Source organism: Malaya genurostris, chromosome 3 (assembly GCF_030247185.1).
Source record: "Malaya genurostris strain Urasoe2022 chromosome 3, Malgen_1.1, whole genome shotgun sequence".
In the NCBI taxonomy this organism is placed as follows: Eukaryota; Metazoa; Arthropoda; class Insecta; order Diptera; family Culicidae; genus Malaya; species Malaya genurostris.
The window spans coordinates 185503108-185628196 of NC_080572.1; the positions used below are offsets into that span (position 1 = coordinate 185503108).

General features: G+C 37.4%; 1 protein-coding gene across 1 annotated transcript; it reads left to right on the forward strand.

The window, feature by feature from the left end:
* Window positions 1-10891: 10891 nt before the first annotated feature.
* LOC131438495 (lactosylceramide 1,3-N-acetyl-beta-D-glucosaminyltransferase A-like) lies at window positions 10892-116713 on the forward strand. Its single transcript, XM_058608572.1, has 3 exons — window positions 10892-11321; window positions 31624-32202; window positions 90750-116713. The coding sequence occupies exon 3, from the start codon at window positions 90837-90839 to the stop codon at window positions 92145-92147; it is 1311 nt and encodes a 436-aa protein (XP_058464555.1). The 5' UTR covers window positions 10892-11321; window positions 31624-32202; window positions 90750-90836; the 3' UTR covers window positions 92148-116713.
* The last annotated feature ends 8376 nt before the right edge of the window (window positions 116714-125089 follow it).

The following is a 125089-nucleotide window of genomic DNA, read 5'->3' on the forward strand; positions in this document are numbered from 1 at the left end:
TATTCTGGGATAAATTACTTGAAATACATAACGGCCTGATAACACTTGGGTTGTAGTATTTCCGATTAGTGATTGGACGACTCGGGCTGCGTTACCTTGGCGGCTTGGCGCCGCCGAGATTGCCTTGTCCTCGTTGTGGTCTAAAACTAGAAAATAAATTCTTGCGGTTTTCTAATGCGATGCCAAGGGATAGCTCCTAGCTTTAAATAGACCGGGCAAACGAGTGGATTACAGGTTTGTGTGCGGGGGCCGCCGCTTCCGACGGCGGGTCGGCCAAAAGACATTATGCCAAACAAATTTATGCCAATCAAAAGTTATGCCAATCAAATTTATGCCAAAAAAATTTATGCCGAACGAAATTCGGCCAAACAACGTACACCCTATTTATGCGGTTCTACTGGGCTTTTTTAAAAGGGAATAGAAGTTTTTTTAACGGCCAATTAATAGTAGAATTTACTCTGAGGAGAAACTGTAGATAAATCTTTGCATATATAGCATTATTTCGTCAAGGGCTAGCTATAATAGACGACTTTTCTTGAAAATGAATGTCGATTGGTGATTATTGACAAATAGAAAACAAATCAACTGACGGCACAACCCCCTTCAGAAAAAAAACAACGAAAAGTGTGCGTAACTCGTCCGCGGACGATTTCCAAATATAGGGTGATTTTTTAAGAGCTTGAGAACTTTTTTAAACAATAAAACGCATAAAATTTGCAAAATCTCATCGGTTCTTTATTTGAAACGTTAGATTGGTACATGACATTTACTTTTTGAAGATAATTTCATTTAAATGTTGACCGCGGCTGCGTCTTAGGTGGTCCATTCGGAAAGTCCAATTTTGGGCAACTTTTTCGAGCATTTCGGCCGGAATAGCCCGAATTTTTCGGAAATGTTGTCTTCCAAAGCTGGAATAGTTACTGGCTTATTTCTGTAGACTTTAGACTTGACGTAGCCCCACAAAAAATAGTCTAAAGGCGTCAAATCGCATGATCTTGGTGGCCAACTTACCGGTCCATTTCTTGAGATGAATTGTTCTCCGAAGTTTTCCCTCAAAATGGCCATAGAATCGCGAGCTGTGTGGCATGTAGCGCCATCTTGTTGAAACCACATGTCAACCAAGTTCAGTTCTTCCATTTTTGGCAACAAAAAGTTTGTTAGCATCGAACGATAGCGATCGCCATTCACTGTAACGTTGCGTCCAACAGCATCTTTGAAAAAATACGGTCCAATGATTCCACCAGCGTACAAACCACACCAAACAGTGCATTTTTCGGGATGCATGGGCAGTTCTTGAACGGCTTCTGGTTGCTCTTCACTCCAAATGCGGCAATTTTGCTTATTTACGTAGCCATTCAACCAGAAATGAGCCTCATCGCTGAACAAAATTTGTCGATAAAAAAGCGGATTTTCCGAATGGACCACCTAAGACGCAGCCGCGGTCAACATTTAAATGAAATTATCTTCAAAAAGTAAATGTCATGTACCAATCTAACGTTTAAAATAAAGAACCGATGAGATTTTGCAAATTTTATGCGTTTTATTGTTTAAAAAAGTTCTCAAGCTCTTAAAAAATCACCCTGTATTAAGAGATCCCTTAAGGGGCGGGTAGGGTCTAACACTTTTGAGAAATCATTTATTATTTTCTTTATATTTTATTATAGTAAAACATTTCAAGAATTCTCTGTGGAATTTTCAAGCCTTTTGGAACGAAACTCTGGAAGTTATGGAAATTTATCTATGGCTATCTCATTCTACGAAGAAGCAAGAGCTCGGCGCACAGGCCCAAAATTTCTACTTCGATTGACTTCAAAACTTGAAAAAACATTCTTGAAATATTTCGTTATAATACATTTTTTTTTTCTCCCGGGCCCTGTGGTGGAGGAGGAGCACTATGAGGGAAGCTGAGCTGCAAGCAACCGGGCGGGTCATAGGTGGTGGATAATGCTTAGTCGCGATAGCAACTCGTTGTGACTCGCGACCCGAACCATGTAGCGGGGGCTGACTGCAGGTGTGGGTAGGACGAGGTAGTGGGCCCTACACGTTCTAGGCCTAAAAACCACAAAACCTAAAGCAGTTGGCCCTGACAAGGCGAGTTGGCGCCGCCTTTCAATATGCACCTGGCCCAAATCTCTCTCTTCTCGCGGTCCTTCAGCGTTACTGCAAGGTTGGCGCAGGCCTAGCTAGCCGCCCATAAAAAGGGCTTGCTCAGGAAGTTCAACAAGAAAATTCGGATTGATCTAATCGGCTCAGACCTTTGCGACGAAAACGGACAAGAGATTGGAAACTCGGTACGTGGAACTGTAAGTCTCTCAACTTCATCGGAAGCACGCGTATACTATCCGATATAGTGAAAGACCGCAAGTTCGACATCGTAGCGCTGCAGGAGGTGTGTTGGAAGGGGTCTACGGTGCGGGTCTTTCGCGGGAACCACACCATATACCAGAGCTGCGGCAACACACACGAGCTGGGAACAGCTTTTATGGTGGTGGGGGAGATGCAAAAGCGTGTGATCGGATGGTGGCCGGTCAGCGACAGAATGTGCAGGTTGAGGATCAAGGGCCGGTTCTTCAATATCAGTATAATTAACGTGCATAGTCCCCACCTCGGAAGTATCGATGATGACAAAGACGAATTCTACGCGCAGCTGGAACGTGAATACGATCGCTGCCCAAGACATGACATCAAGATCCAGGCCAGGAGGTGGAGTTCAGACCGGTGGTTGGAAGGTTCAGCCCCCACCAGCAAACGAACGAGAACGGCCTAAGACTCATCGACTTTGCCACCTCCAAGAACATGGCCATAAAAAGCACCTTTTTCCAGCACCGCCTCCTGCACCGATACACCTGGAGATCACCCATGCAAACGGAGACACAAATCGATCACGTCCTGATTGATGGACGGCATTTCTCGGACATTATCGACGTACGAACCTATCGGGGCGCTAACATCGACTCGGACCACTACCTTGTGATGGTTAAGCTGCGTCCAAAACTGTCCGTTGTGAATAACGTACGGTACCGGCGCCCGCCGCGGTATAATCTGGACCGACTGAGGGACACCGAGGTCGCGACTGCCTACGCGCGGCATCTCGAAGCAGCGTTGCTAGCGGAGGAGGAGCTCAATGATGCTCCCCTGGAGGACTGCTGGACCAGAACTAAAACAGCCATCAGCAATGCTGCGGAGAGCGTCCTGGGATACGTGCCAAGGAGTCGACGGAACGAATGGTTCGACGGCGAATGCCAGGAGATGTTGGACGAGAAGAATGCAGCACGCGCAGCGATGTTGCGTCAAGCCACACGTCAGAACGTGGAATAGTATCGACAGAGACGAAAGCAGCAAACTCGCCTTTTCCGGGACAAAAAGCGCCACCTGGAAGAGTCGGAGAGAGAGGAGATGGAGATGCTGTATCGTTCTCAGGATACACGGGCGTTCTACAGGAAGCTGAATGACTCTCGCAACGGCTTCATGCCGCGAGCCGAAATGTGTAGAGACAAGGAAGGTGGCATCCTGACGGACGAACGTGAGGTGATCGAAAGGTGGAGGCAGCACTACGATGAACATCTGAATAGTGCACAGGCGGACAATCAGGCGTTGGAGGAGGAAGATGAACGAGGTCAAGGAGGCTATCCAACAGCTCAAGAACAACAAAGCAGCTGGTAATGATGGTCTAGGAGCAGAACTCTTCAAGAAGGGACCGGAGAAACTGACGGAATGCATGCACCGAATAATCGAAGAGATCTGGGACAGAGAACAGCTACCGGAGGAGTGGAAGGAAGGGGTCATCACCCCGATATACAAGAAAGGTGACAAATTGGACTGTGCAAACTACAGGGCAATCACAGTGTCAAATGCCGCCTACAAAGTGTTATCCCAGATCCTGTTCCGGCGCCTATCACCACTGGTAAATGGATTTGTCGGAAGTTATCAGGCCGGGTTCATCAACGGCAGATCAACAAACGACCAAATCTTCACTATACGGCAAATCCTCCAAAAATGCTGTGAATACCGGGTCCCGACGCATCATCTGTTCATCGACTTCAAAGCCGCATACGACACGGTAGACCGTGTAGAGCTATGAAAAATTATGGACGAGAACGGCTACGATGGATGGTGTACAGTGTTGTGTCAAGATTGCGGGCGGTTTCTCGGAACCGTTCGAATCACGTAGGGGATTAAGACAAGGTGATGGGTTGTCCTGCCTGCTGTTCAACATTGCACTTGAAGGAGTTATGCGAAGAGCGCGGCTCAACATGCGGGGCACGATTTTCACGAAGTCCGGACAATTCGTGTGCTTCGCTGATGACGTGGATATAATCGGTAGAAACAAGGAGACGGTAGCAGATCTGTATACCCGACTAAAGCGCGAAGCGGCACGAGTAGGACTGAGGATAAATGTGTCTAAGACAAAGTACATGCTGGCTGGCGGAACTGAAAGCGATAGGCAACGTCTGGGCAGCAGTATTACGATCGACGGCGACGAGTTCGAGGTGGTTGACGAGTTCATCTATCTTGGCTCACTGGTGACTGCGGACAACGACACCAGCCGGGAGATCAGGAGGCGCATTATATCCGGAAGTCGTGCCTACTATGGACTCCACAAAACATTGAGATCCAGGAAACTTCACCCCCGCACGAAGTGCACCATGTACAAATCACTGATAAGACCGGTGGTTCTCTACGGGCACGAAACGTGGACAATGCTCGAGGGGGACCTGCAAGCACTCGAAGTCTTCGAAAGGAGGGTGCTGAGAACGATCTTCGGTGGTGTGCAGGAGAATGGAGTGTGGAGGAGAAGAAAGAACCAGCGAACCAGAAACTAGCGCAACTCTACGGTGAGCCAAGCATCCGGAAAGTAGCCCAGGCTGGAAGGGTACAGTGGGCGGGACATATCGTGAGAATGCCGGACAACAGCCCCACCAAGTTGGTGTTCACCTCTAATCCGGCAGGTACAAGACAAAGAGGAGCGCAGCGTGCACGGTGGCTGAACCAAGTGGAGCGAAACCTGGATAGTATCGGGCGCCGACGTGGTTGGAGGCAAGCAGCCATAGATCGAGTTACATGGAGAAGAATTGTTGATCAGATAAAATCTTAAAAGATGTAATATCAGAAATATATATATAAATTATTTTAAAAAACGAATTTTTGAAAATGTCAGACCCTACGGGCTCCCTGAAGTAATTAATTGTTTCCATTGATTTTATAGACAAACAACTTCAAAAGCGTTTTTCTCGAAAGCAGGTTTTGAAAGTCCGGGTCCATCGTCATTCAAAAACTACTGCACCAATTTTTTCAAATTTTGCACACTTTCTACGTATGAAAAACCAGACCCCAACGTTTTCCTTTTCGATGTTTGTTACTTTAGGGAGGTTTAACAGCCACAAAATGGCGGGTTTTTAGTGAAAAATCGTAGTTTTCATTTTGAACTATCACCAATAATTTAAAAAAATAAAAAAATCAAACAGAAACGTTGGGGTCTAGAAAAACTTCTACTCTAACTATGCTGCTTTGATTTGTTTACTTTTTATTAGTCCGCACTGAGTTACAGTGGACACCGCAAATCATGATTTTTAAGAAGCGTTCTCAAGAATACCTCTTCACCGACTTATTTCTCAATATTTTTCTGCGAAAAATATACAAATTGTTGTTCGAATGATGCTTTTTATCATGCAAAACATTTGAATTTATTTTGTTGAACGATAATTCTGGAAAAAATTCGCAAAAATGACTATACTCCCACCCTCCCCTCAACAGGGAAATATAAAATCCTTGAGGAACACTGTTCTGGTTACTTTTTTGTTTACATGGTTTCTATAAGAATAAAGTAATAGGGTAAGATCCGGCATGCAGATCTAATTAGTAATCGAAAGAATGGTGGAAGACGGAGTAAAAAAAGAGGGTGTGTTTTCGAAAAGATGGTAGAGGAACGATGAAGAGAGGAGAATAGGAGATACAAAAAGATTAGTTTCAACGAGCGAATTTATTAGTTTTCAATAGGTATGGAAGAGAGACGAAGGGGTGGTCGAGCGGAAAGAATTAATATTAGTACTATAACTGCAAAAATAAAGAATCATGGAATAATCGTTGTACGCAATTACGAGAGAGATGAAAATCAAATTCATGTGAGCAACTATTGAATAAACGGCACATACTGGAAAAGGGTTCATTATATCCGTAATTGGTTCTAGCACGGGGAATTCGTATAAATGAATGAGAACGAAGACTACGACGATGAATGTCAAAATTGATCAATTATAGGAGATCAGGACAGTCAACACGTGATTGAATTAGATCAGCAATGAAGACAGCCTTGCAAACGTTCCTACGTACAGACAGCGGATCTAGCTCAATAAGACGACAGCGATCTTTGTAACTAGGAAGGTTGAATGGGTTCCTCCATGGTAGATTGCGGAGTGCAAATCTAACGAATTTGTGTTGAACACCTTCGACACGATCAATGTCAATTTGATAATGAGGTGACCAAACGATGGCTGCGTATTCTAATGTTGATCGAACTAGCGCACAATAAAGAGTCTTCAGGCAGTGTACATTGGTAAAGTACTTAGTGATCCGAAATATGAAGGCTAAGAGTTTAGAATCTTTCGAAATTACATTATCAACATGATTTTTGAAATCCAATTTGTGATCGAGAATAACGCCTAAGTCCTTTACCAAGGATTCACGTTTGAGGACATTTTGCAAGAGATGATAGTCGTACGTAATTATTGAGCATTTTCAGGAAAAATATATAACGGAACATTTGGAGGCGTTTAGTACCATCCTGTTATTGTGCAACATTTGGCGAATGTGTCAAACTGAGCTTGTAGAAAACGTGCATCTTCTAGTTTCTTTATAGGATGATATAGTTTGAGGTCACCAGCAAATGATAGTTTGAAACATTTCACGGAGAAGTTGAGATCATTGAGGTAGAGTAAAAATATGAACGGTTCTAAGTGACTTCCTTGAGGTACTCCAGAGCTAACAGTACCAGTCTTATTTTATTATGACCCAAGCTATCAAAAGCTCCACAATTATTTAAAATACCCGCTTTCTGGTTTCCTCAAATTATACGAGGGACTTTTGAGAACTTGAAAGTACAGAACAAGTTACGCATGAACTTTCTCGCTGCTTACGAGTACGGAATAATTCGAAAGTACAAAACAAGTTTCACGTGAACTCTTTCACTGCTGATCAATGTATTCTAGAAGTTTGTTCGATTCCCTCGCACAAACTTCCAACTGTGGATAATTACTTAACAAACGCGCTGTTTGATGGGGTACGATACGAGGTTGTTGACGAGTTCATATATCTTTGAACACTAGTGACATCCGAAAATGATATTAACCGCGATATAAAAAGGCGTATTGCAGCAGCTAATAGGGCTTAATACGGGCTCTGTAACCAACCGTAGCTTTCAGATACGCACGAAACTTGCTCTATAAAAGTCGTTGATACTACATATTGCCCTCTACGACCACGAGGCTGGTCGTTGAAGGAAACAGACATTCGAGTACTCGGCGTCTTTAGGAAAAAAATTCTGCGCTCAATACTTGGCGGTAAAGAAGAGAATGGATAATGACGCAAACACATGAATCACGAGCTGTACCAAGTATACAAACATGCGGATATTGTAAGGTTTATAAAACACGGAGTGGGCTGGACATATAGAACGAATGCCGGAAGTATGCCATTAAACTAAAGTAAGTATTTTACACTCAATGCAGAAACACTTTTGAAATAAATGTTTTCCAGCTCTTAAATTGATAGTTTTTACTCTCTGCAAAAAACTACCATAATATGAAAATGGAGAAAATTTCAAAAACGTAGGGGGGAGTCATTTATACCATGAAAGTATGTTCCAAGTTTTTGCAGGATCGTGTTCACGGACTTTGAGAAATCGGTTCTCAGAGAAACGCGTTTAATTTTTTTTCTCAAAAAGTAAGCAAAAAAATATTTACATCTAATTTAACTTGCACTGAATATTTTTGAAATGTTGAACTACAAGAAAATGTGAAAGAAATAATTTTCCGAAACCGTTTATCCCTAACTCACCTACCCCCCCCCCCCTTCTCTTAATATGAATCAATTATTTGTTCAATATAATCAATGATTCGTTTTAATGGGTGAACGTATGAAATATGTATAATGTATGAATGAAATAGTTCTTGTTCATCCGTTTTGTTTCACTCATCAGAGCATCAGTAGAGTTTTTACTGAACTGCAAATGCCACCTGAAATATTTAATAGAATTGGAGAAAAGCTTTAAATAAACATTTCTGCAAACTTCCAAATGTTTTCAAAATACGTAACCGTAACAAAATAATAATTTCAATAAATATACGAACATAAAATGGTTGCTAAACTCCGGAATGCAGAAATGTTTATTTGATTGAGTACATAAATTTCGAGAGACTAGCTCGTCTACTAGTAACCTTCAAATCAAAAGATACTGAAAACATGACGATTAGTGAATTGGTATTATAGAAACGTAACAATCAGTCATTTGAGTCAACGAAAATTCACAGTGCTAGCGAACTGTAGTGTTGATTGAAAACTACCCATCGATAGTGATATAAGATATTATCATCTCATTTGCAGAAACCTACATAAACAGCGTAACACAAACATGGTTATGAATTAGGGTTATTGTTCTAACCTATACCATAAATAAAATACATCTACATTCCCCAGTGTGATAGTAATGTAATTAGTCCGTGACATCACAAGCGACGCCTGGTGAAAAATGGGTGCGAAATGCTTCAAAAGTGTACATATAAGGAGGCCTGCAGATTTCACACAACCAGAGCCGTCGAGCGGGGAGGGGGAAAATGAGAAATCCTCCCGAGCCCGGGAATTCGAAGATCCAAAATTGTTTTTTTCATTCTTTATTTTGTTAAAATTCTGTATTATAAAATTTCTTGGTACAATGATATTCTCACGATCACAATGTTTTTTATTTCTCATTTTTAGGGGCCCGTAATATTACATTTCCCCCCATCCAAATTTTCTCTTGGCGGCCCTGCAAACAACCACAGTAGCTATTGGAAAAAGGTACACCCGTTTCTCACTAGAAGCGTACAGTGAGAAATCTAGGTTTACTACGACGACACGACCTGCCACTCGTCTATCGAAACTGTATCGCAAATTTGACTACCCCTCAGTAACTGGTAATGTCAAAATGAAATCGTTGGAAAAACTATTGAAACTGGCAACACAAGATGATGATTTATTGATTTTGAATAACAGTTATCATCACCTTGGTTGCTGCATATTGAAAACTTGAGAAATGTAAACAAATACAAACTGCCTCGAAGGGAAGATCCTTTTTTCGCGATTAGTTGCAAGTTCTCCGTTTTCATCACCTGTTAGAGCCATAGATCGATCAGTTTAATCAGATAGAGGCTTTCGTGAGCGCTGGCTGGGGCTCGAACATGCGAAAAATGGCTTTTGAAACCAGCGCTATCAGGTTGCCGTATATGGCCAAGATTTATTGTATTGGATACTTTCATTGTGTTGTCGGTATTAGGTAACGATGTAACGACTTAGATTTATCAACACAATCTGCTTTGTTAATGAGTTTTAGAAGGTGGTGAAGTTTGAAGTCATCTGTCCAATAATCAAAATTTAAATAAATGATAAAGCGGAGTAAAATCGGTATATCAATACCAAATCGTTCTCCCCTCGTTATCAAAAAGCGTACATGTTGTGAGACAACACGCCGTCATATTTTGGAAATTCGAGTTACTCTTCTACTTCTACTCTCAGTGATTTTTAGGCCTTCGTAAAGTGCGTGTGATGTTCATCTTTTAGAAATGGTTCAAGTCTCCAGTCATGGTTAACGTACAACTTTCACAACCAAACGATCTAGATTATAAATTCTTTTCTTCATACTACTTCGTTTTTTTCTGTTGAAATATTTTTTCTCTGGCGCCAATAGCATTTTTCATCAATTTATTGTCCATAAATTGTGTATTTCTTCAGAATAATTAGTGAGTTTTTATAAAATTTTGCGCTGATGAAAAAAAAATTAATAGAAATTTATAGAACCTCTTCAAATGGTTTGTTTATTTATTGTGGGGCTCCTAGGTAACTACTTCGTAGCAGCTTGAACAGTGTTGCTCAAGAACATTATTTTTATCATTATCAAGGAGTCGCAATATTTCTGGTAACTGACGGTAAATCGCTCACGATCACTATTTATTCTGATTGTTCTTCGGAGTGTCTGGTCGTGTCGTCGGTTACTATAGTTAAGCCTATACTGAATATAGTGCACTTCTGTTGCAAATGCCAGTTTTTTTTATCAAATATTCTATTCTAACGAGCATGATAAATTGAACAATATTTCTTCAATGTAACAGTTTTCCTAATCAATTTGAACATGTAAAATGTATTTTTCCACTTATTTGTTTAAATAATTTTTCCACTTATTTATTTAAACTAACACTATATATCTGCAAAACTGCTACTTCACGTAGAATAACAACAAATTTTTTTTCTATATGATGGTAACACCTAATTTTCACACTATTTTGCAAGAGAAAAGACAACAACAAACCGTTTCAGCAAACTGAACGAATATTCCGTTCAGTATGTCGTTCAACAAGCGCTCAACGACCAACAAAATAGAACCGCCTGCAGAGAGGGATCACAGCGCGACCACTGGGTCGATATCACATTCCATCGGTTCGATAATTGGACCGGTGCGGCCGGACAAAATTTACTGGGCTAAATCTTCCGACCGTTCTGTTTTGATCAGTGTGTACCCAGCTGACGACCCAAGCTATTTTGACACTTCATTGAATTATTTTCCGATGCGATGTGATTGCTCTCGCAGTCTCTCTGCAACTTTTCTCTTGATGGTCCCCGGTCGACCAACAGTGTTCGTTTATCGTTCAGCGGGTGTTAGTGGTTTTGCCAATTCGGTTGAATTCGCGACATAATTATTGTTATGCCTCGCGTTTTGATATTAAACTTTGTGTAGTTTCTTTTTCATGAATTAAAAGTTTCAATTCTCATGAAACTAAACATGAGTTTATCGTTAGCAAAGCAAAATCCCGGTGCTACATTCCGATGCGGAACTTGACCTTCTGTTTCGACTGGCTTTGCAGCCCATTCTCAGTGTACAAGATAACTACATGGCTAGGTGTTACGATACCTACTGACTGTATCTAGCGTTTATCTTTATGAAGTTTAATAGTGAATCTCAGAAAGAATATCAAGTGATTAAAATCTCAAATAATATAGTGGTAATCTTCATCCATTGTGAGCTATGTAAAAATTTGATAAAGTGAAATTTGAAAAAGTACAAAAAGGCTAACAAAGTGAGTGAGCAAAAATTTAGCAATAACATTTTTTATTTTACATTGATAGGATTCATGATTCCAATTTAAGTTTAGTAAAAATAATATCCGACCTCGTGCTTGCATGCCGATTAATTCTTCAGCCAGCATCCTTGATTTGGTATGAGAAAAATCTCGACCTGCTGGTTTCGGGAGCTCCAGCCACTGCGTTATTACAGTGTAGACATTGTTTACTTTATTTATTGCTCACCTATCGTTTGTGGAATGCGACTGGTTAGCATTCACCCAACCGAAAAGAAAATTGGAAAGTGATTCGCTATATTCGGCAGGTGGTGCCTATTGGTCGGTCATGGGTGATTTTTGGGTGCGTCAGCAAGATGTTTACCGTCACTGTGATTAAACTAGAAGATTACCCAGATCTGGTTTATTATTTGGAATTTGGTAGAGCTACAGGAAAATTTCGTTCAAGGATCTTGACATTGAATATTTAAGATCAGTCGAATTAAATTGGCGTATACGAGCTATCACTATAAGATGCATTTTTCATGTTTCAGCATAATTGGGATATTGCGTTTGGATCTGTTTCTTTAATGAAGCTATTGTTACTGGAGCTGATTTTTATTGCACAATAATATATTATGCAAACCTCTAATCTGCATTTAAGGCTATTAAAATTTGTGATTTTTTTATTGAAACACTAGTTTGTGTACGAAAGAACAAACAAACATTATTCTAGTTATAATACACCTAACTGTCTCATAAGCTCACCACCCAAAATTGATATGTTAACAAAAGTCTCTTTTTATGAGTTGCTTTTATACCTACAAAATTGTCAAACATCATTTCGAACATTTATTTTGAGCTCTAAATATAGCAACAAGATTGAATATTTGTGTTCGTGTGTGTGTTTAACCAATCTCAAACCCTTCTGTCTAGTAGATGGCTATAGAAAAAAAAAAGTTTCCTTGTGTCTTGTTTGTACAAGCAAATAACTTTAGTCCAGGACTAAGGGAGATGTTAACAATATCTTGGATTTTGATGACCCATTTCGTATGAAAAGCAAATCGTGTACCGAGGACGCCGTTCGATCGGCCAGCCCCGCCTTAATGCAATGTTTGCTTCAAATGGATTTAAACATATCAGAAAGACTTTCATTCCCCTGCCAATGTGCACACAATCGATGCATTTTGAGTTTACGTTAGTTTAGTTTTGTATAAGCAAAGAACATTTTCTGATCGTACCAATACTCCTGTTTGCATTCAATGTCCTATTTCTCACCAATCGTCCTCCAAACCTTCAGCCTACGGAGCCAACCAATTACACTCTTGGATCATAGTATGACGTTGCAGACATCTGAATAATTTCGTTATGGACGGTCCTACATAAAACACTAATACTAAGTATAGAAAGATTTTTTATATCCAAACAGATACTCTTACCCATAAGACGTATTTTGCTTTATAGTGTGACGGTAGCTCGATTCATCTCAGCTCCAGTAGTAATTTTTTTTTTCATAACTAAGTTTATTTCATAGGCAATATACATGAGTCTTTGCTCACCGTGGCATGCACAATACTTCAGGAATCAGAACAAATTGGCTCAAATGGCACGTTCCCCTTGATGTGTGCATGGCATGTTTACTCCTTCTGATCAACATTGACCCGGCCTGAATAAAAATAAAACAAATTTCTTTTAGATTTTAGTACATTTCTTTATAATCGCCCCTCAAAATAGGCTCCTTTCGAACCAATACAGGCATTCCAGCGGTCAATCCAATTTTTCATACACTTGCCATAGGCCTCGGCCGGGATGGCATTCAGTTTCTTCAGTGAATCACTTGTTGAATCCTCGATCGAGTCATGGCGGGTTCCCCGGAGTGGATATTTTAGTTTTGAAAATATTGAAAAATCACAGAGAGCCAAATCTGGTGAATACGGTGGCTGAGCGATGACTTTCACTTCGTGTTTAGCCAAAAATTCAGTTACAATCATGGCGGAATTCGAAAGCGCGTTTAGTTCTTTCGGTACGAACTTGGCATCGACGCGTTCCATACCCAAAACGTCAAAGAAAGTTGTACCAACCTAAGAAAAAAGGCCTTCTTTGCCACTTTCCTCACCAGGAAACTGTATCTTGTTTGTTTGCTTAAAACTGCATCTCGCTGACAACAGTCTCCTGGCTTCTTCTTGAGTTAGCACTTGACAGATGAAAAATTCTATCCTACCTGAGTTCGATTTCCAACCCAGTACATAGGGCCCGAAGAGACGAATGACCTCATGGTTGAAACCCCCCATTGGTTATTTCGATGCAACCACCCACTGTTGAACCTCCTGTACGAGCCGTAGCTAGTAATGTCCGGTCTCTGAACTACCGAAAGATCGATTTTTCAGCGTTGACAAGTTATTTACTCTTGCAGAAATGCTTAAAACGGTCATTGATGTCCCCCCTTTGGAAACCGAAAACGGGTTTTCAAATCTAGAGGAACCAGAGGACTCTGACTCTGACGAAAATAGTGAAGGTAATTCGTTTATCACTACCCAAGGGTCAGTTAAGAAAAAGAAGTCTTCCTCCAAATTACCAAAAAAGACACCTAAAATTTCATCTTCAAAAAAAGATCCCCGTGTTAAACAAAAAAAGTCAAAACCAAAGACTGTGCCTCCTGGTTTGTCAAATTCACAAACCAATCCAGGATCTAGTACAGAAAAAGATAATAATCCAGTGGGCTCCATTTCACAGCCACCAACAGGATTACTGAAGTTTTCGGAAATTGTTGAATGGATTTTCTCAGCATTCAATATATCTGAACCCTTAAAGACCCTCATAATGGCATTCCTTCCAATAGCTAGAACCTTTTTGAAGCAGTTATCAGCTCAATGGCCAATTGTCTCAGGTTTTGTATCTTTTGATGGATAATTTATCACCCGTCGCAAATGATACAATCACTGTCCTGCAGTGGAATTGTCGAAGCATCATGCCAAAACTTGATTCATTTAAAATATTATTGCATAGTCAAAAATGTGATGTATTTGCTTTATGCGAAACATGGCTTACTTCAAACATAGCTTTAAATTTTAATGATTTTAACATTATACGTCTCGATAGAGACTCTCCGTATGGTGGAGTGCTTTTGGGAATTAAGAAATGCTATTCCTTTTATAGATTAAACATCCCTTCAACTTCTAGTATAGAAGTTGTTGCTTGCCAAATAAACATTAAAGGCAAAGATATTTGCATAGCTTCGGTTTATATTCCTCCAAAAGCACAAGTTGGACAGCAACAGCTTAATGAAATGGTTGAAGCCCTTCCTGCACCACGATTGATTCTGGGGGATTTAAATTCGCACGGAATGATGTGGGGTTCCGTTTACAATGATAGCAGATCATCTTTAATACAAAACATTTGTGACAATTTTAGCATGACGGTATTAAATATGGGTAGCATGACACGGATCCCAAGACCTCCGGCACGCCCAAGTGCATTAGATCTATCTCTTTGCTCAACATCAATTCGACTAGATTGCACCTGGAAAATACTGCCTGATTTACACGGTAGCGATCATTTACCAATCATCATCTCAATTAGCAGTAGCAATTGCATTGCTACTTCCGCTAGTATTCCATATGATTTGACAAAAAATATCGACTGGATTAAATACCAAAGTAGTATCTCTAGTATTTTGAATTCAATGGAAGAGCTCCCTCCACTTGAAGAATATGACTTCCTCATTTGTTCGATTCTGGAGGCAGCAGAACAATCCCAAACTAAACGCTTTCCTGGGCCAACGACTAACAGAAGGCCTCCCAACCCCTGGTGGGACAAAGAGTGCTCAGAGGCTAAACTCGCAAAACAAAATGCTTGCAAGACGTTTCTAAAACGGGGAGGAGGAACTCCTCAGAATTTTGAAAAACTTATGGTTTTAGAAACCAAGTACAAGAGCATACTTCGAGCCAAAAAATGTAGCTATTGGAGACATTTTGTCGAAGGTTTGTCAAGAGATACCTCAATGAGCACTCTTTGGAACACGGCCAGACGAATGAGGAATCGTAACGTGGGCAATGAGAGTGATGAATACTCGAACCGATGGATATTTGACTTTGCTAGGAAAGTTTGCCCAGATTCTGTTCCTACGCAGAGCATTATACGGGAATCTCCTCCAAATAATGGTTTTATTAATAACCCATTTTCAATGATGGAATTTTCTATAGCACTCTTGTCTTGTAACAATAACGCTCCAGGGTTGGACAGAATTAAATTCAACTTGGTGAAGAATCTGCCCAACCTCGCAAAAAGACGTTTGTTGGAATTGTTCAACAAGTTTCTTGAGCAAAATATTGTTCCACCTGACTGGAGACAAGTGAAAGTTATCGCCATTCAAAAACCGGGGAAACCAGCTTCCAATCACAACTCATATAGACCCATTGCGATGTTGTCCTGCATCAGAAAATTGTTCGAAAAAATTTTTCTACGACGTCTCGACACTTGGGTCGAGACGAACGGTTTGTTGTCAGATACTCAGTTTGGCTTCCGTAGAAATAAAGGGACGAATGATTGCCTTGCATTACTTTCGTCTGACATCCAAATTGCCTTCGCTCAAAAGCAACAAATGGCATCTGTATTTTTAGACATTAAAGGAGCATTTGATTCAGTTTCCATTGATGTTCTTTCAGACAAGCTTCACCAAAATGGACTCCCAGCGGTTATAAATAATTATTTGCACAACCTTTTGTCAGAGAAACACATGCATTTTTCACATGGCGATTTGGCAACACTCAGAAATAGTTACATGGGTCTCCCGCAAGGCTCATGCCTCAGTCCGCTCCTCTATAATTTTTACGTAAATGACATTGACAGCTGTCTAGTAACCCCATGTACACTAAGACAATTGGCAGATGATGGCGTGGTTTCAGTTACTGGACCCAAAGCTATTGATCTGCATAAACCATTGCAAGATACCTTAGATAACTTGTCCGATTGGGCTGTTCATCTTGGTATCGAATTCTCTGCGGAGAAAACAGAGTTAGTCGTCTTTTCAAGAAAACATGATCCCGCGCAGCTTCAGCTCCATATGATGGGAAGAATGATCCAACAGGTTTTAACTTTTAAATACCTCGGGGTGTGGTTCGATTCCAAATGCACGTGGGGAGGACACATTAGGTTTCTGATAACAAAATGCCAACAAAGAGTAAATTTTCTTCGAACAATAACAGGATCTTGGTGGGGTGCTCATCCGGAAGATCTAATAAAATTGTATCAGACAACGATACTTTCAGTGATGGAATATGGATGCGTTTGCTTTCGTTCCGCTGCAAACTCTCATATTATCAAACTGGAGCGAATTCAGTATCGTTGTTTGCGAATTGCTTTAGGGTGCATGCATTCGACACATACAATGAGTCTTGAAGTTCTGGCGGGAGTTCTTCCATTAAAAGATCGATTTTGGGAGCTTTCATCACGCCTGCTAATAAGATGTGAGGTGCTGAATCCCATGGTAATTAATAATTTCGAACGACTAGTCGAGCTTCGATCTCAAACAAAATTCATGACAGTATATTTTAACCATATGTCACAGGAAATCAACCCTTCAAGATATATTTCTATCCGTGTCAGCATCCTAAGTGCCCCTGACTCAACTTTATTTTTCGATACATCCATGCAGCATGAAGTGCGTGGAATCCCGGATCATCTACGTTCGACGGAAATCCCAAAAATATTTTCAAGTAAGTTCAGGCATATTGACTCTGAGAAAATGTTTTACACGGACGGATCGCGAATTGAAGAAGCGACAGGGTTTGGTATGTTCAACAATAATGTTTCGGCCTCATTTAGGCTTCAAGAACCTGCATCTGTTTATATAGCAGAGCTAGCAGCAGTTCATTATAGTTTGAGTGTAATCGTCACATTAATTCCAAACCATTATTTCCTCTTCACAGATAGTCTGAGTGCAATTGAAGCCATTCGCTCAAACATGACTGGCAAGACTGAACCGTTTTTCCTGGGCAAAATAAAACAGTGCCTGAACGACATATTGAACAATAATTATCTAATCACTATAGTCTGGGTCCCGGCTCATTGCTCCATTCCTGGCAATGAAAGAGCCGATATTTTAGCCAAATGTGGTGCTATTGAGGGTGAAATTTATGAGAGACCAATTGCTTTCAACGAATTCTATAGCTCGTCTCGCCAAAGAACACTTGCCAGCTGGCAAGCTTCTTGGGATAAAGATGATCTGGGTCGGTGGATGCACTCAATTATTCCGAAAATATCGACAAAGGCATGGTTCAGGGGACTGGATGTGAGTAGAGATTTCATTCGTGTGATGTCCAGACTCATGTCCAATCACTACACGTTAGATGCACATCTCCTTCGAATTGGGCTCTCCGAGACTAATCATTGTGCTTGTGGCGAAGGTTATCGAGATATTGATCATGTCGTTTGGACATGCGTGGAGTATCGTGATGTCAGATCTCAACTAATAAATTCTTTGCGTACCCAAGGTAGACTATCCAATATCCCAGTTCGAGACATTCTTGCTTGTCGTGACCTTTCATACATGAAACTTATTTATCATTTCATAAAGAAAACTGGAGTTTCAATTTAATAAAGGCCCCTTTCAAGACTTAGTTCTGATCCCAGCTGCGTCCATGAGTTCAACCAATAGCTAAATTAGAATAAAAATAATGTAATGATACAAACAAACTCGAAACAGTTTATGAAATTATTAACAAAATGTCTGAAAATAACAGCTTATTTTATAATTTATAGAAGTTAATCGTTTGGTTCAAATAATATTTCCGAGTAGATTTCATAATTAATGACGAGTTACCTAAGATGATATTTAAGTAATAAGAGAAATGTTTTAATAAATGCAAAACGTTGTGACTATGTTAGAATTAAATTAGGATAAGAATATTATGTAAAAGTGATGCTACGGCGAAGAAAAACTTATGTAAACTGCCTTAAGAAATAAACGTATTTATGAAAAAAAAAGTTATTTACTCCATCTTGATTGGCAAACATTGTTTGGACCATCTGATATTGACACAATGACATTTCAATTTTGTAATGTAATACAAGACTGGCTTGCTGCAAATCTTCCCGTTACACGTAGACCGATTTCCCCACCTTGGAGTACACCACTACTGCGTTCTTTGCGCCGAAAACGAAATGCCTGTCAGCGTAAACTTTGCCGTAGACGTTCGACTGTCACTGCTCACGATTTCCATGCCGCTAGCATTGTATATCGGAATCTTAATGCTGCCTTATATAGGTCTTATGTTCTTCGAGTTCAGCTGCTTTATCGGTACCATTATCTCAAATCTTCAACCAATCGTTTAATGAGGCAAAGTTTCCCGATATTTGGAAACAATCCTACATGTTTCCTGTGTTTAAAAATGGAGATAGACGGAATGTCCAACAGTATCGTGGAATTACGAATCTTTCGGCAGGAAGTAAAATATTTGAAATCATCGTCAATCAATTTATTCTCCGTCGTATCGCTAGCTACATTTCAACTGATCAGCATGGATTTATGCCAGGCCGTTCTGTTTTAACGAATTTACTGCAATTTACGTCAACATGTATCGACCAAATGGGGAATAAATTACAGGTGGATGTTATATACACTGACCTGAAAGCAGCCTTCGATCGTATCTACCATGAAGTTCTTCTTCGCAAATTCAGTCTGCTCGGAGCCACACACAAGCTAACTACTTGGCTACGGTCTTACCTAACCCACAGAATCATTCGTGTAAAACTGGGTTCTTGCGAATCGTCCGCATTTACCAATGGATCAGGAGTACCACAGGGTAGTAATCTGGGTCCCCTGCTTATCATACTCTTTTTTAATGATGTAGCTTCCGTTTGGGGTACTGGATGTAAACTAATATTTGCTAACGATCTCAAACTCTATTTAGCAGTGAATTCGACCGAAGAATGCGTTCGATTGCAAACACTATTGAAAAGCTTCGTGGATTGGTGTCGAACAAATCAGCTGACCATTAGCATCGCTAAATGCGCCGTAATGACTTTTCATAGAAAGAGGTATACCGGTGATGGTATACCGTTACGTAGAGTCAATGAAATCAGTGATCTTGGCATTATATTGGACCACAAACTGAGCTTTAGCTCCCACATGGCTCATATGACTATAACTAAAAAAGCGAATCGACAACTGGGATTCATATCTAAAATATCCCGTGACTTTACGAATCCATGTTGCTTAAAATTTCTTTATTGCTCCTTAGTTCGGCCAATTCTTGAGTTTTCATCGCCAGTTTGGAATCCGTATTAGTTAACTTGGTGCCTAAAACTAGAAAGAGTTCAGAAATGATTCATACGATTAGCTCTCAGGAATCTACCTTGGCGTGACCCGCAGAACCTACCGCCATATCAAGATCGTTGTCAGCTATTAAATCTTGAATCATTGGAACGTCGTCGTCGTATTCAACACGCCTTAACAGTTGCGAAAATTCTAAATGGTGAAATTGATGCACCTGAACTACTATCCCGTTTGAATCTTCGAGCCACTAGAAGAACCCGCAATGTGTCGTTATTATCAACGAGGTTTCTTCGGACGAGCTATGGATATCACGAACCAGTCTCTTCAATGATACGTACTTTTTCACGAGCAGAGTGTACCCTCGAGTTTGGCGACTCATCAAAAAAATTTGCATCCTCTATACGAAGACTACAATTACTGTGATATTTATGTATACTATTTATTGGTGTTTGTTTGATTAACGATGTTTGTATAGTTTTATTTATTAACAACGACAATTTTGTATGTATTATGTGTAAATTTTAGTGTATTGGAAAAGATAGTGGTTTTATGCCTCTTTGAGAATAGTGCCATTGAAATGTTTTGGTACACTCAAACGGGCTTTTCCCCACTCATTTAGACTGTAATGTCCGATGATAATAAATAAATAAATAACCCCTTTACATCCGGAAAAAAGGCTGAAATTTGACATTTTTGCCTCAGTTTTCCCTATTTACCGACACCAGCTGTGGACTACATACGAGAAGGAACTCCATCCTGCTGAAAAAACGTAATAATTCTTTGATCTGAATGGCTTGCCTCGGAGATTGTTTCTGGTGTTTTCGGGAATGTCCTTGGACTTTGAGACCTTCTGCAGAACTAATCAGCTGTTTTTCAAAGAAGGACGAATCTTACAAAAGTAAACAAATCGAGTTTCTCTCTCCTACGAATAAATGTTTCAAAATCCTACAATTTTACCTACAAATTCGGATTTTACGAAAGTTTCGATCTTAGTCATACAAAGAACTATAAACGGCGAAACTGTCATTCCTTTTGTTTATGAAAGTTTCGTCCTCCGTGTTCCATGGCTACCAAACAGGGCGATACTTCAATTGCTGGAAAGGATAGACTATACTGTTTATTTTCGTTGTTTCAGATGGTTTTCGCACTTTTTACTACTGGAAATAGTAAATGAGACGATAAGATTACCCGCAGATTTGTCTTAGCCAGCCAATTTCACGAAAAACGCGCGAGCGAGGATGTAACTTCATAATACACACAGAGAGCATAGAAGTAAACAAATCGAAAAAGGGTGAAACTCTTTTTATGTTGATTTATTCAGAAGATATAGAGGAAAAGTATACAAAATTGCATACCTTCCTTAGGTAAACCAACAGTTCATTGATTTATTGAAAAATGATCCGATAATATACGATAATTTTTTAATAAAAATTGAAACAAGAGTCGAAACAAGTTTTTCTCCAGTTGCTGTCAATGTTATATTCGCCCTTCTTTGCAAAACAGCTGAAACAAGTTTCAATTTCAAGAGACTGTCCAGCAAACCGCGATAGTAGGAGAGATGCTCTTTCAAACCTTTTTTTCTTGGAAGATATCGAGACTTCGAGAGCTTCACATATTTAGAGAGAGTTCCGCATCCCAAGTTCGGTGTGATTTTAAGGAATAATTATTTTACGTACACAGCGTTGTGGTTTTTTTTTATATGTTTTCGTCCCCTGGAAGTCCTAATCACATGTTCTGTCCTAGCTGCACGTCTTCGGTAGGATCTAACGATTAATGTACGATTCAGACGGTCCGTCTAAATCGGTCACCGTCACCGGAACATGAGGTTCCGTCAAAATTAGTATAAAGTACGATTCAGATGGTCCGTCACCGTCAACCTTCGTCACCGTCACCGTCAAAATTAGTTGAATGCATTCTTATGGAGACATTCACACGTAACGTCACCGTCACGGAACGTTTTGACGGACGGAACGTGTGAACGCTCCGGTAAAGAAAGTATCAACATAATTTTAACGGACGCTGACGTTTCGGTTGACGGTGACGTAAGGAGACGGACTGTCTGAATCATACATAATACTTTCTTTACCGGAACGTTCACACGTTCCGTCCGTCAATACGTTCCATGACGGTGACGTGACTGCTCCGGTAGAAAGTATTATGTACGATTCAGACGGTCCGTCGCCTTCCTTCTCCGTCACCGGAGCGTCAGCGTCTTTCTGTTATCATCACCGTACTAAACGCCATAATGATTGATAAAAGATAAACACGGATTGAATTAAATGGCTTAGTGGCGCGAATAAAGATAAGGTAGACAACGATTTACCGTACAGATTGGCTGAATGACAAAATCGGAATTCACGATTCTGTCCACGGGTTGGTTGAAACTGGTTACGAACAGATAACAGATATTCATGATAACGTGTGTTTGTAGCGCTCCAATCGTTGTAGCTGAAAAAATTTCTGTGATAGATAAAAGTACATTGCATACATCGTTCCGGAACGAAGTGGAAAGATTTGCAAGATGGATGCGCACATTCGAGTAGGAGACAGTATTGTTTTCAATGCATAACCAAATTAACATTCACAGATTTTTGAAAATTTGTTTTCGAACCTGGATATCTCTCTTGTGTCTGTGATATGAACTATACAAATTCTAAAATTGCATACATTTTTGAACATTTCTGTGGCTGGTGATCTTTAATCAATACCAAATTTTATAATGACGCAATCATTCACCTTCGAGATTTTCAATACTTTATCGGATTGCACAACCAACCGAAAATCTTTTTCTAAATAATGGCAGCAGGTTAAAACAGAGCTCTGTGTCTTGGTGCCATAATACCCACCCGAATATGCAGTGCGGTGCATCCTTCATAAGCACCCGTTTCGGTGCTCGTCTGGCACCCTTCCGGTGTGATGTTTGCTTTCAAAACTGCCGTAGTTTTCAAGTACAACGGAAATGGCGATATATGCAGAAATAGTTCAAGGTCGATAATGGATTCGATACATGGTTCCGCTAGTTTTGTTTTATCGAATCAAATGATAGTAGTCATGCAAAACCTTTGCTCCTGCAGTATTATTTCATGATAAATAGGAATACAGATGAAAATATGCACGCGAAAATGTCTCAATTTCTTTTCAAACTGTGGTGAAATCGATAATTATGTTCACCATAATAAAGAAGCTAAATGTTTTGGAATCGTACAACAAAGCAGAATACTCGAATTTCAAAGAAGTGTTAAGTGTTGACGAATTCAATTCAGTCGAATATTTTTTTTTTATTCAATAACATATACAGGGTGATTTTTTAAGAGCTTGAGAACTTTTTTAAACAATAAAACGCATAAAATTTGCAAAATCTCATCGGTTCTTTATTTTAAACGTTAGATTGGTACATGACATTTACTTTTTGAAGATAATTTCATTTAAATGTTGACCGCGGCTGCGTCTTAGGTGGTCCATTCGGAAAGTCCAATTTTGGGCAACTTTTTCGAGCATTTCGGCCGGAATAGCCCGAATTTCTTCGGAAATGTTGTCTTCCAAAGCTGGAATAGTTACTGGCTTATTTCTGTAGACTTTAGACTTGACGTAGCCCCACAAAAAATAGTCTAAAGGCGTCAAATCGCATGATCTTGGTGGCCAACTTACCGGTCCATTTCTTGAGATGAATTGTTCTCCGAAGTTTTCCCTCAAAATGGCCATAGAATCGCGAGCTGTGTGGCATGTAGCGCCATCTTGTTGAAACCACATGTCAACCAAGTTCAGTTCTTCCATTTTTGGCAACAAAAAGTTTGTTAGCATCGAACGATAGCGATCGCCATTCACTGTAACGTTGCGTCCAACAGCATCTTTGAAAAAATACGGTCCAATGATTCCACCAGCGTACAAACCACACCAAACAGTGCATTTTTCGGGATGCATGGGCAGTTCTTGAACGGCTTCTGGTTGCTCTTCACTCCAAATGCGGCAATTTTGCTTATTTACGTAGCCATTCAACCAGAAATGAGCCTCATCGCTGAACAAAATTTGTCGATAAAAAAGCGGATTTTCCGAATGGACCACCTAAGACGCAGCCGCGGTCAACATTTAAATGAAATTATCTTCAAAAAGTAAATGTCATGTACCAATCTAACGTTTAAAATAAAGAACCGATGAGATTTTGCAAATTTTATGCGTTTTATTGTTTAAAAAAGTTCTCAAGCTCTTAAAAAATCACCCTGTATTAAGGCACACTGCGTTAACATTCAGTCGAATATGTTACCTTGAATTCGTTCTAAAAAAAAAAATCTTTTCTAAACTAAACGTCTGCAAGAATCAGTAGAATTTCAATTCGCATTTTTTTTCTTGATATACTGTAAATCGATATATTGACGTTTGGCTATAAAGAGTGTCTAAAATATGATAAATCGAAGTAATTACGGTTGAATATCGATACTGAACAGTTTACGATTTTCACTGAAAACCGAAAATGACTGAAAGAAAGAAATAAAATTTTAAAACTACTGTTCCGCTTATGTCGTTGACTGGACAGTAGAGATGGGCAATCCGTTCACGAACAGTTCAAAAAAACTAGTTCTTCTGGAAAAATGAGTGAACAACAGTTCTTTGTTCAATGACGATAGTTCTATAATCTTTTCGAAAGAAATAAAAGTAATTGAATTCAACAAAAAAGTGTATTAATAAATGTATATTTCGAAACCGTCGTAGTTTCTAAGAATGCAGTAGAAATTGTACTCGTATATATTAACGACCTCTGGAAATACCTGCAAAAAAGTTATTGCATTTTTATTAAAGAATTTGTTACCAACGAAATATAATTATTTGCTCTCGTTCGGTTTTTGTCGAAACATTCGAAATTTCTAACGAATGAATGAACAGTTCAGGAGAACTAGTTCTTTCGGTTGAAATATCAAGTTTTGAACGGTTCCTAACGGGTGGCAACCAAAATTTTGGAATTTTTTCGAGGCCTGTATGCTCAACAACAAAATAACATAGTATACGGTACAACATTTTAAAAGCAAAAATGTTGCGGCTTCTACAGTTTAGAATATCCTAAGATGCCCAACTACTGCTCGTAAGAAATGTAGTGGAAGACCAACCAAAATTATGGACGCAAAAGGACTTATTTCTCTTTCTCGTGCCTTCAACAACAAGGACTCACTGAGTCAAAGGGATGCCGCAAAAAAGTTCAACTGTTCTCACCAGTACATCTGCAAAACATTGAAAAGACTCGGAATAAAGTACCGAAAGGAGACACGAGCCCCGGGATATACTGACGCAGAAATTTCAACGCTGAATTCCCAATGCCGCTGGTTGATTAAATATTTTTCCGGAAAAAGTTTTGTTTTGGACGACGAAAGTTACTTCCCTCTTTCGAAGACGCAGATTCCCGCAAATGATCGATACTATTCAACGGATAGTTCTACTGTACATCCGAACATAAAATATTAGTTTAAACATAAGTTTGAACAGAAAGTGATGCTGTACATTGTCATTTCAGAGAAAGACATTTCTAAGCCATAGTTCAAGCCATCTGGGTTGGCAATCAATCAAACACAATCGTTCCTGAATACCCATTCAATCCCATTTGTACCCAAAAACCACAACCCGATAAATCTACCTCGTTTATACCAATTTATTTGCAAGAAAGCCTATGATATGGCAAGGTATTTACAGCTGCGGATAAAAAACAGGTTTTAGTAACAAACAACGTTATGGATTTTCAAATGTGCATGAAGAACTGCCTGACAAAGCCTATTCTTCGGTACATCAAAGCTCACTACCTGTAAAGTTGTGGCCTGATTTTGACAAGCCGTCATTACAGCAGATAAGTTCTCGAAAAGGACATCAATCCACCAACTGTCCTCAATTCGTGAAATGCGTTCCTCGAATAAGTTTTCCTCACTGTGTTAGAGGAACCTTCCCTTATGAACATGAACTTAGTGAAGCACCTATCTCCGACGATAATGCAAATTGGTGAGAAAAATAGTTGTGGTGTCTTTGAATCTGTTGCTGTTTTTTTCGAGTACAAAACCCGGTGAATAATTTGTTGCCAGTTAGTTACCAACTGGTTACGGTGGTTTTGAATTTGTTGTTCTCTCTCTTTTCTCTAGTTCATATGAAGCTAACGAAACATATTTCCTAAATAAACTTAAAAAAATTGAAACTCAGCAATCTGTGACGGTAAATTCAAATTGAAACTTGTCTGGATGGACAACCAAGAGTTGTTGATAAAATTGGACTTCAGAATCAATTCCTGATTCGAGCTAAGATTGGATTCTCTCGAACTAAAAATTCACTTTGTTTAATTCTGTATAGTTATCTTGAAACATTTGAATACACTCTTATGCAATGATTTACCTGTTCTGTTTCGTTTAATGATAAAAATTGAACTAAATACATATTATTACCTCGATGACACGTTCATTGTGACATCTTAGTTGGACTATGAGTCGAACACATCATAACTTAGCTGATGAGAAAACGATCCGTGTTTATCCTGATATATAATACGATCTAATAATTTGAAAACGCGATGTTCGTTACCTCATGAAACCGACCTCAAAACGCCTAACTCCGCGATATTTTAATGATATAATATTTTCATTTAGAAGTGACATGCGTCAGGTATAGCTCAAATACTCAGGACGGTAGTCAATCGATTTAAAACCAACCGAATCTCCAATCGTACCTTGAAACGCGATATCAAGTACAACTATTTTATAAGAATATTCTATAAAATTGAAAATGAACACTTATTCATAATAGGCGTCTGAATTATAATTACCGAAACCATTGGTAAATTTCTAACCAAATGTTAGTTTTGATACTTGTATCGGTTTTTCTTCAATCTCTAGGCAGCTGGTTACCGAGAGTGGAATATGGAGTTATTTTAATTGAAAGTCAATTAGTTTTAAACTGAGGCTCCATGATACGGATAAAATAAGATGATAGTTAGCTTATTTGAATTTATATTTGATTAATTTCAAATGAACCGATTCTTCAGAAAAATTATCGCTCTAGTTTAGTGATCCTCGGTTTGTCTCACATTGAACCTTTATGCTCTGTAGCTACTCTCATCCTAATACTTTCAAGACAAATTTTGAGCTTGTGTTGCCCTAATCCTCTATCTACAAATAAAAATATCACCATCCAGAACTTAGAAACTTAGAATATGCCTTAGAAAAATAAATTCAGAATTTAAGTTTTTTCAGTCAGTAATTTTTGATTTTTCGGTTTTTAACGATATCAAACTACCTAGAGATTATGAGAGGAGAAAGAATATGAAAAATATAGAGCCATAGTACTCAAGGAAGAGCAAGGATGTGAAGATAAAGTGCGGAAAAGTGAGACGAGACAAGGGTCATTTAAGTAAGCAGAAGGCTTCTCGTATCTAAACTTTTACCGCACTCAGGCATCTCAGCGATACGAATCATCCGAGTCTTTGATATGTCAGGATATAAGACAAATGTCGTTCTGGTAGAAGGTAAAAGTTCAAATACGAGAAGCCTTCTGCTTACTTAAACGACCCTTTCCACGTCTCACTTTTCCGCGCTTTATCTTCACATCCTTGCATTTCCTTGAGTACTATGGCTCTATAGTTTTCATATTCTTTCTTCTCTCATAATCTCTAGTTAGTTTGATATCGTTAAAAACCGAAAAAGTCAGAATTTAATTTATTAAAGAAGCGTGTGAAATAGCGAAAGCTACAAACAACTAAGCGGAACACTTTCAATGAAAGCTCCGCTAACGAAACACATCATGACAATAAGCGATGAGAAACGCATATGAATTGAGCTCACCACAACTTCTGGGGTTGAAGAAGGAGAAGTAACATGAATAAAGAAAAATGATTTATCACGTTTAGACTATTCTTAAACGATCGAAATAATAGATAAGAAAAAATTCATTTGAAAAATTAAAAATACTTCAAAATACTTCGTTGAACGAAGTGATAGTTTAGTAAAAAAGACGGGTGGGTAATGTCAGGGACATAACTGGATGACATGAATATGAATAAAACTGACAAGCTTTTCCACATTTAGAAAAAAATTTCTTTAGTTCGAGCGAATTCTATACCTATCTATTTTTAAAAACCTTTTTTCATCCACCTAGTGGTGTAATAATGCCTTTCTCATATTACTTATATTTTCAAAAACATCACAAGAAGATTCTGTCAAGTTTCTATATTTGAAACTTGAACAAAATCAAAAACTTTCTTCGTTATAAACTACCAGCACCTTTTCAATTTGTAAACAGTTATGTCAAGTTAATAAAGATTTAAATGTGGCAACCCTGCACGCTATACAAAATTGCGGTGCGCTTTCTTCTTCTTCCGTACCAGTACGTATCGATGCGTACCAATTTAGCATCATTTTGTATGACAGTTTGCAAGTTTCGATACTCATTCCCCTATAATTTCGGAACCGGAAGTCAGATCTGGATGAAATTGCACAGTATCTTTTAAGACAATGAGAGCTTTAATTTTAGTCGTGATTTGTGAAAATCGGTTTAACCGTTGCTGAGAAATCGAAGTGAGTTCCGTTTTTGAAGTTTTTCTTCACTATTACCGGTGCGTTCGGAAGCGGAAACCGGGCACTAGTAGTCCCAAAGTAGATTTATATATCCATCAACTAACAAAGTCTGTCAACTATATGAATTAACCAGTAAATTTTATAAAAATGTGCACCTCGTTTCGCCATCGCTTGTGAAAAAATCCTCATGAAATTGAAAATTTTTACTAATCTCACTGTAATACCGGAACCGGAAGTCGGATCTGGACCAACTTTTTGAGGATTTTTTTAAGAATCTTAAAACCTTTTATTTGCATCTTAGTTTGTAAAAATTAGTTGAGAAATTTCCGAGACAATTGAATGCGCATTTTCTCATAGATTTGCAAATATTGCCTAGTAATTCCGGAACCGGAAGTCGGATAAAGATAAAATTCAAAAGCGATCTATGGGACAATAACCCCTTTCGTTTGAATCTAAGTTTGTGAAAATCGGTCACGCCATCTCTGAGAAAAGTGAGTGACATTTATTTTCATTTTTTGGTGCATATCACCCTGTAATTCCGGAACCGAAAGTCGGATCGGAATAAAATTCAATAGCGATCTATGGGACCATAAGACCTTTCATTTGAATCGGAGTTTATGAATATCGGTTCAGCCATCTCTGAGAAAATCGAGTGACATTATTTGTGACATACACACATAAATACATACATACACACAGATATTTGCTTAGTTCGTCGAGCTGAGTCGAATGGTATATGACATTTGGCCCTCCAGGCCTCGGTTCAAAAGCCGGTTTTCACAGTGATTGTATAGCCTTTCTATATGAGAAAGGAAAAAAGGTAATCAAACATAATACAAATAAATTTATGCCGAATCTTACCAACAATTTGGAATAATTTCATTTTTCATGATATTGTGAGTAAAATGTCGGCGACAACTGACGTATAACATGTAAAAAACATGCTTCAATCCACCTAGTGGTGTAATGATGCATTTCTCATATGAATAATTTTCGCCTATATATTACAGCAAAAACTCACAAAAATACTACAATTGAAAAAAGTTTAAAAAATAGTTTTGAAAATTTTTGGTGTATAATACTCACACTACATTTGAATTTATGTTAGTGAAAATCTATTCAATCATATGTGAGAAAGTAAAGTGAGCTCCATTATTGTCGGTATTGCTGGAACCGAAAGCTGGATAAAGTCGGTTTTCACAGTGATTGTATAACCTTTCTATATGAGAAAAGCAAAAATCAAATTTAACCAAATAATTTCAATTTATAAATTTAATTTTGTATTTTCAGGGTTATTTTTCGGAATTGTCCAAACATAAATTGTTGTTTCTGAACATATAGCAATGTATGTTATAAAATGAAAATAAGAGGAAACAATAAAACAAAATTTCTTAGAATATGTTTGGTTTTGGCTGTTTGAATATGGAAAATCGAAATTCTTAATAATATTTCAAAAACAGCATTTTCGGAAATTCATGATAACTGATCGGATTCGTAAACTCATTAAATTGTAGTGTGTTGTTATGAATAGCCAAATCTGTATCTGAGTATTAAACAGTTTTTAGGGATTACAAAGATGTATAGGTGGCAAAATGGACCGTGAGCGATCTTAGTCGTCCTTATAGTGACACTACAAAGAAAAAAAAAGATGTATAGGTGATTAGTAGTCCACAAAAAATATCACAGTCAGCATCTCTAGCTTATGAACCGAATGAGCAGTACACGGCTCATGCTGAAGATATTGATCTGTAACCAAGAATGAACAATTTCGCTATAGACGAGAAAATAAATTATAAGAAGATTTTGATTACAAATTAAATGACTAAATTGACCATCTTAAACAACATGCACAAATATGTCTTCCTCATTTTAGTTTATTAAAAATACTCATAGTTTATGACTATGCATAGTTAGTGTCTGTTTTACTGGCGAACAAGACGTGTCGTGAGCCCACAGCACTCAATCACTGAAAATATTCCGTATTTCTATGTGTCGGTTTTTCACGATACGCTTTGTGCGGATTCGTTCAATTCATGTGGTTGAAATTTTGCGCCCCTTATTCTGGCAGTGAATTTTACCTCGTTCATACCAAACATTTTTTTTAGAAAACTTCAACTTTTAGTTTGTTTGGATTTATTTTATTCAAAAAATTTATTCAGGCCTATATGCGTATAAGCTTTGCGTGGCAGATTGAGCCGTTTTTTAAAATAAATTTTATCTTTGTCACCCTTTTTCTAAGGGGGAGAAGCTTCCATTTCCTTCCAACGATGATTGAGGAGCACTTTGTTCGTGGCTCGTCTCGTCATCCATTCCGTATCGGCGGTGTTGTTGTGAACCGTTATATTGTAAGTGTTTTTTCAATTTTTTTCTCACTGTTGTTCGTAGCCTTGTGCTCATTGCTGGTTGCTGTAGATACGGTTGGTTGGACATTGATTACAGTTCCTTACTGGTTTGATGCAGAAAGCATTTTTGAAGCAAAACTACTGAGTTCAATTGTTACCATTTCTGAACGTTGTCCTTGTCTTTCGTTGAAGATATCCTTTTCCCAGGTTCAGTGCAAGGTTTGCCGTAGTGTGTAGGTTGTTCACAAAACTGACATGTAATCAGATGATTTTCATAGGTAATCAGCGTTTTACACGGATTTATCCCGCCTTGACCACAAATGATGTAAGATGGAATTGTCTTACGTAGTTGGATACGTACCACTTGCATGCCATTCCGGATACCGGGGAAAACTTCCGTCACACTTCCCTTCCAATGGAAAGAATTTCACCGTACTGCAACATATTTTTCCGAACGAACTGATCGCTGACCTGTAGTAGAAGGTTATGTACATGTACTTTCATACCATTGTCCACCATGTAGACCGGGAATTTGTAGTTAATATTGTCACACTCAACGCTGTGCACCTCGTTGTAAACTAAGGCGACTGCAATTGCAGCTCTTTCACGTTTAAACATAATGTACACACAGTTAGACGCCTTGTTGAATTGAATCTCAGTTACATTATTAGCGTCTAGATGCATTAGTTCTTTAAGTAAAAGAAATCAATATAAATTGAAGTTGGTCTTGTAGGCCAAGTTTCAGGTTTTGTTAAATCGTATTTGCGTATTTGGATGAGATGCAAACACAAACTGAAGATTTTTTGGATATCTCATACAACTGAAAATTTTATTATAAATTGCTAAAAATATTTCCGATGAGCGCTATACTCAATAACTCAATGAGCGCTATACTCAATAACTAACAGAAGAGTACACCGCCATGCTTCAATAAAACTAATATCACAAAAGTATCGGATTCAAAGACTATATATAAATACTATATATAGCAAAAGTAAGCAAACAGGAATCTTATATTCTCACTAGACTATCGTTTAATGGTCAGTAACAATTGACAATGATAGAAAACTTTTTGAAGTGTGTGTCTATCAGATTGTGAAAATGTAACACTCCCGACGATCGTATATACTATATGATTAACTTTTTTTTTCTATTTCCCATTTTATCAATAGGTGGATTGGTAATACACATAGTAATACTACTACTAGCAACCGAACAAGCAACTAACCAACCAACCAACCAACCAACCGATGATCGACCGATGAATATGTAATTGAGTTACGACGGTTGTGATCAAACAACCTGCCGAATTACGGTTTCGTGTGTCGATTATTGCTCACTGACGCGCAAAAGAGCGTAAGATCGAAAAAAAAGTGAAACGTTCAAAATAGATAGCAGCAGCAGCAGCAGCAGCAACAGCAGAGAGAGTGAAACGAGAGCGGTCTGTGTGCGTATGATAATGAGATGTTCGGCATCGAGAAGATGTATGCGTTGGGTGTAGTAGAGTAGTGCAACAGTCAAGTTAAGTGAGTACGACGCAAGAGAGCAAATTTGTTCGATATCTGCTCCTGTCCACCATTGGGTCTATTATCTCCGTTCGATCAGTGCCCTCGCGCGAAGTGTTATAATCTCGAAAGTTATCAAGTAGCAACTCGCAACATGCAGTGGATATGATCTTCCATCTTTTCACGTGCCAATTCTGCAGCTGCGAACGTAGATGCCTATAGATTGTTGTGAATTTATCTGTTCAGGTAAGCTATGAACGATTCTCCCTAATAGCATTTTTAATTGTATTAAATGCTAAACAAATAAAAACAGTATTATATGTCGCTAACAATCGAACTAAAAATGTCGTAAACATTACTATCAACAAAGTTGCAATATTAGCACTGAAAAGCCACAACCCACTCGCTCCGCGTTTTGTGGTTTGTTTGATTGCCTGAAATTACTTTTTCGCGCGGTTCGGTGCCTTCTAAACTTTGCCAGTGCTGGATATGGTAGTGTTCGTTCAGGGTTATTACGTGACGATTTAGCGACTGAGGTGTTGCTATATAACCACCGGTTACTGCCAGTAGATTTAATTTAACGCGTGAGCCGATTTCGTGCTTGCTGTGGCCTTGAATTTATTTGGCTTCGCCAATCAAAATCTGACCACATTTTTTTGGTTAATAGTCGTACCGTTTTCACGGCACCAGTTTCATTTCGAGCATTGGCCAATCAACGTTGGGATCTACCATTAACCTATCGCTATAAAAATTCACCGTGATAAATATGATGTTTTTGAGGTATCCAGGCCTGAGTACGATTTCTAGTCTCCGCTGGCACCGCAAGTTTGCTGACGAAAAGGCGGCTTTTGATTCCGACCTGATACCGACTCCGTTTTACTCGGTCTAATATGGTCTGATGCATCTCTTTGGTGAAGTGGATTGAGAAGGGTGTCGCTTGAAACAGACGGTTAGTTAGTAAACGTTTTCAAGTTAGTCGTCTCATGTTTGTTGAAAGTGATCACCTCTTCGAATTGACTCGTACTGTACAGACCTATTGCTTCCATAGTGTAACGATCCTACTGACATGATTAATCCTTCTAGGTTGATCCTCGAACATATGACAACTTGATATTAAAATCGGTAGTTCATAACAGTATCCTAAATTGGGGGGTTTGACGTGAAAACGTCTATGGGACATCTTTTCAAATTTTACCCTCTTAGAGAGTGATAGGTTTTGCATCGTGACTATCTCTTGTTGTTTCTACCCGATCAAATGGTAATAACAGAATTATAACAACTGGAGTAATTTATTTCAGAAATATTTTGTAACAAATTTTGAAATATTTTTGGCTGGTAAGCTATTAAAATAACAAAACACTACAAAGATCAGCCCCATGGGGTTTTTCGAGCCATTAATGTGGAACAAGGCAACCAAAATTTCTAATGATCGACATTTTTAATCAATCGTCACACTTTTGAATCCGCAATTGGACGAGAGTTTTCTTATATTGATCTTGATTAGGAGCCAACACCACACATTGCTTGTTTTATAGCCAACGAAATTACACCAATATCCCAAATGTATGCAATTATATCTTTGTACATACTTGCGATACGATTTTGATATTAAAGCTTCTCTTCGCCAAGCTTGTGTTCAAGTTTTGTATGCAAGCAGTTATTTTTATAGCGTTAAGTTTCTCTACCATTCTGCGATTTCGGTTGAAGCGATAAACTTTTTCTCATTATCAATCGAGTTCATCTTATATTAGTTAGAAATAAATCGCACTCAAACTTTATCCTGGGGTAGTTGTCAATTTCTCAGGCGAAACGACATAACATGGAATTTCTTTCGAGCTTGCATGACACAAGATCAGAGCATACCAATTAAAGCTTCAAATCGTTTTATGGCACTTTTTGTCTTGCTGCAACAACCTACCTGTAGCATGCTACGCGTAGGACTGAAATGTTAGCTATAATTTCGCTTCTATTTATACATTCGCGTGCTTCCAACAGCTTCGCTTTTGCTTTTGCGTTGATTGACCAATCAGAGCGATGCTTTCCCTTTGATGTATCGCTTACTCCTTCAAAACCGTCGTCTATGACAGGGAAATCCGGTATGCCGGAGAATTTTAACAGACGAATAGGACACTGCTCACTACTAATCAAAATTTCAGCCATATGTAATTGAAGCCAAATGAATGAAAAACTTACATAAAAGATGATTTTTTGGAAAAAGATACGCTCAGAGACAGGGCTCGAACCTGCATTCTTATGCATTCTGTGTATACGAGCTACCATTTCACTACCCTAAGCCTTGTGATAGACACAACTCAAAAACACGACTAGGCATGATAAAGCGTACATCGAACATGGTCTACATCCTAGCCGTCTCACAACCGTTACCATACATCCAAACAATACTCTCTTCATCAAACAATAGTCTTCTCGCTCTATACCTATTTTCCACTCAAGCACTTAGTAGGAGAGTGTATTTAGATTCGCTTGTCACTTTTTCTACTGGTGCCAGTCGCTGGCTGGATATCGCCAGCGACAGACCCTATAAAGGTTGTATGATAGTCTGTCACGTTCGATGTGTGCTTTAACATGCCTAGTCGTGTTTTAGAGCTGTGTCTATCACAAGGCAGGGTGGCGAAATGGTAGCGCGGATGCACGAAATGCATAAGAATACAGGTTTGAGTCCTGTCTCTGAGCTTATCTTTTTCCAAAAAATTATCTTTCCTGTAAGTTTTTCATTCATAGCTCAGTGTTTGTAATGACTGAGTGGAAGCATATATTGGAGAATATTTTCTGCAAGTTTTTCATTCATTTGGCTTCTCCAATATATGTTTCCACTCAGTCATTGCAAAAACTGAACTATGTTGATACGTTAGATACAACAACAGATATTCACGATGCAAAACTTATCATTCTCCAATATATTTTGTGTCGGACCGATTTTAGCACGGTTCGTTTTTGGCAACATAATCGTTCGAATATGGCTTATGTTAACCAGATGATGGCAGAATTTTCGAGTTGAAAGCAATTCCATTATTATATTGTTTACAGCATTAAATGCTGGAAGAACATAACACCCATATACCATTCGAATCAGTTCGTCGAGATCAGCAAATGCGTGCGTGACAAATAATTTCACTTAATTTTCTCGGAAAATTTCTTTTCTACAAACTCAGATTCCTATGAATAGTCGTATGCTCCCAAACAAGGTTCCGAGTTCTGGTTCCAGAACTATAGGATAATATGTGAAACGAAATTAAAATTGTGTAACTCAATTTTCTCGCAGATGGCTGAACCGATCTAAGATTCAAATGAAATCTAAGAATCATCTAAGATTCAAATGAAAAGTTTTAAGATTCTATAAAACATCTTTCTTTTCGGTCAGATCCAACTTCCGGTTTCGAGGATACAGGGTGATTAGTATAAAAATGTCTATTTCACATAAATTAATCAGGTTCATCGGGTTAGCAGATATGGATAGTCGATAACCAAATAAACTTATTTCAGTTTTAGTGGTATTCAGTTTTCGATTCTGAAGGTACTTAAAAATTTAATTCGCACTACGATTTCTCAAAGATGTCTACACTGATTTTTTAACATTTTGAAACAAATGTAAACTATACAGCAGGTGAATTTATCTGACTTCAGCTACACCGATTTTCGAATTCCGGTTCCAGTATCGAATCATTTCTCAAAGCTCAATCGTTTTCTCAAAAAAGCCAAATCGAATTTCAGAAATAAAAATTCAAATTAAAATAAACTTATAGTCCCACACAAAATTAGTTAATTTTATCCAATTCTGATTCTGGAATTACAGGATGATGATTTTTTAAAATTCAAACCGATATAGAAGATGACAATTCCGGAAAGCTTTAAAGTTGGACTCAAAATTATTGCAATTCATTCGTCATATGGCCACACGAAACGGTTTGGGTTATGCTGGTTTCTGAATACCGGCTCTGGAAGAACCTTAAATTATCGTAAACTCTAAAGTGCAACTTACTTGGACATATCATGGAATGTTTAATCGATTGTCGCACTTTTAGATTCAAATTCGATCCGATTTGCAGTTTCGACATTACAGAGTAATGAATGATTAAAATCTCAAATTGCCGCTTAAAACGACGATCAATAAAATGATGTCATGAGAACTAAAACACCGAAGAATATTCATACAAAAAACAACTGCGGATTGATAAAAAAGGTATCATCTCACTGCTAGGTGGGTTAAGCACGTTTTTGACACTAAATTTGCTCGAGATGGCTTAAACTGCTATTGGTTCATTAAACACGCTCAAAGTTCAAATGGCTGTCACTTACGGTTCCGGTGATAAAATGGCATAAGTGACGTAAGCGTCAAAACACATTACCGCTCAATTTTCTTGTATATGAATTAACCGACATCAATAAATGACTAAAATTAGGCTGCGTTTCGAAGATATAGCATATTTATTCTATCCGTATAATTATTTCAAATTCTAATTGTATTATTGCTGATACGCTTGGTCTGAGAAATGTTGCCGAAAATGTGACATAATCGATGAAGTGTGCTTTTGTGAACTACCCGAAACAATCTGATTCAATTCGTGTCAAAAATAAGCGCAAATTAATGTTAGAAATTAACTTAATAAAAAGGCAAAAAATGTTTTGAATTTTATCAGGTTTAAATTTGATCAGGTTCTAACGAGTAAAACAGATTGAAAAAATAACATGCGGATGGAGCTATGTACTGAAACCCGAGAAAATGTTACCGCAGAAACGGGACTCGGACACGTAGCTAGCTCCTATCCGAGGAAAATCCGAGCTAGTTTATCCGAGGAAGACACTGATCCAATTTCAAATTAGCTCAAGATGTCTCTACGTCTTAACAAGACTAAAACATCAGTTCGTGCTCGCATCTCACCCGACACGGTCGAAACAACAGAAACAAAGACAATACGCCAGTGAACAATAGAGTGTACGGAATGGTCAAATACGATTTAACAAAGCCTGAAACTTGGCCTACAAGACCGAATTCAATTTGTATAGATTTCAAGCGTTACAAAGTTAGACCAGCAGCAAATGAAATTGAAATCTTACTTAAAGAACGAATGCATCTAGACGCTAATAATGTAAGTGAGATTCAATTCAACAAGGCGTCTAACTGTGTGTACATAATGTTTAAACGTGAAAGCGATGCACTTGCATTCGCTTCGGTTAACAACGAGGTGCACATCGTTAAGTGTGACAACATTAAATACAAAATCCTTGTGCACATGGTGGACAATGCCATAGAAGTACGCGTGAATGACCTTCCCCCGCAGGCCACCGATAAGTTCGTTCGGGAGAATATGTCGCAGTACGGTGAAATCCTTTCCATCGAAAGGGAAGTATGGCGGAATTGTTTCCCCGGCATCCGGAATAGCGTGCGAGTTGTGCGTATGCAACTACGTAAGGCAATTCTATCTTACATCATTTGTGGTCAAGGTGGGACACGTCCGTGTAAAACGTTGATTACCTATGAAAATCAGCTGGTTACATGTCAGTTTTGTGAACAACCTGCACACTACGGTAAACCTTGCACTGAAACTGCGAAAAGGACATCTTCAACCAAAGACAAGGTCAACCGTTCAACAACGAAAACTAGTGAGCGCAATACTCAACCAATGTACAACAAGGCGCATCTAAAGCAACTAGCAACGAGCTCAAGGCTACGAACAACAAGGAAAACGAAACGAAGACGGACACCAACAACAATACAACCGATGAGGCAATGGATGACGAGACGAGCCACGAACAAAGTGCCCCTCAACCCTCGTAGGAGGGAAATGGCAGCTCTTCTCCTTCTAGAAAAAGAGTGACAACGAGATCCACTTCAAAAAATCCTTTATTTAAAAAATCGGCTAATTCGGCCACGTAAAGCTTGTACACAAATAGGCCCGAATAAAAATATCTTTAAAAAAAGACTAAAACAAATCATTATTTTAATGAGACTGTGTCGATGAAAGAGAAAGGTATTATCACACCACCAGGTGGATTAGGAGTAGGTTTTTTTTTGTTTAGAAGTTCGCGGTGAAAGGCTTTGTTCAAAGGCCTAGTCCTTCCGAATGATTTTTTTTTTACAAATCTACAAACCTGCATCGTGTACTATTCTTTTGTGCTCATCGACTTTATTACCTCTAGGTTTAAATAATTCGGTCAAACTGGCTGTCGTTGCTTCTTGCTTATTGGCGAACGATTCCTTGTGTAATAAAATCCTAGAAATAAGACGGTGATTTCGCATAACATCTGTGGTATGTTTCGTCGTACTTGAGTTCTGAGAAACCAATGTTGCTCCACTCTATAGAATGAACAGTAAAATCGGTTTAAAAAAGAAAGATAAAATTTTGCTTAGAAGTGCAGTGCCTAAGTTTTCTCTTCACATTTGCTTTAAGGCGCTCAAGCATGGCAATTGAAACATAATCTCATAAATTTTGTTAACGAAGCAGTGAACATTTTTAAAATGTTTACTTAGAGACCGTAGGCATCTAAGTGTAAACAATTCCACCCATTGATTCTGAGTGCTTCCCACCCGGTTGCAGATTTGAAGCGTTGGCACTGTAGTCGTATGAAATTGCGGCTAAACACTCATTGAAAGCACTTACTCATCGTCGTAAATTAATTTTAGCTGGAATCTTCGTCCACAGTTTCCTCATAATATAGCCACCAAACGTAAAAACAATCGTTCTCACTCTCAGACGTATGTGACACATGCGACACTTGGATGATGCGTTGGCAGTGAATGAACTTCATATATCAAATTTCCCATGTGCTATCGTGTCGAGCACACGAGTGCCTAGCAAGCGGGACATGACAGATGATTTCCTGTCACACGACGGCCAAACACGCGGATGTTAGCTGTAACTCGACCAGAACGGTGAACCATACGATTCTATGTCGGAGGTCCCTTCCGCTGATTCCTAGAAATCACCATTTGTTTACTCAGTCACTTGATTCGGGATGGTTTGGCGTGAGATCGCACGCTTTCTTTAAATAAATATCCAATTAAAAGCACTGTGTTTAGATGATACAATCTGATGATTAGAGTGCATTACAGTTTAACTGAGTTCGCCGAAAGTGGGCGAGAGGTGATTTGTTAGTTTGTCAACCAATTACAAGAAAAAAAACGTGCCTAATCCACCTAGCAGTGAGATGATACCTTTTTTTATCAATCCGCATGTGTTTTTTTGCATGGATATTCTTAGGTGTTTTAGTTCTCATGACATTATTTTAATTATCGTCGTTTCAAACGGCAAATTGAGATTTTAATCACTCATTACCCTGTAATTTCGAATCTGCAAATCGTATCGAATTTCAATCTTAACGTGTGACATTCGATTGAACATTCCATGAGATGTCGAAGTAAGTTCCACTTTAGAGTTTTTCGTCATTATTTATGGTACTTCCAGAGCTGGTATTCAGGAACTAGCATAACCCAAAATGATTCGAATGGCCATAAATTAATACGCCAAACAATTTACATCTTCTATATCGGTATGCATTTTAAAAACTCATCATCTGTAACTCCAGAATCGGATAAAATTCATTAATTTTGAATGGGACCTTAAATCCTTTTATTTGAATTTTTGTTTTTGAAGTTCGATTTGGCCTTTTTGAAAAAATGAATAAAATGAATGAGAAACGATTCGATACTGGAACCGAACTTCTGAAATCGATGTAGCAGAAATCAGTTAAATTCACCTGAGTATTGTGTGGACATCTTTAAGAAATTGTAGAGTGAATTAAAATTTGGGGGTACATTCCGAATCGAAAACTGAATACCGCTTAAACTGAAATAAATTTATTTCTTAATCGACTATCCAAATCAGCAAACCCGATTAACCTGATTAATTTATGTGAAATGGACATTTTTATACTAATCACCCTGTATCTCCTAAACCAGAAATCGGATCTGACTAATTTTTATAGGATTTTAAGACCTCTCATTTGAATCATAGATGATTCTTAGATTTCATTTGAATCTTAGATCGGTTCAGCCATCTACGAGAAAAATGAATTGCATTATTTTAATTTCGTTTCACATGTCATCCTGTGGTTCCGAAATCAGAAGTCGGATCCAAATTTGTAAGTATACTAGTTTTCATATGAATCTGAGTTTGTAGAAAACGGTTTAGTCATCTCCGAAAAAATTGAGTGAAATTATTTGTCACACACGCATTTGCTGATCTCGACGAACCGAGTCGTATGGTATATGGAAGTTATGTTCTTCGAGCTTTTATTGCTGTAAGTAGTTTAAATCAATATAATTATGTAATTACTTTCAACTCGAAAATGCTGATATCATCTGGTTTACATATGCCATATTCGAACGATTATGTTGCCAAAAACGAACCGTGCTAAAATCCGTCCAAGGCAAATTGTCATGAAAAAGGATGCTGTACACAGTCTTTTGGGCATTTAGAAACAATTGTATGTAACAGTATAAAAAATCGTGTTTTCCGTTGCTCCCAGCATTTCTTTGTCATACAGTGTTCAAAACTTCTACTGCTGGGATAAGGGGAAAAGTCGTTTACACAAATATATTGATATCTCCGTTAAAAATGGACGGATTTTTAAAACTCCGTATAACTCAAAAAGTAAACATCCGATCTCAAACCCATTTAATAGCGTTTTTGGTGACGAGGAGACCTTTCATTTGCGACTAGTTTGATCAAAATCGGTCCAGCCATCTCTGAGATCTCGACCTCTTAGTTGACAACACACATACAGACACACACACATACACACTCACACGGACACTTGCTCAGTTCGTCGAGCTGAATCAATTGGTATATTTCATTCGGCCCTCCGGGCCTCGGAAAAATTTTCTAAAGTCATAGCGAATTCTATACCTATTTTTTATATATATAAAAAAGGTAAAAAGGGACAATCGATTAAACATTTCATGATATGTCGAAGTAAGTTCCACTTTAGAATTTACGGTAATTTACGGTACTTCCAGAGCCGGTATTCAGGAACCAGCATAACCCAAACCGATTCATATGGCCATATGACGGATAAATTGCAATAGTTTTGAGTCCAACCTTCAAGCTTCTCGGGATTGTCATCTTCTATATCGGTTTGAATTTTAACAATTCATTATCATGTAATTCGAGAACCGGAAGTAATAATTGGATAAAATTAATTAATTTTGTATATAAGTTTATTTTAATTTGAATTTTTGTTTCTGAAATTTGATTAGGCTTTTTTTGAGAAAACGATTGAGCTTTGAAAAACGATTTTATACTGGAACCGGAATTCTAAAATCGATATGGCCGAAGTAAGATAAATTCACCTGAGTAGCTGTATAGATTACATTTGTTTCAAAATATTTGAAAATCAGTGAAGACATCTTTGAGAAATCATAGCACGAATTAAATATTTAGGTGCCTTCTGAATCGAAAACTGAATACCACTAAAACTGAAAAAAGTTAATTTTTTGTATCGACTATCCAAATCTGCTAACCCGATAAACCTGATTAATTTATGTGGAATAGACATTTTTATACCAATCACCCAGTATCCCCGAAACCGGAAGTTGGATCTGAGTGAAGAGCAAGATGTTTTATAGAATCTTGAAACTTTTCATTTGAATCTTAGATCGGTTCAGCCATCTACGAGAAAAATGAGTTACACAATTTTGATTTCGTTTCACATATCATCCTGTAGTTCCGAAACCAGAGGTCGGAACCAAACATAATTCAGGAACTTTGTTTGGGAGCATACGACTTTTCGTATGAATCTTAATTTGTAGAAAAGAAGTTTTCCGAGAAAATTGAGTGAAATTATTTGTCACACACGCATTTGCTGATCTCGACGAACTGATTCGAATGGTATATGAATGTTATGTTCTTCCAGCATTTATTGCTGTAAGTAGTTTAAAACAATATAATTTAAAAAAAAATCTGCCATCATCTGGTTTATATATGTCATATTCGAACGATTGTGTTGCCAAAAACGAGCCGTGCTAAAATCGGTCCGAGGCTAAATGTCACGAAAAAGGATGCTGTACACAGTCTTTTTGGTACTTAGAAACAATTGTATGTAACAGTATAAAAAATCGTTTTTTCCATTGCTCCCAAGCATTTCTTTTTCATACAGCGCTCAAAACTTCTACTGCTGGAATAGGAGGAAAAATCGTTTACACAAAAATTTCGATATCTCCGTTAAAAATGGACGGATTTTAACAATCTATGACTTGTTGGATAGGTATTACCGTACGGAATCTAAGTCTGAAAACATATTCTGTTTTCAAGGTCAATTGTGACAGATACTATCAAAAAACTGAAAATTTTGACATAAAACTTCGAATAACTCAAAAAGTAAACATCCGATCTCAAAACCATTCAATAGCGTTTTGGGTGACGGGGAGACCTTTCATTTGCGACTTGTTTGATCAAAATCGGTCCAGCCATCTCTGAGATCTCGACCTCTTAGTTGACAACACACATACAGACACACACACATACACACACACACACACAGACATTTGCTCAGTTCCTCGAGCTGAATCGATTGGTATATGTCATTCGGCCCTCCGGGCCTCGGAAAAATTTTCTAAATTTTGAGCGAATTCTATACCTATTTTTTATATATATAAAAAAAGGTAAAACACACATTTAATTTTCTCAGTTTTCTTTCTTCAATAAACATATGTTTACCATCAGAAGCATATGTTCGCCATTACCACCACCACCACCACCGCCGTCTTTTTATTTAGTCACAGTCAAAAATCAGTGATAATTGACCGTTGGGGCACATCAAGTAATCACTGCCTGCATGATGGAAAGGACGTTGATGAACTCGATTGTTTCAATCAATTTTAATTTAACTACATTAATATGTTAGATGTCCCGCACCGTCAGTTCTGAGATGTTCTTTAGGTTTTTTTCTTGCATCTCTCCATTTGAGGTCTGACACTTACTCGACAATAACACATTCAACGTTTTTCTAGTATTCGCGTAAAACGGTCATCTCCACCTACCATCCTCAGTCCTTCTAACTTAGCATTTGTGGAGGAGGTAATTAGTGCACTTGCCACAGTTCGTCTATGGATGAGTAAGTGCAATTTCAGAATGGTTCAAAAGAATTCAGCAAATTAGTAGCAAGTATTCGGCAACGCAGTCAATTCCGAGAAGTGAGCGTGTCAAAATCCAACGAGCATGTTTTGTGTTTTAATGCGTTTCAATTCGTTCATGAATGAAAACAAATTTTTTTGTGGCATCGAGACATCCTCGTATGTTTTGCTAAGTCGGTGTTTTTTGTGTGCCCTGCTTGTTTAGTTTGCGACATGTTCAAATACTTTCTAAGGCGGTGTTCTGGTCTGGTGTTGCGATGTACGTTTTCCTGTTCTTTTCCTAACACACTACTGAGCAACTCTTTCGAGTTGTCTCATAAAACATCTCTTCTGATTGACATCACAAACGCAACAAAAATGGAACACCAGTAGCAATCATAAGTTAATTTGATTTAATATCGTCACAGTAGTAGTGGTTGCTTCGACAAATATCGCTTGGCGTGCCGGACCGAAACAGTGCCAAAATAATTATCCCTACAGTTCATGATTGAATGGCGTTTCTGGGACGGCGTAGAATCGGCTGTCTGTTGATCCTGTGTCACGTGTAAATGAAATTACACTTCCTGTTGTTCATCACTTAACGACTGGCAGGTGATATGCGGTTTGATTGATTACTCTAATTTATAGCTAACGTCAATAGAGTTTTGATGAATTTATGTATGAATACCAAATGTCCAATTAACGAGTAGTTTGTGCCATGCTCATTTTCAAATATAAAAACCTGTGTTTTATTCCACCTAGTGGTGTAATGATTTCTTTTTGTTATCAATCATACCATCATATATATTACTATGGCATTCTTCAACATAATTTTCTTCGATTCTTGAAAAAAAAATAACCCGAATCGGTTTGTTTGGCCTTCTACTAATAATGACTACCGATTGAAGTAGTGTTGAGGCCGATTTAGGATTTTTTTTACGTTTTTGTTTCGCCCCTTTAGTGAAGGTAGAGAATTTTTAAAACCATTCATTTGTAAAAATCGGTTACGCCATCTCTGAGAAAAGTTAGTACAGTCTGTTACATAAGAAAGTGGTCACTGCTGTGAGCAAGGAAGGCTTTTATCGTATCAAAGAACGCTCACTAGCAACTCTTCACACGATTGAATTCGTGCCATCAAAGAGAGACGGATACCATCGCAGCAACAAAAAACCGGCATGGTTCATTTAACATACAATAGACACCAGTGCGAGAACGAATTTCTCTCGATGACCTGTCCGAGAATCAAAGGCTAGCTCGCTGCTTTAAGGATTCTCTCTGAAGCAACAAACGGTCGGTTATTCTCGTTTCGCGATCCGATTCTGTATGGGCAGTGGATAATTGCGATAGAATCATTTTACTATTGCCGCTTATTCTAACTATGTGCATATAACCTTTGTATAAGTTGTGTCTATGAAAATGTCTGTGAATGCTCCACACAAGGGTTTTGAAATATTGCAACCTAGTATGAGAGTCATCAAATCGAATCATCGATTCGATTTTATGCGATAATTGTCAACTTGCGATTCTCTCTTGATAAATTCCACGCAGCACCAATCATTATCAGACTGTAATTTTTTAAGGGCCGTGAATTACTCAGAGTATGAAGTAGAACGAAGAAATGTAGAAAAATTCTCTCGCGGTTCATGCATTGAGAGACTCGAGTTTTTGTAGCATCTTCTACCGAATTAAAAATGTTGTATACAATATAGATAAAAATCGAGCAGCTGCTGTCAAATTTTCGGCAATCACCAACACTGGTTGTGAGAAAATGAAAAGACTCAACACGAAAATACTTTTGAATATTGTTTTACTAGATCACAAACTTACATGCACATACATTGATAGCAAGTTCAATCCTATTCAGCGTTAATAATGGCTTGACACCTTCGAGGCTTACTTTGAGCGAGCTGTTTCAAATTGTGTGATCGGTTCTTTCCAAGCTTCATCTACATTCGAGCCCAAACATTTTCAATTGGATTGGCATCGGGCGACTGAAAGGGTCAATCCAAGGTGGGACCTTTCGGGTGCGAGCACAAAAAAAACTGCGTATGCGGTACTCATTTCGAGAAAATGCTGAAATCGAATTGTAACCAATAGTCAGCTGATTTATTCTCGCATTGAAGGACACTACTGCCCTCTATGTTAAAAAAAATCCCACCATTCCACTTTACCGATCGCGAGTACTCGTGACCAGAGATGTCCATCTCCTCTGTGTGACGAAGAGCAAGAAAAATTTCTCCCCTCGCACTGACAACTTCAACGAGAGCTCTTCTCTTTCACATTTATACACCACTGTTGTATAAAGTGTGCACGCATCATGAGTGCGTTTGTTTATTTCCTTTTACCTCCTCCACTGAATCGCACCAAAGTGCTAGAGCATTAGCTAATGAAATCTCTGAGGTGGATGCAGATACTTTCACAGAGGTGTACATGCCGGTGAGCACTCTGGTGTGTGGTTTGCGTAGAAGAAGCGTGTGCACGCAAAATCAGCAAAATAAAACAATTTATCGCTAAATTATCGGTTCTCATTGCAAATTTTTTATAGCAAGGCCAGATCTACTCTCTATCAATTGAAGTTCACAGAAGTGTTCGCTCACCATCACGCGCCAGTGATCACTTGGGTGTATTTAGGCGAGAGCACGTGAGAGCGATTCGTGCGAAGAGAATGTTATTCTCTCGCACCAGCTTCTTTCAACACAAGCACGCACTCAAAGTCTGTCTGTCTGGACACTGAGAAGAAGTGCGCTTTCCTCTTTGTGTGGAGAGAGCAAATGTATCCGCAGTGTATAATTGAAACCTACGCCCTGGTGTATCACTCTAGTGAAATGCCATCTCTGATCGTGACCACGCTCTTTTGTAACTGTACCTATATTTTCATTATTTTTCACATAACTCTGGCACCGGAAAATAGTGAGTGCATAGTTTATCCATTTTCTTTGCATATCACCCTGCATCTCCGCAACCGGAAGTTGGATCGGGATGAAAGTCCTCGGTTAAAAAGTCGGTATTGACAGTGATTGCACATAATCTTTCTATATGAGAAAGACATAAACAGATTCGTTGGGATTATAATCATTCATCATCTACTGAACCATTTAGCCATTGTTTGGTTGGTTAGAAAATAAGGGAGTCGAAGTCACAACCAAAGTTCTCGTAACGTGAGCAAAAACACGCTGAAAATCGGCATTCTCACTCTCCCTATTGTGTACATTTCGATTGGGTACCCGGATGATCCCTTAAAACTCTTTATTTGGAATATGTTTACGTTTTGTTCTTGACTTATCAGTGCATAGCAGTTCAAATCAGAATTTCACTATACAAACAATACACAGTGGCATAACATGAATAAAAAACGCGACGTATTTTTTTTCAAGACATGATTAGGTTTTTTTTCACGAACATCTCACAGAAATGAACAAAATTTGCTAATTTTGATAGCTATCAGTGATTTGTTTATGTGTTTTTTTTCTAATTTATATACGTTGTTTTCACATTTTATCACAAAACTCTGGCACCGGAAGTCAGATCCAGACAAAATGCAGAAATTTTGTATGGGACCATAAGAACTGGCAGGTGATATGCCATCTCTGAAAATGAAGTATGTAATTTGAAATTGGAATTGGAATCCACAACAAATTTAGGAATTCCGTATGAAACTGTAAGGCTCTTCCTTTGAACCTATAATTTTGTGAAAATCGAGCCATCTTCAAGAAAAGTGAGTGAGATCCTTTTTGAAATTTCTGATGAATAATTCTGAAACCGGACTCAGATCACCGGAATAGTTAAAGCAGCATAAAACATGTAGTAGGATTATCATTACTATTATGATTATTATTGATATCACAACACCACCGGCACGGTATTACTGCACTACCGGCTGTCTATTTATCAACATTTTTATCAACCGCAGCACCGTCTTTTACCAATATCACACACCAGTAACGGACATCCATAACCGTTTCGTTTTCTTTTTAGCGTGTACGAATTAGAACAAAGCACGCATCGTTCGTGTTGTGTTTTCTTCTTCCACGTTGCACGTACCAGTCCGTTCCGGTGTTGTATTGTGATTCTATATGGCGGTTTGAAAGCTTTGACACTCATCGCCCTCAGAACCGGGAGTCGGATCCGCATGAAATTTCACAATAGCTTTTGAGACATTGTGAGCTTTAATTTAAACTAAGATTTGTCAAAATCGATTCAAGCATCGCTGAGAAATGGAAATGAGTTCTATTTTTGGAGTTTATCTTCACTATTTTCGGTGTTTCCGGAACAGGAAAAGGGGAGACCAGTAGTGCTGAATTGGTTTTATATTATTTGGCAGTTCATTCGTGTCATCATTGTGCAAAACTTAATACAGTTGACCAAACGGCATTTTTTGTGTAAACTGGTCTGGAAAATTGATTCAACGTATTTAGAAGAACAAACCGTACAAATCGCTATTATGCTCGTTTTATTCCAAGTTACCTTTTGGTGCTGAATTGTATGCTAATTTTACTATATAACATAAAACCGAACTACCTTCAGAAGACTAAATCAAGTTTTTTGCTGGAAAAAACTTTAACCGTACAAGATTTTTACCGATTTACTTCAAGTTTTCTCTAGTAATAAAATTCAGTTGGACTTTGATGTGTAATACTGCAGAAGATCAAATATGACCTATCAATATGAGTTCATATTACGAAGAAAACACCAGGAGGCTAATTGCAATAATGAGCAATCTTGTATTAACTAAGCAGCATTTGCGGGCATTTTTTAGTTTTCATTTTTAATTGGAAGAAAAGTGCAGCTGAAGTGCATCAAATGCTTGTGGGTGTTTATGGTGATGATGCTCCAACTGATAAATCATGTAGGGAATGGTTTCGACGTTTTAAAGAATATAGATTTCAGCGTTGAAGACAGGCCTCTTACTGAACAACTAAAAAAATTGAAGACAAACAGTTATAGGCATTATTCGATGAAGATCCGAGTCAAACTCAAGAGGAGTTTCAATGATCGCAATGATCGTGTTATGCAATTTTACCCCATTTTATTCTTCAACTGCGTTTTAAGATGAATCTTGATCTATTATCTTGAAGCAGATTAAATCAACCTATAAAAATTAGTCCATATTACGTGGAAAACTTCAACGATCCGAGTACATGCGGTAGTAATTGCTGCACACTACCGATGAATCCGTTTTATCTCAATTCTTTTCATTATCCATATTTTTTACTTAAGCTTTCTTCCGCATTCAGAAACAAGGAAGATTGCAATTGATCAAAACTGATTTATGCGACGTAAAAAAAAAGTGTAAAAATTGATTGCAGTTGTTGTTCAAGTCAAAGTCGTATCTTAAACTTTTGAAAAGAATCGGGGTAAAACAGTATAACATGATTGGTGCGTGTTTTGAATTCATTTGTTATCGACTGTTCAAGGTTTTTTATGTTATATAAACCGATTTTGGTCAACTGCAATCAGTCTCCTTTCGGAATGCCGAAGAAAGTTTAACCTAAGATACGGATTAGCTACTAACAGTTACTCATTTAAATCTGAAATAATTTTCTTGTGCTCGCATAGTCCTAGGTCAAAATAACATCGACCACGAATTAATGGACAAAAACATGATCAGTTAACCAATCGATTCTGAACCGTTGCTAAATAATAATAAGACTGTGTCTTTTTCAAAACAAGAGATAGATTTGCCGAAGGTCTTCGATTTCTCTGACATTTCCAAAAACTTTGGATTTTTGCTTGAGTACTTTTGCAAGTTTGCGTGCAATTGGCAGGTTTCTTGGAACAAGGATCAGAAGGTGTAGTGCCATAAAATTCATAAGGTTAACAAAATGAAAAGATTTCTCTTCGTTACATGTAACGAAATGCGTTGATTGTAGACAGACTTTTCCAATTAATATTAATTCCTACTTTGAACATTTTCAAATGGTGATGGAAGTCATTCTTTTTCCAATCCAACCTACCAGTCCAGAGCGGTGTGGTCCTTTGCTTTGTCAAGCACACGTCTTCATACGACTCGATCTATAACCGTTTGGTTCTGTTGTCGATTTTCTGGTTCGTTCAATGCTTATAATTTTATAATCAACAGAGACAATTTCAAAAGTGTTGATTACATTCCGACATATTATTTAAAGATATTTCTCCGTCGAACCTACCGGTATAGCCCTCCTACAGCCAGCATCACTGAAGCAGTTATATACCATCTAACTATTCTAACGAACTTTGCCTCTATATGGCCTGGTTATAATTGAACCCACAAGCAATTAAAATGGCCATATTGGAGAGGTGTTCTAAAACTGCACATCATGCATCGTTGCACAGGCTGGGGGCATTCCCATAAAACTACGTACGGCACAGTAAACGGAAGGGTACGTACCATCCGTAGGTTCAGAGCCTTTTGTTTCATTATTCATCTGCTGCTGCTTTCTGACGTTATCTTCATCATCGTCATCACATTCCGGCGGCGTCATAGCACGGTACACGTGATGCACAAGCTCTGACATCCTGAAGCTCTGGTTGTGTGTGTCGTTTCACTCGTCTGCCATTAGCAGCAGGGATTTATAAGTCCCTGGAAATCAATTCTTAAAGGGTACCGCCTTATTGTACGGAATATACACATAGACTTAGAGTTTGCTTGTTGCAAGGATTCAGAAAGGAAAAGACCATTCGTTTCTGGTGTGATAGTGTACTATTCTGCCGTGATGTGTTACCATATTCAGACCTAACGTTGAAATACAAGTGACAGAGAATCGAGTTAACTTCAATTGAAAATATAAGTGCAGAGTTTTCAATCGTTATCTGAGTGGATGCAGAAAGCAATTGTTTTCCAAACCTGATCTGACTTTACCGCCTAGACTAGATCACTTGAGAAGATAGTAATCGTTTATTTGCGTCATGTAGTTCAAATCAGTGATGTCAATTAAAAAGTATACATAGTCTAGACAATCAATCCCGCCAGTCTCGCCCGTCTTTGCTCACCAGTAAAAATTATTCGGAGTGCTTAACCGCTATCGCATGACACCTGCGTCACGTGACACACTGATCACGTCATGCGGTCATCAATTACATAAATAATCGCCGCAAAAATCACATGCTTCGAATCAGTCCATACGTCACGTACACGGTAGAAACTTCATTCATACACGTAGTGCGGTTAGGTTCTAACGGTTTTAATCCTTACGAAATGTACCACTGACCCTTTGTGTATTGTTTGGAAATACATAACGGCAAACACGCCAGGTGCGTAGCGTTGTCGTAGTAGTTGCTGTCGTTGGTTCTATGGCTCGTGACAAAAATTTACATTACGAAGCGTGACTAGGCTCAGCGAAAATGCTTATCGTACTGTAGATTTTTTTTAAAGAATGTTACTAAATTATTATTATTACTATGTTACTTTATTTAGCCTCGGTTTTGACCATTTGTTGCCGAATGTATACACACAGACTTACGATGAGACACAACAGTAGAGGGAAATACTTTACCATGAATATTACTGTTCGTTGACTGTTTAGAACTGCAAAATATGCACTCGACGTTTTTCCGCATTATAATCAACAAGCAGATTGTATCGTACACGGAAAGAAAAAATGAAATATGCCGTGTACATTTCAATCAATAGTAACATGGAATAGACATGGGTTGAATCTAAATTTTGATTGAAAACCTTCATCGATGCAAAACTAAATTAAATTGCATTGAATTTTCAATGAATATAACTGTATCTTTCAACTAACGCTTTGCGATTGAAATATATTGAAACCTACAGAATTTGTTGATTTGTTTATTTGGAACAGGGAAAAGCCCGGCGGAGTTAGTTTATGTCAAACTTGTTCTCCAACAGGCATAAAACCTCCTCATGTTTTGCATCAACAGATTACAATCATTCAAATGATACATTTCACTCAAACAAAGTATTTCTAATCTAACTAAAACTAATTAGATAGTAACCCTAGGAACGATTTCTTGACAACGTTTCGTGATAGATTAAAGTCGAATAAATTGGAACAGTGGTTGATTAGTTCTAGGATAGAGGATCCTAAGAAAAGAATAGTGTTTAAGATTACGGCAATGAATATCTACTTGTAAAAACTGTAAGAGCTCGGAGCAGTAAATTCTTGATTGGAGGAGATCTGCCAAAAAGTAGCCTTGCTGACATCGCGACGGACAGATAACAACTCGAGTTCAATCAGTTTGCATCTGGCATAGTAACTTGGAAGGTTCAAAGGGTTTCTCCAAGGAAGCCGACGCAGAGGAAATCGAACAAATTTCCGTTGGATTGCTTCAATGCGTTGGATATCGTTTTGGTAGTATGGTGACCAGACAACCGAGGAGTATTCGAGAGTAGTAAAATTATTCAACTGCTCTTGTAGGAACTCTGCGTCAGCTGTGGATTTGATGACATGAAATAATTTGAAATCATCGGCGAACGATAGTTTCATGCACTTGATCGAAAAATTCAGATCGTTGAGATAAAGTAAAAATATAAACGGTCCAAGGTGACTTCCTTGAGGAACTCCAGAGGTAACAGCAAATGGTAGGGTTGTACAGTCTCCTATTTTCACTATCATTTCGCGACCAGTAAGATATGAGTGAAGTCAATTCCGATATCAACAATTTTAGACTCGTTAGTTAAGTTTATTTCGTCGGTCGCATCGAAATTCCATGTTTCGTGGAGTATTTAAAATTTAATCAGTAATACCGTCGTGATGGAGTAATATCATCAATAATAATATTAACATACATGCTGCGATGAATAATAATTATAGTGATAAGAAAACCATGTCTAATCACAAAACGTGCTACACAGTTGATTGCTATTACCCTTTTTAGCTTGAATATCATACACAGAAGTAACAGGAGTGCAGGTTTTGCTACAGCAATTCAAACGCGTGAATTTCAAGAATTCAACTGAAGGATCTGTTACATATGAGTATCGCTTTCTAATTAGATGCAACAATATGAAAAAATGATGTCTAAACTATTCATAGATTCTCAGCAAAACTCAAATGAGCATAGAAATCGAACTTTTCATATTTTTTGAATATATTCCTGATTCTGTCTATATATTCGACGTAGAAGGTTATTTGAAATGTGTGAGATCAGTTGTGAAGATTTATATGCTGGTTTTAATTTTTTATGATGGAGTTTTTCTGATCCGGAGAGGTGAATAACCATAATGTTAAATTCTCATAGTTCTGGAATTGCAGAATTGGAATCAGAAGTTGGACCTGAATGGCATTCAGCTAATAATACCTTTGTTTTTAATTTAAGCTCGTGAAAATCGTTCGATACCAGTTCCATTTTGGAGTCATAGACCACTATAATTTTAGATTTTTCATCGTGATTCAAATGAGCGACAAAAACAAAAAAGTTTTCTGCGGCCTAATACACATATTCAAGTTAACATGAATAGACATGAGTGAAACATTGATTTCCAAGGCATTTTATCGAAAAATCTCTGTATGCGATACTGTTAGAAACATAGAAGATTTCAAAACGTGATCGAGCATTATATGAACGGCTGATAAGTGCAACTTATCGATGGAACCTCCTTTAAGTAGTTTTGAATACGTAAACAGAATTAATATTTTGTGTGCCAAAAACCGTACTTGAACTTTCCAGAACAGAAAACTTTGAATATCCCATTCAAAACATTCAAATTAACCGGATAAAATCTTAACCGGTACTTTCAGAACAAATGTGTTGATTTTTGCATGGAAACTTTCTACGTGTTTCCCTTGGCTGCGGGATTCATTTCATATATTGTATGTTGTGTATTTGATCTAACAGATTCAAAGTTGTTTGATGTATTATTTAAATTAAATTTTCAATATTATCAGGTTTCGATATTATCAGGTTTGAAAAGTAGTTTAATCTAATTAAAATTACTAGGTCTTCGCCTGCGCATGGTTGTCTTCTGAGAATGAAGACAAATTTGTTTCAGCGCAATCAAAAGAGCACCTATGCATAAGGTCTGCTGCTACTGTGTGTAACATACAGTTACCACAATTGAAAAAATAATCGCTATTTTAGTTTTGTTACCCAATTTTTTTATTCACAATCGGTAATCTTGATTCACATTTTCGTTCGCAAAATGGGCTTATTTCCACCTCTGGTTTAAAGATCGTCCTGCATCCGTCGGACCAACCAGTAATCAGAAAGAGCAATGTCAGGAGAATACGAAGGGTACTGCAAAATGTCCCACTTGAGCGTGTCTAAATATTTTTACGACTTTTGCGACATGACACCGAGCTTTGTCATGCAGGAGAATAACTTTATAATATCTTTGTTTGTATTCCGTCCGTTCTTCTCCTAATGCACGGTTCAAACGCATCAATTGCAGCCTATACTGATCGCCCGATATAGCATCGCCTGGTTGTTCGGGTGCGACGACAAAAAGCTTCTTCGAAGCGCGTAGCGTACGCGGTACTCATTTTGGTAAAATGCTGAGATCGAATTGTAATTATTATTATCGGTACTGTATTATTGGTCTATATTCATAACAGCCAGAGTCATCTTTTGAAAATGGATCGAACTAATTTGTACTCTCAGTATAATTATACACTCGAAGCGAAAAATAACCTAGTTTTCAATATTAATCAGGCTCCTCTACGGAAAATTGTGGGGCAGTGTTTTTCATTGCGTTTTGTCGTTTACGTCACTTATACCATCATATCTCTGTAACCAGAAGTGACCACCATTTCATCTAACCAATGAACCAATCAGGGCCGCTTTTACAGATGGGCTGAGGGGAGGAGAGGGGAGGGGGTTCGCACCCCGAGCACACGGTCTTAGGGGGCTCTAGACGGGATCCACCGAATAAAACAAAGAATAATTCAGTTAGCTCGACAAATAAACCATCAGTTGATCCAATCGCTATACCCAATAGTAGCTTTCAAACAATTCTAAACTGGATGAAATCGGTTCAGCTATTTCCGAGTTAACTGCACGGTAAATACAAAGCGTGTTTTGTCGGTTGCGTCTTTTATACCATTATCTCACCGGAACCAGAAGTAACAGTCATTTGAAATTTGAGCTTGATCAATGACCCAGGAGTTACTTCCAAACAAACCTAAACTTGTTAAAATTTCGGCCAGTTAGGTGGATTCACCTCTTTCGCTTCATTCGCTTTATACTATTCCAATTATTCATTCTTTGGTGTAGTGACAAGATGCCAAATTCAGGCCAAAATAGCGAGGGAGCGTCATAGGTACGCATGAATGGTTACAATCGCTTTTATAGGCATTCTTCATGGTATATTTCCTTGCTTTCCGTTGTAGTGATGAAGCTTTGGCTTTATCGAACACAGCTGCATATTGCCTGCCAAACCAAATATTTTTTTGGGAAACTTGGCCGCTTTCTACTTCCTGAAATGCTCATATACACCGTTTGGTTGCATGGCAGTATAATATAGACATTCAGGGAAGCTGCCTAACGTCTTCTAGCACATAAGTTTCATCATCCATTAACTATCATGTAGGAAAACATCGTCGAATATTCGCGATTCAGTCTAAGCTTGTTGAAACTGATGAGAAAACAGGGAGGATAGAACAAATTTGGAAAGGAACACATACATACACTCACAGACATTTTCCGATCTCATTGAGCTGAGTAGAATGGTATATAACATTTTGAGTCTCGGAGGCTACGATCGAAGGTTGTTTTTTTCAGAAATTCTTTTATATAGTGAAAGGCAAAAAGACGAAATATTACTGTCATAGAAATGACGAGAAAAACCTAAAAACGATTATTAATTATATAGAGTGCCCTAATAAGTCATGATTTGAAAATAACTGTTTGTCTACGATTTTCGATACTTTTTTCTAGTCTTTTGTAACGGAAACAGTTGCCTTGACATGTTTTCGCAAATCTGTCTGTCTTAGTGCTCAAACAGTTTCAATTGGTCTGGTCTGGTGACAGTTTGGAGCTTTCATCTCCTCTGGTACGAATTTGACTCCATTGGCTTTGTATCAAGCCATTACCATGTCCATCGCGTAATGCACTAATGCCAAAATCGGACATCCACATTCGGACACATTGTGTCTGTTCTCATAAATGGATTCGAAGGCATTCCACCCTCATAAATTGCTTGTCTAACAATTATCTGCTGATTTTTTTCTGTGAAAATCGACTTATCGCCATCTTTATTACTTTGTCCAGTTCGAACCGTGTATAACGTTGGATTCGTCATTACGCATGCTTACAGACCCTTGATTTGTCAGATACGGATTGTTTTTCACTTCGCTTTCACTTTTTCTGCTTTTTGAAAGTCCTCATTTCGTTCCGTGTCTTTGACAAATCGACGGACCTCTGACGTTGGAAATGATGCATCATTTGTTCAGGATCTCATTACGCTTTTTCAGAGCTCACGTGATTCGGTAGTTGTTAACCTATAGCAATCATGATAAGTTTGACAACTTCAAACATTTTAAGTGCATAGATATTATTTTACAGTTACTTTTTTACATTTTTTTGTAAATATTTGTTATATAGGTATAGAATCCGCTCAAACTTTAGAAAAAATGAAAAATCGTATACTCCCAAACAAGGTTCCTGAATTTCATTTGGATCCGATTTCTGGCTTCGGAGCTACATGATGATATGTGAAACGAAATTAAAACAATGTAACTCATTTTTCCCGTAGATGGCTGAGCCGATCTAAGCTTCAAATGAAATCTAAGATTCAAATGAAAGGTCTTATGATCCTATAAATCATCTTGCTTTTTAGTCAGATCCAACTTCCGGTTTAGAGGAAACAGGGTGATTAGTAAAAAAAGGTCCATCACACAAAAATTAATCAGGTTTATCGTGTGTGCAGATTTGGATAGTCGATAACCAAATGAATTTATTTCAGTTTTTGCGGTATTCAGTTTTGGATTCGAAAGGTACCCAACAATTTAATTCGCACTACGGTTTCTCAAAGATGTCTACACTGATTTTCAAACATTTTGAATTAAATGTGAGCTATACAGCTCCTCAGGTGAATTTAACTGACTTCGACTACACCGATGTTCGAATTACGGTTCCAGTATCGAATCGTTTCTCAATGCTCAATCGTTTTCTCGAAAATGATAAAATCGAATTTCAAAAACAAAAAGTTCAAATTATAGGATTTATAGTCCCGAACAAAAATTTTTTTTTATTCGATTCTGGAATAACAGGGTGATGAGTTTTTAAAATTCAAACCGATATAGAAAATGACAATCACACAAAGTTTTAAAGTTGGACTCAAAAATATTCAAAATTATTCCTCATATTAATGTATGGCCATACGAGTCGTTTTGGGTTATGCTGTTTTCTGAATACTGGCTCTGGAAGTACCGAAAATAACCGTAAACTCTAAAGTGGAACTTACTTCAACATCTCATGGAATGTTCAATCGATTGTCACACGTTTAGATTCGAATTCGAGCAATTTGAGATTTTAATGAGCGATTAAAATCTCAAATCGCCGCTTAAAATGACGGCAATTAAATTAATGTCATGAGAACTAAAGCAACGAAGAATATACATGCAAAAACATATGCGGATTGATAAAAAAATGTGTCATCTCACTGCTAGATTGAGCATGTTTTTTGATTATACTTTTTTTTTTTTTTTTTTTGTTTTGATTATAGAGGTTTTAACCTTAAGGTCATTCGCCTCTTCGGGCCAGAAAAATTTTCTGACCCTATGTTCGGGGTTGGGAATCGAACCCAGGTGAGCTGCGTGAAAGGGCATCGACTTACCCATCACGCTATACCCGTCCCGCTTGATTATACTCACCTGGGTGCCTTTTCGAAATTTCACACTTCGAGAGCGTTACGAAATTATTCCAGGTTCATTTTTGTCTAAATTTTTTCTCTTGAGTATTTTCTTTAGTTCTTTCACTAAACTAATGGAAAAAATTGTAAGATGATTTAAATTTGATCAGGATCTAACGACAACATGCGAATGCAACTATGTAAAGAACAACAATGTAACAGTGAAAATGTTCCCACGGAGACGGGACCTGAACCCGTAGCTAGCTCCTAACCGGGGAAATTGTTTTGCCAATTAAACTATCCTGCATATGAAAACACAGGAAGAGACAGCCTAATTGACTAGAAGAACCAAGCACGCTTTGCTGTGCTTGGCCGCCACAGCATTCAATTCTAATTCTATCTTTATGGAAAAACATCCGACAGAAATACCACAACACACACCGCGCCACAAGTCTATATTCTTCACTCTCTGCTTTGCCACTGGTTTGAGATTTTGTTTTTGTTTCTTTTGCTGCCTATGGCGTCAAGGCAGAGAGTGAAGATACCCGAGTAGAGTGTGAGATCAAAAAGAAAACTCAATTTGATGTTGTGCTGTTCGTATATATCGATTACTTAATTTGCTATCGTTTTGGTCGTTTTAACGGTTAAAAGATCAAAATCGAAAGCAAAAAAAATGCTGTGTGAATTCAAACTGAAAACTAGTTTTGCTCTCAGTGAAAGCACATTGAAAACTTAATGTGATGTAGATTTTCTCGAAATGACACGTCACGAGCATAAGCTAAAAATAGAACAGCCAAAAAGGTCAGGGATAGTATACATTTAGGCGATATTACTCGCCAGCAAGAAAAAAGATTTTATGCAATCTCCATATTAGTCGCAAGCAGGAAAAAAATTTTTATGCAATCTCCACACTACCGCGGAGAGAATCCGGTTTCGAACTTAGATGATTTGGAATGCGAACTTTTTGCGATTGCCATGGACTGTGCCTAGCTATAGGGAGACGGAAAATGTTCGGTTATATGACAAGCAGTGTTGTTTCACAAAGTTATATGCAGGTTGTATCTGTCAATGCACACTCGTTGTGTCGCTTCCATCTCGCATCCTCCGTGAATAGCAGTGTGGCTATTTGAGCACAGTATAAAAATGTTCTCTTTGTCATTCTCATATCTGAAGCTCTAGTATTCGAACATTATAACATTAAATTGAGTTATCTACTTGATCTCACACAACTCGCACATGTAATCACTTTGAAACACGAATTTAGAAGCTCTGAAGACCGAACGTTTTACAGTGAAATCTTCTACAACACAGGGAACGTGAATTAGGAATCCGGCAATAAGGTATACCAGATCATTTGTTTTTTCGACTAATTGGGACAATGAACGATTATCTCGCTTCTGACCACAGATACAACCAGAATCTCTTCAGTAAATTTTTAGTTCTTGTGTAGACTTATAATTTACGATCATTTGATGCAGAATTAGTCCTGTGACTCAAAATTATGAAGATTTAGTTAGACGGTTTCTTTGGAAACGTGTATTAAAGTTTCAAGATCAATTAGATGATTGATAAAATACTTCTCATAGTATCTAGCGTTAGTGAGTGAATGAAGTTCTAAGAATTTATAACTATGAATGAAAAGTGTTTTGAAGAGTGTCACAGTTTGTGAACTACTTTGGAATAGAAAAATTAAACATATATTTTCTTGGTGGCTCCTATAAGCCACTAAAGTATTATTAATAATTGGCTGTAGGTTCTGAAATCTGAGACATTCAATGTTCGATGTTCGAACATCGTAAACAATAATGAAACTGTTGGATATAAAGTTATGGGTATTTTCAGAACGGGTTTGGCGAGTAGATTATTTTCGCCATACAGGTCCAGAAATCCAGGATTTCTTGATGCACTGAAAATAATGGTCTAAAAACTTTGGAGTGAACTTCGCGACGTCGTATGATTACAAATATCGAAACATTTTTTTAAAACTGAACTCAAAAATTGTTACAGGATCGGATACTTAACGTATCTAGAAGGAAATCGATGACGTCAAATATATTTCTCATATCAAATTCTGAAATAAACTCCTCTACGGCAGACGATCAGCGAGATGGGAATGTCAAAGCCACTATTCAGATTGACCTGCTTCAGACAAACGTGGTACCGATGATCGCCAGTTTATCTAATGCCTCCCAGACGTGTGGTTTGACACCAATATTCTCGTGGTTGAAAAGAAGGAGCATTATTTGCGTAAAAGTTGAAAAAATGTTGAAAAAATCGTTCATTCGCGGTTATGGTTGCGGTCAACTTCCATTGAAACTTAACTTTGTATTTTTGTGTTGCCATTTGAAATTTGCTCAATTTTAATTGATTCACTAAGTTGTTGATTTAAATATTTTCATTTTTTGAGTTTCACAAAACTTTTATCTTTAAACAGCAAAATGATAACATGATGTGATACCAATTGAAAATTTGAGAAATCGATATCATATTAGGATTTCAATCTGATGTTGCTATCATAATCAGATTTCAATTTGTTTTCATTTTGATGTTAGACTTTACTCGGGTATGGACTTGTGACGCGGTGTGTGTTGTATTTATGTCGTATAATCACCGTGGAAACCGACTTTTGAACCCGAAGGGCCAAGTTTCATATTCCATTCGAATCAATGTTTGTGTATGTGTGTGAGTGAAAGAGTAAAATATGCACTCACTATTCTACAAGATGGCTGAACCGATTTTCACAAACTTAGCCACAAATGAAAGGTCCTTGTCTTAAAAATATGTTTTTAATTTGGTATGGATTTGACTTCCGGTTCCGGAATCACAAAGAAAAATGTGCAAATTACACAGAATATGCACTCAATTTTCTCCGAAGTCCCTGAATTGATTTTAGCAAACTTAGGCTCGAATGAACGGCACTGCTTTATTCTTCTAGTATACAGGTCTTGTAAGTTGAAGGCCACACAAACTCAAACGGTTCCCGGAAAGCGGGACTGGAAGTATCGGAAATAGTTATCAAAAACTTCGAAATGGAACTAACTCGCTTTTCAGCGCGACGGCTGATCAGATTCTCTTAAACTTAATATCAAAAGATAGGACTAACGATCCTCTATGGAATTGCTGAATTTGATCTGGATCTTCCGGAATTAAAGGGTGATGAGTTTTCGAAATATCAAACCGTTGTTTCAGTACTAGTTTTGTCTTATATGAGAAAAATGAGTGACATTTGGCAAAAACATACACACGCACAGACTGAATAATGTTTACTAATCAATTTTTTATGTGATTGCATTTCTATGTGAGATAGGTAAAAACTATTCTTAAGGTCTGAGGACAGAGGGCCACGTGTTGAGTTTTAAATCGACCACGTGGCTCGCTCAATTCCCTTTGCGCATCGTATTTCTCTTGTACTCTCTCGTATATGAGCAAACTGTACCGGGTTGCCAGCATACTTTTTTTTATTTTGATGAGAAGTTTTATCACATTAATCTATCGTATGGATTGGACATTACATGGATTCCAATGAACAATGAAAAAATATTCAACTTTCACAAAGATTGAATGTCTGTGTGTTTGGCAGCCTTGTCGAGCCAATTTCATTTCTCTCTCCATTTTCAGAATGCTATCAGGAAACCAAATCGAAAAAAAAAGGTGAATGCATTGAAACTGACTTTGTTTCACAAAAAAATACAAGACTTTATTTTTATCGCGATAACATATATGTTTTTATGTACTAATCGCATCTAAACTAAATTATCTAGACTTTGTCACGGTAGATTTATGATACAAGCCTTCAAAGCCGAGATATTCGATGAACAAGTAGAGGTATGCATTTCCGAGCGTTCCAATTTTCAGCAATTCTTCAGTCAGAAAAAAATACAACACGACCACTAAACTCAATGAATCATCCTGAAAATTTCACAGAATATTCTCAACTAAATTTCGAAGACATTGTCAGGTGGGTTTTTCTATATTCTGCACCGTTTCCAAGAAAATTTAATTTGAATCGGGCAAATAGCAAAAAACCTACCATTTTACGGTACTGTCCTCAGCCCTTTGCAAAAAGTGTCTTCAACGTCTTCGTGAATCGTCAATAGTCTAACCTGTTTCCATAGACCATCCCTAATGAAGTAATGGCTTTTGCAAATTATTACCCCTTCATTCGCTTTGTGATGTTCTCAGCAAGCCGCGACTGGAACGGCCCGAATCAGGACAGTAACCGCCTCGCCACCAGCTGGCATATAGTTTTAGCTCAGCAGGAGTTCTTCATCAGACATTGCATACACTCCCTCGGCTCCTGTGACGCACGACGGGAAATCTTTTCTCTACGTCATGCGGTCTTTCTTGGCGTACATTGGCTTGCGGGATCACTTTTCCTCTTCCGAACCTCTAAGCGCATAATGCAATTGCAATCAGCCCGAATGCTAACAAACCACCTCGAGCGATGCCGGTCATGTGGCGCTGAAGCGATTTATGCAAAAAAAAACAATGAGAGTTAGGTTAGGACACAGCCGACTACGGGGCCAACGAAAAGTGTTTAGTTTTCCGTTTTCTTTTTCACAAATTTATGCACTTTTGTTGCACGTAAGAATTGCATGGCTCTGGCTCGCTGACGGACACTCAAAGCACCGGATTGGATTGTAACCGAAAGAAGTCGGCAAAATAGTAGGCTGCAACCCACCAAGGATCCCACCTTCCAACAGCTTGAGGTCGATCAAACGTTTTATATCGTTGACATCACATGGTGCTTTAGTATGCGATATAGATCTACTAATGCACCGCAGGCACTGTATGCAGAGCATTTCCTGTAAATATGTATATGCATAATTTACTCGTGCACTTTGTTCTCTATTTCTGTAACGCGAAGGACCTTTCGGCAAAGTCTGAAACACATTACATGTCGAGTAATTGCGAACTGGAATTGCACTGCATTATTTTAAAGTCTGCATTGCATTCGACTGTGAGACCAAATGTAAAAATTACAAATGAACACATAGTTTGTTCCAGTAGGTTTTACACTGGCTTTCAGTGGTTAACAAACAGTTCAAATGCAAATGAATTAACCGTCAGGTTATATTTTGGACATCTAAGCTACCTTTAAATGAATAGAGAATTTTCAAATGTCCCGTGTAGCCTGTAGTTACACCATTTTATCAAGATGATCAGTAAATAACTGCCACAGACCCAAAAAAAAACAACCATTAACCTACATGGCTGCCAAGAGACACGTTCAAATGTTTATTACGGAAATAAAATCTCTGCAATGTGGATGTTTATTTCCCGACAAACTGTCATTGACTTTGTTACTCACATCGTATTATAACTATCGCGCAGTGCTTCGTATCAGCACGTATCATTGTTAAGATAAAATGACAGTAAAAACTTAGAAAATTGTGTTGGCTTAAGGTGCAATTTACAATGTCAGGAAAACATACAGTGTTGAACAACGCAAAAGCAACTTTCTCAGCTGTCGTTGAGCGGGTAGTTTTAATCAAAAAGTCAGTTCCTTTGGTATACAGTTTTTTTTTAATTCAATAGTAACATATTTGAAGGCACACTGCTTAAGCTCTAAGATGCCAAGGGCATTTTCTAATTTTAATTAATGACTAACTTAAAACTAGGGTATTATCATTAGGGTAGTGGCGATTTCCGGTCGCAATAGTCGATTCTGGCAGATTCAGTCTGCAGCTGGCGATCGGCAATGGTCGGTGGATTAAATATGACACTAGTGTCTTCCAGATGACGATTATACGGACCCATTGATCCGCGAGAAACACCCCCAGGTCACAGAGACCCGGCGGGTGGCCCGCATGTTGGTCATTGAGAAGGTATACAGTTTTAAATACAATGATGTTATTTTTTTGTTGCCCTTACTATGTAAGTTGCCCCTTAAGTTGACTTAAGAAAAATTTGCCTATCTAGAACTGGAAGTATATTTCAAAACTTCAATTTCCTTATAGCACTTTTGTTTTCACCATACCACGACTTTAGCTCTCATGACACGAGTGTTTAGTTTCGGCGCGTCTTCATAATCGTTCAAGATTTTCAATCGCGCGTAAGTTATCTCAACTTATATTGAAAAAACCTGTTTTAATCCACCTAGTGGTGTAATGATACCTTACTCATATCAATCATACTATCATATATAATACTGTGGTATTCTATATTTCCGCATCCGGAAGTCGGGTCCGGATGAAATTCAGGAATTACGTATGGGAATACAAGACCTTTCATTTGAATCTAAGTTTGTGAAAATCGGTTCACCCATCTCCGAGAAAAGTTAGTGAAAAAAACGTAACATACACACACACAGAGAGAGAGAGAGAGAGAAAGATTTTGCGTACGAACTGAGTCGAATGGTATATGACACTCGGCCCTCCGGGTCTCGGTTCAAAAATCGGTTTTTACAGTGATTGTATAATCTTTCTGTATGAAAAAGACAAAACCGGTTTTAATCCACCTAATGATGTGATAATGCCTTTTCCATTACCATTTCAAGGGAAATCGATGCATGTTTAACATTGGTGTTTTGGGCAATCTGTTTCCGAAATTGGAGCTCGGAGACCGCCATAGTCTGTTTTGAGAATTTCGTACGTACTTATTGTGTGGGAACCAGATAAAATTTAGAACATATTTATAGTACTGTACAACTTTTCATTTGAATCTATGACTGTAGAAATCGGTTCTACTGTCACTGAGGAATCAAATTAATTTCTTTTTGGGAGTTCTTATTCAATACTTTCTGAAACCGGGAAACGGAAACTAGTAGTGCCGAAGTAAGTTTATATGTATGTATGTGTGAAGCCACCATCAGTTCAAGGCATTACCAGTGTATGCGGGTAGACTTACAGTAGATTCGAATTTGATTATCAGAGAGCTTTCATATAACTGAGGACCCGGCGCCTTCCAGCAAGAACAACCGGCTATACCAGCTTAAGGGGCGGGTAGGGTCTAACACTTTTGAAAGATCATTTATTTTTTTCTTATAGCAAAACATTTTAAGAATATTCTGTGAAATTTTCAAGCCTATCGGGACAAAACTCTGCAAGTTATGGGACTTTATCTTTGCTTATCTCATACTGTGAAGAAGTAAGAGCTTGGCACATATGCCCAAGACTTCTGCTTCGATTGACTTAAAAACTTGACAAAACATTCGTGAAATGTATCATTATAACAAATTATAAAAGAAAAAATATGATATTTTGAAAATATTAGACCCTACGAGCTCCCTCGAGTAATAATTTGTTTCCATTGATTTTATAGACAAAAAACTTTAAACACGTTTTTCTTGGGTTTGGTTTTGTTTCAGGTTTTGAAAGTCCATGTCCATCGTCACGACCCCAACGTTTTCCTTTTCGTTGTTTGTTGCTTTGGGGAGGTTTCACAGCTACAAAATGGCGGATTTTTTCGTGAAAAATCGTAGTTTTGACCACCATCATAATTCAAAAAATTAAAAACAAATCAAACAGAAACGTTGGGGTCTAGAAAAACTTTTACTCTATCTATGCTGCTTTGATTTGTTCACTTCTGATTAGTCTGCGCTGAGATATAGTGGACACCGCAAATCATGATTTTTAAGAAGCGTTCTCAAAATTGCTTCTTCGCCGTTTTACTTTTCCACAAAAAATTACAAAATTGTTCGAATGATGCTTTTTATCATGCAAAACATTTGAATCTTTTTTGTTGAACGATAACTCTGAAAAAATCGCTAAAATGATGTTTTTTTTCATCATTCAGACCATATCCCTCTCCCTCCTCTCCCGTGTCGATCGTCATTCAAAAAATACTGCATCAATTTTGTTCAAATTTTGCACACACTTTCTACATATAAAAACCAGACCGCAACGCTTTCCTTGTTACTTTGAGGAGGTTTTACAACTTAATAATAATTAATCATATAATATTAATCTTATTAATATTATATAAAATACAATGTAATATAATTCAATTCAATGTTTAATAAATAATGTAATAAACAACAGAATTATAGGTTGCAATATACTACGATAAACATTGCATTTTAGGATGGGCTTTAATTTACAAGCCATAAGCCATTTGGCACCCTCTCATTCTGCTACTAACGCAGAAGGCGATAGCCCAAGTAGCACACGTTATTACACTTCAATGACAGTAACTTATATGACACAAACTCATGGAACAAGTAGAATACTTTGCAACGTGCATTATAACTGCTATGTAACATGAAAAGCGTAAGAGGCGGAGCTTGTGTGACTTACCACGGGTTGCCAAAGAACTTCTCAGTAACGAATATTTGATTTGATTCAGCGCGCACATCAGTCACAATGCAACAGAAAATAAAAGCTTTGTCAAATTACAATTTGTTCATGTTTTTTCCATTCAACATTTACGACCAAAAATTGGCATCCGATAATCAGAGTTAAAATAAAGAATTCAATGTTCTTTAAACTCACTATTTCTACTCAAAATCTAAGTGCTATTCGATATTTATGGTGAAGTTAATCATTGTACTTATTGAAAACGTGCGCGCTTTCGATATTTTGGGTTTCAGAACATCGACAAACAAAATAATATTCATATTTTTATGCCTGTCATATTGAATTTACAGCTAAAAAGTCGAAATTTGTTCACATTGAACTTTTTTATGATTACTATTATTTTTTCAAATACCAAAATTAAAACAGTTGACCAATCGCAATAGTTAAGAATTGTAGTTATTTCAAATTTAATTAATGTTTCATTCCATGGTCATAATGGTTGCCATTGGCACTGCTGTGACAAAGTGTAGAAATATTTTCTCTGGTAGAGAGAATGTACTTCCCAAAACGAAACAAGTTTGCTTCGCACATGTACCGGTAAAATATTTGCGTATAAGCGGAGATTTAACTATAGCAATTTTTTTAGACTGAAGGAATGTTCTACTTATTCTACTTATTGATTTAATATTATTGCCCGGTAAAATGTACGGAAGCTTTCAACCGACACTGTATTTGTATTTCTTTGTTGAATCACAACGAATACGGTAACCGATATGAAATCATTACTTAACTTTGTCTTGTAGTGTGTCACTTTTTCATTGTCACATTTTGTTACGGTGACCAGTTGACGAGCCAAAAACAGTCAATGCGAATATGTCGTAAGAGTTAGATTACCAAAAAGTTACGTCGGAACTTATTGTAACTTAGTATGATGAGATGTAAATTCGTAACATTATTTTGACTTCATTGTCACCGTCATAAAACGTCTTGTTTCGTCTTGTATGCCATGCGACCATTATGCAGCATCTGTTTTGTTTTACTTTTTTTATGAACAAGTTACAGGTGCTACTTGGGAGCACCCAGTCGACGCCGTTCTATTAACCAAATGTCATCATAGACGCTCGGGGAGGCATGAGATAGGAACTTGTGAAGACTTAGTTATCTGACCATTTGACGACCAGTAGTTCCGAGGTAAGTTTATATGTCCACTAACCAATGTCTTGCCGCTTTCTTCACTTTTCGAATGAAATAATACGATGTTCAGACCGTTTTAGTCATTTCTCGATAAAGATGAACGGGTTCTGGGGATTTGCATTCGAAAACCGACCAGAATCCAATGGGCACAATGGAAATTCGGATGTCGTTTGGCCACCTCGTACCTGTGATTTGACGCTGGTAGACTATTATCTTTGGATGGCTGTCAAAGATAAGTGTTATGTGGACAAACCAGAGCCAATTCAAGCCTTGAAGGACAACATTCGTGCAGCCATAGCTGAAATAAAGCTGCATACAATCGAAAATTTACTAAAAAACTAAAACGACCGTATGGCGTACTGCAAGGCCAGCCGAGGCAGCCATTTGAATGAAATTGTATTCCACAGTTTACTGGAAGGATTGTACTTTAATATGAAAAAATAAATTTTGAAATCGGATGAACTGTTTGTGTTTTATTGCATGTTAAAAAAAATTTCATGGCGAACCCTGTATAAGAGTCGGGTTAGAGTTCTAAAGCGTTTCAAAAACCTACTTACTGTCTAACAAGGAGTTCTAGGCTATTTTGATGCAACATAGACGGGTTTTCCAAATTTTTGTGCAAAATTTGTTCATGCACTTGTTTTAGTTGCAACTTCTTTATTATCTTAATAACAAGTTTAAAATTAGATCATTAAAAAATTGCTTCTCTTAAAAAATTATTGTTTCGAATAACTTTCTAATTCTTGAGAAAGTTTTTAACTTTTTGCCTTTCCCATATAGAAAGATTATGCAATCACTGTGAAAACTGACCCGGAGGGTCGAATGTCATATACTATTCCACTCAGCTCGACGAACTGAGAAAATGTCTGTGTGCATGTAACAAAAATGTGCACTCGATTTTCTCGGCAATAGCAGAACCAATTTTCACAAACTTAGATTCAAATGAAAGGTCTCTTGGTTCCATAGGTTGCTATTGAATTTTACCCGAATCGGACTTCAGAGACCGCTTAACCGATTCTCTTGAACAAAGATTCAAGTTAAAGATCTTATGGTCCTATAGGTTATTTTTAATTTAATTTCATCTGAATCCGACTTCCGGTTCTGGAGTTACGGCGTAAAATGTACAAAATGAACTAAAAACGTGCAATAGATTTTTTTCAGAGACAGCTCATCCAACCAAATTTCAAACGGATACGACTTCCGGTTCCGGAATTACAAACTGATGGGTATAAAAATTTCATTTTCAGGGACGTGTTTTTATACATGACACGAAAAAATTCAAACACATTCAAATAGCCGTATAATTCTTGAGTTGGACAGATTTGGTTAGTTGATGAATAAATACATTAATTCTGGGTATACTGGATCAACGTTTTCTGATTCCGGAAGTATCGAAAAAAGGTGATCGTGTACTCCTCAGAGATGTCCATCTCCTCTGTGTGACGAAGAGTAAGAAAAATTTCTCCCCTCGCACTGACAACTTCAACGAGAGCTCTTCTCTTTCACACTTACACCACTGTTGTATGAAGTGTGCACGCATCATGAGTGCGTTTGTTTATTTCCTTTTACCTCTTCCACTGAATCGTACCAAAGTGCTAGAGCAGAGCTAATAAATTCTCAGAGGTGGATGTAGATACTTTCACAGAGGTGTACACGCCGGTGAGCACTCTGGTGTATGGTTTGCGTAGAAGAAACGTGGGGCACGCAAAATCAGCAAAATAAAACAATTTATCGTTAAATTTTCGGTTTTCATTGCAAATTTTTCATAACAAGGCCAGATCTACTCTCTATTGATTGAAGTTCACAGAAGTGTTCGTTCACCATCACGCGCCAGTGATCACTTGGGTGTATTTAGGCGAGAGCACGTGAGAGCGGTTCGTGCGAAGAGAATGTTATTCTCTCGCACCAGCTTATTTCAACACAAGCACGCACTCAAAGTCTGTCTGTCTGGACACTGAGAAGAAGTGCGCTTTCCTCTTTGTATGGAGCAGAACAAAATGTATCCGCAGTGTTTAAATGAAACCTACGCCCTGGTGTATCACTCTAGTGAAATGCCATCTCTGGTACTCTTAACCGGAAATCACTCTTAGAAGCGGATGAACCGATTTTCACAAACTCAGATTCAAATGAAAGGTCTTGTAGTCCTATACCAAATTCCTGAATATTATTTGGATCCCACATCCGGTTCCGGAAATATGGGGTAAAATGTGCAAAAAATTGTTGAAATAAGAGTACCAACTTTCCTCAGAGATTGCCAAACCGATTTTCACAAGCTCAAATTCAAATGAAAGGTTTTGTGATCCCATTCAAAATTCTTAAATTATGTTTGATTAGGACTTCCGGTATGAGGTAAAATATGTAAAAAATGGAAATAAGCATACTAATTTTTCTCAAGGATGGCGTGACCGATTTTTACAAATTGTTGTTTAAATGAATGGTCTTATGATTCTTTACAAAACTTGTGAATTTGAAAATACAATACAAAACTTCTGAATAAAAAAATTCTAAATCAACATCAAAACTTCTCCAATCAGTTGTCATTATCAGTAGACGGCCAAACAAAGCGATTCCGGTTATTCCTTCAAGAATCGAAGAAAATTATTTTGAAGAAATACCGCAGTATTGTATATGGTAGAATGATTGATATGAGGTGGACAGGTTTTTTTTTCAATTACCCAACGGATTTCATACAACTTTTTCTTAAACACCATTTTTGTATAACTAACAGTTTTGAATTTCAAGGATTAGAAGAAAGGGCATTGATATTTTCAACCGCCCTTTTTTAAATCAGTCTTGAGTCGAATCAGCGCAAAAAAAAATCAATGGTTAGTCATAATGAAACCGTGTGCAAAGTTTCATCCAAATCGAAGTACTTGAATGTGATCACTTGTTACCCATTTCTGCAGTTGCTCGGGTTTCTTCGCATGCCAAATTTTCAACCATTGTACAGTCATAGACCCCTTTTACAAATTATTCGTGTGAAGAAAATTTGAATATTGATATGTACAAACAAAAATGAATGAAAATCAAGACGAACAAACAAAAATGGATGAAAAACACAAAGTGTATACAGCCGGACTTGGCACCATTAAAATCTGTTGCATCCAACAAAAATCGACGGAAAATTCGGTAAGGGCGTTGCAATAGGTTTACAATTTTCACCTATTATAATTACGAAAAATACGACAAAAAGTCACAGCTATCATCTGAACATCTAACTTAAATCTGAACAATATGAAATCAAACCAGAAGTCATCACAATCATAAAGAGTGCTATATCTAAAGATATATACTGCAGCAATTACAATTGTTTTTCCATGAACGAGAAATGTTATACACATTATGCAGAGCCAAAACTCCTGAAACTATAAAGAATATTACCAGAGACCAAAAAAATCATCTCTGTGATTATATAAAAATGTCCATAAAGCTGTACGCACAGTACTGAACTCAGTAATGTTTCAACATTGTTGTTGCAAAAGCTTGCATCTGTGTTCAACTTTTGATAGGTTTAGGGCCAGTTGCCAAAATCAAATAAAAATCAATATTTGCAAAACAGTGCGCCATACCACAGTATTACCCCTCCCGTTAGCTGGTTGGGATCAATTCCATTACCTAACTCGTACAGCTAGCTTTAAGGACCAAACGATATCGGCGAAAATCCACTTTGCCTTCGGGAGGTGAAATGTGAATGCACACGTAATTACTAAGTATAACTGGTCCCAGCAGTTTTTGCAGTGAAATTGTGGAATAGGATTTTTATTGCATACATCATAATGATAGGTATAGTTAGTTGACTACAGCGAACGGTGGAAATCGAGCAGACGCCGGCACCTCCCATATCCAGCCCACAAAGGCCACCCATTAGGATAAGTGCAGTCAGAGATGGCAGCTGGAATCACTTTTATTGTGATTATTTGTTCGTGTGGAAGTACTGAAAATGGTGTGATTCAATTCAACCCTTCAAGAGGTTTTCATATTTCGACTGTTGAAACTGAATTATTGAGATTGAAAAAAAAGGACTAGCCTCTTTACTGACTTGCAGGACCAGCTCAATATTATGCATTCGGATTTTTTGTTCTACACTGTTGGTAGTGATTTTTACATACTGCATGATTTGGTGTTCATTGCGGTGAACTGTAGAGTAATCAAGCTGTATAAAAATGGATCCTAAAATACTTGCATAGTTTTTGGGACATCCTGCACGTTTGAAGTGCTTGTCGGCTATTGTTGCTGCTATCAGAATTTCTACAGAGCTTTTGATGTATGATAGACGGTATTTTTGTAGGACTTCCTTTTTGTAGAGCATCGAGTTTATGAACAATCATTAAGAAACGTAAAAACATGAAGGCTCCTGGTGATGATGGAATTTTTAATATTCTTATAAAAATCTTCCCGATATTGCCTTGATTAGACTCTTGGTTAACATTTTCAATAAGTGTTTTTCATTAGGTTACTTCCCTAAATGATGGAAAAACGCTAAAATAATTCCTATCCTCAAACCTGATAAAAACTCAGCAGAAACATCAAGTTATCGAAATAACTGAAATAACTTATCATTCCATAACTTGAAAATAACTTGTGTTCAAGTAAACTAGTTGAAACTTAGTCACCATCGACATTATAAACGATGAATGGATCCAGAGAACTTTTCTATCAGCAATAAAAAGTTAGTTAAGTACTTGAAATCAAAAACTTGATACAAGGTACAAATTTCACAACGATTTTAAAACTGTCGAGCGGAATTCAATTTTAATTAACTGTTTTTTATGAGTCTTCAATCTAAGATTGTTTATGAAGGTATGAACAATAAACAACGAAAAAACTTTTTCTTCAGAATGCTCAAAATTATTCCAAGTAAAGTGATTTCTCATTATTTTAAATTCATATATTGTAATATAACAATCGATGTTTAATCCATATATTGTTTTCTTCGTGTTTATGATAGTGCATAGAACAAAAAATGTTCAGCGATTTGAAAATAAAATTTTGATTTTTGTAACAATTTTTAGATAGATTTGAGTTTATTAAAAAAAGTTTGTTTACCCGAAAGAATTTTATTTTACGTTGTGATACAATGTTCAAGAGTCGAGCAGTTCGTTTTTTCAACTCAGAACGGCATGTATTACAAATTTTAAATTTGTCGTTAAGCAGATTTTTTTCAACAAATACTAATTCAACTAATTTGACAATATTACTTTCCGTGAGATTTCGGTAATTTTGGAACACTTTTTAGAAAACATCTTTACACAATCCCTGTAGAAGAAGCTATTCATTTTGTACTTCATTCTGAGCTTTTCTTTTATTTGCACTTGATCATTACTTGGCTGTCAATGGTTTCTCACTAGCTTGTTTATTCGCAGTAACAGTATAAACATGGGTTACCGTGTAGAACCAACAGGTGCATTTTTGTAACATCAGAAAAAAATACGACAGGCTTACCCTAAGAAAATAACAGGTATGTTTATATTAGAAAACTGGGAAACATATTTTCTGATTTTTTCAAAGGTATAGGATTTGATTTAAAAAAAATTGAAAATTGGTTAAATCATTATTGGAATTGATAAAAAAAAGATCAATATAATTTGATGTTTGAAGATGATTTTATACAAATCCACAATTTTGGCACTTTCTCTCCAATATATCGGACAGTATTTCACGAATAATGCCACCGGCCCATAATCTACACCAAACAGTGACTGTGGCATGCATTGGTAGCTCTTGCAAAGTTTCTGGCTGGTCTTCATTCCAGATGCAGCAATTTTGTTTTTTGAAGTATTTATTCAACCAGAAATGAGCTTCGTCGCTGAACACAATTTTCCGATAAAAAATTGGATCTTCCTCCAACTTTGCCAGCGCTCATTCATGATTGAATTATAGACCAAACAACGAGTCATGCTTAAATTATAAACCAAACTGAACAAGTTTGACAATGACACCACCCTTTATTTGCTTTCTTATATATTTGATATAGTCATAGAATCAATACTAGCTTTTGCTAAACAATTTATCTACTGTTTCAAGAAAATTTGTTTCTACGTTAACAAGATTCAAAGATCATTCAAAATCGTTACAAAAGTAAAAATTCCACGAATTGTTTTTCAAACCGCTGTATCCCGAGAACGGTAGCATATAGCAATATTTTGAGTAACATCTTTTTTTTTTTAAATTTCGCGTTCTTTCATAAAATTTTGTTGAAAAATATGAAATTTTTTCACGATTTTCAAAGTTTTATCATTATTTTGAAAATTTGCAACCTTTTCGAATATTATTTCTCCTAAAATTTGACAGTATTTAGCTTTGGACTTCAGCTATTGTTGATATGCAAATAAAAAAATCAAAAATACATTTTTTTATATATTTGAATTTTAAGAGTTATTTTTAAAATACAAAAAAAAAAACAAAATATATGTTGTTCAACAGTACTATTGTTTGCATAGTCCTTACAATAACCTAAAACATTGCAGAAGATATCAAATCTATTGGACCGTTTCTGAAATATATATTATTGAAATTTTTTTAATTTAATTGAAATATTTTTTTATTCTCTCTTAAAAGTAAGGCTAGAGTAAAAATGGCAAACTGATGATGTGAGTTGTCTCTTTTGTTCGTAAAAAATGCATATGCAAAATTTGAACCAAATAAAAAAATATAAGAAAAATCGACTTTCGACTTCGATTTTCGATCAAAAGCTATACCTCAAGAACGTTTTGTTCGATTGATTTGATGTTTGTTCTTTGCAATAATTTAGGTAAATATTGTAACTATATGGAGAAAGTATACATCGTAAACAAAATGTTGTGTTTTTATTTTGTACTAAAAATAAAACATGAAAATAAATTTTCTCAGAAAAAGTAGAATTGTTTTTACTTTTTGATATGTTGTTGCTGTTAACTTATGAAGTTTTTTGCATTTTAGCTCAAAATGGAGAAATAAATATAAAAAACCTGTGTTAATCTACCTAGTGGTGTAATGATGCCTTTCTCATACTATTTATAACATCATAAATATTACTATGGAATTCGCCAAAACAATTGAATAATAAAAATAGGAAAGTTTGTTCAGACTTAATCTAACCAAATATACAAATCCTGTTTATCCTGTAGTTCCGGAACCAAAAGAAGTATCCATAATAAATTTAAAAATTCCGTATGAAACCAAGAGACTTTTTCTTTGAACCTATAAGTTTATGAAAATCGATTTGAATCTTGAAGAAAAGTGAGTGAGACCGGCGCGGCATTACTGCACTACCGACTGTGAAAATAGCATTTTCATCGCGAAGCTTGGAATCCCGCTATATGTTTATTTTTTCAAATAAATTTCAATTCATTGACATTTTTTATTAAAATCAAACAACAGTAGCAGACATCTGTAGTCGTTTCGTTTTATTTATAGCGTGTACGAAATAGAACGAAGCACGCATCGTTCGTCTTGTGTTTTCTTCTTCCACGTTACAGGGTATTGTATTGTCATTCTATATGGCGGTTTGAAAGCTTTGACACTCATCGCCCTATAACTGCGAAAGCGGAAGTCGGATTCAGATGAAATTTCATAGTAGCTTTTGAGACAATGTGAGTTTTAGTTTAAACCAAATTTTCGCAAATCGGTTCAAGTATCGTTGAGAAATCGAAATGAATTCAACTTTTGGAGTTTTGTTCACTACTTTCAAAGCTTTCGGAACAGGAAAAGGGGAACCACTAGTGCCGTATTAGGTATATATGCCCACAAACTAACAAGTTCTGCAAACTAGAAAAAAATCTCAGACAGTTTTATGGAATTTGTACCTGTTTTTGACCAAATACTCACGAAACTGGTAATTTTTCACTTATCACACTTTGGTTCCAGAGCCGGAAGTCGTATCCTAATAAAATGTTCTAGAAATTAAAAGACCTTTCATTTGAATCTACACACACACACACACACACACACACACATACACACACATACATACATACATACATTCGGCATTCGGCCCTCCTCGGTTAAAAAGACGGTTTTCACAGTGATTGCATAGCCTTTCTATATTAGGAGTGTATCGAAAATAAGCCACAAATTTTTCTTTCAAATTATGATAATAAACGATATTTTATTCAAACTAAAAATTGATCCTTCATTATACTTGAGCATAATGAAAACCGGATGAAATTTATGTTATTCCTTCACGAATTTTCGAACTTTTGATCGAACGCTCATCATCAAGTTGCGGACAAGTGTTGCATCGCATGTTTTGGACGTTTGAGCCCAAATTGTTTTGAACTTCTGCATGTTCTCAGTTGCCTTACCAGTCTTCTTGAAGACCCTCTTCACGATTGCCCAGTAACGTTCGAAGCTGAGGGCAACTTGGGGAATTGATATTTTTCTCAATGAAATTTATACCCTTTTCCGCAAGCCAATTGAGAGTGATTTTGGCATAGTGAGCCGACGCTAAATCCGACCAAAACAGTGGAGGTGTGCTATGCTTCTTATGTAAAGGCAGCAATCTCTTCTGAAAACACTCAGATGGATAGATTTCTGCTTTTATAGTTCCGGTAGTGTAAAAAATGGTTGACTTCAAACCACAGGAACATATTGTTTGCCATACCAGTACTTTTCGACCGAATTTCTCCACTTGAATCGACCTGTCCGCATCGCTCACATCCTCCCCAACGACGACAGTAAAGTATTGTAGACCTGGAAGGGGTTTTGAGTCCTCCTTTACATAAGTCTCATCGTTCATCAAAACGCATGCATCCGGACACTGCAAAAGACGCGAATACAATTCCCGGGCCCTTGTTACTGTTCGCTTTTTCTGTTCTACATCTTTTTCGAGATTTTCAGCTTCTTGTAGGTCTTCAGGTGATTTCGCCTCTTGACACGCTGGATCATTCCGACACTCGTTCCTGCTTTTTTTTTGCCAATTCACGTATTGGCCGACGACACGACCTGCCACTCGTCTATTAAAACTGTATCGCAAATTTAACTACCCCTCAGTAATTGGTAATGTCAAAACGAAATTCCTGGAAACAATTTTGAAACTGGCAACACATGTTGATAAATTATTTATTTTAAATAACAGTTACCATAACCTTGGTTACTGCTTAGTGAAGACTTGGAAAATGTAAACAAAACAAATGGCAAAACGCGTATTTCATAACTAAAAAATAAAAATCCTCCATTGGAAGATCTCTTTTGTGCAGTAAGTTGCAAGTACTAACGAGATGATACATTAAATGATGATACTTTAAAAGAAGTCTATTTGTAGGAAAAAGACATACAAAAAACAACTGATCTAGAAATTATCAAATATACTGCCCTGCAAAAGCTCACTAGAGAATTAGTCACTATACATATCGTTCTCCTCCAGTATGAAATAAACGATGTCTTTAAATTCCCGTTTATTCATTGTTTCGGAATACACTGTATAATGTTACAAGCTAACACTTTCAAACTCATAGGAATACCACCAGAAACACCAGATATAAGCCCCTTCGAACTTTTATGGGAGGAACTTGATCGAAACATGTTAAGCCCAGGTGGGTAATTCCACGCAAAACGGAACAACCTACTATTACGAAGTATTCCAGTCGGTCTAGAATTTATGGAATCATCGTCAAACCGAGACCTATTATTGATGAGAATCGAGTATGATTATTCGTTTTTTCTACAAACGCATTTATTCGACTCATTCACTTTTACCGGAAAGCTGGGTTGGGGTGTGACTGTAGTTAGATTTGCTGCTGTTGTAGTATGGAACGAGCAGTCGCGACATTTGGACAGCACACGCTTCGTAACGACGCGGGAAAGCCGCATTGGGCATAGTTATTCTTGTGTCCAGCTTACGTAGAAGTACATTTGTTTTGGTGAAAAATTTTCTAGGAAATCATTTTCTGGAAGTTACTTCATTTTGGGATATGATTTCCTGAGGGTTAGTTTGTTCGGATAGATGATTTTTTGGTAGGAGATCTGTTCTGGACAATATTATATCTGGGATTGAATTCTGGTAAATGATTTCCTAGGGAACAGCATACAGCCCTTGTTGGCTGTTCATGTCCAACTCTAAGAGCATTTCTAAAGACAGCGAACTGCAAAGAATAGAACTTGTGTTAGCGAAATGAAAAAATGAAGTATCAAAAACATTTCTATGTTCATAGCTCACAAATGATACAATGAGGACACGAAATTAGAATTATTTGAACTGTTCCACAACTTCCTCAAATAGTTCGTTTATTTATCCTGGCTCCTTGGTTACTAGTTCGTAGCAACTTAACCAGTTTTGCTAGAGAAGATTACTTTTATCGTTTTCAAGGAGCTGCTTTATTTTTGGTAACTGGCGGTAAATCGCTCACAGACACTTTTCATTTAAATTTTTCTTCGGAGTGTCTGGTCGTGTCGTCGTATTGGCATTGATTTGTTCTTCATGATTAGAGATACCACCTTCTGGTCCAGTTTCGGGTTAAAAGAACCGGATTTTCTGCCTCTTCCTGGTAGCTCATCCAAAGAATAGTGTTTCCCAAACTGATTAATGACATGATGAATTCCAAACCGCTTCGCCAATTTTCGCCTAGTAATACCCTTCTCACTGCGCCATGTGTCCGAAACCTTAATTTTCACTGCCTTCTCAATACGCGACATTTTGAAAACGCAGAATTTCAACCGCACAAACAAGTAAACAAACAAAAGCTGACAGCCAAACGCACAGCATGCTGTGATCAGAGCAATAAAAACCATCACAAATACATGCGTACAACACAAATGTATGTAAATAGCTTATTTTCGATACACTCCTTAAGGTGAAATGTAGCGTCATAAAATGCGCGTAAAATTTTATCCGCTTCAGTTGAACGAACCGTCGCACAAAGCATACCAAGAAAAACGGACACATAGAAACAAGAACTTTTTTCAATGATTGAGCGCAGTGGGCTTACCTCTCGTTTTATTGGCTTGTAAAAAAGACTGGACGTAATGGATTTTTGAATCCTTCACACTTTGAATATATTCTAATTCAATCGTTATTGTTACACTAGAGCTATAAATCATGAGTAATTATGAATGACTAACATGAGGTTATATGTATATGTATTGACCAACTTGCTAACCATGTCTATGCCCGTTGTTTATCAATGTTATTCACATTGTTTGTATCACGATAATACTTGGTTTGTATTTCATTCAGTAGCTTGTCAATGATGAAGTTATAGTTTTGCTATAAAAATTGCTACAATCTAAAATAATACCTGTTATACGATATCACACAGCCAGGCTTTATTGCTTCAGCAACATCAATGCATTGAACTTAACAGAATTGGACATTATTAGCATTATAAATGACAGTTACTTAGAAAATAAACGTTTTCATACAATACCCATTTTATTGTATTCAACTCGTTTATTTCAACACAAAACCCAATGCTGCAGAAATTCGCGTCATAATTTTATATGTAAATTTTGCTCACGATATAATGCCACCGTGCCCACCGTGCATTTCTCACACCACCTCAATACGAAACAGCTGCGCGCAAGCAATAAAAAAAAATGCGGAAAAGTTTATGTAAACTTTTTCAAATTTCGGTTGTTTTAGCTAAAATTTTATAATTTGGAGTTGCATTTTCAAATTCTTTGTGAAATTCTGCTACAAACACTACTTTTCAGTTCTAAAATCATCCCCATGGAACGGAACAGTTACCGTTTATACATTTCAATAACCAATTACGGCTCGGCAAAGCAAAATTTCAAAATTCTAAGAATACTTAGTTATGATAAATTTGATTTCTAAAACTTAAGTGTTTTTGGTTTTTCGAAAATCGGTCTAGTTTTTGAATAATTGATCAAAAACGCGATATTCGCATTCCACCTTAATGCCCCGTTTACACTTCTGCTGGCTGCCAGCATGCTGGTGTCAGTGTACTGCCCTCTTAGGAAAAAAACGTTCAACGGTGGTCCTTCGTTGGTCTAATACTTTGGATCATTGGACCACAGTTGAACGTTTTTTCCTACGAGGGCAGTACACTGACACCAGCATGCTGGCAGCCAGCAGAAGTGTAAACGGGGCATAAGGAAGGTAAAAATTAAAATTGTTCAACATTTTTGTTAAATGTTTTTCGATACGATTTGTTGAAGAACGTAAAATCAAAATGGTGCTTAACAAAATACTACCGTGCTGGAGAAATGGCGAGTTTTTCGAGTCTTATTAGCAAGTTTTTTTTTGAAAGAGTAGATAATTGTTTACTTCTATACTTGTAGTAATTCTGTGATGGTCATGCAGAATACTCTGACTGCAACTACAAGGTAAACCCAGTTGAATAGCATTCGAATGCCAACTGTAAATGTTTAACACAACTGCACTAGACCACGAACCTTAGCCAAATTCAGAACTCACTCATAAGGTGAGTAAACAAACAGAGAGTAGGTGAAAGGCTTTGAAGTTTCCACAAGTGTAATCGAACTGAAACAAAAAGTTGTCCTAACGGAGCCGTGTGAGCAATTTAAAATGGGACTACCAGACGCCAGCAGCGGTTGTAATTATGCCAAAAACTGTATAGCCTCATGGAAAATTTTATTTTCTGGTGATGGTGATGGCAGTGGAAGCATATTCGCTGATGCATCGCCAAGGGAAAATGCAAATTCTGACCGCCAATGGATATCCTGTATCGATCGAAATTGGTAGCTAGTGCTGTTGGTAGTTAAATATTTTACTTGTGTAACATGCGGTTGCATTAAAGTAAGCAAGTCTATCTACACATCCTAGCTGGTTGGTGGAAAATTGCCCTCACCATTAGTTAAATTTGCTAACAATTAATTCATGTCTAACAAGAAACAGTGTGGTGTGGAGGCAATACATTATTAATAATGAAAATGGCTTATGTGAAATAACCGAGCCCCATTCCCAAGGCCTCTTGCCACTTGCTAGTCTCTATGCCAACACATACACACGAACACACCGGGTCCGAGGTGAAATGTTTTGCATATCACCACTCAAGCGTGCGAATCTGGGAATATGTTCGATTGGTGGCTTGTTATTGTCTGGTTTGGGGTTGGTTGAGGGGTACGTTTCCATCTATCGATATAATTCACTACTTGCACGTGTGTGTAAACATGCTGAGTCAACATTTCCCGAAGTTTCCGCTTTTATATGCACCAATAGATTTTTTTTCTTATTAATTTTTCATCAGTTGGAAAGAGTTGAGTATGTTTCCTAATATCAATTTCTATATTTGGACATTCAAAAGGATCAATATAATCATATTTTTCATACTGCCCTCATGAAGGTGGTTTGTTACTGCAATCCTTTTCGGAATTTCCACTTCCCCTTTTTCGTAGGGGATTCTTACGCACGATAAGATATTCACAACCAATGCTACGATCTTGCTGACAGTATCAATTCATTCTAGTTGGATTTTGTATTGCGTCCTTTCCCCGTTTATTCTACAGAGATACTTCAAACCAGACTCCCGGACACCGTCGAATGTAAAGTCTCATAGGATGTTTGGACGTATATTCAAAATCATACTGCAGGGGTATTTGGTTGTCGTACCCAGTAGCCAGTAGCGTGATTCACACATTTTTTAGACTATGCGGGAAATTTTGTGAGTGAAATAGAGCGTAACTTTTTCAATTATCAAGAGATTGAGAAATAGCAGTGTTTTTTCATTAATTAATTAAATGAATCATTTCGTTGAAGCCCAAATCACCAAATGGTGTAGAGCTTCCGTGCTGATGGTTTTCTCACCATTCCTCTTGAAAGCTTGAACTACCCGGTTGCAATCCTTTTCACTATACGGAGATCCATTCTGACCACTTGTTTTGTTCCTATCAACAGCTAAGGATTCGTTATTTCTATTCGATTTAAAACACGAGATACCGTAAATTGTGCCATTCACAGTTTCCTGTAAATACACGGTGGGGAAAAAGGATAGAAAATCTGTTTAATCCACCAAGTGGTGTAATGATGCCTTTCTCATAACAATCATTATATCATATATAATACTGTGGTAATCTTCAAAAGAATTTTCTTTGACTCTTGTTTGACCTTCTACAATGACAACCGATTGAGGTGGTTTTGAGGCTGATTTAGTATTTTCCTACGTTATTTGATTTGTTTCTTTGCACATTTGACGTAGAGTTCCGGAACCGACAAGTTCAGGAATTTTGTATGAGACCAGAAGACCTTTTATTTCCCTGTAATTCCGGAACCGGAAGTCGGATCCAAGTGAAATTCAGGAACTTTGTATGGGACCGGCATTTCATTTGAATCCAAATTTGTGAAAATCGGTTTAGCTCTGAGAAAATTTATTGACATTATTTGTCACATACACACATAATACACACACAGACATTTTGTAATCTCGACGAAATGAGTCGAATGGAATATGATACTCGGCCTCCGGGTGTCCGTTCAAAAGTTGTTGTTTTTTCAGTGATTGAATAGCCTTTCTATATGAGAAAGGCAAAACGCGACTTTACTCATTAATTTCATAGAAATCTATGTAAAAAAGACCGGTGGGTAATGTCAGAGACATAACTGGATGCCATGAATACGAAAACAACTGACATGTTCATTAACACTTCCGAATATCAATTAGTTGGTCAATTGTATGAATTATGCAAGCATTCCCCTTTTTCACATTTTTCTCAAAAAACAAAAAAGGCTTCACTTGATCTCGATTACTGTGAATTTCACACAGCGAAAAGTGCACAAATCTAACCAAACTGTTCTAGATTGGCACTATATTGAGGATATTTACCTTCGATTTGCGAACGACAAATCCTAATAGTTCTTTAGAAAACTTTTAGAGCCATTAGAACGGCTGATTTTGTGTGATGCTCTCCACCGTTGTCCAATTTTCCTTGTTTTTTCACCAATGCAAACAACTGGCAGCTGTGACGTAATCGCTGTTGTCGGAAGCGAAACTAGCTTTGCAAACGAAACAAAATACCTCTACTCGCAATGGCGATAGAATCCAAACTGATCCAATTTTTGTTAAGAGGTTTCTTTTTACATGATTTCGTCTGTAGCTTTTTCACTAATGGGCGGTCCTAACGGCTATAAAAATAGCAGCATATAGAATTTAAATTTCGATTATTTCATTTCGGATTTGAATTTCATTGAAAGAAACTATCAGGATGCTGTACGGGATTCATTCCTGCCTTTTAGAAGGACCAAATTGTGGAACTCACTACGATATTAAACACTGTTCCGAACATTTTTCTCGAACGATTTGTTGTTCAGCAGCAGATATTTTGTTCTCTTCTTGAGAACGCGTTCTGATTGGCTGGTGTTGAATGTTTTTGCTATACACGTTTAAGTTGAAAAATTTCGATTCTATTGGTAGTTAGATTATATAAATCCTTTCACAGAGCTATGAGCTTTCAAAATACGAGAAAGGCAAACCCGCCTTATGAATTATCCTCTTTGACACTCGTTTGTACCAAACATTTAAGAAAAGTTTAATTTTGAATTTTTCGAGATTATGTCACACAACTGAAAATTTTGTCATAAAATTGTGATCATATTTCCGATGGCATGTAGCAAAAATTATGTTGATTCGTTAGATACAACAAGAGATATTCACGATCAAAAACTTATCACTCTCTCAAAGGGTAAATTTTGAAAAGGCACCCCATAGTAAAGTAAGTCGTATTCACGACAAAATTTTAAAAGTGGATATTTCTTATGCAAAAATTATCGTAGAATTGATTAATGATAATTAGTCGAAAACTTCACTTTTGCCCCAATTTCTCATTACTTGGCTTTACTTTGAAGACTGACTTTAAAACTCCGAAAAAAAACTGAATTCGAATTAGTACACACAATGGGAATGACAGTATTAGCCCATTCAACTCGTTTTAACCTAATTTATTTTATATTTGGTTCAACTTTGATCGCATTCCGAAAGTAGTAGGCTGATTGTCATTGAATCTATTTGTAATCTACTCTGTAGGATTTTCTACGTAATATCAATCAATTTTAATCAACCGCAATCAGCCTCCTTTCGGAATGCGGAAGAAAGTTTAACCAATGACACGATTTATGGGAAAAACAGGGGTAGCATGGGTTAAACGGTAAAAGCTAGTTTCACATTGTATGTACTTGGATCGCTGAAGTTTTCTACGTAATATGGATCAACATTTTTAAGATCGTATTGAATCTCCTTTTGGATTGTAATTCAAACTTCAACTGAATATTATAACAAGGGAAAATGGGGTAAAACGTTACGTTATCGATTTGTTAGAGTTTTTTACTTTAGAAACTCTTTATCCAGTCTTCTGCAAGTAATTCGGTTTTATGTTACATAGTTAAACTTGAATGCAATACAGTACAAAACTTAAAATATTTAAAAGTTGAAATTTCAGTCCGAAAGACAAAGAGCGTAGAAGTCAACCAAAAACAAATTGAAGATCATTTAGGGGTTTAGCCAAAGTAGCAGAAACTTTACGTCTGCTTAGCGGTTCAAATTGAACTGCCGAGTTTAGCACTAAGCAGTTCAATCTGAACTGCTCTGCACTGATGAGTCAAAGACGAAACGTAAAAATAATGAAATTGAAGATGCCGAATTGCAAGAATTGTTGATCGTCTGCAAGTCATGGGAATGATTCAGAAGGTGGCAAAATTGGTTCTTCATGAGCAAAATGATAGACAGCAGAAAAAGCTGGAAACGGTGAACGGATTTTTACTTTCTCGGTTTGGGATTTTATTTGCCTTTTTTATAAATATTAAAAAAAGAATCGAATACGCTCAAACATTGGAAAATTTTTCCCGATAGGCCGAGTCTCCTATACAAATCAATTCAGCTCAACGAACTGAGTAAATGTCCGTGTGTGTGATGTTTACAAAGAGGTCGAGACCTCAGAGATGACGGGACCTATTTTGATTAAACTAGCTTTTTATCGTTAAAATCCATTCTTTTCTACCGGAGATATCGATATTTTTGTGTTAGAGACTTTTCCCCTTATTCCAGTAGTAGGATGATAAAGTAATGCTTCGGAGAAAAATAAAACACGATTTTCAATACTGCATTATGCAATTGTTTCTTAGCTCATAAAAGAATATACACAGCACCGTTTTTTATGACGTTTCGTTTTAAGCACGGTTCGTACTTGGCAACATAATCGTTCGAACATGACATATGTATTAGAAAGATGGCAGTATTTTCAAAGCAATTTCATATTTATATTGATTTATACTGTTTGCAGCAATAATTGCTGGAAGAAAACAGCTATTTCACATCAATATACCATTAGAAAAAGTTCGTCGAGGTAAGCAAATTTGTGTGTGAAAAATAATTTTGGTAATTTTTCTCGGAGATGGCTTAAAGCCATCGTCCAAGTACCATGCGCGCTGGTGGTTTTAGGAAATTTTGAGCAATTTTCCTAAACCAAAAACCATTTGCAGGACAAAAATGGCCACAAGATTTGGAGGATTTTCCGAGTCTTATCAAAAATAGCTCTGAAAAATGAGTGTTTGTGACCTTTCACAATTATTACTGAAGCGGATTTTCTTCAATTCATTGAAAAATTGATCTTATTCTGTGAAAAACTTAGAAAACTTTACAAAACTAATATTATTCCGTTTATAAATTGAATTAGCATCGTTGCAAAACAATTTGTATATCATTTAGTACTTCCAAATCGTCAAAATACGACGACATCGGTTGTATGATATTCATTGATTCTCCATGAAAAGCATGAAAAGCTTTTCTAAAAATGTGTCGGAATGTAATCCTTGTAACCAGCATAAGGTTAATTTGAAAAAAAAATCATGTCATCGCATTATTTTTCCAAATAATTGTGATAGAGAACAAAAACTCTCATTTTTCAGAGCTATGTTTGATAACACTAGGAAAATCTTCCGAAATTTTCAATGATCTGTATGTTTTTTGGTCTTGGCAAATTTTACAAATTTTTCATCGAAAATTTCCTAAAACCACCCGCGCGCATGGTACTTGGACGATGGCCTTAACTGATTTCTTAACTTAGAGTCATATGAACAGCTCATATGCTCCCATATAAGGTTTCTGAAGTTCATTTGGATCCGCCTTCTGGTTCCGGAACTACATGATGATATATGTAATGAAATTAAAATAATCTCACTCATTTCGCTAGTAGATGGCAGAACCGATTTCGTCTATCTAACATTTAATTGAAAGGTCTTAAGGTGCCATAAAAACTACTTGATTTTTTAATCAGATCCGACTTCCGATTCTGGAGATACAGGGTGATTAGTGTAAAAATTTTACATAAATTTATCGGGTTTATCGGCTTCACAGATTTTGAGAGTCGTAGATCAAATAAACTTTTTTCAGTTTTACCGATATTCGGTTTTCGATCCCGGAAGGTACCAAACACTTTTTTATTTTGAACGCACTATGATTTCTATTATCTATAAGATGGCTACACTGATTTTCAAAAATTTCGAATCTAAATGGTTTACAATCCATTAGGCAAATTTAACTGACTTCGGCTAAACCGATTTCCGATTTCCGTGTCCAAAACTATCGGGAATAGAGAAGCTAAAAGAAGGTCAAAACGAAATTATTCAACAAAAATTAAAATAAACGTATGGTCCCATACAAAATTCATGAACATACGAACTATGTTGGTTTATGCTGGTCTCTGAATACTGTTTCTGGAAGTACCATGAATAATGGCAACAACTTTAAAGAGATACTCACTTCTACATCTCGTGGAATGCTTACTCGATTGTCACACGTTTAGATTGAAAGGAATAATTTTAAGGTTTCAGACAGTTTCTATCTTCGATTCGTCTTGCAGTTTAAAAATTACAAGATAATGAATGATTGAAATTTCATATTGTCATTTAGAAAGTTGATTATTAAAATGATTAAAACATCGAAGAATATGCACGCAAAAAACACATGCGGATGATAAAAAAGGTATTACACTGGGGTCTCTTTGCACGCGGTTTTTGTATACGGTTGCTTTTTACGTGGCTTTTTTAAGCGGATTTCCGAAGTTACGCGGATTTCCAAAGTTAGGTGGTTTTTTATGCGGATTTCCAAAATTATGCGGTTTTTTTTGCGTGATTTTTTTTGCCTTTCTCATATAGAAAGGTTACCCAAGTAGCAATCCGCAATTAGTTCTGATAAGACAAAGTCCAAACTATGTTGCAACAAGAGCACGAATATGTTTTTTATGTTACACTGGTTAAAACATGGTGACAGCAATGTTTCATCATAACATAACTAGTTACGAAATAGTTATTTAGGTTTCCAATCATAGCATCTTTGTGTCATATTGAATTAAATATAATTTATAAGCTATCGTTACTTATTCCTAACATATCTTTAATCACAACAATGCTTCTAGCTACTAGTTGAAAATAAGTTTATTTGACTTCAACAGTAGCAACCCGTAACTAGTTTTGATACCACTTAACCCAACTGTGTTGCAACAAGAGCACGAACATGTTTTTTATGTTATACTGGTTAAAACAAGGTGACAGCAGCGTTTCTTTATAATGTAAACATTGAACTACCTATCACTTGTAAGTTATCGTTACTTAATTCTAACATGTCTTTAATCACAGCTATGCTTTTAGCTACTAGTTGAAAAAAGGTTTATTTTCCTTTGCGGAACCATTATAAATACGTTAGCGTATATGTGAATCGTTTCTGTGAATTGATGTAGCAATAATTTAGATATTTTAAGATTATAACATACAATTTCTGCGTTTTTTTTTTTTTATTATTCAATAATGTAATATAATTTTAGGCACACTGCTTAAGCTCTAAGATGCCAAAGGTATTTTCTAATCTTACTTAACGACTAACTTAAAACTATAATAGTATCATTAGACTATGTCGTCTCGGGTTCTCGTAAATCGTAATGGCGATCGGCAGTGGTCGATGAATTGAGTGTTGCATGAGTCTTCCAGATGGCGTTGGTCCGTGTGGGTCCGCGGGAAACACCCCCAGGCTACGAAGGCCCGGCGGGTGGCCCGCATGCTGGTTTTCGACATGAGCGGTCTTCCGTGGGCGGTAATGATGATATTGCCGAAGAGAATGAAAGAGAAGTAAATATTGTGGAAAACGTGGCAAAAAAGGGGATGTGGGCACAAAATGTTTGAAAACGAGAGAGATCTAATTAGTTGCCATCGAGATGGAGAAGAGACAGGGAAGGGGGAACGAAAAAGTTAGTAACAAAAAAAAAGATCTTGTTAGTTCCAATGAAGATGGTGGACAGGGACGGGGATCGAGAGAATCGGGCGGATGTTAGTGTCGAACCTGTAGGTGGATATTATACTTTCTGAGCGAGGAATAACACATTACACTTGTATATAAATGTGTTTGAGCTACTGGTATATGAGAAGCATATATAAACTATCCCGACTCGCCAACACATCCCGAACCGGAACCTCAGGCGGTCTACCTCGGGCCCTAAGGGATTCCAGTAGCTTCGACCTGGCGTCACGATACTCTACGCACGATCACACGACATGCTCGATGTCCTGATAACCGTCGCCACAGGTGCAGAGCCCGCTCTCCACGATCCCGATACGCCGGAGATGTGCGTTGAATGTGTAGTCATTAGACATGAGCCGAGACATAACACGAATGAAATCGCGACTCACGTTCATCCTCCTGAACCAAGGTTTCGTCGATACCCTAGGAATAATGGAGTGTAGCCATCGTCCCAGTTCGTCATTCGTCCATGAAGTTTGCCAACTTTCGAGAGTTTTCTGACGAGAGATACTGAAAAATTCATTGAAGCAGATTGGTCTTTCATAAATATCACCTTCTAATGCGCTCACTTTAGCCAATGAGTCTGCCTTTTCATTGCCCGGAATGGAACAATGCGAAGGGACTCAGACTAACGATATTGAATAAGACCGTTCAGATAAAGTTCGCAAGTGTTCCCGTATTTTCCCCAGGAAATATGGGGGATACTTTCCTGGCTTCATTGCCCGGAGAGCTTCTATTGAGCTTAGACTGTCCGTCACAATGAAGTAATGGTCTTTGGGCAAGGTTTCAATGATCTCGAGGGTGTACTGAATAGCAGCTAATTCTGCGACGTAAACTGAAGCCGGATCACTGAGTTTGTACGAAGCGGTGATGTTTTGATTGAAGATGCCGAAGCCTGTGGACCTGTTGATGTTTGATCCGTCAGTGTAAAACACCTTTTCACAGTTGACTGTTCTAAATTTGTTATAAAAAATATTTGGGGCTACTCGAGGGCGTACGTGATCCGGAATTCCACGAATCTCTTCTTTCATGGATGTGTCGAAAAACACAGTTGAATTAGAAGTATCCAAGAAATGAGCACGGTTGGAAACAAACGAAGAAGGATTAATATTCTGAGCCATGCAATCAAAATACAAGGACATAAAACGGGTCTGAGAATTGAGCTCGACAAGCCTTTCGAAGTTTTCAATCACCATCGGATTCAAGATGTCGCATCAGATTAGCAATCGATATGAGAGATCCCAGAATCGATTTTTCAATGGTAAGACGCCCGCGAGCACTTCGAGGCTCATCGTATTGCTCTCGTCGACTGCATGCAACCTAAGGCAATACGCAAACAACGATACTGAATTCTTTCCAGTTTAATCAATTTCTGCGTTGATTCAGATAGCTATCGATAGGTTTGTCCAACGTAACGCTAACGAAAATGCAACCAAAACAACTTTTATTGGCTTGAATATGGCGAACACAATATGGAGTCAAGAAGTGTATGAAACATAAATAAAACCAGGATATTACTTTTTTCAAAACTATTTTTTGCCGAAAATAGGGAAAGGCAGAATAGTCATTTTTGTTCTATGCACTGTCATAAACACGAAGAAAATAATATAGGGTTTGAACATCGATTGTGATAATATTATAATTATCATGATATATGAATTTGAAATAATGAAAAATCACTCTACTTGGATTAATTTTGAGCATTCTGAACTTAGGGTTTTTTCGTTATCTATTGTTCATATCTTCATAAACAGATTTTAATTGAAGGCGCATAAAAAACATTTAATTAAAATTTATTTCCGCTCGACAGTTTTAAAATCGTTGTGAAATTTGTACCTTGTATAAAATTCGTAATTTCAAATACTATACTATCTTTTTATTGTTGATAGAAAAGCATTATGGATTCATTCAATGTTGATAATGCCGATGGCGACAAAGTTTCAACTAGTTTACTTGAAAACATGTTATTTTTAAGTTATGGAAAAATAAGTTATTTCAGTATGGCATTACAACGTAACGACAACTTATTTTTAGCCGACATAGAAACTAGTAGAAACTGCGCTTTTTAGGTCACGCAAGTGGTTAGATGTTAGTAACTATAATTCAAATTTCTGGTTGCAAAATAGTCATAAATAAGCTAGCATAACAAAAATTGTTACTTGGGTATGTAATCACTTGAAAAACTGACTAGTGAAAAAGTGTCATATACCATTCGACTCAGTTCATCGAGCTGAGCAATGTCTGTGTGTGTATGTGTCAAATATTCTCACTAGGTTTTCTCGGAGATGGCTGAACCGATTTTGACAAACTTAGATTTAAATGAAAGGACCACGAGCCCATTCGGAATTCCTGAATTTCATCCGGATCCGACTTCCGGTTCCGGAGTTATAGGGTAAAGTGTGTTCAAAATTGTACACCGTCACTTAAACCGGCGAAACAAAAAACGTAAAAAACGTTCTAGACTGGTTTCAAAACTACACAAATCGATAGTCATTATCAGTAGGCAACTAAACAAACCGATTCCGGTTATCCTGGTTCCCGATATCCGGTTCCGGAAGTACCGGAAATAGTGGTCATATATACCAAAATGGATCTCACTCACTTTTCTCAGCGATGGTTTGACCGATTTCCACAAACTTAGATTCAAACGAAAGGTCTTCCGGTCCCATATGGAATTCATGAATTTCATCCGGATCCGACTTCCGGTTCCGGAGTTATAGGGTAAAGTGTGTTCAATATTGTACACCGTCACTTAAACTGGTGGAACTAAAACCGTAAAAAATGTTATAAACTGTACTCTAAACCGTTATTCCCAATCTTAGAGTCAATTGAAAGGTTTTATGGTCCTACCAAAAATTACTACATATTTTCGGATGCAACAAACATTTAAATCGTAATTTAGAGTGCGTACTAGTAGAGTTTGTACGTCATGTTAGTTGGTGGTCGTACGAACCGACTTTGATTATACCGGTTCTCGGGTTCCGGTGCCGGAAATACATATAATAGTGAACGCACTCGGTTTTCTAATGAATGACCTAACCGATCAGAGAACTGTTTCATTCTTCATGTTAAAATAGTTAACGCACAAACAACCTCTTTGTTTCTTTCGAAAATCGAAGAGAAAAATTTTGAATAGAATACCACAATATTATACATGAGAAAGGCATCATTACACCACTAGGTGGATTAAAACAGGTTTTTTGGCTTAGAAATGCATGAAACTTCAAGATTTGGTGTTATCCTGAACCCCGAAATTTAAGTCAACTTTTTGACACAAAACTATGTACAGATTACACCAGATCTCGACGTTTCATGCATTTCTAAGACACTCGGCATCAAAAAAAATTTCGATTCGGGTCTCAAAATTTTTCTATGTCACAAGTCGATTTTCACAAAAAAATTTTTTTTGAGATTACACCAGATCTGGACGTTTCATGCATTTCTAAAACATTTGGCATGAAAAAATGTTCTTCCATATGGTGGATTTCCGCAGTTATGCGGTCTCAAATTTCTAATTCGCCAAATTTCCCAAAGGCGATTGCCACAAAAAAAAACTTTTTTTTTAAAGATTACACCGTTTAACGTTTTATGCTTTTCTAAGATATTCAGCATCAAAATTTTTTTTCCCCGCGTAAAAAGAGACCTCAGTGTATCTCACTGTTAGGTGGATTAAGTACTTTGTACAGTGTACATTTTCTCCATTGCCGAAGAAACAAAATCAATAAAACAAACCGTTTATGATACATAGATTTTTGAAAATTTCCTAGAAATTTTAACTTGAACCTTTTTCAAAAGTGTTTATATTTTTTGGTCATAAAAAATACTTACGCAAAACGAGATCGAAATTAAAAAAAAAATCGTGATTTTAGGAAGAATCGCTCAGTAGAAGTCGTGCGTGTTATGAATTTATTTTTGAATCAGTCCGATGAAATATTGAAAAAGGCATTTGATCCGTATCAGTACAATGAATAATCGAATTTCCATTGCACGCTGCACAAATGGGTCCTATAACTCCTAATATTACGGTTTATCGTGCGAAGTTGGTGATACTGTTACAGTTTTTATTGAGCACATTGCTTGTGCATGTTGTGATTCTGTCCGGAGCCCTGAGACTAGAACAGCTATGGACCGGACCCCGTGCTGGCATATATGAATCATCTATGAATGAATAGCTGGCGGAACACCAAAGCGACCCCCTCATGCCACCATAATGTACACTGCTCAACACATAATTGTTTACTAGACTTATCAATGTTTACTATAGGATTGCAAACTCAGCGATAACTCTGTGAACTCCCGCTCATAAAATTTATTATGCGGATCAAGTAATGTTACAGCTCATTAAAAATATTTCTTCTTTCTTTTCTTTCATTATATTCCAGTTAACCGCACCATGCGAGAGGTACGTTACCGTTGAAGGCAAGGCGAGTCGCTTCCGGAGCACTACGCGTGTGTCCGGTGTACTGGTCATGTTCGAACGTCGACCGCTATTCGGAGCTCTGCTCGGACTGACACTGGTAGTGACAGTATGGCACATGTCGTTTCAAGAAGCCGCCAGCAGTACCAGCGGAAGTAGCAGTAGCAGTAGCAGTAGCAGTAGCAGTAGTAGTAGTAGTAGCAGCAATGGTGTTGGATCAGGATCGTCGTACCTGGAGTCGGTAGCTATCCTTCCACCGTACATGCAAGCATCGTCCCTGGCAGTATCGACACCACATCACTTGTTAGCTGCGGCACCGCCATCTCGCGACGGTACAGCAGACGCTGGTGGTGGAGTAGCAGAGCTGGACGGCGGTGTCACAGTGGAAGGTAGCTCGATTACGAATCAAAGCTTCCTCCCACTGTTGCTCTCGTCGATGTTAATCAATCCAGTAGAAATGTTGCCAAAAGATGATTATAGCAGTTTGATAGATCTGAAAGATTTTAAGTTTACCATCAATTTTAACAACTGTAGTGATAACGGTAGAAACAAGTATGAAAGTGTTCGAACTAATAGCCTTAAGAGTGAGGAGCAGCCGCGTGCACCATTAATTTTAGTCCTAGTTCATTCGGCACCAACCAACTGGTACAAGCGCAATACAATTCGTGATACCTGGGGACAGTATGATCCGCGAGCGAAGCTCGTCTTCCTGGTTGGAGCGGTCAATTCGAGCACCCTCCAGCAACGAATAGAGCAGGAGAACCGCATGTATGACGATATCGTTCAGGGCAACTTCATCGACGCTTATCGAAATATGACGTACAAGCATGTGATGGCACTAAAATGGTTCACATATCACTGCCCAGAAGCCAAATACATCCTGAAAGCAGATGACGATGTCTTCATCAATACTCCGGCGTTGTACGATGTTCTCGAAACGAGTTCACCAAGACGGAGGCTCCTGTTTTGCCAGGAAATTAGCAAGGCACCGGTGAAACGGACCCACCGCTCCAAGTGGTACGTCAGTATCCCGGAGTACCGTAACAAATACTATCCTAACCATTGCCCCGGTTATTCGATTATCTATACACCGGATGTGGCATTCCAGCTGTACAGGGCAGCACAGCAGCAGCCCTACTTCTGGATTGACGATGTGCATCTCACGGGAACGATAGCGAAACTGATTAATGTTACCATCACGCCGACGGGTAGTATGCTACTTAACCAAAGCCAAAAGGATGCAATCATCGATAACAAACTGAATGCAACCGAACAACTGTTCTTTTTCACCACCCCGGACCTACGCGAAGGAGAAATCCGGAAGTTGTGGAAAGCGGTCACTCTGTCGAAAAGCGGTAGATAGTAAAAAAAACCCATGCGCCAAATTGAAAGTGAAACGTGCGAGTGTAGGAGCGTTTGTGCTGTTGAACTAAACTACTGATCAAGATCAACTGCAATTAGAACCTCGATCTGATTATTATGAATCTCGTTATACACATTAGACAAAAGTTTAAAATTTTTCTGATATTGTTTCGTCCTTCGAGTCTTACGTATATTGTTTAAGCAGGTAAAATGCAAAATTCATATCTTGAGCTACGATCTCACTAAATGTTATTAGATTTACTTTCTAAGATCTGAATCAAACAACGGTGTGCTTGATATTTCAATTGTGATTCCTATGCGATAAGTTTCAATATCGGACTAACGGTTAACGTGGATGTGAGATTCTCCTTTCTAGATCTAGAATATTGGATAATTTTTTTTTCTGAACGGGGTATGCGATTGTGAAAGGCTAGTTTTCTTCTGATAGCAACGGTAGAGTGTTTCGAACCTCAATGGTAATGTAAATAACTAAGAACATTTTTTAACAAATCGCCATTACCGTTACTAACACAAACTAATGTTGGAAAAAGGAAGGAAATACATTCCCTCTAAAGAAAGCCAGTCGTATGCCGAGGACTATTGGCCATAATGCCAGTGATTACCGGTGAAAATCACACTGCAGAATATGGTTTCATTCTTTAGAATTACTCGAGGATTCTTCCCAGTAGTGTCGAATATACGAATATTTTCACATTGATCAATGTATACACCTTTAGGGACCAAAAATGTGAAGTGGAATTCGAACGTCATAAATATTTTTCGTCTAAGTCATCATCAGTGATCGATTTATAAATTGATGAGAAAGCTCAAGCAATCACTGTGGAAAACAACTTTTGAATCGAGGCCCGGAGGGTAGATCACTATTCGACTATTCGACTCAGTTCGTTGAGACCGATGAATGTATGTATTTTTGCATGTGTTTTTTTTTAATTTTTTGACGTAGGACTACCGTGTTTGTTTTCTATAGAAGTGCGAATTCAAAATAAGGAAAATCAAATCGTACAAACAGTGGTCAGGTTTTGAACACCTACAGCTCATTCAATTTTAAACATATTTTTGATATAATTACGCCTAGTAAAGCCTTGGTAATAGATTCCTATTGTGGAATTATATCTTCTGCTTCAACAGATTTCGCAGCCGATTCATAGCATACATTGCATACCTGGGGTTACGATCTTATTGACACTAAGAATCCTTCCAGGTCCAGAGTCAACATCCAGAGGCATCATTACACCACTAAGTGGTTTAAAATCGAAGGTTTTTGTTAGTTAAACGGATTTTTTTTTCATTCTAGTAACTATTTTAATAAAACTTTGATTCTGTAATTGGATCTCGTTGTCACCCTTTTCTCCTGGGGGAGAGAGTTTGTATTTCCGTTGAGCGAGGATTGAAGGGCAATTTGTTCATTCCTCGTCGATGTTGTTGCTGTTGCCAAAAGTATTGTTGTGAGTGATTTCTGTTTTCTTTTCGTTTTCATTGTTGTTCGCAGTCTTGGAGTCGTCGCGAATTGCTGTGGGTGCACTTTGTTGTACATTGATTGCAGTTGCTATTTGATTCGATGATGAAAGCGTTTTTGAACCTGGAGTACTGAATTCACTAATTATCGCTGCTGAACGATTTCCTGAAAAAAAAATCTGTTTTAATCCACCTAGTGGTGTAATGATTCCAGAGCTGCTAAATGGCACTATCAACTAGCAACTTTGCACGACGAAGATTGGAAAGTTTATGTCACTGAACTGCTGCCAACCAGGCTCTACCAATCATCATATATTGAGTGTCAGAGAGCCGATCTGTCATAACTTAAATTCTCATGATATTACACGCACCAGGACGCTCATTGATTGCCGATGCGATTGATATTATCTTCATTTCTCCTGTCACTGCTTGATTACGATGTGACTAAATATTAATCAAGCAGCATAAACATTGAATTAAATCTATTTACACTAATAAAGTCCGAAGTCCGATGAATTTTTGCAAAGAACAATGAACTTATCAATTTATGTTTATGTTAGTACTCTCATGGTTTTTTTACTTCAACAGGGAATTAGGTTTTTTACCGTCACTGCTAACCTCAATCGGATGAACACATTTTGACAGTTCAGCAGTACTATTTGTAAACAGAAATTTCTTTTGTTTGTTTATTGACAAATTGGATCAGACCATTTACGGTTCGTATCGCCTAAATAAAGTTTTAAAACATTTGTTCACGATTGAATACGGTTCGTTTTTGATATTTATTAAATAAAAGTGACTAGTTGCAAAGTGTAAAGATGATTGTTTCAGATGTGCTCTTCGATTTTTGTTTAAGCTTGTTTGTAAACAGTACCGCTGAACTGTCAAGGATGAATACTTGTTCATTTGTATCGTCACGATAAAAAACCTAATAGGAGAATGAGAGAGAAAACAAAAAAGTCGTCTGTCTTTAACTGAGTATACTTCTACTTCGGCTCCCTGTCACGACGCCATCTTGATGAGATCAAAATCGGCACTTCAAAATCAGCTGATTGCAACGTAAACAAGCAAAGCAAAGTCCTGGCATATCATTCCTTTTGTGGAATTTGGCCTTTCTGTTTCAACAGACTTCGCAGCCGATTCTTAGTGTACAGAATCATTGCATGGCTAGTACTATAGATTCTACTGACACTAAGAATCCTTCCAGGTCGGGGCTCGAACATACGACAACTGGTTTGTAAGACCAGCGTCCTATGCATTGAACCGCCAACCCGGGATAACGTAAACAAACAAACAGTAATACATTTGTTTTACGCGTTTACCTTGTATAGTGCACGAAAATTAGTGAATTTCTGTCGACTCTCTCACAATAACTTGTCGGTTTACCTAAAATAGAGCAGACAGTGTTTTGGGACATCAAGTGGAGATAATTTTCACAATTTGAGAGTCGCGATGAGTATTAAAACATCGCATTGTTTGGGGCTCGAAACGCGAGGGGCTCAACGTAATCGGTATACTTTCAAATGGCTGGTGCTCACATACCTGTGTCAGATGGGTGTTCTACTTGGTCATAGAACTATCGAGTATCTCATTTGACAGACACTTGGCCGTACCGATTACAGTTGACGATGATTTTAGTCAGTCTGTCAAGGTCATTTGAATGATCCCTTTCTCATGTATAATATTGTGGTATTCTATTCGAAATTTTTCTCTTCGATTTTCGAAAGAAACTAAGGGATTGTTTGCGCATTAACTATTTTAAAATGAAGAATGAAACAGGTTAGGTCATCCATTAGAAAACGAAGTGGGTTCACTATTATATGTACTTCCGGCACCGGACCCCGAGAACTCGTATATTCGAAGTCGTACGGCCACATGACGTACAAACTCTACTAGTTTTGATTCAAATTGTGAAGATTTTATACAATTTTGCCATCGCACTCTAAATGATGATTTAAATTTTTGTTATATCCAAAAATATGCAGTAATTTTTGGTAGGACCAAAAGACCTTTCATTCGACCCTAAGATTGGGAATAACGGTTTTGAGTCCAGTTTACAACATTGTTTTACGGTTTTTGTTCCGCCAATTTAAGTGACGGTGTATAATATTCAACACACTTCACCCTATAACTTCTGAACCGGAAGTCGGATCCGGATGAAATTCAGAAATTCCGCATGCGACCGTGAGACATTTCATTTGAATCTAAGTTTGTGGAAATCGGTCAAACCATCGCTGAGAAAAGTTAGTGAGATCCATTTTGGAATATATAACCACTATTTCTGGTGCTTCCGGAACCGGATACCGGGAACCAGGATAGCCGGAATCGGTTTGTTTAATTGCCTACTGATAATAACCATCGATTTGTGTAGTTTTGAGACCAGTTTAGAAAATGATTTACGTGTTTTGTTTCGCCGATTTAAGTGATGGTGTAGAATATTGAACACACTTTACCCTATGACTCCGGAACCGGGAATCGGATCCAGATGAAATTCAGGAATGCCGTATGGAACCGGAAAACCTTACATCTAAATCTAAGTCGGTAAAAACTTTGAATGCAAAAACCGGATAAATACATTTGTTCTGGAAGAACTGGTTGAGTTTTTTGTCCGCTTTTTGCATTCAAAGTTTTCCTATCCGGTTCTTACAAAAAAGATGTCTTTAAACGATTCTTGCATTGCAAAGTCCATGTCCGGTTTTTGCGCTCAATGTTTTTATCCGGTTTTTGTATTCAAAAATACTTAAACGGGTTTTCTATACTAAGTTACACTTATCCGACTTTTGCATTCAGTCGTTCACATGAGAAAGGCAAAATCATCGCCACACTTTCCTTTCGATGGAAAGAATTTCTTCGTACTGCGACATCTTTTCTAGAATCTAATGCTATTGACCTGCGGGGGAAGGTCCTGTACACGCACTTCTATAGTCAACCGCGTACACAATGATTTTGTACTGAACTTTAATATCCTTGTGGCAAATCACTGAAGAAGAGAGAACTCAAAACCATAGAGGTAGTTCGTGATGGAATCAAACATGATATGTTGTTCGACTAAAGTACTATTTAAACGCTATATCAGATGACCACCATCGGCAAGGAGTTGCCTAACACTTAATCACACGCCTAGCACCTATATACGTTTCAATAAAGCCTTAAAATTATCTAAACGAACGGTGAAGTCCCCTTTAACGTGGACGGACGTTGACTGATTGTCTGAATCGTACTTAAAGCTGTTTGAGGTTAGGTATTCCGCAATAAAAATAAGTTCATGTCAAAATGTCTTATGTGGTTGTAAATGAGCTGTCAGAAAGCCTATTTTAAGTGCAACACAACACACTTCGAACACACTATTGTTCACTACTCTGTACTGTCGATTTTCGACTGTTTCGGAAGAGATGCGAACACGTACTGATTATTAAGAAATGCCAAGTGTTAAAAAATAAGCGTTGCGAAAGAAAGGTCAGGAAAAAAAATTAGCAATATTATTTTATTTCTTCCCACTTTGTCTGCGACTCGTTAGCGCTTGAGAAGTTCATACATAGCAGTGGAACTTAAGTGCTGCACAGACTCCGATTGAAATTCTGGATCTTGTAAGGGTCCGAAAGAAACTTCTGGATCTTGTACAGCTCAGACGGTAACCTCTATCCGATACATTGAGATCGTCCACCAAGTCAGTGGCACTACGTCGAGAATTCCTTTTAAGACGTCTTTTGACCAAGTATTTACAACAATTTGGCGTCCCCCATCATACCGTTTTATTTTTTTGGTATTGCCGGTCTACAGATATCTTTTGATTGTACGATGTACAAAACTTCTGTGCAGACGTAAATCTGACAGCTCCCGAATTCTGTTATGTTTTCCAGCTGGAACCCACTCAGCAAGCGATTGCACTGGTGATGGAATTTGTTTGGAATGCATTATGCTTTCCACATGGAATTCCGAATTAACATTTTTCGCCGATTCGGAATTCATTTGGATCTGATAATGTGGGGATGAGTAATGAATTCGTACTCGACTGTTAAGCGACTTTTCAGTGCTCGATCGCTTCAGTGCTAGAATTTTTGCCTGAGTTGGGTGCTCAATGAAGTGATGGTTACATTATAAATGTCATTGAATTATCGCTCATTTTATTAATGTGTTAGTGTAAAAGTAAGGCGACTTACGTCATTTCATTATATTGTGCATGCAGAAAAAATCAGAAGCGACGTCTCTCTTGCCTGATTATATTGCTCCAGCGAAGTTCACTGTGCACCAATGGTATGTAGACTATCGTGCGATATATTAATCACTCATAATTGCACGAAAATTCACTCCCTTGTAACGTTCAGTATCAAACCCACAGAATCCTTAACATACATTCTCCACTTAAAGCGCATACTGAAAGTGATATTCCATCGTTATGTGCTTTGATAGTAGAGGCAAGACAATGTATTCATTTATGTTGAAGCACGTGGTTCATAAACAAGACAACAAAATATAGATAAAGTAACATGATTCTATCAGTTGATGAATATGAAATGGCAGTTCAACTGACGTCGCTCGGCAACGTCGCTGCGCTGAACTGTCCAGCGAATTGCAGATTAGTGTTGCAGCGACAATACTACAGCTAGAGTAATGCATTATGCTGACTAAGATTGTTCGCAACGTTGTTTTATTACATGTGGGTTAATCTATTTTAGATCTACGACTAAACCATGTCAATTACAACGCTGAGATCTAGTTTTATTTTTCCAGCACAAATTTGAAACAGCTCGACGATTTTTTTTTTCAAATGAATGAAAATTTGAAACACGAAGAGAACACTGTTTTAAATTTCTTACGTGAGTGTGGGTAGCGAGATCTGACAGGCGAAATGTCAAAGCGTCGAATGGCATATCAGAAATTGTCATTATAAGCGGGAAATGTTTTGCACTGAATAATATAGTATCATTTAAAAGCACTGTAGCTCACTATCTCCGAGAAATTTTCTCTAGAAGGTCATGACAAAACTTTATATCGTTTAAATCATGTATTTTGTTTTTTTGTTGCTGATTTGAAACATCACAGTGAGTTTAAGTAACACCTATACATTAATATTATTTTTGACAGTTTTAGATTATACGACAACCTGTCATTTTAGAACTGATATCCAGCACAGCGTTGCGCGTAGCCTAAGGTAGGCCTTTTTGTTAATTTTCGGCTTTAAGCGAAAATGACAGTGTCATCAAGATTCATGCACGCTAAAAATCGGCTTCGAAATCTAGTGAAACAGAAGAACGAATTCGAGAAAAGAAACTTTCAGAAAGCTTTCTCTCCAGTATCAGTTTGTATCACGAAACTGGATAGTCAATTGATAGAAAACAGATAGATATAAAAATAATAAATGCTTTATGGAGCGGCACAGCTGAAAAAGTAACGCAGAAATGTTAATTAGATTCCATTATTCTGAAGCTAAACACCAGACTATAGGACTCCACAGAAGCAAAAAACACAAACGCCAATTCAAGGTCTCAGGGCAGACTAGTTTTTCTGCACTTAAAGAAAGCGGTTTGGCGCAAATATTTGTCCGAGGGAAAGGGGGACAAAAAGTTTTCTCCAAATATAGAATGTTGCGTGTCCTGCCGATCTAGCCGAACTGTTCTACAAAAGAAACCCTGACCACTTTCCGCTGCGGCAGACCACAGAGTGTACGCAAATAGACAGACAGACCCTTTCTTGAATCATTTAAAATAATACTAAACTTGGTGTTTTAATGATAATGACACGTTTGTCGTACTCGTACCTGCTTCGGCTTTGCGAAACAGCACCCACGTGTCTCCGTCTGGGGAGCGAGGGTGGCGAATGGCGCCAATGTCATGAGGATTCAGGTGCCACTGTTTGTCGGCCGGCGACAATCTTCTGCTTCCGTCGTTTGATAAACCCGAAAGGACGAAGGCATCGACGTTAGGTCAGTATATGTTCTAACATCAGACTTTTGTAAGTAGCTCCATGTACGTGTCCGTTGGCAATCAGGAGCTGCATTCGAGCAAAGATTAGTATTAGAGGGTGAAAATGTGTGATCGCCATTGAACCAAACTGGAAAGATGGGCGGGGCGCTGTGGGGAAGTATGATGGTTGTCGGAATGGTCGTAAAATAAAGCAACCGACTGATAAAATACGAATGGGGTGTAAACATTGGTTCAGCCAGTTCTAAAGTCATACGGATCGGCACATAAGGGTTATAGCCATGTTAGTTGCCATTGTTGCAGTTTAATCGATGAATGCGGCTACTGTCAGTCAATTGAGAATGTGATAATTTTGTGGATTATTGCTATTGATTCTTCTGTAAGCAGTATGCCTACAACAAATTGTTTTAAATAATGGGTTCATAGCTGATTCCGTTGAGGTCCCGTAATAAGCGATATTTTGAACGTGCAGTCCAACGTCTAACGAATCACTACGGAACCGAAGTTGAATTATATTTGAAACCTAAATATTCAAATATTCAATGTTATATTTCGTATTGACACAACATTCTGAGATGTTCCGATCTTATATTACTTTTCCATTGTGAAAACTGCCGAAACGATCAGTTAATCAGTCTTCAGAAACGGTTTATTTCGCTTCAGATTGGAACCGGAGCAGGCGTGTGTGTCGGACGCAATAATTTTTCACTCTCGATTTAGAAAAACGAATTTTTACATATATTCTAGTGAAATAGAGTGAATTTCTTAAATTTAAAAATTTACATTTGAACTAGTGATTTTCATAATTAATCAGCGGAAAGCAATCAATCAGGCTCGGCTGGACACTCTGACGACATCGCATAAATCCTGGCAGAATAAACTAGAAATTCGAAGAAGTAGAAGCTTATGTCGTTTTCGCTTGATGCCAAACTTAACCCAGTTTCCACCCTACTGCTGTCAAACCGTTTATTTGAAGCTAGCTTCGAACCTAGTTTCAACGTTGTTGAACTGAAAATCGAGTCAGTTTCGAACCTGGTTTTTTATCAAGTTTCCTCAAACCTCCGTTGCTAATGTAGCGTTTACACTATTGCTGGTTGCCAGCATGCTGGTGCCAGTGTATTGCCCTCTTAGGAAAAAAACGTTCAACGGTGGTCCTTCGTTGGTCTAATATTTAGGATTATTGAACCACAGTTGAACGTGTTTTCCTAAGAGGGCAGTACACTGGCAGCCAGCAGAAGTGTAAACGGGGCATAAGTGCAAACCCAACACAGTTTCGTGAAAAGTGCTTGTTTGATGAAACTACCCTGGGTCAGTTTCAGTTTTCTCAAGCGAAAACGGCATTAAAAAAGTAGTCAGGTTTTGAACACTTACAGCGCGGTCAATTATGCGTCGGTTAGTAAAATTATTGTATTGGTACTACTTCTACGCATCAATTTGATTTGATAAAGTCATGTCTTTTCAATTTAAAAACCATGCAAAAAATAGTTGCAATGTAATATTTCGTTTGCAAACAATCTAAAACGTTATGCTGGGATACGGGCTTCACGACGTAAAATACACTGGTGGCGTAATTAGACAGTTTTGGTTGTGTTGGTAATTTTCTCACGAAATTAAGTATGGCGCGCCGGGATTCAAGCATGTAAACATAAACAAACGACCATTTCAGATCGGGATTTCACTTCTAAGTTACTCCAGTTGTCGCGCAGCCTGGCGAATCTTTGGCACTAATTGAAAATCTGGACATTTTTCTTCAAGGGCTTGCAAGGTAACGTCTAAATATAGAAAATTGTACACACATCCGATTCTATTCATTTCGTTGGAGGAAGGATTTGGCGGATCGCACTGTGGTATCTATTACAGTTATTATGGATAATGGAGTGATTGTGCTGTAGGTGGCATTTCAAATGCAGGTGATGAAAACGATTGAAACATTTCGGAACAAAACACCGCATTTCACTGCCAATATTTTCGCAAACAGAACCAACTCTAAATATTTTCATAAAAGCAACTTTCAGAACGTCATTTGTTTATGTATTTTCTTCTTCACGTCTCTCTGTTATTCCAAAATAAAATAACAACCGCACTAACACATAGAAAAACGTGATCACCAGGGTATTTTACATCGTGTACGGGCTTTACCTTAAGCGGCCCTTACACGTGACAATATTATTGTCAATCCAACGTATTGTCAATACCGTCAATCCAATTAACTTGGTAACTTGAGTCCGCATTTTTCGAACAAATCAAGCGTTTGAAGCTTCAAATATTGCAACTGAACATTGAAACATTGAGAGAAGAGTTCATTGCACATAGTTAACAGTTTCTTCTCTGGAGAGAAAGTATTGTCGGATTGATGAGCAGTTTTGATTTTTTGACAATATTTTCGTCAATCCAATGAAGTTTCCATTACACGATCAAAAGTATTGTCAATACTCCTTGTATTGACAATAATATTGTCTCGTGTAAGGGCAGCTTTACGGAGACGATGGTTTTGAAGCATAGATGCCAGGTAAAAATTTCAAATATCATCAAACAGGGTTGCAAAATTCAGTAAATCTGAAAAAAGTATGCAGGCTTCAATTTCTATAGAAAGTTTCATACTATAAACTGACTTGGCGAGCAAAAAAAACGTCGCGGCAATTTCAAAAGCCTGTAAACTTTGATCAAAATCTGCAAAAAGCTTGATTTCCAAAAGTCTGCAAAAAAAGTCTGCAACAAACAATGTCTGCAGCACTATATACGAAATATGCAGATTTACAGACAAATCTGCAGACCTGGCATATCTGTTTTGAAGGAGCAAGTGACAAATGTTATGGAATGAGAAAATGATGATTGCCTCAATCTGAATCGCTAACACATAAAAAGAGCGTGATATCGCGCCGCCACAACACACGCTAAAAAGCGACACCTAGCGCCATAATTATGTTTGCATACGAGCATATCCGATACAGTGACTGAAGGATCAAGAGTAAACCAAGTTAACTTGTGTTGGTAATTTTTGTATTACGTACATTTTATTTGGTACGTATGCCATATATCTGTGTATTCATATATGCAGTGCACCGAGTTTCTCAAAGTGGATTCCACGATTGAGTTTCAAACAATCTTTTTTCACAATAATTTATTTTCAAATGAAAGTTAAGCCTGACATCTTGGATGAAATATCAGTTTTGATCAATTTTTCACCAACGTTTGATGGGAAATTGCTTACATTTTATGAATCAGGATTTTAATTCCCTAATAAAAAAGTTAGCAACACTGCTTCAATGCATTTGTATTAGATTGCGCTACACTAAATAAACAAAACTAAATATTTTCTGTTAAAAAAGCAGTTGGCCGGAAAAATAAATAATTTTACGACAACATTCCATATCAATTGCCTTTCGCGTGTTAAATTAAAGGTTCCTATTTTGCGGCTTTACTTACAGAAGGTATGTACACACTTAAATTTTTTAGCTGAGTCTCGGCAAAAAAATGCCGAGATTCGCACAGCCGAGTAATCAGCAATCATCTCGGCAAAAATAAAATAACTGAGCGTCTCCGCACCCTCAAATTTGACAATCGTCAAATATTGCCGAAGTCGCCAGCATAAGATTTACTGTTTGCTCAGTGAAACGTTCGCTGAATATTCGGCAATCCAATAAAACGAAAAAATGAAAAAAAAATTACCGAATCATCAGTAATTAAAAATCTAGTCAATTAATTTTGTTTGTAATTTCTAAACATTATAAACACACCATTCAGGATCAAAAATTCATTTTATTAACACTTAAAGGAGGCTTACAAATTTATTGTCAGTAGTGCTTAAAGCCTCTACCTTGAAGCATTTTACCGAAATATCAGTGAATGCATTTAACGAAGTTCAGAAACATGCGTATTGATTACTGAACAATCAGCAAATTTAGGTGTTGCTGATCAGTTTCGGCATTTTATTATGCCGAGCTCAAGAAATGGTTTTAAGTGTGTAAATCTTTATATCGCAATAATTTCTGCAAGAGGAAATCCATATAGGAATGTGTTTGTTGCTAATCAAATGTGTCAGTGGAAGTAAGCTGAAACTGAAATAATTTTTCTCGAGCAGTTTTAAGGAAAACATAAGAGTTTTAGACTTAGATTTTCGCTTTTCTTGAATTGCAATTTAAGTAGTATGAACCGATTGATTTATTTTTCAATCATATGGAAGATTTATGGAGTAAAATCAGGCAAAGAAGCGCCGGAATTTATTTTTACGCACACATTGTTGGCATTACTCATACGCTTGCAAAAAATCTTACTCCTGAATATCGAGATCCGAGAAGCAACGTTCACTGCGATAAACACAATTGCATACATTTGAACTAGATAACACTAAATCTCGACGTTTCATGCAATTCTAAGACCTTTGGGCGCACCCCCTACCCATATCCGATTTAGCTCGAATTTTGCATTTTGTAAGAACTTACACTTACTGCTTACACTTTTGAGCACTAACGCTTTACGAAATTAGAGGTGTTCCCAAAATACTGGCACCCTTATATATAAAATCACAGCCATTTGATCTTCGAACTTGATCAATGGCTCAACAGTAGCTTTCAAATGAGCCGAAGCTTGTTAAAAATCGGTTCAGCCATCTCCGAGAAACTTGCGCGGTAAAAAAACAACGCGTTTTGTCGGTTACTTCACTTATACCATCATGTCTTCGGAACCAAAAGTCACAGCCATTTGATCTTCGAACTTGATCAATGGTCTAACAATAGCTTTCAAACGTGTCTAGGCTAGTTAAAATCGATTCAGGCATCTCTGACATAATTGAGCGGTAAAAATATCTTCGAAAAGATCACATACCCATACGCACACACAGGCATTTTCCGATCTCGTCGAACTGAGTCGAATGGTATATAACATTATGGGTCTCCGAGGAATCGTTCTATAACCGGTTTTTCCAGCGATTCTAATTCCTTTCTATAGAGAAAGACAAAAATATATACAGTATACGTCGCCTTGACCATAGTGTACACAGTAAAAAATTATGAAATTTGCAGGTGACGCAAATCCCCATGTGACTCAATTCATGAGGACGTAATTTGTAAAAAGACTGAGTTTTACAAGAATGATTTGAATACGTGTCAAACACACCCCGTTTTTCAAGCAGGCGTTTAATTTTATATATTTCTGCCCTCAAAAGTATGTCTTAATGCATTAAATATGTGTTAGATCTACTGTAAAAATGAGTCATTTTTGACGCTCGTATATGTCGGTTTCAGACAACGTAAATTTACACGGTTTTTTCTAGGTGTGTAACTTTTATCAGTATCCAATGAAAAACAGATCGGAAAAGTGTTGATAAATGAGAAAAAACAGAAAATTTACGAACAAAAAATTCTTGACGGGTTTTGAACCCGACTTGTTGACAGAAAAGATGTAATATTGTTAATTTCGTGTGGTGTGTTATCTTTTGGAGGTGAGGCGAAAAATCAAACCACACATCGTTTGTGCAAAGTCTGAACATGAAACGGAATTGTGTTCAAATGGATTTTTTTTTCGAGTTGTATCAAATAAATAGTTTAATCGGCAACATAATTTACTCGGATAGTAGTAAGTTGTGGGCTCAAGTTCCGACTCAAGGGTAGTTTTTTCGAATACTTTCATTTTTCTTTTACATTTAGCTGTCGTTTTGCAGCCTGATTCTCGTTGGGTAGAGAGTGTAACAAACTTGGTAACAACCCAAATGAGTAGCAACTGTACTTCGATTGACAGTGAATTCTGTGAGTCTCAAACAAATATAGTGGTGATAGTTGATTGAATATGAAGAAATATGCCAACAATAGATGGCGATGTAAATTTTCTTCTGATTCTCTCATCCGCGAAATGAATTCACTATTTCGATTCATGTGGATTATTGTTTGGAGTCCATCAATATTGTATTTGAGATGTTATTTTAGTTCTGGTAGTAGTCGAGGTTGATAGTATGTTGGTTTGAAGCTGAAGATGTATTTGGTTTGTTTTAGATTTTTAAGCTACTGGTGTAGAAGTAGAATGTTTCAATTTATTGTTCTTTCTTGGTTGTACTGTGGCTAAAGATGTTGACACATTTATGCTGAGTTCAATGAAAAATTTCTCGACAGACACCACCCCGAATCGGATTATTTCGATCGAATACGAAATTTTGCATTCTGTATCTCGATCGATTTTCATTTTTCCATACAAATGCATCACTCGATCGAAATACAGAATGTAAATTTACACATTCGTTCGGAATAATCGAAATACAGAATAGTGGTGAAAATTAGCCTCCAGTCACAGGTTTTGTCAGGCTCGGTCTCTAAAGCGATGTGCGAAAAAATAGGCTTACTCAAATATTCATCATGGGGAAAAAACTCGTTACCTTCCATGTGAAACTATCACGAAGTGATGAAAGAAATTAAAATATGAAATGAAAGTTTAAAAAATATCAGGAGAGAATTGTCAACGCATCCGTATTCTTTAACTCGAAATTGTATTCAAACTAAAAGAAAACAATCAACTATAAAAATTATCACATAAAAATTACTATAGCAAATTGCTGAATTAACCCCTCAATATACACAAGCATTCAAAACTATGTCGTCGTTTATCGAATCACTTTTAAAATATCAAGCTACTGTCAGTAATAATATTATTGTCGCCTCTACCAATGTGGTACAACAAGCTACTAGATCCTGCTAGCTCAGTAAAACAAAAAAAAAACACTCTTATTTGAATCTAATGTAGGTAGTTATTTCCAAAAAAAAAGAAGAATGTTTTGAAGAGCAAAATTATTCGCAATGTTGACGATTATCGAATTATATAAAAAAAACAACTTATCCTGTTGAATCATCAAATGACTCGTAATGAACATTCTACTCTTCAAACTCAATGATTTGGTTTATTGCTCTACCTTGCTTCCATTAAATATATTACATTTTTGGCTTACCACTGACATAAGTGAACTATAAATTCCATTTTGACTCTCACTTATTATGTATAGTAGGGTAATGTTTAGCGGAAGAATTATATCGTACAATTGCCTTTCCAAATCTCGACTGACGATGCGATTGCCTGAGGCACGCTAAGCTAAATCTAGTTGTATATATTCGTTTGCTCAAGTATTGTTTTCAGTTTATGTTCGACTACTAGTGATGTAAGTAAGCATTAGTAATATCTTGGGAAGGGCACAGTTTGTAATGGTTTAAAATTGCTGCAAAGTGTCAACACAGATGGAACCGATTACTTCCGGTGGAAATAAGCACAGCTAAGTTAGCATACTACGGTATTAGACGGAAGCAGCCTTTTTTCGGAAGTAACATGTCACTATCGGGAGTATTAGCAGTGTACCAATCAAAATAAAACACGCATGTATCGCCTTTTTGAAATTGACAACCAAAAAAAGTTTTTTTTCGGTAAAGTTACTCATTTTGCAGTAAACTATTTTACGCAATGAATTGGCAAACTCTATTCTCTTCTTATTTCGATTATAGAGGTTTTAACCCTATGGTCATTCGGCTCTTCGTGACCGCACATAGGCGGGTTGGGAATTGAAGTGAAAGTAGGTTTTAATAGCAAAAACAAATGTATACTGTACGTAATTGTAAGAAATGCAACTAAATTCGCTTTGCATTTTGGATAGCAATGTAAATTTCCGAGCCTTTCGTTTGACTTCTGGAAACTTTCCTCGCTGCAGAACGCCTGTTTGACTTATACTGCTTCTCGCAGACAACTATATTTCGCGTTTTCTTGAGGTTCTGCATGGCCCTTGGACCACCTCCTAAACGTTGTTCGAAACATCCCATTCCATGGCATTTTCCCGTAATGCCAAGATGCTAAATCAAACCAAAAACAGGACGCAGAAGTTATGGTTTTTCCAGGAACACCTTCCTTGTTGATGGTCCCGGTCGCAATTCAAATGTCGCTTTTCGTATTACTGGAACAGATGACCTGCCACACGAAATATTTCTTTGCGAACTTTGACAGCAATTTTAACAATCGTTGCCTCCTCTTCCTGCCGTCTTGTCGTAGGTTGCACCATCGTAATTAAACTTGCACCTATTTGTTTAGCTTACAGTTCGGTTCGGTTATAGACGATACTTCCAACTTTCTGGCGACATTTCGGACGGCGAGGTTGGGTTTCGGCTTGGAACAGTTTGGCATTCATTTTGACGGCATCCGGCTTTTATTTTTCCTCCAACTCAGTCTTTCTGGCTTCACTGAATACTGTCAACACGTTGATGACAGTTGATAGAGTCGAATTCAAACAGTTTCTCCAACTTGGCGTGGTAGTAGTTCGAGTTCGCACAATGCGCGAGAAAACTTTTGAAACGTTGCTCCTCTTGTTTCTATGTCATTCACACACAGTTGAAGAGCAAATGGCAAAATCAAACAGAAGAATTTTAAGCACAATGATATAAAGCAGAATCCTACCATAGTAATGGTTTTCATTGATGTTCTTTGAGGCATTCAGTCTTGTAAATTTCACCAATGTTTGGGCCCTGTTGTGACGAATAGCCTGCCTAATAAGATATTTCGGTGGGAAATTTAACATTTTCTTTCTTTTTTTCGAGACTCATCCAGCCTGAATTTTTATTTTCTGGAGCAAAACTGTTGTTACGCTTTGTTTGTAAAATGTGAGAGCTGGATATCTTGATAACATGACGTCTTTGCTTGTCTCCACTTGACTTACTTCCAGCAAGCTTTCCACATTTCCGTAGATTAGTATTGCTCCTGGAAACTCTACTATTTGCTCCGGAAACTCCACAAAAATTCAAATATTCGTACATTTCTTCTGCGGTTCTGTAGAAAATCGTAGAATCCGTATATCTACGGAGATTTCAGTAGATCTGACATCGCTGCTGACTTCCATCTTGACGGGATGTAAACAATACACTGCAAAGAGGAGCTGTGCCAAATGTGGTTAATTCCTGTGGGGAATCGGGAAATAAATTTACAACCGTGTTTATCCTTTACATTGATTAGACCTCGCAACGACCGTCTGATTTATTGGCTAATTTTCAGAGTTATTCTGAGTGGTTAGATAATTTCCGAGTGATAACGATCAAGAATTGTACGTCTCTAGAAAATGAATACTTCAGTAGAACGTTGAATAGTATAGTAAAAATAATCGAATTCGGTGAAATTTCGAAAGAGAATCTTTTCATATTCGGTTACTTTTATTGAACGGCTGCTTCCTATAATTATGCGTCACATTCCAAAATTAAAATTTGATTCGAACATAAAACAGATTAGCATGTTGAATTAGCTGTGTTATTTTCCACTACTAAGTAAGCTGAATACGAAGCAACAATACGGAAAGCTCATCGTCTGTCCAAGTGTTAAAGCAAAAATAGAATAGTTTCAGTTTTGTAACAAACTACCAAACTGAAAGAATTGATATAATGTGTGTGTGTTAATATGTAAGGCAAATGTACTTGACAGGACTGGCTGCTGTGCGGTGGTCGAAAAGAGCAATCATGTCACATTAGCCTTTCTGACAGCTCATTTACAACTACAAATGCAAATGAGATTGATTTGTTTTCGTCAGGAAACGCCAGCATTAACCACGATTCAATCAACTTCTGTCGACGTCAAGATTAATTTAATAATTTTTTTAGCCCAATATTACTCACGTACCCGACATCAAAATATTCGGAGAACTTGACGTTGTGTTCCTTCATATGAATTGCTTACAATTAATGTTTTTCCGTAACCGTTCCATGCTGGTGATAGTAGCCCGATGCCACGTGTGAATCGCTCTTACAAATTGTTTTGTTTTCATCAGGTAATCACCCCGATTCTGCAATCCGACGGATTTGTGATACGAACGAATCCACACTTTCGTTCGAGTTCGAATTTTGCATTCTTTATTCCATTCGACTTGTATGATTCGATCGAACTCACGTTGAAATTTCGAACACTAATTATCAAAGCTGTCAACACTACTTACACGTTCTATATTATTTATATTATTCAATTCTTAGTAAACGAAACCGTCACACTTGTATAAACAAAATAGAACGATTCTAAACCGAACAGAAGTAATACGTACGCAAGTCGATCGAGTAATGTTCGAAAATAGAACAACTCGAACGAATGATATTCGAGTTCATACCCAACTCGAACGGAATACAGAATGGAAATTGCACATTCGATCGGAATATTTCGAATCGATCGACGTATAGAATAGGGGTGAATGTATTGGCGACCCATTTTTCACTAGGGTCGCGTTCATTTTTCACCGGGCATAGAAACCTCAATTGTTTAATTTGTCTAATTAACTTTTTATACGTAGGATAACGTTTTTCACCTTTTAAACACTCACCCGCACGCATACGTCGTTTGTACACATCTGCTTACTTTATAGAATGTCTGTGAAAATTAGGTATCATCTAATCAATTCTGAATTAGGTCTACTCAGTACTACACACTCTTATAGTGACAGACCGGCGGATGCATAAGCCACATATCTGGCAACCCACTATCGAAAGATATCGCTTGGAAATGTATCAGCTTAAGAGTGTATGTTTTCATAAACAATTCTTCTGTCTGGAACAATCATTCTACGTGCTAGACTTTCCTTTATTGAGCTTCCCGCCCGTGGTTAATGCTGGAGTACACAGAAAAGTTCTGATTTATAAGAAAAATGCAACCTCTTTAAATCATTTATTTTTTCAGAGAAAGAAAATGCGAAAACGGAAAGAAAATGAGACATTTTTGCAAAATGGCTATAAATTATAGGTGCACCCCACTTTGGTTACACAGATAAAAATATATTACATCCATTTTCATGCACATATTTGGAGTACACAATTAAATATAAAGTTACTACTCAGGTCTTTACTTTTCAATATACTTCAAGAACAAAACTAACCGTAAATCAAAATATGTTGTGTAAACCATTGAAAAATCAAGGCATTTCTAATTTACTTTTACATCGATGACGGTTTTCAATCAAATTTTTGTTCAATTGATGTCTATTTCAAAAAATCATTGAATTACAATTTTTTTCTGAATATGCTGTTGAGCGGCAGTTAATAATGAACAAATTACTTACTTATGTCGTTTTCGCTTGAAAAAACGGAAACTGACCCAGAGTAGTTTCATCAAATAAAAATAATAATACCCCTAAGTCCCATACAAACGAACCGCCAATGTTTGGTTCACAGCCTGAACAAGTAAGCCTAGCAAATTACTCCCTTTCATTGCGATAGTTTGAAAATGTGGAAGGAGATCGTTTCTGGCAACACTTTATGCTAGTTGCTACGGTGCAAAACAAAATTGTTTGTTTATGTTTATCGTAACTGTATTAAACTGCAACAATCAGTCTAAATATCACCGGCACTAGCACAAAAGATGAAAAATGAACACAAACACCCACGAATCTTGTTCTTACCCTTCAGTGTTGCTAGTTTTATAGAAAACTCGTTAAAGTACATTGTCACTCTGACAGTGTATCATGACAGTGTACCGCACGATGCCTTTTTGAAATTGACAACCAAAAAAAGTTTTTTTTCGGTAAAGTTACTCATTTTGCAGTAAACTATTTTACGCAATGAATTGGCAAACTCTATTCTCTTCTTATTTCGATTATAGAGGTTTTAACCCTATGGTCATTCGGCTCTTCGTGACCGCACATAGGCGGGTTGGGAATTGAAGTGAAAGTAGGTTTTAATAGCAAAAACAAATGTATACTGTACGTAATTGTAAGAAATGCAACTAAATTCGCTTTGCATTTTGGATAGCAATGTAAATTTCCGAGCCTTTCGTTTGACTTCTGGAAACTTTCCTCGCTGCAGAACGCCTGTTTGACTTATACTGCTTCTCGCAGACAACTATATTTCGCGTTTTCTTGAGGTTCTGCATGGCCCTTGGACCACCTCCTAAACGTTGTTCGAAACATCCCATTCCATGGCATTTTCCCGTAATGCCAAGATGCTAAATCAAACCAAAAACAGGACGCAGAAGTTATGGTTTTTCCAGGAACACCTTCCTTGTTGATGGTCCCGGTCGCAATTCAAATGTCGCTTTTCGTATTACTGGAACAGATGACCTGCCACACGAAATATTTCTTTGCGAACTTTGACAGCAATTTTAACAATCGTTGCCTCCTCTTCCTGCCGTCTTGTCGTAGGTTGCACCATCGTAATTAAACTTGCACCTATTTGTTTAGCTTACAGTTCGGTTCGGTTATAGACGATACTTCCAACTTTCTGGCGACATTTCGGACGGCGAGGTTGGGTTTCGGCTTGGAACAGTTTGGCATTCATTTTGACGGCATCCGGCTTTTGTTTTTCCTCCAACTCAGTCTTTCTGGCTTCACTGAATACTGTCAACACGTTGATGACAGTTGATAGAGTCGAATTCAAACAGTTTCTCCAACTTGGCGTGGTAGTAGTTCGAGTTCGCACAATGCGCGAGAAAACTTTTGAAACGTTGCTCCTCTTGTTTCTATGTCATTCACACACAGTTGAAGAGCAAATGGCAAAATCAAACAGAAGAATTTTAAGCACAATGATATAAAGCAGAATCCTACCATAGTAATGGTTTTCATTGATGTTCTTTGAGGCATTCAGTCTTGTAAATTTCACCAATGTTTGGGCCCTGTTGTGACGAATAGCCTGCCTAATAAGATATTTCGGTGGGAAATTTAACATTTTCTTTCTTTTTTTCGAGACTCATCCAGCCTGAGTTTTTATTTTCTGGAGCAAAACTGTTGTTACGCTTTGTTTGTAAAATGTGAGAGCTGGATATCTTGATAACATGACGTCTTTGCTTGTCTCCACTTGACTTACTTCCAGCAAGCTTTCCACATTTCCGTAGATTAGTATTGCTCCTGGAAACTCTACTATTTGCTCCGGAAACTCCACAAAAATTCAAATATTCGTACATTTCTTCTGCGGTTCTGTAGAAAATCGTAGAATCCGTATATCTACGGAGATTTCAGTAGATCTGACATCGCTGCTGACTTCCATCTTGACGGGATGTAAACAATACACTGCAAAGAGGAGCTGTGCCAAATGTGGTTAATTCCTGTGGGGAATCGGGAAATAAATTTACAACCGTGTTTATCCTTTACATTGATTAGACCTCGCAACGACCGTCTGATTTATTGGCTAATTTTCAGAGTTATTCTGAGTGGTTAGATAATTTCCGAGTGATAACGATCAAGAATTGTACGTCTCTAGAAAATGAATACTTCAGTAGAACGTTGAATAGTATAGTAAAAATAATCGAATTCGGTGAAATTTCGAAAGAGAATCTTTTCATATTCGGTTACTTTTATTGAACGGCTGCTTCCTATAATTATGCGTCACATTCCAAAATTAAAATTTGATTCGAACATAAAACAGATTAGCATGTTGAATTAGCTGTGTTATTTTCCACTACTAAGTAAGCTGAATACGAAGCAACAATACGGAAAGCTCATCGTCTGTCCAAGTGTTAAAGCAAAAATAGAATAGTTTCAGTTTTGTAACAAACTACCAAACTGAAAGAATTGATATAATGTGTGTGTGTTAATATGTAAGGCAAATGTACTTGACAGGACTGGCTGCTGTGCGGTGGTCGAAAAGAGCAATCATGTCACATTAGCCTTTCTGACAGCTCATTTACAACTACAAATGCAAATGAGATTGATTTGTTTTCGTCAGGAAACGCCAGCATTAACCACGATTCAATCAACTTCTGTCGACGTCAAGATTAATTTAATAATTTTTTTAGCCCAATATTACTCACGTACCCGACATCAAAATATTCGGAGAACTTGACGTTGTGTTCCTTCATATGAATTGCTTACAATTAATGTTTTTCCGTAACCGTTCCATGCTGGTGATAGTAGCCCGATGCCACGTGTGAATCGCTCTTACAAATTGTTTTGTTTTCATCAGGTAATCACCCCGATTCTGCAATCCGACGGATTTGTGATACGAACGAATCCACACTTTCGTTCGAGTTCGAATTTTGCATTCTTTATTCCATTCGACTTGTATGATTCGATCGAACTCACGTTGAAATTTCGAACACTAATTATCAAAGCTGTCAACACTACTTACACGTTCTATATTATTTATATTATTCAATTCTTAGTAAACGAAACCGTCACACTTGTATAAACAAAATAGAACGATTCTAAACCGAACAGAAGTAATACGTACGCAAGTCGATCGAGTAATGTTCGAAAATAGAACAACTCGAACGAATGATATTCGAGTTCATACCCAACTCGAACGGAATACAGAATGGAAATTGCACATTCGATCGGAATATTTCGAATCGATCGACGTATAGAATAGGGGTGAATGTATTGGCGACCCATTTTTCACTAGGGTCGCGTTCATTTTTCACCGGGCATAGAAACCTCAATTGTTTAATTTGTCTAATTAACTTTTTATACGTAGGATAACGTTTTTCACCTTTTAAACACTCACCCGCACGCATACGTCGTTTGTACACATCTGCTTACTTTATAGAATGTCTGTGAAAATTAGGTATCATCTAATCAATTCTGAATTAGGTCTACTCAGTACTACACACTCTTATAGTGACAGACCGGCGGATGCATAAGCCACATATCTGGCAACCCACTATCGAAAGATATCGCTTGGAAATGTATCAGCTTAAGAGTGTATGTTTTCATAAACAATTCTTCTGTCTGGAACAATCATTCTACGTGCTAGACTTTCCTTTATTGAGCTTCCCGCCCGTGGTTAATGCTGGAGTACACAGAAAAGCTCTGATTTATAAGAAAAATGCAACCTCTTTAAATCATTTATTTTTTCAGAGAAAGAAAATGCGAAAACGGAAAGAAAATGAGACATTTTTGCAAAATGGCTATAAATTATAGGTGCACCCCACTTTGGTTACACAGATAAAAATATATTACATCCATTTTCATGCACATATTTGGAGTACACAATTAAATATAAAGTTACTACTCAGGTCTTTACTTTTCAATATACTTCAAGAACAAAACTAACCGTAAATCAAAATATGTTGTGTAAACCATTGAAAAATCAAGGCATTTCTAATTTACTTTTACATCGATGACGGTTTTCAATCAAATTTTTGTTCAATTGATGTCTATTTCAAAAAATCATTGAATTACAATTTTTTTCTGAATATGCTGTTGAGCGGCAGTTAATAATGAACAAATTACTTACTTATGTCGTTTTCGCTTGAAAAAACGGAAACTGACCCAGAGTAGTTTCATCAAATAAAAATAATAATACCCCTAAGTCCCATACAAACGAACCGCCAATGTTTGGTTCACAGCCTGAACAAGTAAGCCTAGCAAATTACTCCCTTTCATTGCGATAGTTTGAAAATGTGGAAGGAGATCGTTTCTGGCAACACTTTATGCTAGTTGCTACGGTGCAAAACAAAATTGTTTGTTTATGTTTATCGTAACTGTATTAAACTGCAACAATCAGTCTAAATATCACCGGCACTAGCACAAAAGATGAAAAATGAACACAAACACCCACGAATCTTGTTCTTACCCTTCAGTGTTGCTAGTTTTATAGAAAACTCGTTAAAGTACATTGTCACTCTGACAGTGTATCATGACAGTGTACCGCACGATGCAAAATGTGTCCTTGAAAGTTTGTCGAAGTATTCCGTACTATAATTTGTATTTGGTTTCATCAAGCAAACACTTTTCACGAAACTGTGTTGATTTCGCACTTAGCAACAGGGGTTTGAGCAAACCTGATATAACAACCAGGTTCGAAATTGACTCGATTTTCAGTTCAACAACGTTAAAACTAGGTTCGAAACAAGCTTCAAACAAACGGTTTGACAGCAGTTAGGGTGGAAACTGGGTTAGGTTTGGCATCAAACGAAAACGTTATAAAATTTACTCTCGAATGTTGAAATTTGAAGACCTGGTTCAGTAATTACTGAAAAATGAGCTACTCTAGGTTTGAAATGAACAAAACTGTAAACTACAGAATTCACGTGAAACGTTATCAGCTTTCGGTTAGGCAATTCAAATTTGATACATCAATTCATTGACACCTGTTAGTAGCTGTCAAACGATGAGGACAAACGATGAGACGCGTGTTCAGATGCTTCTTGAATACACTGCCGGAATGTGATCGGTTGACCAGAATGAGCATCATCTTCATTGTGAAAAAAACGGGATCCGTGCATTGTATCTAAGTAGCCAAAACGGTTCGTCTATTGCATGACAACAAGAAAACGGAAACGTGCAAAAATCGGCCATAAATTGATTGTTTAAAATGTGCCAATATTTTGACAGAACGCAAAAAATCATTAGACTTTAATTTGCTCGAAGAGAAATCATAAGTATTAGCTAAAAATATAGTATTATTTAAACGAAGCTGTAAGGATCCGTGAATTGGAGGTTGGAGGAGGCCGCTTTTTTTTAAATCAACATACAAAATTATTCCGAAAACCGCAACTAGTCTTTGCAACGCTGAAACCAACAAAAAAAATGCAAAGTAGAAGGAAACTCAACAAATCAGTCAACAAAGTAATGTTAGTAACCAAGAATAGAAAAATGAGTCAAATTTACCCAATACTAATGAAACAACAGAATGGAGAAACAATCGGTACCTTTAATTGTTAATGGTGGAACAGTTAAAATTTATAAACCTACATAAAACATCTCACAAATTTACACTTCTTTATAGCCTTTGCATTAATATTCAAATAACAATAAATATATTTCATACAAAACACACAAAACTGTCACGAATCTCAACGTACATAGCTGAAATCTTAGCGCAAAGAAGTTAATCAAAAGTTTTAAACATACTCAACTCGAATGAAACCAACGTACGACAAAGCGGCAAGAAACTGGAGGAAATTATATTCACAAAGATATTTATTTAAGCAACGCAAGAAAGAATTGAAATACAAGATGTATAATCTAGTTAGAAGAAACGAAACAACTGTATATTTATTGATTAATTTAGAGAGGAAAGGAAAAAGAAAACATAGAAAAATAGAAGTTTGGAAAAATCTTAAACTTCTGAAATGCATTGATTATTACAAGATTCAATTAATAGGTAATTGAAATGTGAGTGTCTGCATGTGTTGTCGGGTATATGGATTTGAGAGTTTAACAAACAGATCAAGCGGTAGCCGTAACAGGTGTAGAAAAAGATTAAAATAATTATAGACATGTTTGTACCACCACCAATAAAAATAGTAACATGTAGAGTTGTAAATATGAATTATCCGAAATCGCCTGAATACGTGTGAAACCCCTAATTAAATGTCGTCGCCAATTGGTTCGTTGATATCAGTCGGAATTGAGCGGGAAACTCCAACAGGCTGTTCAACAAAAGTGCTTCATAATTCGATTTATATTGGTCATACCCAGGTAAAACATGTTGCAACACTACAGTTGATACCAATTGCTTCACATTTCGCCTTCGGTTCATCAGTGATGGTGCAAAATCTTTAGAGTGTTACATGTTACATAGTTTAAACTTTTCGTCTGCTTGGCGGTTTGAATTGAACTGCTAGGTGGAGATGGTAGATTTATACTGCTTTAAGTACTGACTGAAGTTATTTAAACTGCTTTAAGTGCTGACGAGCCGAAGGCGAAATGCGAAGAAAGTAAAATAAAATATGTGCTTTTTGCACAAACAAACAAACCCCTAAATGTTCAGTTCGTACCAAACCAGTTTTCAACAAAATAGGCTCATATATTATAGAGGAAACTAATCGCCGCATTTTTTAAACATCGACCGAATATTCCAATCAATTGGAATAACCTAAAATGTGTATCAAGTACGTTGCACTGTATTGCGACCATAAGGTCATTTGCCTCTTCGGGACAGAAAAACTTGCTGACTCTATGTGCGGGTTTGGGAATCGAACACAGGTAGGTAGCGTCATCGAGTAACCGACTTACACATCTCGTTATACCCGTATTCGTTTAGAAAATTGAAAAATAAGTATTCATTGCTCTGAAGATCTCTTTTGAAATAATTATTTTTTCTTTAAACAAACCAACCCTTGTTTGAAAACGTAGAGCTTCCTTTCCTTGCAGTTTTGTAGTGGTTACGCTTGAAGCAAAACCTAACGCAAAAATCGGTTGAGCGCTATAAAATGAATATTCACTGAAAAAAATAGTTGAACACTTTTCATGAATTTAAAAAATATCTGGAAAATGTTACTAAAAAGAAATGACTCATCAGAAAAAAATTAAATGATTCTATTTCGATTCTCTTATATAAAGCAGCACTTGCGACGACGAAATTCGTGTCTTATGAAAAATTTAGTAGTAGTAGTAGTAGTACAAAATTATTTTATAGGACAAAATCAACCGTCCCGATTCTGCAATCCGACGGATTTGTGATACGAAAGAATCTACAATTTCGTTCGAGTTCGAATTTTGCATTCTTTATTCCGTTCGACTTGTATGATTCGATCGACTCTCATCCGGGAACACTTGAAATTTCGAACACTAACCATCAAAACTGTCAATAATACTTACATGTTCTATATTATTATTAATATTATTCATTTCTTAGAAAACGAACCCGTCACACTTGTATAAACAAATTAGAACAATTCTAAACCGAACAGAAGTAATACGTACGCAATTCGATCGAGTAATGTTCGAAAATTGAACAACTCGAACGAATGATATTCGAGTCCAAACCCAACTCGAACGAAATGCAGAATGGAAATTGCACATTCGATCGGAATATTTCGAATTCATCGACGTACAGAATAGGGGTGTATTTTCTCATTGCGCCTTTCTTTCTAATCAGTGTAGTTTGGAAACTGTTATTTGTACTAAAAAAGGTGTCGGAAATTCTAACAAATCTAATTCTAAGAGAAAATTCTAACAAATCGGTGTTTTACGAAACAAAGTTCTTCGAAGGTCAATATGAGTAAATTTATTGTTTTTTTTATGTGTATAAACGTTTTCCGTTGTATAAATAACTATTTTTCAACAGAAACATCAAGCTGGACAAATGCTCAAACATTAGTTTAGCTGCAACTTCTTTACATTTTAGTTCACACTGTGTGATTTCAGAGTTCCTGTAATCTCCAATAAGGCCAGTCCAACACGAAAACGTTCTTTCTCTACTGTGTCCAACAATGATAATGTTGAAGATGTCAAACGTCGCATACGTTTGCTGTGATGAAGATGTGCTGGTAGCTAATGAGGTGAAACGAATGAGGTGAAACGTAGCAACTAATGTCGTTTTCGTTTTTAAATTGCACTACACCGGTGTAGCGAAAGCTGCACTGAAACCGTTCGTTTTTGCCAATTGCACTACACCAGTGCTACACTTTTTCTGCACCGATACCACTGGTGTAGCACTCATCAAAAGTTTGGTGTAGCTCTGTGCAATGGAATCGTTTATTGTAGTCAATGGTTACTGTTTATGTTTTCGTCAGTTTTGTTCGTTTATGCATGCCTCAGTGTAGCACTGCACCGGTGTAGTGCAAATTAAAAACGAAAACGCCATAAGTTTTGGTCTAGAATTTTTACGCGGACCGGGACGCGGACCACACATCCTTCCCCATCTCCAAATAAAGTAGATGCTCAGGATAATATTTTTTTAGAAAATAAATTATAAATTTGATTTTATTATCTTTATTTAAAACCAAAAATTTAATACTTATTTAGTGGACGTCTCCACCCGCACTGCAATTCCTTACGGCCGTCCCGATACGTGTCCAATTTTTTCTCAGCGGTCGTCTCGATCCGCACTAAAACTCCTCACGGCCGTCCCGGTCCGCGTAAAAAATTTTCTCTGCGGTCGTCTACACTAAAACTCTTCACGGCCGTCCCGGTCCGCGTAAAAATTTTTCTCAGCGGTCCTCCCGATCCGCACTAAAACTCCTCACAGCCGTCCCGTTCCGTGTAAAGTTTTTTCTCAGCGGTCGTCCCGATCCGCACTAAAACTCCTCACGGCCGTCCCAATCCGTGTAAAGTTTTTTCTCAGCGGTCGTCCCGATCCGCACTAAAACTCCTCACGGCCGTCCCGGTCCGCGTAAAAAATTTTCTCTGCGGTCGTCTACACTAAAACTCTTCACGGCCGTCCCGGTCCGCGTAAAATTTTTTCTCAGCGGTCCTCCCGATCCGCACTAAAACTCCTCACAGCCGTCCCGGTCCGTGTAAAGTTTTTTCTTAGCGGTCGTCCCGATTCGCACTAAAACTCCTCACGGCCGTCCCGGTCCGCGTAAAAAATTTCTCAGCGGTCGTCCCGATCCGTACTAAAACTCCTCACGGCCGTCCCGATCCGTGTAAAGTTTTTTCTCAGCGGTCGTCCCGCACTAAAACTCCTCACGGCCGTCCCGATCCGTGTAAAGATTTTTCTCAGCGGTCGTCCCGATCCGCACTAAAACTCCTCACGGCCGTCCCGGTCCGCGTAAAATTTTTCTCAGCGGTCGTCCCGATCCGCACTAAAACTCCTCACAGCCGTCCCGGTCCGTGTAAAGGTTTTTCTCAGCGGTCGTCCCGATCCGCACTAAAACTCCTCACGGCCGTTCCGGTCCGCGTAAAAAATTTTCTCTGCGGTCCTCCCGATCCGCACTAGAACTCCTCACAGCCGTCCCGGTCCGCGTAAAAATTTTTCTCAGCGGTCGTCCCGATCCGCATTAAAACTCTTCACGGCCGTCTCGGTCCGCGTCCAAATTTTTCTCAGCGGTCGTCCCGATCCGCTATAAAATGTCTTCCAAATCGAGGTCGTCATTTAAAATGACCAACTATGCTCGTTTTGTTTTCCCATGTATAATTAAGTTACATTCATTTTTCTACCTATTCTGTTTTTGTGCTAGATGCTGCGTTTTTCTTAAGAAAATTTTTCGTCAACTTGCTATGATGATCAAACTAACTTTCGTCTCCTGGCAGGATCGCCATTGTGTGATTTCAGAGTTCCTGTAATCTCCAATAAGGCCAGTCCAACACGAAAACGTTCTTTCTCTACTGTGTCCAATAATGATAATGTTGAAGATGTCAAACGTCGCATACGTTTGCTGTGATGAAGATGTGCTGGTAGCTAATGAGGTGAAACGAATGAGGTGAAACGTAGCAACTAAGTTTTGGTCTAGAACCACACACACACACCAATCAAATTAACAGTAAACATGGGCTTTAAGTTTGAGTGAGTTTAATATGAAATTATTTAAAAAATGAAAAGATGTTGTTTACATAATAAGATTTTTGGCTATTTTACTAATTCCTAAAAAAGTGTTCTACTTATTCCGGAGTAAAATAAATGATATTAATAATAATGTTCTACTTATCAGTGTTATCAGTTTATATCTCTTTTAGGGTGCTCAAAAAAGTGAATACTATAACAACAGACTAACAGACAAGACACTCGAATTGAATTCTTTAATCATTTTAAGGGTCATTTCGAATATTCCTTTAGTTGGGACAGTACTCGCATATGTCATGATGGCGCCACGTTACCCTATCAAAAACATCCTGTCTGTCATCTAGACTGTGTTTATTTTTTTCATTTACCAACAGAGTTGCCATTCATACAGAAATACTTGTAACGACGACACGACCAGACACTCCGAAGCAAAATTGGAATAAAAAGTGTTCGTGAGCGATTTACCGCCAGTTATCGAATATTGAAAGACCCCTAGGTAATAATAAAAATATATTTTACAAGCATCACTGCTGTGGTTGCTACGAAATAGTCGCCATGCACGGCATAATAAACAAACAGGTAATACTTTAAAAGATGTATTATAAGTAAAACACTTTAACATATATCAAGTTAGGCTAAAATATATTCATTGTAGGAATGTACCAGTTATTATGGAGATAACACTATGAGGATGTGATGGTGATCTATCAAAATGGAACATATCCGCCTATATTTACCACTGAATTTTTCTGAAACATTTTCTACGTATCTTTCAACAATATTTGAATGATAGGATAATGTCCCTGTCAAGCCGCCCACTGACTGTCTCTGCTTCTACAGGCGTTTAAAAAGAGATTCATTATGAGAATCAAGCACAATCTGCCTAATGATAATCGGTAGCAAAACAAATTTTCTCACGACCAACAAAGCACGCTCAAGAACTATTTACTTACAACACGACTTGCTGTAATACGAGCACAATAAATATAGATTTCATCATTCTACATTTTTATTTATTCCGGACGTTTGAAATATGATTTACTAATAAACCGGTAAATGTTAGCGCAGATTAAAGTTGATTGAAATTGTAATCACAGCATGTTTCACCGGTACCTTAATCATTTATTTATTGTTGCATTTTTATATAAATTAAATATTGGTGAAGTCATTTGAAATTCGTGAAATCTGATTAAAAATGTACAAGAATTTGGATCGAAAAACATTCGAAATATAAATAATTTAAGCTGTTTTAGTACATTTGCATTAAAAGTAAAAAAAAAATAACGATCGGGACTTTTCACCGAATTTCGAAATCGCAGCACATCACCAACATTCGGGGTCATACACGTTCATCTGAGTGCCTCAATGGGTTGCAGACCATTCTGGGGTGGAATCATGTAAGGTGATTATCACCAAGTGATTATCACTTTTGAAAATTTGGAATCATGTAAGGTGATAATCACCAAGTTCTGTCACCACTGCTGAAAGGCTAACATCACTATCAAATGTTGGCATTACGTAAGGTGATAGTCACCACGATTTAATCACCTTCATGTCAAAATGGAGGTGATAGCAATTTAGTTATCACTTTTAGTAGTGATTTGATTTTTCGAGAAGTGGCTTTATAAATTATTGTCCGTTAGGTGAATTTTAAGCCACTGATATAAACATAACCTACCAAAATTGGTCGGAGAGGATATTTTTTTAATAAAATTCGTACTGATATTGTGTCAAAATTAAATACCAAAATAAAAATTAACTTAGTTTGTATAGTTTAAAGAATTCATAGAATGAACGGTAGTATTTATCAATTAAATCAATTCATTTATTCATTTTATTATTCATTTTTCGTAAATTAATAAGTAACGTCACTTATATGTCGGTAGGTTTAGTGTTTGTGGTACGATTGACGTCAAAATTTAACACATGTCATCTGAAGGTTGTTACTTTCGAAAAATAAGGTTTGTTTGACATCACAAACGTCACCTTTGGGTCGGTCTCGGGACATTTTGAACCTAGTGTGACACGCACATCAGCGGCTGGACTGTTTTGTGCGCCGTTCGATACGTACGGGGCACATTTTGATCGAAAATCAAGTGTTTCTTCGTATTCGAGGGATTCTTAGTGTCAGTAGGATCGTAGCACTAGCCTTGCAATGGTTCTGTACGCTATGAGTCGGGTGCGAAGTCAGTTGAAAAAGAACGTCGAATTCCTTCCAAGTTCAAGTTCAGCACCTTCCATCAGTGATTTTGAAACTAGTTATGTAGCCCTTATGTCAACAGCTTAAACAACCGAAGACAAAGTACCGAAAATGCTTCAGATTTCGAATTTACGCGTCTCATGCAAAGTTATACCGAAACAAAGTTTTATTAAAAAATTGACCTTTCTCTTTTAGGTCAATTAATTTTGAATCATTGAAGGCTTCCGACGAAATTTGGCCCATTTGGCGAAACGGCTTTCATCGAAATGACTTCCACAGCGGAGTGAACGAATTTCGGTTATTTATTTCTTGTCCTTGCACATACCGGAAACCATGATACATTTGAGTAGAACATAACTCATTGAAATTATTAGTTTGGCTCGGTATGTAATTTCCTCAGTCGGAGTTAGGTTGAACTGTTGTTGTTTTTCCAGAAGCTATCATCTACATTCAAACGAATTCAGAACCACATTCCAGAACTCTAAAGGAAGTTTCATTTTTATGCACATGATAAAATATGTGAGCTCAGTGATTTTTCCGCAGCATGTGGGAACTCTCTCTCTCTTTTGTACATTGCACAAACAGTATCAGTCGAGTGCAGTCTCATTTCCTTGGCAAAAATATCGTAAGTTTCCAGCTGGTTGCCCAATCATTTACTTGTTGTCTTTTGCTGCCTTGGAAAACTATAACAGAAATGAAACCCAGCGAGTGGAGAGAAAATGATTGAAACCAAGTTTATCAGAACATTTCTCAGAACGTTTTTGCCAGCATGACGCTTCCCTTCACAACCAGAATTAATCTTTCTGTTCATTGAATACAACGGCAAGCTACTTTAAATATCAGTGATTTACTGATGGCTTTTCATCGCCTCTTCCCACCAATTATCGCGGACATAATTCCGCACTGCACCAACAGCTTCCACCGGGTTTGCAAAATACGTGACCTCGTTCGACCAGTTGCTCAAAAAATAGAAAATAAAAACGTGATCAATAAGCTCAAATCGAACGCCATTCTTTTGGGTGGTCAGCCCAGTGGTGGCGGCAATGGAAAGGGGTCCGAATCTTCGAACGCATAACCGGATGCGAGTCAGTTCGTATAATTCGTTGCCTGTCGTGCCGAGCGAACGATGCCCGATAAAAGTAAATGTCACTCTACTAGTCATTCAAAATTCGGTCGGTTGCCTAGCGTCGTTGGGTCTGTTTCTGCTTTCCATTCACCGGGGTTGGCACAAGATTTTGTTTTCATTTATAGTTGTTATTACAAATCTACTCTACATCAACAGTGATAATACGATGTAGAAACGACATGCAACCGCACCGTCGTTCACTCGACTTCAACTCGTGCGTTACCCAATCTCCCACCATTTTGATGAACGTAAATGCATTTCCTTCATTTGGTACAAGACGACGCTTGTAGGAAACGACTTTTCACTCCAATCTACAAGAGGTCAGATACGAAGACAGAAAATGAAACCATCGATGGACCGTAACGCGATCAGTGAACTAATTGGTCCTCAAATTTTACTGGAAAGTGACTTTCAAAATAGCGACAGTAAGCCGACCTTGAGTAGTCTGAAATGGACGAATGAATAATAAATTTTATACTCTTCACTCGTTTTAGAAAATCTTCGTGTTCTCGAGAAATTTTTTTTAAAAGATTAAACTCCTTACAGAAAATCTAAATAAGATATCCTAATGTTTTAAATTGTTCAAAAATCAGAATTCTGTCGAAGTAGTCAAATAATTAAACAAAATCAACCATCTCAATCCAGGCAAAACAATTGAAAAAAATTTGAATATTTTAAATTTTTCTAACCCAAAATATCTCAAGAGCGAGTAAATTTCTAAACAATCGAAACTCAAATGCTACCTCTCCCTTAATCTGCCGAGCCATCGTCGAGAGTATCGAGAAGTTGGAAAAAGTACGTCACTCATTACATCTACGGAACCGGAAGTGTCAGCAAGTTGATCATATAATTCGATCAATGATCTAATAGTAGCTTTCAAACAAGTTTCATATTGTTCAAATCGGTTCAACCAACTCCTAAAAAAGTACGTTCAGTCGGTTACTTCTCTTATAGCATTATATCTTCGGAATGAGATGCCATCCGATCTTCGAAATTGATCAATAAACCAACAGTTTGTTAAGATCGGATAATTCATTAGTTAATAAAAACTAAGTGAAATTTTTTTTTTCAGAGATGTACACGCAAATACTCGAAATACTCGAAATTCTCGAAATACTTGAAATACTCGAAATATTC

Coding starts and splice junctions, on each gene's coding strand:
- LOC131438495 (XM_058608572.1), top strand. CDS start 90,837: ATGTTCGAACGTCGACCGCTATTCGGAGCTCTGCTCGGACTGACACTG.